Raw genomic sequence first — 130,597 nt, forward strand, 5'->3', positions numbered from 1 at the left:
TCCCACCAGAGTGGACCCTCTGCCCTGCCCCAAATGCAACATGAGACTTAGGCCAAATAGGACAGGCCTTCACAAAAGGCTCCAGGAGGAGGAGGCAAAGACCGGGGCCCATACACCCATGTTCACAGCAGCAGTATTCCCAAGAGTCAAAAGACAGCAACAAACCAAGGGTCCATCAACAGAGGAATGGATAAACAGTGTGGTAGATACATATGATGGAATATCATTCAGCCTTAAAAAGGAAGGAAATTCTGACACATGAAACCATGTGGATGAATCTTGAAGGCATTATACTAAGCGAAATAAGCCAGGCACAAAAGGAAAAATAATGTATGAGTCCACTTATAGGGGGTACCTAGAATAGTCAGAAAGGCAATGCCAAAGAATGCTCAAACTACCGCACAATTGCACTCATCTCACACGCTAGTCAAGTAATGCTCAAAATGCTCCAAGCCAGGCTTCAGCGGTACGTGAACTGTAAACTTCCAGATGTTCAGGTTGGATTTAGAAAAGGCAGAGGAATCAGAGATCAAATTGCCAACATCTGTTGGATCATTGAAAAAGCAAGAGAGTTCCAGAAAAACATCTATTTCTGCTTTATTGACTATGCCAAAGCCTTTGACTGTGTGGATCACAATAAACTGTGGAAAGTTCTGAAAGAGATGGGAATACCAGACCACCTGACCTGCCTCTTGAGAAACCTGTATGCAGGTCAGGAAGCAACAGTTAGAACTGGACATGGAACAACAGACTGGTTCCAAATAGGAAAAGGAGTACGTCAAGGCTGTATATTGTCACCCTGCTTATTTAATTTATATGCAGAGTAGATCATGAGAAACGCTGGGCTGGAAGAAGCACAAGCTGGAATCAAGATTGCCGGGAGAAATATCAATAACCTCAGATATGCAGATGACACCACCCTTATGGCAGAAAGTGAAGAGGAACTCAAAAGCCTCTTGATGAAAGTGAAAGAGGAGAGTGAAAAAGTTGGCTTAAAGCTCAATATTCAGAAAACAAAGATCATGGCATCTGGTCCCATCGCTTCATGGGAAATAGATGGGGAAACTGTCGGGAGCCACATTAGGCGTTACTGACCAAACGGAGGCACGGCCCCAGACCCCTCTCCTCATTCCACAGGCACGGTCCAGGGATGAAGGAGTTAGGCCTTGTACCTCTGACTTGTCTTTTCCTCTCCTCGGCTGAGTTGACTGAAAGGCATATTAAGGTGCTTATTGCTCTTGAGAGGAGCATGAGAAGGCACAAAGCCTTCTGCAGCTGTGCTCAGAGAATAATTCATAAAGTTAACCATTGACATTTGTTCAAGGACTTTTACAAAAGAGTGTTCCAGGGTGAGCACGCAGGTCGCAGCTTGAGGCCATGGGAAGGATTGCTATCTGAAGCCTATTTGTGAGGAAAATGTTTATGGCAAAAGAGTTTGCTGAATTTAGTTCTTAGGAATAATTAAAATCGTTAGAAGCTGAAGATTTAAGGAATGTTGTAATGTTAGCGTATTCTACTATAGCTTATAGAAATTAGGGACTTTAGAGACATTATTAGCAAGAAGCCCTTTCTAAGAAATAGTGAGCTTAGGATACTAGGGGCAAACAGGACTTAGAAAGATAAGAATTAAACTGAGGAATGTGGTATGCGGCCCAGACATTAGCATGAGTTACAGTGTATTCACAAGGACACATGAGAAAAAGTAGATAAGAGAATCGCTGACGAAGGAACTCCTTTTGAGGGGCAACGATGATTTATGGAGACAACAAATCTGGGTCAGTGGGAACTGAAAATATCAAACCTCTGACCTAATGCTTTTGTAAAAGTATAAAAGAGAATCATAAGCTTGAAATAAACAGGCAGTCCAAGAAAACTGAGAGGCTTCCTCAGTTTCTCGCCGACACCGCTCACCCCTTTAGGTTGAATACCTGCTGGAGCTGGACTCTGGCAAGAAACAGTGGAAACAGTGACAGACTTTATTTTTGGGGGCTCCAAAATCACTGCAGATGGTGACTGCAGCCATGAAATTAAAAGACGCTTACTCCTTGGAAGAAAAGTTATGCCCAACCTAGATAGCATATTGAAAAGCAGAGACACTACTTTGCCAACAAAGGTCAGTCTAGTCAAGGCTATGGTTTTTCCAGTGGTCATGTATGGATGTGAGAGTTGGCCTGTGAAGAAAGCTGAGCGCCAAAGAATTGATGCTTTTGAATGGTGGTGTTGGAGAAGACTCTTGAAAGTCCCTAGGACTGCAAGGAGATCCAACCGGTCCATTCTGAAGGAGATCAGCCCTGGGATTTCTTTGAAAGGACTGATGCTAAAGCTGAAACTCCAGTACTTTGGCCACCTCATGCGAAGAGTTGACTCATTGGAAAAGACTCTGATGCTGGGAGGGATTGGGGGCAGGAGGAGAAGGGGATGACAGAGGATGAGATGGCTGGATGGCATCACTGTCTTGGTGGACGTGAGTCTGGGTGAACTCCAGGAGTTGGTGATGGACAGGGAGGCCTGGCGTGCTGCGATTCATGGGGTCGCAAAGAGTCGGACACAACTGAGCGACTGAACTGAACTGAACTGAGAATAGTCAGTTCATACAGCCAGAAAGTAGAATAGTTGTTGCCAGGAATTGGGAAGAGGGAAGAGTAGGGAGTTACTGTTTAATTGGTATAGTTTTTCTGTTTGAGTTGATGAAAAAGTTAGGGGAATAAAGAGTAGTGGTTGCCCAACATTGTGAATGTACTTAAAACCATTGAATTATATGTCTCAAAATGATTAAAACGGTAAATTTTATCTTATGTATATTTTTCCACATCTTTTTTTCAAAAGAAAAAGGAGACCTGGGCCCAGATTGGCCTCTGCCTGTAACTCCTCTCTGGCTAGTATCCTCCCATGCAAATGAGAGGTTCCATGCATGGACTTCAGTGAATCCCTTACAAAAGCTGTAAGCAAAATCGAGGCCTCTCTTCAGATGCAAGAAGCGTAAGATCTACTTTAAGTGGGAACAAAATAATGCTCAGAGTAGTAAGGGTAGTATCATACCGCCACTTGAATAAAAAAAGGAACAATTAGGGACTTCCCTGGTGGTGCAGTGGATAAAAATCTGCCTGCCAGTGCAGGGAACATGGGTTCAATCTACTGAGCCCATGCTCTAGAGTCCAAGAGCCCCCACTACTGAAGCCCGTTGGCCAAGAACCTGTGCTCCTCAACAAGAGAAGCCACCTCAATGAGAGAAGCCACCTCAATGAGAAGCCTGCATACTGGGAGAAGAGTCGGCCCTGCTCCCCACAACTGGAGAAAGGCCACGCAGCAACCAAAAATAGATTAATTAATAAAAATTAATAAATGAATTGATTTTTTAAAGCGGGAACAATTATATATTATTTGTACCTGTATCATCTATTTCTTGGAGAATACACAGAAAGCTCAGAAATCTGGTAGCCTGTTGCGGGGAACTCAGTGGCTGGGCAAGGAGGTGGAAGAAGAAACTCTTGACCTATATTCTGTACCTTTGAATTTTAACGTTGTGTAAATATCTATACAAATAAACCTAAATAGGGCTTCCCTGGTAGCTCAGTGGTAAAGAATCCGCCTGCCAGTGCTGGAGACACAGGTTCGATCCCTGATCTGGGAAGATCCCAGCAACTTAAGCCCGTGGGCCACAGCTATGGAGTCTGTGCTCTGGAACTAGGCAGCGACGGACTAGTGAGCCCACGTGCTGCAACTGCTGAAGTCTGGGCGACGTAGAGCCAGTGCTCTGCAACAAGACAAAGCCACTGCAACCAGAAGCCTGCTCACGGAAAGGAGAGAAAACCCCGCGGGGAGCAACCAATACCCAGAACAGCCAAAAATAAATAAAAATAAACCTAAATACATTCTGGACGAATTAGATGGCACTTCTGGAAATAGGGCAGGGAAATAGGAAATAGGGGCAGGGCCCCACCGCCGATATTCTGTTGACTACAGAGGCAGAGAAGTCATCACGTTTGCCGGAGAACAAGAGCAGTATTTCCGTGCTCTCTGTTCCGGCAGTGCTCACAGCAAGTCCCGGTACGTTATCGCGTGGAGAGCTCCCGAAGGTTTATTATCTCGGTTTGCAGATGACGAAACCGAGGCTGAGAGAGTCTCCGCCTCACTCTGGCTCCGGGTGGGGACTGGGGCGCGGGCCAGGGACCTCCTTCTCCCAGGGGCCCCAGCCTCGCCCTTGTGCCTGGCGGGCGGCTCGCGCGCGCCCCTCGCAGGCCTGCCGGGAGCCTTTTATCGGATGAGGTGGGCGGTATTCTCTGGTTGGCAGCACCTTGGGCTGGGGACAAAGCCTAAACACTGTGTGTGTGTGTGTGTGTGTGTGTGTGTGTGTGTGTGTGTGTGTGTGTGTGTGTGTGTGTGTAAGAAAAACTGTGTGAGGTTCCAGTGTGTCTGAATCTTTGTGAGTCTGCTGTATGCGTGTACGCCGTCGGTGTGTTGACTCTGTGTTGGAGTTGGGGGTGTGTGTGCATGGGTGAAATGGGGGTGTTTGTGTACATGTGTGCGCATGTGTCCCAAGGCAGGGCAATCTCTGTCCTTGAATATACAGCTCTGGTATCACCTCTGTGAAACCACCCTGACCTCCCTGGGCAGCAGCACTCAGTCTCCTGGTGCCCTCCCTCCTGGACACAGCTCCATCACCCCGCCTGACACACACACTGTATTAAACCTTACTGCTGACAGCCCTGTCCCTCTCCTGTCTGGGCAGGGAGCTGAAGTCTGCACGGGCCAGGGCACATGATGGCCCATCCATGCGAGTGTGCATGTTTGATGTCACATGAGAGGCCTGTATATGTTGGAAGGTGTCAGGGGGTGGGGAAGGGTCCCATCTGACAAAGTTAAGTACACCCATTCTGTTTGGATCCTGGAGGGCCTATAGTCCTTCTCCCAGATTTCTCACCCACAGGCCTCCTACTCAGAGCTGCCCAACACCATGACAAAGGGCAGGCCATCTCTCACATGGTTACTTATGGACCCAGGATCAGCCAGACTGCTTTTCCTCTGTGGCCTGATTCTAGGGCAAGGCGTCTGTCCGTCAGCTGGGTAGGACAAGGGCTGCCTTGGGACACCGGGCCCCACCTCCTGTTGGCCACCTGAGACTTGGATCTCTGGGATTTTTGTCCCCAACTGGTCCTGGAGTCAGTTCGAAATTGCCAGGTCAAACTTAATGTCTCTCTCCAACCCCCAAGCACAAGGCCTGAATTCCCAGCCCCTGAGGTCTATTATGTTATGTTCACGCTAGTAACAGCTGTGGTGCATTTTTATTTGTTCTGTCTTCTGTAGATAGAGCCTAGGACTCCAGGGTCATTCCCCCTGGGGAAGTCCTTCCTCCTGTCGATCTTTCTTTTCCAATCAAGGTCTGAAGCTTCTCCCCTTCTCTTCCAGAAATAGTGCTGAAAGGGAAGGAATAGAGCTTAAACGGTTACCCTACTCAGACTCTCGAACTACACTCTCTGGAGTGGTTGGCCCAACTCGACCAGTGGCAAGATTTTTAGCTCCAGGCAAGTGTGTCAGACCAAAGCCTTTCTCAAATTGGGTAATTCAAAGACTGTTTCATAAGAGGATTACGTGCAAAGGTATGGGCAGAGCATTGGTGAACCACAAGGAATAGTGAGTGCATTACCCCCAAGCTAGTAGCAGTGGCTTAGTTACCACCCTCAGGGGCCCAGGAGATGGAAGGTGCAGGGTTCCTAGAATCTGGAAAGAGAGGGCCGCCCAGAAAGCAGACGACAGGTGCTGTGATCTACAGCAACCCCACAGAGGGAGGGTAGGGACACGCCCAGACTTAATCTCTTCTACCTCATCTGTCAGTGCCATTCTCCAGCCAACCCCTATAGAAGTTACGGGACAAGGCCTTCAGCCTCCTGGCTGCAGAGCAGAGTGGAAAGGCTAAAGAAAGGATGTGGAGTGGCAACAGAAGAAGTCCAACACACCCTGCTAGCCTGAGTTCCCTCATCGGTAAAACAGGCTATTAGAGGAATTTCCTGGCAGTCCAGTGGTTAGGACTCTGCTTTCACTGCTAGGGCCTGGGTTCAATCCCTGGCTGCAGAAATAAGATCCCACATGCAGCCAAACTAACTTAAAATAAAACAAACCAGGCTATCTGTCCCACCTTGCTTCTAGGTTGTCATGATGATAAAAGGTGAGGGTGTGTTTAAAGCCTTGCATGTTGTACCAGCACATGCTGTGTGCTCAGTGAACAGATTCAATGATCTGCCTGTTGATTTTAATGATGAACTGACATGGCAATCTTGTGTGCCTCCTAAATCAGTTCAGTCGCGTCCAACTCTACGACGCTATGGACTATAGTGGCCAGGCTCTTCTGTCCATGAGATTCTCCAGGCAAGAAGACTGGAGTGCATTGCCATGCCCTCTTCCAGGGGATCTGCCTGACCCAGGGATCGAACCCACGTCTCTTATGTTTCCTTCATTGGCAGGCGGGTTCCTATCTAAAACAGAGACCTTGAATGTTTTCCCCTGCAAATCTCTCTTCCCTTCCTTAACTAACTGCTCAAGCCAGAGTCCCTCAGTGCCATCCTTTTGGGTCTGGAAGCCTTGCACTGTCTCTCCTCACTTGGCACCACCATTCCATTCTGTCTGCTCTTCTCCAACATACATCTCAGATCTGGTTCCCACTCTTCATCTCCACTGCCACTATGCTAGTCCTCCCACCTTGACTTCCCCTAAAATGCCTCACTGGTCCCCCTTCACCTACTGTCTGGTCTCTCAAGCATCAGTTGACTGCCACCCTCCTGTATGAGACCACTGCCCTGCGAGGCCCTGCTTCTGTCTCCAGTTTCACAGGGACCATGCGCCTCTACACTCACCACAGCTTGCCCTCTCTGCTGCTGCTGCTGCTGCTGCTAAGTTGCTTCAGTCATGTCCAACTCTGTGCGACCCCATAGACGGAAGCCCACTAGGCTCCCCCATCCCTGGGATTCTCCAGGCAAGAACACTGGAGTGGGTTGCCATTTCCTTCTCCAATGCATGAAAGTGAAAAGTGCCAGGCTTTTCCTTCCTCAGAGTCTCGGCATATATTATTTCCAACCCCATAGAAAACTCCTTGCGCCAAATTGTCCCACTGGTTCTTCTCCTCCTCCAAATCTCAACTTAAATATGATCACTTCAGGGACTTACCTGGTGGTCCAGTGGTTAAGATTCCATGCTCTCAGTGCAGGGGGCCCAGGTTCGATCTCTGGTCAGGGAACTAGATCCTGCATGCTGCAACTAAGACCTGGCATAGCCAAATAAATGAATATTGTTAAAAACATAAGATCACATCAAAGCAGCTTTCCCCAACCACCTCATCTAAAACGCATCCCCTTCTCCTCACAGGCTTCTCTGTTCCAGCACCATGATCCATTTCTTCATAAAACTTACAAAGTATGTAGTTACATATTTATTTGCTTAACACTTGTTTATAGTCTGTCTCATCTCCATACTAAAAATTCCACAGAAGAGCATGGGCTCTGTTTTGCTTACCACTGCATCCTTAGGAACTGGCACAGAGTAGGTGCTCAATAAATATTGCAAATGGTCATGAAGTAGACAGGAGCCAATGTGATAATGACAATGGTGCTATCAGAGCCCTTCTAGAGAATCGCATTGCATGATCAAAATGTTCCCCATCCCCTTTCTTCAACCTCCAGTCCCTGTACTAGATCCCCTGCTTCCTAGATTCATCTAGGGCTAACTTCAGTAAAGTACAAAGGGACCATAGTGAAAGTGAAAGTCACTCAGTCTCGATCCCGAGATCCCTATACGGTCCATGGAATTCTCCAGGCCAGAATACTGGAGTGAGTAGCCATTTCCTTCTCCAGGGGATCTTTCCAACCCAGGGATCAAGCCCAGGTCTCCCGCATTGCAGGTGGATTCTTTACCAGCTGAGCTACCAGGGAAACCCCTCAAAGGGACCATATTACTGGCAAAAAAAAAAAATCTCTGTTCAGGTTGATGACCAGACAGAATGTATGGATTAAAAATTTATCAGGAAAAATGGATGAGAGAAGGGCAGAAATGCCAGAGGACAGGGGCAGAGAGCCAGCAGGTCCAGGGGAGGGACTCTGCGTGGAGATAGGGGTGGCTCACTGGGTGTGTCCCTTTTCTTTTTTTCTGGCTCCTTTTGATAAGACCAGCAGTTTTGTTATCCTCTCCCCCTTCTCTCTCCACAGTCCAGGAGGCTCCAGCTCTGAATTTTGAAGCTTGTCAGTGCAGAAGAACATGCTCCCCAGCTGGCTCTGGTCATGGATTTCTAAGTCCCAACGGGATGTAGTGAAGTCCATCCTGACTGGGGCTCCAGGAGGTAAGAAGAGGCATCAGATATCATTAAAGAGAAGGGAAGAAATGAAAGTAGGAATCAAGTGTGGGTGGGAGAACAAATAGACCATATTTGCTGCTGGCTAGGAGGTATTTGGGGAGGATCTGTGTTCAGAGTCTCCTCCATGTTAATTTATAGACCCCGGTCGGGGCCTCTTCTCCCAACCCCAATAGGCAAGGCAGAGGGGAGCTTGCAGCCTGGGAGCCAAGGGGCATTCCCATGACTACTGGACTCTGGCCCCTGGTGCACAGGACTTCCAGTGACACTTTAACCAGGATACAGAGCTGATTCCCCACCCAGCCGGCCTCCTGCTTCCGACAGTTAACAGTATGGAGCAGATCCCCGGAGACAGGCAGGTGTGCAGTGGCATGGACGGTGTGGTTGGCACTGGGGCTCCTCTTCCTCTGAGCTGGGCTAGGGCAAGCTACAGAGACTTCAGGACCTGGAGGAGCACTGAAGGGGCTGAGGAAACTCAAAGGAGGGAGTGGGAGGCCAGTCAATTGTCAGGGGCTGGAGGGAAGAAGACAGGAACCTTAGGAAAGGGAACTGGGTGATTCTCAGCCTGGAAATGAAGGGCCACTGTGAACTAGATATCAAAGGGGGCTGAGGCTGAGAGAAGTCAGCAGCTAAAGGGCAAGAAGTCTGAGGATGTGAGGGACCAGATAGCTAGGTGATCAAGAATTTGAGCCTGGAGTTAGTCAGACCTAAATGGGAATCTTATCTCTGTTAATTAGAAGCTATACAAACTTGGGCAACTGATCTAACCTTTCTCAGCCTCTGTTTCTTTACCTAGAAAATGGGAATAATTACAGAGCATATAAGTACCTGCTTGCTAGCATCCTGGTGACTAAATAAGTTAATGTATGCATAATGCCCAGCTCAGAAGACTCAACAAAAACTGGAGAACTGAGGGAAGGAATAGAAAGCACACTGAGATGAAAGGATGGGGGCCAGCGGCAGGTGCCCACACAGCCCCTTTGTACTGCAGGACCTGTGGGGTACCTGCAGCGGGCTAGTGTAGCCCAGATGACTCAGGAGCTGGGCATTTCCTTCTTCCAGCGGCAGCAGCTGCCAGCCACTATGGCAGACACCTTCCTGGAACATCTGTGCCTGCTGGACATCGACTCTGAGCCTGTGGTCGCTCGCAGTACCAGTATCATCGCCACCATCGGTAAGCACCCCCACCCCTCCTGCAGCGTCACAGGGCCTCGTGTGTTTTTCTCAAGATGCTGCCTCATCTTTTGTGTTCTTTGACACTTCTCCTTGTTTGATTGAGGGATAAATAAATAAATACATATTTTAAATTTTTATTTATTTATGGCTGCACAGGGTCACTGCTGCAAGAGGGTTTTCTCTAATTGCTGAGGGCAGGGGCTACTCTCTGGTTGTAGTGTGCAGGCTTCCTCATTGCGGTGGCTTCTCTTGTAGAGCATGGGCTCTAGGGCAAGTGGGCTCCGGATCTGCAGCTTGGAGTCTCTAGAACAAGGCTCGGTAGTTGTGCTGCTCAGGCTTAGTTACCCTGAAACATGTGGGATCTTCCTGGATCAGGAATCAAACTGGTGTCCCCTGCATTGCAAGGGAGATTCTTAACCACTGGACAACTTCAGAAGCCCAGCAAATATTTGTTGAGTTCTTGGTAGATAAGCTACTGGGTCCTGGAAGTAGGTCAGTGAAATGAAATAAACAGACAGGGACTTCTCTGGTTAGGATTCCATGCTTCCACTTCAGAGGGCCCAGGTTCTATCCCTAGCTGGGGAAGTAGATCCCACCTGCACAGCATAGCCAAATAAGTAAAAATAATTATTTTCTTTTTAAAAAGAGACTTCCCTGGTGGTCCAGTGGCTACAACTCCATGCTCCCAATGCAGGAAGCCCAGGTTCAATCCCTGGTCAAGAAACTAGAACCCACACCCCACAACTAAGACCCAGCACAACCAAATAAATAAATATTAAAAAAGGAAAAAACAGACAAAGATCCCTACCCTTGGGGAGCTGACACTCTAGCTGGGTGCGACAATAATAAATGCAATGTTATTTAAAAACTAAAGAAAGTATTTAGTATATTAGAAACTGATAAGTACTTTGGGGAAAAAAAAAAGAAAAATCACGCATGGTAAGGGGTATTAAAATGCAAGGGCAGGAGGGAGGTTGCAGTCCTAATAGGGAGTCAGGGTAGCCATTGATGAGAAAATTAGACCTGAGCAAAGACAGATGTCTGAGAGAAGAGAGTTCTAGGCAAAGGCAATAGTCAGTGCCAAGGTCCTAGGTCAAGGAGGCTGGAAACCATCAAGGGGAAGAGCAGCAAAAATGAAGAGGTTGGAGGAAGGGGAAGATCGTGCAGGGTTCAGTAGGCCATTTTTAGAATTTGAGTTGCGTTTCACTCCAAGTGTAGTGTGAAACTGAAACCACTGCAGAGTTTTGAGCAGGAGTTACATGCTGTTACTCAGGTCTTAACAGAACTGCCCTGGCTGCTATATTGAAAGTAGATTGAGGTTGGGGGTGGGGGTGAGCCCCAAGCTGCTCCTACAGTATTTCTGGTTTAGACCAGGTGGTGGAAGTGGAGCTGCTGAGAAGGGACAATATTCTGAATGTATTTTGAAGGTAGTGCCAACAGGATATGATGGATTGGATATCGGGTGGGGGTGGGGGTGAAAAAGGAGTCAAGGACTAGTCGCAGTTTTTTGGTGTGAGGCGCTAGAAGAATCCATTATCAACTGAGCAGGAGAGACTGTGGTGGAAATGTTTGGAGGAGAGATCAGTTCAGTTTGGGGCTTGTTTGATTGCAAATATTAGACATGCAAGGGTGGTATAGAGTAGGCAGTCAGATACACAACTCTGGTTTTGGGAGAGGGGTCTAAACTGGAGATGTAAATTTGGAAGTTGTTGACATACTGACGGTATGTAAAGCCATGAGACTAGTTGAGACTACCAAGGGGGTGAAAGGAAAATGAGAGAAGAGGAATGGTCATCTGATGGGAGCTAAGGCTGAAAGGGAGCAGCCAGTGAGGTAGAAGTAAACCAGGGGTGGTGTCCTGGAGGCCAAGCCAAGAATGTATGTCAAGGATGTGTGTCAAATACTGTTGGCAGATCAGCTAAGATGAGGACTAACCACTGGATTTAGCAACAACACAGAGGCTGTTGGTGACCTTGACAAGAACAGATGTAATGGAGAGTGGGTACAAGGAGAATAGGGGGGAGGGGATACAGAGATAACTCTTGTCATGAATTTTGCTGCACCGGTGAGCAAAGGAATAGGGCTGTGTAGCTAGAGGGGGAACTGAAATTAGGAGAATTTGTTGTTGTTGCATGAAATAACACCAGGCTTACATGCTGATGGGAATGATCTAACAGAAAAGGAAAACATCAATGACATAGAGAACTGGGGGAACTGCTGAATCTGTTTTTGATTGGGTGAGAAGGAGACCCAGTACACAAGTGGAAGAACTGGCTTAGGGAGGGACTGGAGAGGCTGGTCAGCTGGGTCTCAGTTACTCAGCTGTCCTACTAGCAGGGAAGGAATGGAACTCAACTCTCCTCAGTCCAACAGGAAGGAGGCTCTAAAGCTTGGCACCCATCCCCTTCTCATTCACTGGAGTTCCCCCACACTGCAGCACGGAACATCAAGGCAAGGCAACACTGTCGCCTCAGGCCTGGCTGAGCCCACCCTTCTAGGGCCTTGCAGTGCAAGGAGGCAGGTCCTAGCTGGAGAGGGGAATGTAGTCTCTGATCTGTGTGCCGGGGTGGGGTCAGGGGACAAAGGTCGGGTGACAGGACTTCTGCGGCCTGGGGCGGCCCCGAGGGTGATGATGGGTTCGGTTGTCACTCAGGTTTGGTGAGAAAGTTGTCTGAATCGGGCGGGTCTCTGGTTCCAGGGCCGGCATCTCGCTCCGTGGAGCGTCTCAAGGAGATGATCGAGGCCGGGATGAACATCGCGAGACTCAACTTCTCCCACGGCTCCCACGAGGTTCAGGGCGGGGCCACGGGGAGACGGGTGGGGCTAGAGGATGCCCCAAGGTCCCGGCCAGCTTCCCCTGAAATCCTCACTTTGTTCTGGTCCCCAGTACCACGCTGAGTCCATCGCTAACATCCGGGAGGCGGTGGAGAGCTTTGCAAATTCTCCGCTCAGCTACCGACCCGTGGCCATCGCCCTGGACACCAAGGGACCAGAGATACGCACTGGGATCCTGCAAGGGGTGAGAGAGGACCCGCGACCCGCCCTGTTCTGGGGACGGCAAAGGGGGCGGTGCAGCTTGAAGGAAGTTATCCGTAGGGCGGAACATTGGGAGGGGCCAGTTCTGACCTCCGCAGGCCGAACTCAGTGATCCTCTGGCCCCGCCCCTAGGACCCGGCGTCAGAAGTGGAGATAGTGAAGGGCTCCCGGGTGCTGGTGACCGTGGACCCAGAGTTCCAGACCCGCGGGGACGCGAACACCGTGTGGGTGGACTACCCCAATATCGTCCGAGTCATGCCGGTGGGGGGCCGCATCTACATTGACGACGGGCTCATCTCCCTAGTGGTCAAGAAAATCGGTGCGGACGGGCCTCCCGCCCTGGTCCTGCGCAGTGGGCCCTCTTCCTTTCGGTCCCGCCTTCGCCTTTCACTCCCACCACACCTTCCCGAGTCCCTGGCATCCAGACTCCAGGGCTACCCTGGGCTGGGGCTGGATTGGCGGGTTAGAAGTTTCTTCCACAGACGTCCATGTGCCATTCTGTGCAGAGCCCAGGCTGAGCATGAAGAAACAAATAAGACATCATTCCGTTTTCTTGCGGGTCCAAGCCCGGTGTTCGCACTGCTGTGACTATGCCCCCGCCCTCACCCCTAACCTAAGCGGATTCTTTCCATACCCGCAGGTCCAGAAGGGCTAGAGACCGAAGTGGAGAACGGCGGTGTCCTGGGCAGTCGGAAGGGCGTGAACTTGCCAGGCACCCAGGTGGACCTGCCCGGGCTGTCCGAGCAAGATGTCCAGGACCTGCGCTTCGGGGTGGAGCATGGCGTGGACATCGTCTTTGTCTCTTTCGTGCGGAAAGCCAGCGACGTGGCTGCCGTCCGGGATGCTCTGGGGCCAGAAGGACAGGGCATCAAGATCGTTAGCAAAATCGAGAACCACGAGGGCGTAAAGAAGTGAGACTTGGTCTTTGTTCCCATCAGGCCCTACGTATCCCCATCTCCCTCCTCTTTCCCTGCCTGCCTCTCTCTGGCTTCTCTTGGGTCTTTCCCAGCCCTGACTTCCCCAACCGCCCAGGTTCAATGAAATCCTGGAGGTGAGCGACGGTATTATGGTGGCACGGGGTGACCTGGGCATTGAGATCCCGGCTGAGAAGGTTTTCCTGGCTCAGAAGATGATGATCGGCCGTTGCAACTTGGCGGGAAAGCCCGTTGTCTGTGCTACACAGGTCTGCCATGAGCCCTGGGGGCAGGGCCCTCTATGAGTCTGGGAACACTGAGGGTAAATACACACACCTTAGGTCTCTAGCACGTTTTGCTGTCCAATGTTTGACCCTCAAACAACAAAGCTATGAAGACTTACTGTGACCCCCGTTTTCAGATGAGGAAACAGAGCAGCCAGGATCACACAGTTTGTGAGTGTGACTCTGGTTTTCAGGGCCCTCAGAGCATGGATGTCAGAGACATAGTCGGGGCAGGGTCCCCAGTCAGATATGACTCCTACAGTTCTGACCTCAAGATATCCCCCAGATGCTGGAGAGCATGATCACTAAGCCCCGGCCAACTCGGGCAGAGACAAGTGACGTGGCCAATGCTGTTCTGGATGGGGCAGACTGCATCATGCTGTCAGGGGAGACTGCCAAAGGCAACTTTCCTGTGGAGGCTGTAAAGATGCAGCATGCGGTAGGAGCTCAGAATGCAAGGCAAATGGGCTGGAAAACCACCCTTCTTCAGATCCCAATACCCTTGCCCAGCCTGACCTCCTGGTGCCCACAGATTGCCCGGGAGGCAGAGGCTGCCGTGTACCACCGGCAGCTCTTTGAGGAGCTACGCCGGGCAGCACCACTGAGCCGGGATCCCACGGAGGTCACCGCTATTGGTGCTGTGGAGGCTGCCTTCAAGTGCTGTGCTGGTGCCATCATTGTGCTGACCACAACTGGCCGGTGAGGAGAACACTGGGAACACACCAGGACAGAGCTTTGGGTCCAGGGCAGGCTGGGATGGGCCCCAAGCGTGACTTTTGTCTCATCATCAGAGATCTTTCTGGGGTAAGAAGAGAGGCAGCTATGGGAGCTGGAAGCCTAGAGAGACAGATCTTGGAGCACACCAGGAATTGTGCCTATCTCCTCAAGGGGTTGGGAGGGCAAGGTGGCATCACTGGGTATACTGACTTCCAGGCCATCTGGGCTCCCGGGGCTCAGAAACAGGTCCTCTGCATTTAGCCCACAAAGCCTTGCAATGCTGGGGTATTACAGAAGGCTCCAGAAGGTCTGAATTCAAATCTTTGCTCTGAAACTTAGCTATGACATCTTGGGTAGGTCACCCAGGTTCTATAATCCTCCTCCACTTGCTCATGGGATTATGAGGATTAACAAGAAACATTTTTTAAGTTAAATACTATATAAAGATGCATTCCCAGAAGGGTTTTCTGTTTTTCAAAGAGGTTTCTCCTTATTATCTCATTTGATAGATTTTTTTTAGTCATCTCACAGTTTCCCCATGTGGTCAGAAAGGCAGGTATTCTTACACCCACTTTATGGGTGAGAAAACTAAGGCCCAGAAAAATTATGATGACTTACCTAGGGTCACACAGCTTACTGGTGGCACCTGGAACCCGAACCCAACACTCTTCCAATATTCTGGGCTGACCCTGTCTGCCTCCTTCAGCTCAGCCCAGCTTCTGTCCCGGTACCGACCTCGGGCAACAGTCATTGCCGTCACCCGCTCTGCTCAGGCTGCCCGCCAGGCCCACCTGTGCCGAGGAGTCTTCCCTGTGCTCTACCGTGAACCTCCAGAGGACATCTGGGCCGATGATGTGGACCGTCGGGTCCAATTTGGCATCGACAATGGTGAGACCCCTAGCTCCCTCCCACCCTCCCCTGGATTTGTATCCTGAGTCCGCCAACCCCACTTCCTACACTCCCCCAAGGGGTCTTGCTTCTCTCCTCTGGTCCCAGGTTTTCTCTGTGAGATTCACTAAGACTGAGATACTTGAGTCTCCAAGCGTGGGGGGAACATGCTGAGAGAGGGCAGAGGGAGCAAGGGCAGGGACCAGGGCCATCCCTAAGTGGTTGACACAGCTGCTGCCTCCACCAGATGGCTGGAGCTGGGCATGACACAAGGAGCAAGAGATGAGAGGAGAAAGAGGGACCCAGGGTCCTGCAGCTGCAACTGAAATCGAATTGACAGTTGCTATGCTCATACCCTGGGCTTCCCTGGTAGCTCAGCTGGTAAAGAATCTGCCTGCAATGCGGGAGACCTGGGTTTGATGTCTGGGTTGGGAAAATCCCCTAGAGGAGGAAATGGCAACCCACTCTAGTATTCTTGCCTGGAGAATCCCCATGGACAGAGGGGCCTGGCAGGCTACAGTCCCTAGGGGTCTCAAAGAGGTTGACAAGACTGAGTGACTGAGCACAGCACATGCTCATACTCTCCCTCTTTCCGTCTGCACAGCCATGCAGGTGGATAGACTTGCTACTCAGCAACATGCTCCATGGCACCCCATGGGCACAGCTGCAGCTCACACCTCCTACAGTGGTCACACTCCCTGCAGTGCCCCCGGGGGCGCACTGTACAGTTTGCCTCGGGCCCCTCCTTCCTTATGGGTGCCCTTGAAGAAGGCGGTGAAGGGTGGTGGCTGGTTCTCTTTACAGGGCTGGCCTGGGTCCCTCAGTGGCTGATTATCATCTTCTCTCCTTCCTCCCCTCCAGGAAAGCTCTGTGGCTTCCTCAGTTCTGGGGACCTGGTGATTGTGGTGACAGGCTGGCAACCAGGCTCTGGCCATACCAACATCATGCGGGTGCTGAGCGTAACCTGAGGTGCCCCTCCTTCTCTGACCAAACCAGCCCTGGACCTGCCCCTCCCCACTCCCTCCTGCAGCCCCACATCTAAGTCTTTTCTCTCCCAATCCTCCCTACCCCAGGCCACATCTGCCATCCAGTTTCCTTCCAGGGCACTCCCTCCCTTTCTCTATTTCATGCAGGCCTGAATAGTCTGTATCCAATTAAGCAATGGCCATCCAACAGCACCAATGGTACATTCCCTGTATCTAATGCTCTCAACTGGTCCCTAAGATGCTCTGAGCCTTTAATCCCAGCTCAACTATTAATTCTATTCCCCCAGGTTTCCCATAGCTGAGGGTGGAGGGGAGGGAAGCATGGTAATCATGGCCACAGTTTCCACAAAATCTCATCTTAAAAATCATCTCCCAAGGACAGTGTCACCTTTTTCTTCATTGTGACTGGAAGCTAGGAGAGATGGAAGCCGGGGAGCACCGGAGCCAGGCGGGCACACCTCGTTAGTGTCTCACCAGTTCGAGGCTTGCAGGCCACTCCCCATTTGCTCTCACACCCATCCCATGCTTTACTGGGTCAGGTGTTCTGGCCTCCTCCTGCGCCCTGAAATGCCCACTTTGTTCCCACACACAAACCAGGAGGCAAAACAAGTGTCTCTATTTTCTTTTTAAACCCAGATGTTTGGAAGCCATATAAAACTTCTCCCATACACGCAGAACCCCAGAACTCCCCGCCTAGGAGAAAAGGAGCGTTAGGGTCCTGGCCCCACATTCTTTGATGCTGGAGAGTAGACGTGGGGACAGAGGGGTGGGCTACAGGATTCTCTTGTCCCTGAGAAGGCAGAGGTACTGGCTAGCCTGCCCTTCCCTAGGCTTGGATACCTCAGTCCCTCCCCTTGCTCCTGCACCAACAGCAAACTCAACAGGAATGAAAAAGAACTAAAAATAAGAACAGTCCTTCTCCCCATCTCAGATGGCCCTTCCTGGTCCTACCTAGATAGGGAGAGTGTTCAAGTATTGCTGCTGATGGGAGTTGCACAAGGACCACAAGAGCTGGGATGGAGGGCCCTGTCTGTTCCTGCTTCCCTAGTAGGAGGGGAGGGCAGGGATGGATAAAGGAATGGGTAAATGGATAAAGTGAGTTGATAATAAATAAAATTAGCAAATGAATGAATAAATTATTAAATGAATAAATAAGGGAGGGAGGAAAGAAAAAAATCCCATCTAGGGATTCAGCCACTTGCCCCCTACCTGGGGGGATCTAGACTGGCACACTAAATAAGGGGGTGTCAGCAATCCCATAGCTTCAAGGGGGCCATCACCCGGACAAGGGCACAGGAAGGAGAAGCCTCCTAGTTTACAAAAAGGTAGTTCTACCACAGAGACAGAAAGCACAAGGAACTCGGTAGGAGGTGTGTTCCCCCTCGGGATATAGACAGGGAGGGTCCAGGCATGGCAGTAAAGCTGGGTGCCCACACCAGGGGCCTGAGACATTTGTTGACATCAATGAGGGCACGGGTAGTTGGCAGTGCCCAGCTATGCTAGCCGGACAGGAAGATTAACCATGCCAGGCAGAACCTGAAAGGTCATGGACAGGAAAACAGAGACATCTAGTTACTTGGCAGTACGGTGATGGCAAGTACTTGTGCTTAGTAAGGTGGGCGCATGGGCTTGGGCCTGCACCTGGCAGGACCATGGCTAGGGGAAAACCCTCATCAGAGGACTCGGAGTCGCTTCTACTTGGCAGTGGAGACATACAGCGCCTGGCGCAGTGCCTTGAACATGGTAGGCGCTAAGAACCTTTGATGAATGGGTGCATGGATTAGGATGGGTGTCAGGCTACAGGGTGCCTGAGCTGAGGACAGAGACCATCTTCTTGGTACTAAGGGGAGATAGTCCCATAGGGCAGTGTTTCAGGTCCCCTCAGTGTCCCCAAGAGGTGTCTGCCCTCAGGCGTATGCTACTGCACCCAAGGGCTTACCTAAAGGTTTCACATGTTGGCAGACAGCTGGGGGCCCCGGGGAGTAGCTGGCTCAGGCACTGGCAGCCTGGGGAGCTGGGCTGTCCCTGGAGGCTTGGTCAGGAGCCCTGAAGGGGGCAGGCGTTCACTTCCTGAGCCCTTACGCCCAGGAGAGCCATCACCCGCTGCCCTCTGAGGCAGAGAAGGTTGGGAGGCTGAGAGCGGGCGGCCCCGAGGTCCTAGTCGCCGTCCACCCCCTCCTGGGGGAGGCCCCAGCAGTGACACCTGTGAGCGCCCAGCCCGGGATAGGCTGGCATGGAGGGTTCGGGCGGGCGGGGCCGGCAGGCGGGAAGTGGATGCCCAAGGCCCCCGGGCTAGAGGGCCAGCTCGGACAGGCACCAGGGGGGACGCTGGGGAGCCTGCTCCAGCTGATCTTCGAGCAGAGCGAGCAAGGAGGGTGACTGGAGAGTCGGGCGAGAGGGGAAGAGGGCCCCGCTGGTGCGTCAAGGCAATGGCCACATTGGAGGTCACGGCGGCTGCTTGCAGGGGTGCGTGCACTAGTGGCTCCCACAGCACCGGCTTTCCACTGAGCTGAGCGCCTGTGCTGGGCGCCAGGCCCCGAACACCCCGGGCCATATCCCTGTCGTGTTGAACCAAGTGCTGCTCCATGACGCCCCCGCTGCTGCTCGGACTTGGCTCAGAGCGCTTCCGCTGCAGTATGGAATTCTTCTTACCTAGAAATTATCCCAGGGGGAAGGAGTTAAGGATAGGATAGGAATTCAAGATGAAGGTTGGATATCAAAAGAATGAGGGTAACAAGATGGAGTCAAGGGACACGGGCAGGGTGAAGGTAGGGGATGGGGATCAAGTGTGTGGAGATGGAGTTGGGAGATGGAGATTGGGAGATGAGGGTTGAAGGAAGAGGGTTAGGGGATGAGAGTATGTATCAGAGATGGTGAGCATCAGGGACTGCTACTCAAGCAAGGAGGGTTCAATGCATGGAAACTTGGAGCGATATCTCCAGGGTTCAGAGATGCTGAGTTATAGGGACAGTGAGCCAGTGTGTTGAGAGCCCTACTGGGGGGCATCTGCTGGGACTCGGGTCCCCTGGGGTGTGCCAAGGCATTGGAGCCTGGGCCCTGGGATCCTGGGGACTCCTTGCCATGGACAAGGGTGAGGGCGCAGCCTGGACCTCACCGATACGGCGCAGCCGATCCATGGCCACTGTCTCGAAGGCCCGGCGCATCATAGGGAACTCCTCGAGCACGGCGTTGAAATGGTCCACGCTGAGTGAGTACAGGCGGCAGTAGGTGTCCGCACGCACGCTGGCTGTGCGTCGGCCCCGAGTCAGCAGGCAGATCTCTGACAAAGTTGGGAGGAGGCCTTCAGGATCACTGTCTGCAGAACTCCCTCTTACTGGGCCTGCAGCAGCTGACCCAGATTCCTCAGGCTCCTCCCCAGATGGGAGCAACTTATGACTCCCCACCCATCCAGAGGCCCTGAGTGCTCCAAGCACCCCCACTCTCCCGCATAATTACTGTCCTGCCTCTGTCCAAATTAAAGCTGATAAACAGGCAGGTCTTGCTGCACTCCTAGTTATTCCACTTCACTGTAATTCTCACCCCACCTCCATGGCTTTAGCCCAAGGGGTAGGCCTAGGGCAGTGCCCTCTCTTCCCTCCCCTTTGAAAGAACACCAAGGCAACCCAGAAGGAGAAAAACAGTGCCAAAGGGCAAAGGGCAACACAGTGGGGATGCTGGAAGGTGGTGGGTGATTTGGGGACTGAGAGATTATGAGTCTCAGACCCTTTTGGGCAGCATCAAGGAGAACTGTGGAACTGCCACAGGCTAGGTCCCCGATTCCCCCACCAAGTCATTCCCCCAGGGAGCCACAAAGCTCCAGCCCCTGGGATAGCACTGCTATATTCCTACCTTTCCCTCATCTTGTGGGATCCCTGGATCTCACGGGCCCAGGGATTTTCAACCTGACCATGCACTAGAATCTCTTAAGAAGCCTTTAGAATTACAGAACTCTAAACCCCAGACCCAGAGATTCTAATTGAATAGGCCTGGGGAGGGGCTGGAACTCTGTGGTCCTGGAGCACAGCCAGGTGAAGACCCAGACCCATGGGAGCAGCTGCCCTCCTTTCTCTGCTCCAGAACCCCCACCCACCCACCCTGAGGCCTGCTGACCCCCAAAGTAGGATCCGTCAGTGAGGCGGGTGTCCCGGGCGCCACGTGCCAGCACACTGAGCAGCCCATGCTGGATGAAGTACATCTTCCTGCCCACGGAGCCCTCACGCACCACGAGGTCCCCCGGCTGGAAGACCTCAAAGCGTAGCTTGGTGAGCACGGCCGTGACGAAGCTGGGATCAGCATGGGCAAACAGCGGCATGTGGGCCACCAGGCCCCGGCAGGTGAAGTTAATGATCTCCTGGGCAGGGGAGGGGCCTGTCAGGCAGGCTGTGCCCCCTGCCCCGAGGTGCCCCCATCAAGCTCCTCTGTCTCCAGAAGCCCCACCCCTGGGGTCATGATCTGCCAAAGGATGCGGATGCTTCAGTCGGCCTGGGATCATCTCTAAGCTCCTGCCCTCAGAGCTTTCCCATGAGCCCTTGCAGGACCACACCCCACCCCACCCCAACAGAGATTCCTGCAGCCCCTCCTCATGTATACTTCACCCCTGAAAGATCATCAAGGAAGACCTTAACTCCTAAAAGTGCTCCAAAGGCCTGAACTCCCATGGGGCCCTCTGCAGGCCCCACAGGCTGTAGGGGCCCCAGCTGACTAATAGTCCCCACCCTAGAGGTCGTCCCTGAAGCCCAGGTCGTTGAAGAGCCTCCCTCCAGGGCCCCGCCCAGTCCCACCTCCCGAAGTGGTTCGCTCAGCTCGCCTAGGATGCTTTCCTCATCGAACATCTTGCCCTGGTAGCGGTGCTCATAGTACTCATGGATGCGTTGCCGTGTATCAGCTGGCAACTTGTGGAAGGACATGTACTGCTCCACCTGCTTGTACTGGAGAGCCAGCCGATGGCCAGCAGGCAAGAAAACACAGAGACAGAAGTGGAGCCAGAACAGTGTGGTGGGGGGAGGGTTGTGGAGGAAGGTCACAGCCATGGGCCACAGCCAGAGGGTAGAAACATGGAGACAAAAGGATATATGAGTAAGGGTGGATACAGGGAGGACACGGCACAGTCACAGGAAAACCCAGACGTGGAGGAGTCCAAGGACAGGTGCATTGGTACAAAGAAAAGGTACACACGGGACAAATGGATACGGGGCAAGGCAGGACACAGAGAGCCAACAGGGATGCATCAGAATGGGCTCCACGTGGAGCTCCCCAGCCGCCAGCACCCCTCCCCTTCCTTTTCCTGCCCCTGCTGACCTTCTCCTGGTACTGACGCCGGGAGGAGTCCAGGGACTGGATGAGGGCGGTGGCATGACCGATGAACATGGCGTAGCACGTGGCACCCACGATCATGCTGAGCATGGTGAGCCAGACGTCGGGCATGCCTACAGGTGCCTGCTGCCCGTAGCCAATGCAGAGCATGTGGCTCATGGCCTTGAACAGGGCGTGGGAATACTGGCGGCCCCATGAGTGGTTCTGGGGGGCAGAGTGTATTGCAGAGCTCGGCACAGACCCCTCAAAACCTCATTCTCCCGCTTCCCACTTTCTCTTTCAGTCCTTCTGTCTGCCGCCTTCTACTTCAACTTGCCTGCCAAGGGAGGCACTGAGGTTTGGTTCTAGGGGGCCCTGAGGCAGAAGGGGCCTCTTTTATAGCATGGGAGCTGCAGTTTCTCCCTAGGTTTCCTTCCCCATATGCTCCCCCCTCCAATACAAGTACTTCTTCTGGGCCTCTTTCCTCTCACCTCCCCACCTCCTCACTTCTGTCCTCTCATGGTCATCTCTCCACCATCTCCCACTTGGCCCCTGTGTTTACCCCTCCTGCTCAGGGAGAAGAGCCCTTGGAAGGCCCAGGAGAGGCTGAGCGGTGGGGAGTTCTCACCACCATGTGGCTGATGGAGACCCAGCAGTCAGGAGGGAAGTCTTGCAGCATGGGGACCAGGAACTGCAGACAGCCATCCCAGTGACACAGCAGCAGCATCATTCCGATGAGGTTGAAGATGCGAACCACAGCACTGGCCAGGTCATAGGTCATGTGAAAGATCTGAGGAGTCCGAGGAGGGGCTGTTGTGGACAGGAACCTCTCCCTGCCAAGACTTTTCCATGCCTGGCCTTGCAGATTCTCTCTTCAAATTTCTCTCTGGCCCTAGCCTCTGTGAATGTTAAGACTGTGGCTATAAAACAGCATATATAGCTAATACAAAGGAGGTTGTATTACTACTCTCATCTCATAGATAGGAAAACTGATGCAAATCATGTGCCCCAAATCACAGCAAGTGCCACAGTAGAAACTCAAAAAGGTCTGCTGCACAAGCTGCCCAAGCATAGCCTGGGAAAGGGGAGAGAGGGCAATTCACAGTGTAACAGCCCCAGGGCATGTATAAGGATCAGTGCCAGAAGCTCTCTTCCCTTCCAATAATAATAATAATAGGTAATCTACTGAGAACTTACTGTGCCAGGCACTGCACTAGGTGCTTTACAGGTATTAACTCCTTTAGCCCTTATAATCTTATCATATGTAAATATATTTAACATTTTCATTTTATAGACAAGGAAACCAGGCCTCATATAGTAAATAGTAAAATTGGGATCTGACCACAAGCAATGAGACTGCAGAGTTCACACTCTGAACCACTAAACTCTGCTGTTGTCCTGAAGCTGAAACTCCAGCCTTCCCCACGCTCTACAATTATTAGCTCCTCTTCTATACCTTCCTCCTGGAGTCTAACTAACCCTTCAGTGTTTGTCCAGCAACTATGCTCCATTCTCCTGCACCACCATCCTTGCATCCTGTGAATCCAATCCCCTGAACATTCATTCTGTCCCTGTTTCTCCCCCACCAACACTGGAGACACCCCTCCCTCGGAAGCCCCACTCATCTGCCCCACCCCAAAAAGTTGCCAGGAGCCCCACTCATATCGCTGTCTGGAGGAGTCTGCAAGCCCCCCCTGCCCACCTCCCCACCCCACCTCCTCCCACTGGTGTATGTAGCGGATGAGGCGGGAGAGGCGGAGCAGCCGCAGCAGGCTGAGAATCTTGGTGAAACGCACGATGCGCAGGGCCCGCGCTGTTTTGTAGACCTCAGCATCCAGTCGTGGCTCCAGCTCCACCACCAGAAAGATGTAATCCACAGGAATAGAGGAGATGAGGTCAACCAGGAACCAGGTGCGCAGGTAGCGTGTGCGGATGGCCCGCGGTGCCAGCAGGATCTCAGCACCCTCCTCTACCACAATGCCTGTGCGGAAGTTGAGCACCAGATCCATCAGGAAGAAAGTGTCAGAGAGGACGTTGAAGACAATCCAAGGTGGAGAGTTCTCTTCCTTGAAGAAGGTGATGCCCACGGGTAGCACAATGAGGTTCCCCACCATCAGCAGGAGCATGATCAGGTCCCAGTAAAACCTAAGGTAGGGGTGGGATGGGAAGTAAGACCACAATGAGAGTCAGCCACTAAACTAAGGGCAGATAGTCTCAGCCAAAAGTGGACAAGGATACAGAACAACGGGGTGACCATTTACAGCTAATGGGAGTGTAAACTGGGACCACCATTTGGAAAAATAGTTTGGAATTATCTAGTAAAGTCAAACATTTGCATTCCCTGCAACTTGGCAATTCTATTCCTAGGTATATACACATTCAAGGGAAAGATTCCAGGAGATATATATAGGTATAACAGCATTAAATCTGGAAATAATCCAAATATCCATCAGTAGAAAAATGTAAATAAGATAAACACAGTAGATAAATACACTGATGCCCTGGAATATTATACGACTGTGAAGTCACCCAACTGCAGCCTACATTCCACAGTAGGAATGAATCTCACAGATTTAATGTCAAGAAACCAAAGGATACACACTGTAGGACTCCACACACAAAAAGTTCAAAAATTGATCAAACTCAACTGCATTATTTAGGGATTCACAGAGAAGTAGTAAAACTGTAAAGAACAGTTAGGAAATAAGTACCACAAAACTTAGAATAGTGGTTGTGGAAAAGGAATGTGAGAGCAGCACGGAGCCTGCTGGGTATCCCCAGTGTAGTCTCTCTCGACCTAGACAATTGTTACATATGAGCTTGTTTTACAGTTACTCCTTCAAATATGTGTGTGTGTGTACACACACACACACACACACACACACACATATACATCCTGGTATACACTATACTATTTATATATATCTGCCTTATCTATTTTGGAGAAGGCAATAGCACCCCACTCTAGTACTCTTGCCTGGAAAATCCCATGGATGGTGGAGCCTGGTAGGCTGCAGTCCATGGGGTTGCTGAGTCGGACATGACTGAGCGACTTCCCTTTCACTTTTCACTTTCACGCATTGGAGAAGGAAATGGCGACCCACTCCAGTGTTCTTGCCTGGAGAATCCCAGGGATGGGAGAGCCTGGTGGGCTGCCGTCTATGGGGTCGCACAGAGTCGGACACGACTGAAGTGACTTAGCAGTAGCAGCCTTATCTATTTACTATATCTCTACTGTATATATTAATATATATGCCTACTAAATATACCCCTAATATGCACATATATATTTTTTAATATAATATATATATGTAATGTCCTCATTATATGTATATAATCTATGTCACTATTATTAAATATTTTTTAAGTTAAAAAAGATAAATATCTTTTGCTGATCTCACAGGGCTATTAAAAAATATGCACTGATATGGATGTGGATGGATGTGACAGTGTTGTACAAGACTAGTTGGTGTTATGACTCACTTACTCTTTATCCCAAGATTTCTGAAGAGACTGCTGCTTTACCCATCTCCAGCTCTCTGCCCGTTCCTAGTTTAGGACTGAAAATCTTCCCTAGCTTTCCCAACCCCAACCCTCCTTCCCAACACAGTTGGACTCATGGTTCCTGTTTTTCTGCTGGGATCTGTTTCCCAGATGGGGATGGTCTGTCCTGCCTCCTGTTTGAACTAGCTTTTCAGATGTATCCCTCCCCTCTTCAGAGCACTTCGGCAGGGCTGCACATACAGAGAAGCTCCACAGCAGATCCTGAGACAGCAAAGCCTGAAGCTCTGCACTCCTTTCCTCCCCTAACCTCCCCATGCCCACTGAGACTTTGGTTGCACCCAGGCAAGGACATGGTCAGGGGAGAGCCATACTGCTGTGTGGAAGCTGTGAAAAGAAGAGGTCATTCAAAGAAGATCATTGGACAGTCTGAAGGTCCCAATTAGATATGGGGGTTTCAATTTCAGGACACACCTAGTTGCAGCATCAACCGAGGACCCAGCCCCTTCTGACTCTGCCTGAAAAAAAAACCAATCCTTTCAGCCCCTGAATGAAGCTTGGTGGTCCCCAAGTCCAGGCCTCCAGGAAGCCCTGTGTGATTTCAATCAACAGCAAGCCCTGGATCTCCTCTTCTTCTCTTTCCTGGCCACTGGAGAAATCCTGTACTGTAAGCTGGGAGAGGAGAGGGAAAGAGGGTTTGCCTTGCCATAGAGCATCTTCACAGCCTGACTCACAGGCAGTCACAAGCCTGGCGGGTGATACAGAAGAGAGGATGGAGAAGAAGCACAATAATAACGGGGATACATGGTTTATGGGGATACATTTGAGGGTGAAACGGAGGGGGGAGGAGGGAGATGCACAGCAGACTAGAAAAGGTGCACTAGTAGGGTGATATTGAGACAGTAAAAAAGAGGGGAGTGAAAGGAACAATGAGAGAAAAAAGAACATTAAGGGAGTGTGTATGTCTGTGGATTAAAATGACGTCTAGGTTTCCAATGGTGTTTCCAGGCTCCTGATTCACACCTCATCCTCTCTGCTCATTTAGCTCCCCAGGATAGGTGCTTTGCATATATCCTTGCCTCATCTAAAAGCTGTCCTTCATTTCCTCCAAGGACAGGGTTGCTCTCCTCCCCTAGCGACCTTGATGTAGAGGTACAGCCTGATGGGGACTACGGAATGGCCCCACCCCCACTCTTCATCCCTTCTCTCTGGTAGTCACCTGGGCGGTGGTCACATGGGCAGTGGACTTGCCCCTCTGTTGCTGCCTCAAATCACTCTGAGTCCAGGCCCTAACCCGCCGAATCCCGTCTTCAGCACCAGGGACAGCGATCAGAGCTGCTGTCTGGACACTCCCTTTCTCCCCTGGCATCCCTATTTTTTTTTGGTAGCCTGCCCTGCTGAACTAGGCTGGTACTGGGGGTAGAAATGAGGACAGTGGGGACAGCTCGGTTTCTCCTTTAGACTGACCCTGAGTTTCGGAACATGACAAAATTTCCCAGATCCCCAGCAAGCAGAACTGGAGGAGACAGCAGTCCCTAATTCCAATATTCCCCTTGGTCCAGGCGGGGTGTCGGGTTTTTTAAATGGGAAACCCAGGTCTCTGGTGTCCGCTTCCAGGTCTCTTCCAGTGCCCCTAGCCTGAAAAGTCACCGAGACCCTCCGGCTGGGGATCCTTTACCCAAGAATTAGGTTGGGGGAAGTGACTCTGTCGGCCCACCAGGGGACCCCTGGGCCGGAAATGAAGTGTCCGTGGAGGGTGGGGCGGGCCCGGCTCCTGTGTCGCGGCCTTGGGGGTGGGAGCTGTGTCCCCTGCCCACCCTGCCGGACCCCCAGTACCGGAAGTCGCTGTACGGGTGGATGATCCAGGCCCCCGCTGACTTGACCCGCTCCTGCTCGATTTCCACTGCTTTGTGGCTGCCGAACACGCGAAGGGAGAACTTGTTGACCGTGGGCTGGAGCAGGGTCCCGAGCTGCCTCCTCTTGGGCTCGGGCCCGGGCCTGGACCCCGGGACCGGACCCGAGGCTGTGGTTGTAGACGCCGGGGCAGCAGGAGGCGCAGCCTCCAGCCCAGGGGTCGCCCCGTCGTTGGCCCCAGTCGTTGGCCGCTGCTCCGCCTCCATGACGCCCGTCAGCTTACACGTTTGGCCTCCTATACCCTGCTGCGGCCATTCGAGACCTCCCGACCCCTCCCGGAGTCGGAGCGGGAGCAGCCGGGCGGGCTCGGAGCGGAGGCGTAGTCGGCTGGGAACTGCCAGAGCGCCGGGCGGAGGGGGTGTGTGCGACAGACTCCTCCGAGGGCGGCGGGCGGGTCGCGCTGCGCCCCCTGGCGACAGCCGAGCGGAGGCTTGGCAGGGCGGGCGGAGGCGGGGTCGACCGAGAGCCTTCTCGGAAAGAGGCGGGACCAATATAGTCCGTAACCTGAGGAACACTGAAGTAGGCGTGGCTTAGCCAATGTGGGCCGTCCTCCAAGTATAGGAAGAGGAGGGGAAACGCTGCAGAGCCAACAGAGAGGGCGTAGTCTAGGGCTGAAGGGCTTTTATCCACTGAGCGTCAGGGAGGCGGAGCCGTCCGCAACTGGCGGGAAAACCGGACGCTGGCTGTAGCTCGTGAGGCTTGCGAGGACGAGGAATTGGGAACCAGTGGAAGAGATGGGGAATGGCTTTTGAGCTTCCTCTTATCCACTCTGCCTTAAGGACTTCCTGCATTTCACTTTTTTCCCTCGCAACACTCTCCTAGGCATACTCCTTTCCTCTGACTTCTTCATATTGCTCCCTCTAGTATTTAATTTCCAAACTTATCTGCCAGCCCTCACCAAGAGCAACTCCGCCAGTCACTGAGTGGACGCTGAGGATGAACACAAGGATGAACACAAAGTCCTGTCCATAAAGCCAGCGCTCGTCTATGCTTGCAGACAGGACAGGTAAATTACAGCGCTATGGGATGGAAAGGGCTGTAAATTCTCTTTTGGGGGGCGGGGCGCGTGCTGGGCAGCTTGCAGGATCTTGATTCCCTGACCAGCGATTGAACCTGGGCCTTTGGCAGTGAAGGTGCAGAGTCCTAACCACTGGATTGGCAGGGAATTCCCTAAAAGTTCTTAAATATCTCAAATTCTTCCCCTTATCTCCACTTCTTATTGTCACTGCCTTATTTCAAGCGCTCAGAATTTGTTCACCTAGATTATTTCAGATGCCTCTTAAGGGGTCTCTAAACTTCTCACGGCAATTAGTTTTCCAGTCTGCCAGAGTTACCTTCCTAAATCCAAATGTAGCTTTATTACTTGCTTAATGTCCTTCAAACTTCCCCATCTTCTGTGGGATTACAGTTAAACTCCTTAGAATGACATACAAGGCCCTGTAAAATCTAGACTAGTTTTAACAACCTCTCTTCTGATAGTTCCTCTCTTGAAAGCCAGGACTCCAATTCTGTTTAAATGCTTCGTTTTGCTTTGTCTCTAGACCTTTGTATTTTCTCTGCCTGGTCTTCTCCAATTCACTTTTCAACAGTTGGTTCAGATGTCATCTCCTCTAGGAAACCTAGGCACACATTTATAACTCTTTTTTCTCAAGCTAGGGTCTAGTCTACAGCTTCCCTACAGTGACCAGGGCACCACTGTTCATAACAGCTCTTGTCACAAGGCTGCCATTATTTTATGGAACAGGTCTTTCTCTTCCATTAGATTATGGAGCTCTGAAGAACAGGAGCCTTACACCTGACACAATGCTGAACACAAAGTGGACACTTGGTAAATGGTTGTTGAATGAATAAGGGAAAGTGTTCATGGAAGAGGAAGTGAACTACACTTCCTCCTCACCTCTTTATTATCCTTCCTCATCTATTTTAGGAACTTTTTCTAAACTATTTCTGGCCAACTGATGTAAGCTCCATCTGATTATCTTCCATCCTGGCCCCCCTCTGATATTTCTTTACTTGAATATAGTTATCCTCGGGTTATTTTTTTCATTTCCCTTCAGTTCAGTTCAGTTCAGTAGCTCAGTTGTGTCCAACTCTTTGCGACCCCATGAATCGCAGCACGCCAGGCCTCCCTGTCCATCACCAATTCCCAGAGTTCACTCAAACTCATGTCCATCGAGTCGGTGATGCCATCCAGCCATCTCATCCTCTGTCGTCCCCTTCTTCTCCTGCCCCCAATCCTTCCCAGCATCAGAGTCTTTTCCAGTGAGTCAACTCTTTGCATGAGGTGGCCAAAGTACTGGAGTTTCAGCTTTAGCATCATTCCTTCCCAAGAACACCCAGGGCTGATCTCCTTTAGAATGGACTGGTTGGATCTCCTTGCAGTCCAAGGAACTCTCAAAAGTCTTCTCCAACACCACAGTTCAAAAGCACCAATTCTTTGGCGCTTAACTTTCTTCACAGTCCAACTCTCACATCCACACATGACCACTGGAAAAACCATAGCCTTGACTAGATGGACTTTTGTTGGCAAAGTAATGTCTCTGCTTTTGAATATGCTATCTAGGTTGGTCATAACTTTCCTTCCAAGGAGTAAGCATCTTTTAATTTCATGGCTGCAGTCACCATCTGCAGTGATTTTGGAGCCCCCCAAAATAAAGTCTGACACTGTTTCCACTGTTTCCCATCTATTTCCCATGAAGTGATGGGACCAGATGTCATGATCTTCGTTTTCTGAATGTTGAGCTTTAAGCCAGCTTTTTCACTCTTCTCTTTCACTTTCATCATTTCCCTTATTATTGCTCAAGTCCTCCTATAGCGTGTTTAACTCACCTAGTTTTTCTCAATGCCTCCTTCTTTTTCCTTTTTATTTTTTAATTCAGTAAATTTACACTTCTCATATATTATGTGTAAGTACATAACATAAAGTTCTCAAATTTTCCCTTCTTTGGCACTTGATTCTCCATCACTCCATTTTTCAAACCTTACCTCCACGGCGATGCCCCACTCCTCTCCCAAAAGTGCATAGCTTTTGTTCAAGAGGAAAGGTGGGAGCCCTCTTTGCTGTGGTTAGGTTGTCGAACTGCTTTTTAAGAACTGAATATTTAGAGGCTATGCTGGAGAATCACACCACATCACAAGCCTCAAAAAGTTAGCAGAGTGGCGACATCCCGTAAACGACAAGTCCTTCTTTTCAACCTTCAAACCTATCAATCCTAACAAAACAAGACACAGAAGTCTCATGAAATAGGTAAAAGATTGAGGAAAACTACGGAAGGACACCGCCTAAATTAAAAGACACTTACTCCTTGGAAGGAAAGTTATGACCAACCTAGATAGCATATTCAAAAGCAGAGACATTACTTTGCCAGCAAAGGTTCGTCTAGTCAAGGCTATGGTTTTTCCAGTGGTCATGTATGGATGTGACAGTTGGACTGTGAAGAAAGCTGTGGGCCGAAGAATTGATGCCTTTGAACTGTGGTGTTGGAGAAGACTTTTCAGAGTCCCTTGGACTGCAAGGAGATCCAACCAGTCCATTCTAAAGGAGATCAGTCCTGGGTGTTCATTGGAAGGACTGATGCTAAAGCTGAAACTCCAGTACTTTAGCCACCTCATGCAAAGAGTTGACTCATTGGAAAAGACTCTGATGCTGGGAGGGGTTGGGGGCAGGAGAAGGGGACGACAGAGGATGAGATGGCTGGATGGCATCACTGACTCGACGGACGTGAGTTTGAGTGAACTCCGGGAGTTGGTGATGGACAGAGAGGCCTGGCGTGCTGCGATTCATGGGGTCGCAAAGAGTCGGAAACGACTGAGCGACTGAACTGAACGGAAGGACACTAGGTGGGGCAGCTCTGCCCGGTAATCCCCGGCGACTCTCTCCCCGCCCCATGAACTTCCGCCCCCAGCAGCTCCTCTGCTCCAACGGGCCGACGGCAGCGAGATACGCGAGGACGCGCAGGCGTGCGCGGCCCTGGGGTGGGGGGGGGGGAGCGGAGCCCAGGGGTAGCTGGGAAGCGACGCAGGACGTGCGTACGTGCTCGCTCGCGGTGGCGGCGGCGGATCGGAGAGGCCAGAGCCGGAGACCGAGCAGGGATCGGGCCCCGGGCGGGGGCGGTGCGAGCGGCGCCAAGCGAATCCTGGGGGCGGGGACGGAGCCGGGGCGGGAGGGACTGGAGCGGAGCCCGGGAACTAGGCGGGAGGTCCCAGGGTCTCGGGTTGGGGGGGTGGAGCCGCACTTCGTCGCCGCGGGGGTGCCGGGACTCCGGCCGCAGTGCCGCCGCCATCACGGACTTCCTGTGGGACAAGCGCACGGGCCTCGCCGCCAGAACGGTGAGCGCGCGGGCTGGCGGGCCGCGGGGCCGCGCGGAAAGATGGCGGCGACCGTGGGGCGGGCGGAGAGAAGATTGGACTGGGGGCAAGGGCCCCGGACGAGATTAGGAGAGGGGCTGAAAAGCCCCATTCTAGAGCCCCATTTCTAGGGGCTGAAACCTGGAAAGTGGCAGAGGTGCAGTGTAGGAAGATGAGGTGGAAGGTCGACCTGCCTTAGATGTATTTTGGGAAGACCAGTAGGGAAGTTGGGAGAGATCAAAGTAGGAGAAGGAGTGATGGAGTGCGAATAGGAGTGGTTTCAGAGATGAGAAAGAGCAGAATATCAAAGTTGGACCAGAGAACCGTCGTGTCACTTGGAGGGTAAGGAGAGAGTTTGACTTCAGGAGTGAGTTCTGGATTTTCTAAGTGAGAAAGGGGAAAAAATTGATAAAAGAAGTTGAGAAAGGTTGTAGGCTGGAGATACTTGGGGGATGGGGAGAAGGAAAGCCTGTGAGGAACTTTGGTGGCAGTGTGTATGTGATAAGATGACATTTGTGTGGCTGTCCTAAGCACACTTGGATTACCTGTTAGAATAGTGTGTTTGCATCTTCTTGGTTGTCTTAAGCACTATTGGGCCAAGAATGAATCGAATGCCACCCTCCTCCTCAATTTGAGAAGTAGCTCAAAATGGGAGCCAGATGTTGGAGCCTCTTAAGCCTTTTCTGCACCTAATGCTGAAAAACCCCCACCCACCCAAGAAGACTTCTGTCCCTGCTATCTTTGGATTTATCTCATTCTGTCCTCCTAGTCTCATCTTCCCTGATTTTGACTGACTTCTCTCTGATTCTTTCCTTGAAGGAAAAAAAAAGAGTTTGTGCATCATGCCATTTCAATCCAATCACTGAAAGGTGGCCAACTTAGTTTACTGGTGCTGGTATTAATTAAACATCAGTTATTCTGTACTTAGTAAGCACAAAAGAGGGGAGGCTGGATGTGAAGCTGACTGCAGCCTGGAGCCTCCTGTATTGTATTAAGACTATGGGAGATTTGGCCAGTGATGTGAGAAATGATTGAGATAGTTCAAAGGGCCAAACCCAGATTCCTGAAACTTACTTATATTTGGTTTACACAACTATACCTGGAAACCTGGGAAACTGGATTCCTGCCCTCAGGACATGGATGGCCTATTTGGGGAGATAATCTACACTTTGAGTAATTGTAAAACATTTGTGATAATATTGTATAGTAAATCATATTCTCTTTGAGTTGTGAGGAACTCAGAATGCCACAGATCTACCCTAGATACCAGCCAAGGATGAATTGTTGCAGTCTTCGTGAGTTGCACAGTCTCACCTGTAATGAGCTGTGGCCCAGACCTGAGTGTCATCATGAGACCCTGTTTGAGGAAGATCAGAACAGAGCAATGAGCTGAGTAGGAGGAAGATTCCTAAAGTTTTCAACCAGAGTTAGTATACTACTTTATCAAGGAGAAATTGTAAGCCCAGAGGAAGACTGAGGAGTTGTGAGTGGTTTAAAAAAAAAAAAAAAAAGTTGGAATTGAAGAACAGAAAACAGCATTTCTAGGGCAGCCAGTCCTTGGAGGGGATTTCGGAAAACTCAGATCCTGCCCCTACTATTTCTCCTTTCCCTATCCTTACAGATGCCTCATCCTCGAAGGTACCACTCTTCTGAGAGAGGCAGCAGAGGGAGTTACCACGAGCATTATCGGAGCCGAAAGCATAAGCGACGAAGAAGCCGCTCCTGGTCAAGCAGCAGTGACCGTACGCGGCGGCGCCGACGGGAAGACAGTTACCATGTCCGTTCCCGAAGGTGAGGCTTCAGGAAGAAAAACTCAAATTAGACCCACTCACTTATTTGTTTATTCAACAAAGATTTATCAGTTTCAACCTAAGTAGTTAATATTACGTGATGCTTAACCCATTTACACTGTGGTGTTAAGAATGTTATCGTAGAGGAAGTATGTTTGAAAGGGGCTAAGGAAGCCTCCAGCAGGTTTGATTGCAGTGGGGCAAGATGTATAAATCAGGGAAAACTTCCCAGAGAACGTGGCATCTAAGCTTGTCTGAATGACAAGAGAAGTGTTGTAGGCAAAGGGAAAGCAAATGCAAAGGACTAGGAACTTGAGATGACTTATCAGTTAATAGATAAAACAGAGTTAGGTCTCCATGGTTTTAATAAGTCAGCCACATGTTCAGTGGAAGGGATGGGTTAAGGATTGTTCGGAGCAAAGCTGCATGTCAGTCAGAAATGGCTTGAGAAAGAAACAGCTCTTCATGCCATTACATCTCTGGAGGAGAGGAGGAGGCCCTCAGGAGGAGTTGTCCCGCAGATGTCTTTTTAGAGGTTACGGTGATGTGCAGATGTGGGGATCATCCTCTGTGCTTAGTTACTTCACTGCCCTGGCTCTTGTTCCTCTCAGAGTGGCTTGAGTGTGTGAGAACTACTTTTCTCACGGTACTGCTTTTCCTCAGTGAGAGGGGACCTCGTTAAATGGTATGGCAAGGACTGTGACCTGAACAGATGCACCTAATTAGGATGTGTGTTGTCCAACAGCAGCTATGATGATCGTTCATCCGATCGGAGGGCGTATGACCGGCGATACTGTGGCAGCTACAGGCGCAACGACTACAGCCGAGATCGGGGAGAAGCCTACTATGACACAGACTACCGGCATTCCTATGAGTACCATCGGGAGAACAGCAGTTACCGCAGCCAGCGCAGCAGCCGTAGGAAGCACCGACGGCGGAGACGGCGCAGCCGGACATTCAGCCGTTCGTCTTCGGTGAGTGCTAGCCCAGGCCCTTCCTCTCCCCACTCTTCTTCAGCCCTCTGGGACCCCGGTAAGTGAGGAACATTGGGGCATGAACACTGAGGTGCTCGCTTGGAAGCTCTCCAGCTCTTGGAGGGCCCTGAATCTGCTTCGGAGGTGAATGGGCACAGAGCATTTGTGAATCCCCGTGCCCTCCCTGGCATGCTGGGCTTATTGTGTTGGGAGCAGCTCTTCCACCCCCGAGAGGCCTCCATTTTCTAATGGGGACCTTGCTTTTGAACAGCCTTTTTCCCCCAAGCCCTGGACTCTGGCCCCCTCAGCAGGTGGGCTTGGGTGGGAGCAAGGGGAGACCTGTGCCTGCCTGGAAGGGCACCGTGTAGAGCATGGGGTTGTGGGTGACATTGGCAACAACACCACTTCTCCGCTCTGCCCGTGCCTCTCCCCGTTCCCATTTTGGGTTTGGGGACTTGGGATTGCGCGCCGCTCTCTCTTCTCACCCCGATCCGCCTTACTGCATCTGACGTGTTCCCTTCCACTGTCCCCCATCATTGTCTGTCCCCCCTGGCTGGGCGCCTGTGACCGGTGACCCCTCCACCACCCACCCCGCCTCCCTCCGGCCCCCGCTCCGACACCTGGCTTGCTCCGACCCCCCCCGCCCCCCGACAGCAGCACAGCAGCCGGAGAGCCAAGAGTGTAGAGGACGACGCTGAGGGCCACCTCATCTACCACGTCGGGGACTGGCTACAAGAGCGATGTACAAGCCAAATCGTAACAATCCTATAGCCTGTAATGGTCCCATAGCCATCCTAACGTCCTGAGCCAACCCAAGCCACAGCCTCTTTTGCCTTTTCTCAGTGGTGTTGTTTATCTGGGTGGTTTGAGTTGCTGTTGAGAATTGACCTCTGCTGTCCACTCCCAGCTCTCATGGCCCCTGGGTTAAAGGTGGTGGGAATCACGCAGGGGTTTTCTTCCCCTGTGACCATCTGTATCTGTTCCCCCTTCCTTCATCTCCTCACCCCAGATTGCTGTGCCCTTTTTTCTTCAAACTGAACTCATTCCCCACCCTTTCTTCCCCCCTTCTCCCCCACCCTGCTTTTTTCATTTCAGATGAAATTGTAAGCACCTTGGGAGAGGGGACCTTCGGCCGAGTTGTACAGTGTGTTGACCATCGCAGGTAAATGTCAGCCCATTCCAGACTCCACACCTGCTAGCCATAAAGAGGTAGTGAGGGTTATCTGGGGCTTTTTTTGGTTAATGAGCCAAAGATAGGATTTCTTAATCCCCAGGCAGCCCTGTTCATTCTTAGATATTCTTGAGATTCCAGCAAAAGCCTTTCCTGCCATCCTGTAGGGGTGGGGCTCGGGTTGCCCTGAAGATCATTAAAAATGTGGAAAAGTACAAGGAAGCAGCTCGCCTAGAAATCAATGTGCTGGAGAAAATCAATGAGAAGGACCCTGACAACAAGAAGTAAGCGGTGCTGGAATATGTGGGGCATCTGAGAGGCTACACCTCAAGACGGGAAAACCTTCCCAACATGGACTAGACAGGCAGAGGAGTTGTAGACTGTCTCATCTTCTGTTCATCATCGTAGAGTAGTAGAACATTACTGTTACTGAAAGGAAGGAAGGAGGGGCAGGAAGGGAGGGTCTGTGACATTCTGTAATCCATTCCCCTTGTTCTGAGGACAGTTAGATTGCTCTGCAGTTGAACTCCAACTCAGGATGACCTTTGTAGGAATGTGCCCTGGAAATGGCCCTAAGACTGAGAATCAACATTTTTCATCAAAAAAGTACTTTAAATTTTAATAGAACTATGCTGATGAAGTTGCAGGTGTTTATGTGTAGTCTTTCTGTTCACACACATTGCATAATGTAAAATTTAAGAGGATTACTGAAAGACATAAGTAGGTGTAAACATGGGCCCAGAGATGGCTGATGGTGAGTGAATTTCAAGAGCGGGAGCTGGGGTCGTGTTGATGGAGTGGCAGTTTGACAATTCAGGGTCCACACTGGAGCCTGGCACTCAGCAGCTCCTGTTTAACTATTTGAAATGTTGCAGGAAAATGGTTTGAAGTTTGTCAAGTAGTACTTCTCTTCCTGGGTCTGCCAGAAAGGCCATTCTGTAGTTGAACTGAATTTTCTTGGTGATAATAGCTGGCATGTTTTTATCCAAGTATGTGCAGTCAGCAGCAGTAGTCCTTCTTTGTTGGAGGGGTGGTGCACAGATGGGAGCTCATCAGACATCCCCCTTCCATCTCTTTTCCCAGCCTCTGTGTCCAGATGTTTGACTGGTTTGACTACCATGGCCACATGTGTATCTCCTTTGAGCTTCTGGGCCTTAGCACCTTCGATTTCCTCAAAGACAACAACTACCTGCCCTACCCCATCCACCAAGTGCGCCACATGGCCTTCCAGCTGTGCCAGGCCGTCAAGTGTGAGTGGGGTGGGCCGGGGCGGACTCGGGGCAGCCCTTCCTCCACTGGACCTCTCTGGTCTCAGTTGTACACTGGTGAAGCCCCTAAACAGTCGACTCGATAATCTGCAGTTCTTCTATTCACTGTCGTGTTGGCATCTCTTCCTCTTCTGACTTAACTCCTTCACTGTTGTCATCACTGATGGCTTCTCCTCCACGTTCAACCTAGCAGGAGCTAGAAAAGAAAGCATTTGAAGTCAGAGCTCTTAATTACCTCTCTTCTTCTTCGCTCCCCTTTGGGAAAGTCAGTCAGGCACTAAGCACAAGGAGACAGACAGAGTCCTCGAGCTAGAGGTTTGCATTCATCTGGAGTTGAGGTGCCCTCTGCTCTCAGCAAGCCACCTGGGAGCAGGGGGTAGCCAAGGCTCCAGGTTGAGAATTCAGACTAGTACATACATCCTCCTCAGTCATCAGAATAATACAGTTTCACAGAAGTAAATTCACAGGAGTCAGATAGACACACGTTAAAGCACAAAGATATAACTCATGGGGACTTCTGTGATAGTCCACTGGTTAAGACTCCACGCTCTGTTGCAGGGTTCAGCCCTTGGTTAGGGAAGTAAGATCCCTGCATATCACGAGGTGTGACCAGGGGAAGGAAAAAACCATAGCAAACCATCTTTATACATTGCTTGAGAAATATATATATAACTATGTTAATAAGCGTAGAGTTTGTTAGACTAGGCATTTCATTTGGAAGTAGAGCAGAAAGCAGCCAAGTGCTTCCGGACCTGCCTCCTCACCAGCTTTGAGCTAGGTGACCAAGCTTGGGGTCAGCTGGTAGTAGGTAATTCTGGCCACCTGGACCAACCCTGACCTGGCCTTCTCCTCTGCAGTCCTCCATGATAACAAGCTGACACATACGGACCTCAAGCCTGAAAATATTCTGTTTGTGAATTCGGACTATGAGCTCACCTACAACCTAGAGAAGGTAAGGTGGACAGGGTCTGTCCCTTGGCCAGTGCGCTCAGGCGGCCATCGCCACTTTGCCTTTTTCTTAGCCCTTTTTGTCCTCCCTTTTACTTTTTTCTCCCACACTTTCTGCTCTGGCTCTGAAAAAAACGGAATACCAAAATAGATGGAAAGGGAAAGATTTAAGATTTAGATTCAAAGAGAATTTGGAAGCAGAACTTCAGTTAACTTTCCTGTATAATGAAAATGCTTACAAGGTTCTTGGTTTGGTTTCTTTTCTGTAAGGAAAGCTCAGCTCTACTAACTGGAGATCAAGGGGATCTCAGCTAAGGAAGCTGTTCCTCACTTTGCTATCTGCTATATATTATCGAAAAACTGTATACCAGTCACTTAGGTATACTCTTCAGATGCATGCTATTCTATAGTTACTCCTAAATCCTCTTTCTCCCCCATTCCTAAAGTAATCTGATGGATATGGGGGAGGCTATAAAAGCAGAAGACATGTGTGGGAGCAGGCAGGAGGTCAGAGTTGGTTTTTTAAGGCTCAGAAGCACTTTAGAGAATAGCAGCAGAATCTTGGTCTGTTTTTTCTCTCAGTCTCGGTGCAGAGGTTCATGTTTTTCCTGCTTTGCCTCCTAGAAGCGGGATGAGCGCAGTGTGAAGAGCACAGCTGTGCGGGTAGTAGACTTTGGCAGTGCCACCTTCGACCATGAGCACCATAGTACCATTGTCTCCACCCGCCATTATCGAGCGCCAGAGGTCATTCTTGGTAAGAGGGGGAAGGACAATCTTGTCCAAGTATGTGAGGTGGTATGGTGGTGAGGGGGGCCCCGAGCCTCATAATACCTTTCCTTCCCATCCTTACCTAGAGTTGGGCTGGTCTCAGCCTTGTGATGTGTGGAGTATAGGCTGTATCATCTTCGAATACTATGTTGGCTTCACCCTCTTCCAAGTAAGTGGTTGGGTGTCTTATGAGACCACCAGGCGTTCTTCTGATTTCCTTCTCTGCTGAGAATCTGCCTGCTCATTCCTCCACATTGTTTAGCTTCCTAACAGCTAGACCCCAGTATCCCTTCTCAGTCCCTTGCTCAGTTCTGTCTTTGTTTCCCAGACCCATGACAACAGAGAGCATCTAGCCATGATGGAAAGGATCTTGGGTCCCATCCCTTCCCGGATGATCCGAAAGACAAGGTGAACCTGGAGTGGGAGGAATGTAACCCTTCTCCTTTTCTCGCCACAGAATTGGTCTCTATCACGTTTTCTTTTGTCTTCAACACCTGGCTTGCCCTCAGCTACTTTCAGATGGGAGAAATCCCATAACAAGAGGAACCTCCTGATTCCTTAACTTCCCCCTTCCCCTCTAGGAAGCAGAAATATTTTTATCGGGGTCGCCTGGATTGGGATGAGAACACATCAGCTGGGCGCTACGTTCGAGAAAACTGCAAACCACTTCGGGTGAGCCGGACTGGGAGTGAATAGTGCCCACCACCCAGAGGTCCCTTCCTTCTTAAGGTGTTTTGCCCCTGGAATGCCTTTCACAAGCAAAGAGTTAGGAAACAAGGGGAGGAAAACTGAAAGAAGACATCTTTTGTTGATAGGAGAGAAAGGGAGTGGTTTTATGGAAGGAATGAGGTTAGACAGCCATTTATTTCTTGAGCCAACCAGAGAAAATAAACTGCCTTTGAAGAGCTTACATTTTATTGAGCTAAAGAAGATTCATGAAGTTGTCAAGGATAAAAATAAGTAGAACTTTCAGAGAGTATGAAGGAATAATTGTGCTAGTGGGAAGGCAGGTTGAGCTGTAACATCAGAAATGGCCCTGGTGTGGTCCTAGTCAAGTAGCATCATATGGTCACGAGCAGAGCCTTGGTCCTTGAGGATTGAAAGCTAGGGCCTTGAAGAAGGCGGGGCTTACAAGGCACCGTGCCTCACCTTTTTCCTGCCCTCCACCACCAGCGGTATTTGACCTCAGAGGCAGAGGAACACCACCAGCTCTTCGATCTGATTGAAAGCATGCTAGAGTATGAACCTGCCAAGCGGCTGACCTTGGGCGAAGCCCTTCAACACCCTTTCTTCGCCCGCCTTCGGGCTGAGCCACCTAACGCCAAGTTATGGGACTCCAGTCGAGATATCAGTCGGTGACGATCTGTCCCTGGGCACCCCTGTGTCTCTTAACAGCAGTGGGTGTCCAGTCCAGGACACTGGTGCTTTTTTATACAAGAGAACAGAGCCGGAGCTCACTCCTTCCTCCTGGCTCCCTATGTACCTGTGAATATGTGAAATAGTGTAAATATGAAAGAACTTGTACCACCGCTTCAACCCCTGCCTTGTACATAATGCTATTCCATCTCACACTCTTCCCACCCTCACCTGCCCCTTCAACAGCTGAGTTGGATCTGGGCAGAATGAGGTAACCAGAAGGCATCTACACCATGTTTTATAAGGAATTTTGTACAGTCTTTGTGAAATAAAATGATGTGCTTCACCCGACCCCCATCCCTGGAGTTTGAGGTTTGGAGGTGCTGGGGTGGTGGGATGATTAGATTGGCAACGAAGGGAGTCCCATCTTACCCTTCAAAATTAACCTCAGGCTACCAGTTTATCTGAGCGATGGGTGGGTAACATTTGACTGTAAGAAAGGGTTGTAAAGTTAGCACATATTTGATCTGGAATAATGAGGTTTGGGAAAGAGGTTCGGTTAGTATAGCTGGGCCCCAGGGTAGGGTCAGAAATGCAGATAAAAAACTTCCTGAACTGGGCTCCTGGGATACCGCCACCACCGGTCTGAGGACTCCCATCATACTTCTCTTGCGAAGGCTAGGACGGATCGCGATTCTAACGCGAGGCCTACTGGGATGTGTAGTTCGTTAATCGAAGGAAGTTACGTCGGGAAGGGGCGGTACTTGGCTACTGAGACAGAGTTAGAGATGTCACGTGGGGTACTTCCTTCTTTTCCTTTATTCGAGACGCAGGCGCAACTCGCTGCTGCTGCGGGGATCCTTGTGACCCTTCCGGTCGGTACAACCAATCCGTGCACGGGGAAGCGGGGCGGACCGAGAAGAGCGGAGCGGAGGGAGCTCTGAGAGCCGCTGCCGCCGCCACTGCCGCGGCAGGGGCGTGGAGGGCAGGGGGCGGCCCAAGCCGAAGTTGCAAACATGGCTCAAGGCAGAGACGGTGGAAACCCTTTCGCCGAGCCCGGCGAGCTTGACAACCCCTTTCAGGTGACTTGCGCCGGCCTCTTTTAGGCGGCTGGGGTGGTTTCTCGGTTCTAGAGGGTCGGGCTAACTTGTATTCCTGTTCGTGACATTTGATCCGAGAAAGGGCCGCCACGTGGGTGTGACGACGACTCCAAACCAGTGAGCATCCTTGGGGGGCGGGCCCTGCCCCTTAAGGCGCTGGTACTGGTAGTGTGGGGTGAAAGGTTGGGGGCAGATATATTGGGACAACAGCGTGGCCCCAAGCTGCAGTTCTTGGAGCCACAGCAATTGAGAAGAGGCCCCTATGAGTTCCCGCAGAGGCACCAGGTGCCAACTGAGCCGCAGTTCTCTGCCCACAGGACCCAGCTGTGATCCAGCATCGACCCAGCACGCACTATGCTACTCTTGACGTCTACAACCCTTTTGAGACCCGGGAGGTGAGATTCTGGAGAGCACAGGAAGCCCGGGAAGGGTAGGGTATGCCAACAAGGCCACTGTGTTGAGGTCCAGGGGACGTTTCTGCACGCAAAAGAAGGAAGAAGCACCGTGATCTTGGCTCCCTGGAAGAGGCCAGTCTGCCATGGGATGCCTAACCCATCTAAAGACATCAAGGCCAGAGATCTCAGTTTGAGTTCTAAATGTCAGTCTTGGGATTACCTGGATTCTATCAGGGCCTGATGAAGACCCTGTCTGGGGAGGCTTTTTTAAAGATGAAAAGGGATGGGCTTGGTTGGAGTTGAGAAAACAAAGTATGCTTAGGTACACAATTAGAAAGCAAGGGATGAAGAAAACTAGACCTGGTTGTCTCACTGGAATATAAAAATGTAAGAGTTTTTTAAAAGTTTAAGGAGGTTGATTTCGTAGATGAGTGCTTTGAATCTTGGCTAAGGAACTTGATGTGAGGGTAGCTGGAAGTTATTAGAGAGTTCTATGATATAAACACAATAATTAGCTTTCTAATTGGGGGAAGGGCTGCCACTTTAGGTAATGAGTTTTAGGTCTAAAGGTATTCAAGTAGACTCTAGCCTCCTGTGTTATGGGGGACTAGATGACGCTTAAGGTCTTTTCCAAACTCAACAGCCACCAGCAAGCTATGAGCCTCCTGCCCCTGTTCCGATAGCTCCACCCTCAGCTCCACCCTTGCAGTCCTCAAGAAAACTCAGCCCCACAGAACCCAAGAACTATGGCTCCTACAGCACCCAGGTAGGGGGGCGTATAGGTAGGGGTATGGGGAGAGGGCATCCCTGTGGTTCAGGACTCACATTTCCGGCTGCTCTTACTGGGCAGGCTTCAACTGCAGCAGCCACAGCTGAGCTGCTAAAGAAACAGGAGGAGCTCAACCGAAAGGCAGAGGAGTTGGACCGAAGGGAGCGAGAACTCCAGCATGCTGCCCTGGGCAGCACAGCTAGTAAGTGGATCCTTGATGGGGTTGCGGAGGGCATCTGACAGCTTTGAAGTCTCAAAAAAGGAGCTCAGAGCATGGGCACTGGAGCCAGATTGCAGAGTTTGAATTTGGGTGCAGTGGCTTATTAAGGATGAGCTCTTAGGCAAGTTACTTAATCTTGAGTGCCTCAGGTTCCTTACTTGTAAAATGAGAATAATGTTTGTACCTGTTTAACAGGATTGTTGTGAGGTTAAAGTTACATAGATAACTATATAGTTATATAGATGCCCAAATCCTGGGCATAGTGGTTAGAAGTTATAAGCCATAGTAAACAAAAGTCATAATAAACACTACTAATATAATTTTTCCTATTTGCTCTTGTCTTCCTGAACTCTCGAATTGGAAATAGAAAATCCAGGGGTAAAAGGAAGGGGGAGTGATTTGTTGGTCTCTGTCTTACTAGTGGGACCCTCCTGCTCTTTTTGTGCCTTACAGCTCGACAGAACAATTGGCCTCCTCTACCTTCTTTTTGCCCGGTTCAGCCCTGCTTTTTCCAGGACATCTCCATGGAGATCCCCCAAGAATTTCAGAAGACAGTATCCACCATGTACTACCTCTGGATGTGTGAGTAGTCAGAAACCTTTTTGAAAGAAAAGTATGGGCAGTAAGTTGTACATCATTCCTTTTCCTGGAGCTCACTCGCCCAGAACTAGATACTTTGAATGAAGTATCATTGAAGGCTCATTTCTCTGGCATTTTCCGGATTACTCCTTTTACAGTACTCAGAACTTATTCTCCAGTCTTCTAGTAAATGTACGTTCTTGCTCTCTCCCCCTTCTCCTTGTCCATATGCATAAATGTATTCTGGATCCTTTTAAAAGTCTTTGCAAATGGGATGACACATAGTTGAGATTTGCTGGTTGTCTCCCCTGTTGAGGATCCTGTGAAGGTGGAAGCTGCTTTCCTTTCCCTACTCTGCCGCATTCGGTGAGGGTTGTGGGGTGGGTTTCTCGGAGAAGGAGCTCTCACTGACCCATCATCCTGTCCCTCTGACCCTTAGGTAGCACTCTGGCTCTTCTTTTGAATTTTCTTGCCTGCCTGGCCAGCTTCTGTGTGGAGACCAGCAATGGCTCAGGCTTTGGGCTCTCTATCCTCTGGATCCTCCTCTTCACTCCCTGCTCCTTCGTCTGCTGGTATCGCCCCATGTACAAGGCTTTCCGGTAAGAAGGGGCAGTGGGGATGATGGCAGGGAGGGGACTTGGAGGGGCCCCTTTCTGCTCCTACAACCCTGATTCTTTGCCTACACTTCCCATTCTTTTCTCTTTGCAGGAGTGACAGTTCATTCAATTTCTTCGTTTTCTTCTTCATTTTCTTCGTCCAGGATGTTCTGTTTGTCCTCCAGGCCATTGGCATCCCAGGTTGGGGGTTCAGGTCTGTGAGACTGCAATTTACGCTAACCCCTTCCTCCCACTCTTTCTGATCAAGTCAGCATTGGGTACTGGAGTTGTTCAGAAAAAGGAACTGTGGTTTTAATCCTTGGGAGATGCTGGTTTAATAGGGGTACAGGACACCCTCCATGATAGAGAGCTCAGACAGTACTGTCGACAGACAGATTAAGGGAAAGCTGGCTGGACATGCTCAGTCTGAGGAGGCTTCCTGGAGGAGACATGTTTACACATGTTGAAGAGGAAGCATCCTCAACAGAAAGGTCTGTTTGGAGTGAGGATGTCTGGAAGAGCTTGGAGAGCTAGGATGGTTCAGAAGCTGAGATTAAACTAGTTTGGGACTGTAGTGCATGGCAAGTTGCCAGACCCACAGGGAAACGGCCCCTGGTTTGATGAAGACGGGACCAGTGGAGAAGCTGGAAGGACTGGGACCTAACTGAACAGTTCTCCTCACTTCCGTGTATTTTCTCCTCCTTACAGTGGCTGGATCTCTGCCCTGGTGGTGCTGAAGGTCAACACAGCTGTAGCTGTACTCATGCTGCTGGTTGCCCTGTTCTTCACTGGCATTGCTGTGCTGGGAATTGTTATGCTGAAGCGGGTGAGGGGCTGTAGGTGGGGCCTGGAGAGTGATATCACGTGTCCCTGGGGACTTGACTGGAACATTCAGGAGCAACTGGGGAGGGCCAGGCAGATGGAAGGATTCTCAGCTAATGGACCTGAGCGGCGGAGGGCGGGGGTGGGGGGTTGTAGGGTATGTGTGCGTGTGTGTTGGTAGGGAGCCAGGAAGGAAAAGCTAGAGCTACAGGCTGGTGAGTGGTCGTGATGGTATTAGATTGGAGTGGGATTAACAGTGGCTGGAACATGCTGTAAAGTCTGTGCTTTCTACTTGCAGATCCACTCTTTGTATCGCCGCACAGGTGCCAGCTTTCAGAAGGCCCAGCAAGAGTTTGCAGCTGGTGTCTTCTCCAACCCTGCGGTGCGAACCGCAGCTGCCAATGCAGCCGCTGGGGCTGCAGAAAATGCCTTCCGGGCCCCGTGACCCCTAACTGGGATGCCCTGGCCCTTCCACTGAGGGAGGCGACTAGCCCCCATCCCTGAGGTCTCTGGGACTTTGAGACATCACTGTTTGATGTCTCCACTATAGTACCCCCAATCATACAACCATGACTGCTGAACCTGACTTAAGGGTGTGGGGAGCCCACCGTGACCCAGTCACTGCTTCCCTCCCACCCCTTGATCAGGCCACACTGCTGCCACAACTACACACCCGACCCGCTTCCCTCTGCTGTGCCAAGGCTGTTGCTTCGGTTATTTAAATAAAAAGAAAATGGAACTGGAACACAAATGGCCGTTTCTGGAATTTTAATGGGAACTAGGGCTTACAGAGTCCGGCACGACTGAGCGACTTCACTTTCACTTTTCACTTTCATGCACTGGAGAAGGAAATGGCAACCCACTCCAGTACTCTTGCCTAGAGAATCCCAGTGACGGGGGAGCCTGGTGGGCTGCCGTCTATGGGGTCGCACAGAGTCGGACACGACTGAAGCAACTTAGCAGTATCAGGTCTTACAGAAGATAAAGTGGAGGCGACTGGAGTGGAAGCTGAATTGTGGACTCTGGAGGGAAGGTCGGACCTGGCCTTAGTGTAAATGGAGAGCTGTGGCGGCGGGACAGCAGAGCCCACTGGCTGGCGCAGGAAGTGGGAGGGAAGTCCCCGGTTGGGCGTGGAATCGCGGAGCTGCCAGGGAACTCCGCTCTCCACCCCGCTCCTTTAATGACTTTCTCCTTTAAGAAAGAGCCGCTACCTCTGCTGGGAACGCAGCGGCCGAGGGGCGTGAGAGGCTGGGCGGGGCCCAAGTAGGCGGCCGAAAGCTTTAGCTCGGGCCCTGCGGGGCCGGAGCTCCGCGCCAGACCAGCGGGGGCGGGCAGCTCGCCCGGCCGTCCGCCCCATCCCTCTCTGTCCCTCCCCCTTCCTCTCCCCCTCCCTCTCCCCCCAGGGTCTCCGACTGGGACTACAACTCCCGGGGTGCACCGCGCTCGCCCTCGTACCACGCCCCTCCTCCCGCACCATCTCATCCCCCATCCCCCGTCTCCAGTCCTGGACCTGCTGCAGCCTGAGCTAGGGGAGCAGGAGCATGGTGGGAAGGGGAGTGGGGCTGGCGACCCTGGAGACGGTGGCGCCGCAGCCTCTCCCCACCAGGCGGCCTCGGATCCAACTGGACACTCTGAAGGCACACCGACCGCGCCTCTAGAGTCACCCCACGCCGACCCGACCCTCTTCTCTAGACTTCTTTCCCATCCTTCTCGCCTTTTACCCTCCCACCCTTCCCGGTTCTGGAACGTCTCCCTCTCTTCACTCCCGGACCGGCTCTTTTCGGCGCCCCTCTTCCCTAGGGAGATGCGATGAGCCGGTGCCCCCGCGTCCTCATCGCCGTAACGGGCACGGTGCCCGTCCAGTACCCGTGGTGGGGAGGGAGCACTCCGCGGCCCCTCCGTGAGGCCTCCCCCTTGGACTCCCCCCCAGCTGGAGTCCCTGGGCCATGCCTCAGGGGACCCAGCCAGGGGGTGGGCTCTAGAGGGAGGGGGGTGGAGAGGAGGAAGGACGAGGCCTTGGGCACCTCTGAGATGCTCCCAAGCGCCAGGGGGTGCCGAGCAAGGCTCAGGCAACCGGGCGGCAGGCATGATGCCCTCGCCTAGCGATTCCAGCCGCTCGCTGACTAGCCGGCCCAGCACTCGGGGCCTTACACACCTCCGCCTCCACCGACCCTGGCTACAGGCCCTGCTCACGCTGGGGCTGGCTCAGGTGCTCCTGGGCGTCCTGGTGGTCACCTTCAGCATGGTGGCCTCCTCCATCACCACCACTGAGAGCGTCAAGAGATCCTGCCCGTCTTGGGCTGGGTTCTCGGTGAGTTGGGTGCACAGTTGTTGGGTGGGGGAGGCTCCTTGGGCCCCACCCCTCAACACCAGCTGCCAGTCCAAATCCTGGCCTCTCCTGGTCCTCTTACTCCTTACAGAGCTGGGTACACCCTGTGGTGCGGGGCTCACCCAGGTGCCTCCCCTTCATGCTGAGCCTGTGCCCGCTTTATCCCCAGCTGGCGTTTTCCGGGGTTGTTGGCATCGTGTCTTGGAAGCGGCCGTTCACTCTAGTGGTAGGTGCCAGGGTCTGATGCCCACTGGGAGGCAGGTGCCTAGCACCTGAGGGGATGCCCATTTATGTCCCCAAGAAGGGAACTGACCCTTCCATTCATGTTGACCAGGCATAAAAGCCTGTGCATGAGAGTGGCTCCCTTTGTGGTAGAGGGTATTTTGGGGGTCTCAGCCCTGAGTCTATGCCCTCTTTTCCCCAGATCTCCTTCTTCTCCTTGCTTTCGGTGCTCTGTGTCATGCTCAGCATGGCCGGCTCTGTTCTCTCCTGTAAAAACGCTCAGCTGGCCCGAGACTTCCAAGAATGCAACTTGGTGAGATCTGAGGAGGGAAAGCCTGAGTGTGCTAGTTGGGGGAGGTGTGTGGAACAGCTCGGCTTGTCCGGGCTCAGCCTGCCTCACTCTCTCCACTCTCACTCAGGATGGGAAGGTCTGCGTGTGCTGCCCCTCTGTTCGTCTTCTTAGGCCCTGTCCAGAGTCGGGGCAGGAACTGAAAATTGCTCTTAACTCCACCTGTGATGAAGCCCGAGGGGCCCTCAAGGTGAGCATGCACCCCATCTCCACCATTCCTTTCCCTCCCACCATCTTCCTGGCTCTGGCTCGCACTCTTGTGTCTCCTCCTGAGTCCTCACAGGCCCTGAATATGTGGGACTTACTGCACCCTAGGCTCCTCTCACATTCCTCTCTCTCGCCTTCCCCAGAACTTACTCTTCAGCGTCTGTGGGCTCACCATCTGTGCCGCCATAATCTGTACCCTCTCTGCCATTGTCTGCTGCATCCAGATCTTCTCCCTGGACCTTGTGCACACGGTGAGTGGGAAGCTGGGGTCAAGGCCAAGAAGGTAGGCTGGGGGCAGGGGTGTTTGTGTGCTGGGACTGGTCTTGGGGGGAGGGAATGGCTGCAGCTCTGGCTTTTGAGCACCAGGGGCTGTGGCTCACCTAATAGGCATGTTGACTGTAGGAATATTTAAGAGGGAGGGTGAGAAGGGGAATCACTGGGAGTAACAGAAATGTGTGATGTCAGCCCCAGGGCATTGGAGAATGGGACTAAAAGTTGGGCAGAGTCCAGAAGGTCTTAGATGGGGGCAGGGATAACGGGTTGATGGGCTGGTGGGGACAGAACAGAGAGTGATTCTGGGTGCAGAAGAGTCCATTAAGAGGAGGAGTTTCTAGATAGGCAGGGTAAGAGGTGAAGGTCCTCAGCTGGGGCAGTTAGAAGAGGAACCTGTTCTGGCAAAGGAAGGGGCCAGAACTGAGCTTCTTGGAGGGGGCAGGGTCAGAAAATGTAGAGGAGAAAGGAATGTGGGAATCAAGGAGCTGTGTTCCCAGAATCCAAGCTTGCTGACCTGCTTGCTCCCCAGCAGTTGGCGCCTGAACGCTCAGTCTCAGGCCCTTTGGGGCCTCTGGGCTGTACCTCCTCGCCCCCAGACCCTCTCCTGCACACCATGCTGGACCTGGAGGAATTTGTACCACCCGTGCCCCCGCCACCGTACTACCCCCCCGAGTATACCTGCAGCTCAGAAACAGATGCGCAGAGGTGAGGCCAAGCAGAGTCCTATTGGGGGAGCTAAGGAAGGAGACTGGGGCTGGGGCCAGATTGGTGGGGAGGGATCTTTTCAGAATAGTTCTTTTCCAGGCTTTGACCCTTTCCCTCCTTCTGCCAGCATCACCTACAATGGCTCCATGGACAGCCCAGTGCCCTTATACCCTACTGATTGCCCCCCTTCTTATGAGGCCGTCATGGGGCTACGAGGAGACAGTCAGGTGAGAGCAGGGCTTGGTGCAGGCTGGGGAGTCCAAGATAGAGCCTGAAAATCTGAGTGAGCTGCTGGTACTGGATAAAGATAATACTAGTTCTCGTGATCTAAAGCACTAGAACATCCACTGTCTCTTTGATCTGCCTGAGAAGGTAGTGAGGTGGGTGGGGTAAGAACGATTATTTCCATTTTACAGACGTGGAAACTGAGGCCCACATAAAGTGACTTGGACCAAGTGACAAAGCTGGACTGGAATCTAGGTCTCCAGAGCTCTGTCAAGCCTATGGGGTGGCCATGTCGGTGTGCAGGGCTGGATGCTTGACCCTTGTGTCTTCTGCAGGCCACTCTGTTTGATCCTCAGCTGCATGATGGCTCCTGCATCTGCGAGCGAGTGGCCTCCATTGTAGACGGTGAGCAGAAAGTGGGGAGGGTGGACCAAGACGGACGCCTGGGATAGCTGAGCTGGTGGGGGGCAGGGCAGAAATTAGACGGAGTTGGTGGTTGAGTGACAAGCGAGGGTTGGGTTTTCCTGGAATCCTGGACTTAGTGGTCTCCTCTGAGGTAACACTGGAGGCAGGCTGGCCCCCAAAGGGCTTGCCCTGAGGAAAGAGGCGCTGCCTCGCCTGGCCAGGCTGATGCTACCCAGCCGCCCCTACTGCCCACAGTGTCCATGGACAGCGGGTCTCTGGTGCTGTCTGCCATTGGCGACCTCCCGGGGGGCTCCAGCCCATCGGAGGACTCGTGCCTGCTGGAGTTGCAGGGCTCCGTGCGCTCCGTTGACTACGTGCTCTTCCGCTCTATTCAGCGCAGCCGCGCTGGCTACTGCCTCAGCCTGGACTGCGGCCTTCGGGGCCCCTTCGAGGACAGCCCCCTTCCCCGGCGGCCCCCAAGGGCAGCCCGCTCCTATTCCTGCTCTGCCCCCGAAGCCCCACCCTCACTGGGTGCCCCCACAGCGGCCCGCAGCTGCCACCGGCTGGAGGGCTGGCCGCCTTGGGTGGGACCCTGCTTCCCCGAGCTGAGGCGGCGGGTCCCCCGGGGAGGCAGCCGGCCAGCTGCGGCCCCTTCCCCCCGAGCCCCGGCCCGCCGCTTCAGCGATAGCTCAGGTTCCCTCACCCCACCGGGGCACCGGCCTCCTCACCCGGCTCCCCCACCACCGCTGCTGCTGCCACGGTCCCACAGTGACCCAGGCATCACCACCTCCAGCAACACTGGTGAGCCCCCACAAGGTTCAGGAAAGGGTAGGCACTGGGAGTGAGAGGGCCAATGATGCCCGCCAGGATTTGGGACATTACTGGGGTTTCTGAGGAGGCAGAAATTCTGGTTCACACCTGCATCAGACACTTATGTCACCTGTGAAAAACACACCAGTCAGTAGCTTAGTGGTTAAAAAAAGAGGATTTGGTTGTTCGAACCCAGTCTCACAGGCCCCAGCTTGGGTTACCTACTCCTTCCAGCCTCGGTTTCTCACCTGTAAAATGGGTATAATAACAGCACCTCACTGTACATACTGTGGCGTTACTGAGGAGAGATGCAGGTCAGATGCTTCCGCCCTGGCACAGAACATGCTTGTCATTACCATTATGTGCCAGGGACTGGGGAGGATGCAGCAGAGAGTGATGGCACCTTAGTCCCTGATTTGGTGGATTGTTCCATCTAGTTGCTGGCAGACATGGGCAGTAACAATGCCCCCTTGGTTGGGAGTGGGCTGTAGGAGCTGGGCTTGGGTTCTCAGGAGGGCGGTGAGATGGGTGGGGGTGTCTACAGCGCACTCGCAACTCCGTCTGTGTTTCTCTCCCCTCTTCTTCAGCTGAATTCAGGGACCTTTATACCAAAGTGCTTGAGGAAGAAGCTGCTTCCGTTTCCTCTGCAGATACAGGTTAGGCACATTGTTGGTGCCCAGGGGGTGGGGGATAGGGCAGTGCTGCCTGGCCTTTTCTGCACCTCCCATTCCACCCACTCTCCCTCTCTCTCTCTCCAGGGCTCTGCTCTGAAGCCTGCCTCTTCCGTCTAGCCCATTGCCCTTCCCCCAAGTTGCTCCGTGCCCGCTCAGCAGAGAAGCGGCGCCCTGTGCCCACCTTCCAGAAGGTCCCCCTGCCCTCGGGCCCTGCACCAGCCCACTCCCTGGGGGACCTGAAGGGCAGCTGGCCAGGCCGGGGCCTGGTCACCCGTTTCCTCCAGATGTCCAGGAAGGCCCCAGATCCCAATGGGAATGGAGCCCATGGGCATAAACAGGTAGAGTCAGGGGAGCCAAGGAAGACACCCAGGAAAGCCTGGAACTTCGAGTTAGGGGCCACACTGATGCTCTCTCCTGTGGCCCCATCTAGGTGCCCCGGAGCCCCTGGGGCCGGCCAGGCCAAGAGAGCCTCCACCTTCGCAGCTGCGGCGACCTGAGCTCCGGCTCCTCCCTGAGGCGTCTCCTGTCCGGCCGCAGGCTGGAGCGTGCTACCCGTCCCCACAGCCTCAGCCTCAATGGGGGCAGCCGGGAGACTGGGCTCTGACCCAGGTGTCCTCCAACACTGAACAGATCCAGATGAATGCTGGGGCCACAGTAGCCCTCAGCACCTCTTGCACTGGCTGACGCACAGAGAAACCTGCTGAACAGTCCCAGAAGTATCCATTTCCCTCCTACCTCTAGGGGCTCCTGCTGCTTGCCTCCGCCGTCTGACCTGGGAGAGTTCCTGTCCTGTGCTGCATGGGTGTTCAGGTTCTGGGGGGCATGCCTGTGCTTCCGGTGCTGGAGGAGGAAAATAAAGTCCAGTTCCTCCAGCGTGACAGTAACTCTGATTCACCAGGGGTTGTGGCCAGGGCACAGGCATGTCCCGGTTGTTTAAGCATAGGGGGCTGTATGCCTGTGCAATGGGGTGGTGAGGCATGAAGGGTCAGAAAAATCAGGCTGGCCTCTCAGCTCTACCACTTCTAACTGCATGACCTTGGGCAAGTTATTTAACCTCAACTGCCTGATCCATAGAACATTGTGAGGACGAAAGTTTGTAAAGCTCTTAACACACTAAGCCTTCAATAAATTTCAGTTTTTCCCTTCTCTTCTGGATCATTCTTTATCACCATTGAGATTTGTGCTAGCATCTCTCTTCGTTATGAAAACTCTCAAGACACCAATATCTATTTCCAGCTACCACACAGTATCTCTTCCCCTTTTCATAGCCAAACATTTTTTCTCTTCCTTCCTTCTACTCAAACATCCATTCTCTCCTCGCCCATCAGGCTCCTTCCCCTCCCTCTCCCTAGGCACTGCTCTTGAAACAGATTTTTCGGTAACCAAAAGAAGTATCAGACCCAGTGGCCGTTTCTCTGCTTGCATGCATTTCACTTGACCTCTAAGAAGCATTTAACCCACGTAATCAGCATCTTTTCTCTTGAATTTTCCCCTTTCTTGTCTTTAAAGACATCACATTGTTGTTGTTTAGTTGCTAAGCTGTGTTTGACTCTTGAGACCCCCATGGACTGTAGCCCACCAGGCTCCTCTGTCCATGGGACTTCACAGGCAAGAATACTGGAGTGGGTTGCCATTTGCTTCTCCAGGGGATCTTCCCAAACCCGGGATGGAACCTGAGTCTCCTGCATTGACAGGCAGATTCTTTACCACTGAGCCACCAGGGAAGCCCAGAGACATCATACTCTTCTATATTTCCTCCTCCTTTGCTGTCATGGTATCATTTGTCAGCATTCACACCTCTGCCTAGCTGATTAACACTGGAGAGCCCTAGGGCTCTCCCCTTGGCCCTCTTCTTTTCTCTACCTCCACTTTGTCTGTAGGTAGCCCTACAAGATCCATGGCTTTCACTGCCATCTATGTGTTCATGGATAATTCTCTCCTTTACCTCTCCATGAGCTCCAACCTCCAATGTGACATCTCTCCTTGGATATTTCATGGGTGTCTCAGACTCAACATGGCCACAATGGAACTCTTGATTCCCAACCCTTGTGCCTGTTCCTCTCCAAACATTCTTCTCTTAATACGTGGCACCACCACTCACCCCCTGCACTTTCCATAAGCATAGGAATTACCCTCATTTCTTATTTCTCATCTGGCATGTCCAGTCTTACCCTAAACTCTTCCATGTCTCACCAGCTACCTAGCCCTAGTCACCACCCTCTCTCCTTGCCTCTTAATTGATCTATTTCCATTCTTCCCACAATCCACTCTCCAGTCAGCAAAGTGGTAAGGAATCATGTCATATTAAAGTTCTGCCTAAATGTAATGGCTTCCCATTGTATTTAGGATGATCTCCAAACTCCTTATGAAACTATGGTCAGGTACAACCTGGTCCACTCAAACTGCCATTGTGCAAGAGACCACCAGCCAGCTCTTCACCAACACGAAACTCTGCCCTATAGCTGTTGCTTTCACCTAATTCGAGAGTCTTAGTTCAATATTCATCTTCTCGTTGAGCACTTCGCATTCTATCATACTGCCCTGTTGTTTTGAATACTTAATTGCTATCTCAAATTATCTTGTTTGTGTCGTCCCATAGAATGCAAACTCCTATGAGCAGGGGGTTGCTCACTGCACTTGGTCTAACACTTACTAGGTCCTCAACAAACTCATTAAGTTACTAAAAGCATGAGGTCTTGTAAACAGCTTCGGGACCCTATGACTTTGGGGGTAGTAGTGGGGCCCTCAGGAGAGAGGGGGTAGGGAGGGGGCACTGCCCATAGATGGCGTCAGGCTGCAAGGCTTCTTGAATAATTCACCATCATAACAACCCAGCTTCAGGGAAAGAGGGTTAGGGCGCGGCCAGAACGACAAAATGAGATAGGAGGGAGTGGAGATTGGGGTTCCCAACGGGGCAATTTCTGGGCACTAAATGTTCCCTATCCCGAGACTCCCATAGGAGGAAACTCAAGAGAACAGCTCAGCTTCCAGTGACTCGGACTCACTGAAGGAAAGCAACCTCCCCCATCCATTAGGGTGTGCTGGCGAGTATATACGGAGGCGCATGCGCGCTTCTTGCTTCCCGCGCCCCCTTTCCAAATAGACCCCGAATACGCTTGCGCCATATTTGGGCTACGGCTGGTCAGCGGAAACAGTCCGTCCTCAGCACTACCAATAAGACGTGCGGAAAGTGCTTGCGTCCCGCCTCCTGAAGATTACGGGTCTCCCTTCCCGAGCGAGGCCCCGGTCCCGCCCAATCGGCCCTGCGCGCCTTGCGGCTGCGCGTGGTGAGGCGCACCCTGCCTCCGCTGAGCCCTGTTCTCCAGCCCCGCCTACCAGCTTTACAGGCTGCTCTGGGATTTCCTTTCGCCTCCGGTTGGGGCTGCTGTTTCGCTTCACCGACGGTAGGCGTAATGGATTTTGCACTGCTTAGATCTTAACTTTCCCTTCCCTGCATCTGCAGCTCACCTTTTTATCAGCACTGTTATCATTAGTTGTAGGGATGGTCGTGTTTTACTAATGATGAAGAGGGGGAAAATCTTCAAATCCTCTTCTACTCACTTGCATTTTTGAGGGCTGGAATGGGGAAGAGTTCTGTATAATTTATCCATTCTTCAATCATCCGACAAATGTTCAGTGAGCACAGCACTAGCGCAGCGTGCTGTGCTCCCTACTGGCGATACACATTGACCCCTGCTCTATTAGGCTTTGGCATGGACAGATCAACAGACAAAGGAGTTAGGCCACTGGGTGCTATTATTAAGTCATTTTTACAATTAACTGCAAGCAGCAAGAGCTACAAAGGAGATGCGAGATTTGTGAGCTTGTGTTACAGGAGTGGGTGTGTGTGTGACAAAGAGAATTTCTCAGACATAATGACAGGGGCTGAGATCTGAAAGAAAGATGAATAGGCATTAACTAGGCCTGGAGGTGAAGAGTGGTGCAAACTGAAGAAGAGTCTGTGAGGATTCTGAGGAGAAAGGATAGAGAACAAGGGGGCCAGTCCATGGCAGGCTGTAATTAGAGATTGGTCCCCGTGCCTTGGCACTTACCCCTTACAGTCTGATTTCTACACAGCAGCCAAAGTGATCTTTTAAAAATATAGACCTGATGGCAGCGCTTCCCTGCACCAAACTGTCCAGTGAATTTCCATCTTGGAATAAAATGCAGACTCCTCACAGTGGCCACGAAGGCCTTACAGAATCTGACCCCCAACCTTTTTCTCTAATTTCACTTCCTGCCACTCCCGCCCTCACTCCCTTTGTCCAGCACTCCCTACCCCTTTGTTTTGTTTAGTAGTGCTCATGGCCATCTGAAGTTCTGTGTTTGTTGTCTATCATCCCCGCTAGAACATACGCTCCACCGGGTCAGGGACTTTATCATCTTATTCATTACTGTATCTAGAACAGTGCCTGGCCCATAGTAGATGCCCAATTATTATTTGTCAAATATTCACATTGGGGAGCACATAGCAGGGGTGCCCTGCGCATTTCAGGGTGTCAGGAGAATGGTACTGATGGTAGAGACATTAAGGCTGAAGACTTACTGATGAAAAAGAGTATTTATTCTTTTTTTTTTTTTTAAGAGAGAAGAAAATATCCTAGCTCAGAGCAGAGGCAAGATGGAATGTGGCCTCTTAGGCAAAATGTGATTGGAGCATATAGTCCACACGGAGGGATGAGAAATGAAGCTGAAACAAAGATGCCAGGTCCTGTAAACCCTCTTAAAAAGCAGTATGGAGCCATTGAAGGATTTTAGGAGGGAGAATGGTAGCTTCAGTGTTTGTATTTGAGTTACACCATTGAATGCTTCTTGAAGAATGGATTGGAGGAGAAAAGTAGAGTGTAGGAGGTCAAATGAGAGGTGTTTCAGTAGTTAACAAGAGAAATGATAGGAAGAAGGATTTGAGGAGAGGACAGAATCAGGCACAAGCCCCAGGTTCTTCAAGGAAGAGGTTCTGTTCATCGGGATAGAGAACACAGGAGGAAGAGTGGGTTTGGCTGGAGGAGATGATGCCCTCGTGATGGTGCTGCTGAAGTGTCTGTGAGACTCCAGCAGGAAAGGTCTGGAGGGTAGAGTCATCACAGAGTCCATCTCAAGAGGAGGATTGGGATTGGAAGTGCATATTTTGGAACCAAAAGCAACCAGAAGATAATCAAAGCCATGGGTTGTCTCTGGAGAGAGCGTGATGTATGAGAAGAGAAGGTCTAGGACAAAACCCAAAGGAGCAGACAAAGGAGGCGAAGCCTGCAAAGGAGAAGGAACAGCCAAAGAAGGGAGAGGACCTCCAGAGCAGCAGAGTACGAAGTCATAAGAACAAAAGAGAATGCTTCTAGAACAGAGGGGCCGGTGTCAACTGAGGTAAAAGGTACAGTTAGATAAGTGCTGTGTGCTTAGTTGCTCAATTGTGTCTGACTCTGTACTGTAGCCCGCCAGGCTTCTCTGTCCATCAGGATTCTCCAGGCAAGAATCCTGGAGTGGGTTGCCATGCCCTCCTCCAGGAGATCTTCCCAACCCATAGATCGAAACCAGGTCTCCTGCATTGCAAGCGGATTCTTTACCATCTGAACCACCAGGGAATCCCTGGCTGGACATTATTCACTAGACTTAGCAACAGAGGGATCATCAGTGACCTTGGCAAGAGCAGTTTTGGGGAGCCAAGAGGAGCAGCTTCAGCCCATGCAACATAAGAAATGGAGAGAAGACTCACCAAGTGTAGCAACTCATCCCAGACGTTTGGCTGTGAGTAATATTACACACATTGTTGCATGAGGTTCTCATAACAACCCATGAGGCAAGAGGTTTGACGATGAGGAAACTGAAGCTCCAAGAAGTCAAGTAACTTCCCAGTATCTCAGTTCTAGTAAGGAATGAAGCAAGGGTTTTAATCCTGTATAATCACTAGGGTGTCCATGTCAAAAACACCCTTCCCCTTCCTTATTGCTTCCTCTTGAGGGAGACAATTGGTGGCAGCTTGAGGGAGCAGGGGTGGGAGTAAAGGCCTGGGACCGAAGACTCCTTCCGCTGTACCTGGAGGAAAAAAACAAAGGCTAGATAACCATAACAATAATAATTCCAGCATCCATATGGAGTTTTACAGTTCACAAGGACCACCTTCTCATACTTTTTTATCGGCAATGAGACTCATGACAGCCTTGCATGGGAGGCTCAGGACAGTGAGGAGTTGTTCAGCATTTGAATCATACTTCCTGTTGCCTCAACCAAATCCCCTCAATTAAGTCTCACTCTGGCTCTAATAGTCCTCTTCAGAGTTAGCTTCATTATTCTGGAAGTTCACCATTCTTTTGCTTCAGATCACACCAAAAACATTCCCTTAAACACTGACAAGCAGGGCCTTAAACAGCGAATGTGGTTAGTAACTTAACTCATTCATTCATTCAGTAAACCTGAGCCCCAATTCTGTGCTTGTCTCTTGAGGAAGAGTTTTAGGTTTCAGAGAAATAGGAACTGTGAAATTTGCCCTGTGGCCATTTAGAAACTCACAGAAGGGACTTCCCTGGTGAAACAGTGGATAGGAGTCTGCCTGCCAATACAGGGGACACAGGTTTGATCCCTGGTCTGGGAAGATGCCACATGCCATGGAGCAGCTGAAGTCCATGCGCCGCAACTATTGAAGCCTGCAAGCTCTAGGGTCTGCGAGCTGCAAGTACTGAGCCCGTGTGCTGCGACTACTGAAGCCCGCACATCTAGAGCCCATGCTCTGCAGCAAGAGAAGCCATCACAATAAGAAGCCCGTGCAACCGCAACAGAGTAGCCTCCACTCACCACAACTAGAGGAAGCCCATATGCAGCAAGGAAGACCCAGTGCAACCATAAATAAATAAATAGATAAATAATTGTTTAAAAAAGAAAGAAAAAGAAGCTTACCGAAGACTAAAAATATACTACTGAAATGTCAGGGAGACTGTAAGACATGATGACTAAGATCTGCTTGGGCTTCAGAGTAGGAAAGAGCTGCATTTAGGCTTGACTCTGCCACTTACTTAACCTCTCTGAGTCAGTTTTCCCCGTAACATGGGGCTGTCAGGCTAATGCATGTAGTAAGCACCCATGAAAGATTAGCTATTGGTATCTTGAGAAAAATTACAGGAAAGCATATGAGGTACAAATACTTTCATTTGCACTGGACTTTACAGGTATGCTATGGTTATTGTTTAAGAGTTGGTTAATTAGGGGCCTTGTTCACCGAAACTTGGTCTCACCATGTCGTTCTTTCTCTTACCTTCTGGCTGAATTATTCAGCCTCTTTTCTCCACTGAATTTCCTCACTGAGCTATCCTTATTCCATTACTCTTTATATCCTTAATTAAAGTTTAATTAAGCAGTTGTTTCCTGATCTTCGCCTATGCTGTCTCTCCTTTGAATACCCTGGATCAGCCGGGGCTGGACCCCGGCAGCTGTCCCAGGTCTCAGTTGCAGCATGTGGGACCTTCCGTCTTTGTTCGTCGAGCCATACAGGATCTTCAGCTGTGGCATGCAACCTGGCAGCTGTGGCTCATGGGATCTAGTTCCTCAACCAGGGATTGAATCCAGGCTCCCTGCACTGGGAGAGAGGAGTCTTAGCTCCTGGACCACCACGGAGCTCCCAATATTAACTTAATTTATAGAAATTATGCTTTTTATTGGAGTCAAAACTATGAACTCCTTATTGCCTGTGATTTTAAATCTTGTTGAAAGCTTCCTCACCCTAAGACCTACAATCTTTTCTTCTAAATGTATAGCTTTGTGTTTCACAATTAGGTCTTCAATGTGTGAGAAGCTCACATTTGTAAAAGTAGAGTAGAAGTGAGGACTCCTTGAGGGGTTGGTAACAGAGGCAGCAGAGAAGACAGGAGGCACAGATTAGGTAGCTTTGCTATCACTCACTCACCCTCTATAGGGAAGCTCTACTCACTTATCCCCTGCTTAGCAAAACCTGTATCTTAATTAATATGTTCAGAGGAGAAACTTTGATATTCTTAAAGCAAAAGACATGCTATAAAAATGAACCAATCATCAAATAAAGAAGAAGTTACACAAAACTAAACATATGATGCTATCAGTAAGAAATTCAATATGCATAGAAACCTAGAAACAATCTTCTGGAAAGTAGAATAAAAGGTATGTGAAGGAAATGGGAAAGAAAAGATAAAAGGATTAGAGAAACCCAGGAGGGCCAAAAAAAAAAAAAAGAGTTGGTTAATTAAACCAACTATTGCCATAATCACTTGGCAACATGTCAAATTATGTGTCAGATCATCAGTTGTACACATTAAACTTACACAATGTTACCTCTCAGTGGCAGTCGCGGTTTAGTCGCTAAGTCGTTTCAGACTCTCTTACCCCATAGACTGTAGCCCACCAGGCTCCTCTGTGCATGGGGTTCTCCAGGCAAGAATATTGGAGTGGGTTGCCATTTCCTTCTCCAGGGGATCTTCCTGACCCAGGAATTGAACCCAAGTCTTTTCCATTGCAGGGAGATTCTTTAATGACTGAGCTAGAGACATAAAAAATTTTATCTCTATAAAGCTGAAAAAAAAAGTTTGTTGATGAATCCGGAGATGAAGCTACAACCTAGTAATTAAGGGGCAGAAGGGTCTCACTGGAGGGAGAAATCATTTGGTGTCAGTAATCAGTAACAGTGGTGTTTCTTCAGATCAGAAACCAGAGCTGAAAGGACAGATTAAAGGTTGACTGGTAAGGTTTTATCCATTCAGTTATCTCTTGGTATTTTTTGAGTCCTCCTCTGCCATACCCGACATGAGAGTGTCTCTCTTTGACCATGGAAGTGACAGTGGGACCAGGAGGAGGCACCCTCTTTGGGGAGTTGACTTGAGACCTACAGAGTAAGGAGCCTGTGACATGCTCCAGCTCCAAGGCTGGAGTTTGCTGTCTGAGCCAAGGGTTGGCTGAAGTGAGATCAGAACTTCTGTGCTGGGTCAGCCAAACTATTTTTGTGCTTTAGCTTCTCACTTATATGTATTTCCCAGTTGCCCTCCCTTGGTGTTTAGCTAAGTCTTTTTAAAGTGCTGTGCAAAGGGAAACGAGGAACGCGTTTGTGGCCACCTAGTATGTACTCTTGCCTGGAAAATCCCATGGACGGAGGAGCCTGGTAGGCTGCAGTCCATGGGGTCGCGAAGAGTGGGACACGACTGAACGACTTCACTTTCACTTTTTACTTTCATGCATTGGAGAAGGAAATGGCAACCTACTCCAGCATTCTTGCCTGGAGAATCCCAGGGATGGGGGAGCCTGGTGGGCTGCCATCTCTGGGGTCGCACAGAGTTGGACACGACTGAAGCGACTTAGCAGCAGCAGCAGCACGTCCATAGTGACTACTGCAGCCTGGGCATTTGAGGTGACTCCCCTAGGGCAGTGGGTCTCAGTTGTCCCCTACAGGGCATTTTGGGAACATGTCTTTAGTGGAGACCATGATTAGGAGCAATTGGCTTTTCTAGTAGTCATGTACGAGTGTGAACGTTGGACCAAGACAGAGGCCGAAGAATTGATGCTTTCAAATTGTGTGCTAGAGAAGACTCTTGAGAGTCCCTTGGACTGCAAAGAGATCAAACCAGTCAATCCTAAGAGAAATCAGTCCTGAATATTCATTGTAAGGACTGATGCTGAAGCTGAAACTCCAGTACATTGGCCACCTCATGGGAAGAGTTGACTCATTGGAAAAGACTGATGCTGGGAGGGATTAGGGGCAGGAAGAGAAGGGGATGACAGAGGATGAGATGGTTGGATGGCGTCACCAACTCAATGGACATGAGTTTGAGCAAGCTCCAGGAGTTGGTGATGGACAGTGAAGCCTGGCATCCTGCAGTGCATGGAATCACAAAGAGTTGGACACAACTAAGCAACTGAAGAACAACAATTAGGAGCACTTTTGAGAATTTAGTGGAAGGAGGACAGGAGAGAGATCCAACCAGTCCATTGTAAAGGAGATAAGTCCTGGGTGTTCATTGAAAGGACTGATGCTAAAGCTGAAACTCCAGTACTTTGGCCACCTCATGTGAAGAGTTGACTCATTGGAAAAGACTGATGCTGGGAGGGATTGGGGGCAGGAGGAGAAGGAGACAGCAGAGAATGAGATAGCTGGATGGCATCACCGACTCAATGGACATGGGTTTGGGTGGACTCCGGGAGTTGGTGATGGACAGGGAGGCCTGGCGTGCTGTGATTCATGGGGTCGCAAAGAGTCGGACACGACTGAGCGACTGAACTGAACTGAACTGACTCAGCATATTAGAGCACTTCCAACTATGTAATATATTTAGTTGTAAAGAGTTTCAATGTGGTAGTAGTCCTACCAAAACCATGAACCAACTGCAAATATGTAATGAAATTTTTTTTACTGACTTCATTCAGGTTTAATTTATATACTATAAAAGTTTCTCCTTTTAAGTGTACAGTTCAATGATTTTGAGTAAATTTATAGAATTTTGCAATTTCGATTCCCACTCCAGCTGCAGGCAAGCACTAATCTGTTTTCTGTCTCTCTAGATTTGGCTGTTCTAGAATTCCATATAAATGGAATCATGAATGTGTGGTCTTTTTGTCTGGCTTCTTTGACTTACCATGATGTCTTTGAAGTACATTCATGTCATAGAATGCTTGGAGAAGTAAATGCAACCCACTCCAGTGTTCTTGCCTGGAGAATCCCGGGGACGGGGTAGCCTGGTGGGCTGCCGTCTCTGGGGTCGCAGAGAGTCGGACACGACTGAAGCGACTTAGCAGCAGCAGCAGCAGCATGTCATAGAATGTATTGGTATTTTGTTCCTTTTTATTGTTGAATACTATTCTATTTAATGAAATACCACAGTCTGTGTATTTGTTCACCAGCTGATAGACATTTGGTTTGTTTCCATAAATAACGCTGCTATAAATATTCATGTGCAACTCTTTGTGTGGATAAATGTTTTCTTTTCAGTAGCTACCTAGAAGTGGAATTGCTGGGTCAAATGGTAACTCTGTTTAACATTTTGAGAAACTGCCAAAATGTTTTCCAAAGTGGCTGCACCATTTTACATTCCCAAGTTCTAATTTCTCCACATCCTTGCCAACACCTGTCATTGTCTGTCTTTTTGATCATAGCCATCCTAATGTATGTGATGTGGTATTTCATAGTGGTTTTGATTTGCATTTCCTTAACGAAAAATGTTGTCAAGCATCTATTTGTGTTCTTGTTGGACATTTGTACATTATCTTTGGATAAATGTTTCTTCAAGTCCTTTGCCTGTTTTTTAATTGGGTTATCTTCTTATTTTTGAGTTATAAGAGTTCTCTGTATATTTTGGATACTAGGCCGTTATCAGAGATGTGATTTGAAAATATTTTATCCCATTCTGTGGGTTTTCTTTTCACTTTCTTAATGGCATCCTTTGAAACACAAACATTTTTCATTTTGATGAAGTCCAATTTATCTTTTTCTTCTATCATTTGTATTTGGGACTCATAAATAAGAAACCATTGTCTAATGAGACTTTGAACTTAAGCTATAATGAGATGAGAATTTGGGGGACCTTGAGAGGAAGTAAGAGTGTTTACCAGTGGGAGAGACATGCCTTATTGGGGAACAGAGGACGGACTATGGTAGATTGCCTCCTAAATGGCTCCCAAGTGATCCCCACCACCTGGTGTGCATGCCTTTATTTAGCCTCTCTGTCCAACACACATCTCTATGGAAGACCTGTGTAGGGACTTTGCTGGTAGTCCAGTGGTTAAGACTGCTCCTAATGCAGGGGCCACAGTATCGTTCCCTGGTCAGGGAACTAAGATCCCACACGCCACACATGCGTAACAAAAAAATAAATAAAGCAATTACCCTTCAGTTGGGCTTCCCTTGTGGCTCAGCTGGTAAAGAATCCACCTGCAATGCGGGAGACCTGGGTTTCATCCCTGGGTTGGGAAGATCCCCTGGAGAAGGGAAAGGCTACCCACTCCAGTATTCTGGCCTGGAGAATTCCATGGACTGTATAGTGCATGGGGTTGCAAACAGTTGGACACGATTGAGGGACTTTCACTTTATCCTTCAATTAAAAAAATAAATAAAATTAAAAATATATATATATTAATAAAAAGATGACTGTTATCCTATAGGATATTGTAAAAATGATAATGTGTGGCTCCTGAGGCTAGGACATTGTGGCTTCTGCCTTACTGTCTCTTAGACCGCTCACTGGGGAGGAATCTAGCTGCCATGATGGGAGGACATTCAAGCAGCCCTGTGGATTATTCCATGTGATGGGAAACTGAGGCCTTCTGCCAACAGCCAGCCCCAGTTTATCACTTATGGTAGGTGATGAACTATGTTAGGCTTCCCTGGTGACGCAGACAGTTTACTGCCTGCAATGTGGGAGACCTGGGTTCGATCCCTGGGTCGGGAAGATCCCCTGGAGAAGGGAATGGCAACTCACTCTAATATTCTTGCCTGGAGAATCCAATGGACAGAGGAGCCTGGTGGGCCATAGTCCATGGGATTACAAAGACTCCACATGACTGAGTGACTAACACTTTCACTTTCAGTTAACTTGGAAGCAGAGCCTAAGCGCAGTCAAGCCTACTGCAGATGACAGCAGCCCTGACCAATGTCTTGGCAATAATCTTTTTAGAAACTGCAAGTGTGAACCATCCAGATAAGCCACTCCTGCATTCCTTTCCCACAGAAAATGTGAGATAACAAATGTTTATTGTTGCCTAAAACAAAGAAAAAGAAACCACTGGCTAATCTTCCTTATTCCAGAAATGTTATAGTTTTAGCTCTTATATTTAAGTCTGTGATTCATTTTGCTTTGATTTTTTATTATGGAGTGGGGTAAGGGTCTAAGTTTATCTTTTTTGCACATGATATCCAGTCATCTCAGCACCATTTGCTGAAAAGAAATTCCTTACTGAATTGCTAAGGCTTAGAATCAAATAGTAAATTTGTTAAGACTTGTGGAATGCATTGAATCTTATTTATAAAGACTGATTTTAAGCATTTTTATTTATCATGTATTTTATATTTTCACAGCATAATAATTACATTTTGTAAAAATTACATGAAAATTACACACTGAAATTATTAATTCATGGGCTGTTTTTCCTTCTGTTAAATCCTAATTTATTCCATTTAGGTTAGTACATATCTGACTATTCTATAATGTCTTGTAGATAATCCTTCCTAAGCATTTATTTATTGAAAACATATTTTCCTATAAATAAAAGTCCCATTATCTTTCCTTTATATTCCAATTAAGGCAACAGTATTTAGTCTCTTAATTGTGTGTATAGGTAAGTCATAGTATCTATACCTTTATTTCAGGATAGTAGAGAGTATGTGAGGAAATACTTATTATGAAAAGGGGGTGCTCAGGCTATTGGGCGGAGATTTCCCGTGAAAGGGAAAGTGAAGCTCAGGAACAGAGGCAGACCAGCCCCTCCCCAGCTGAAAACCAGTCCATCTTGCTCAACCCTGGAGTCCTGGATTCTGTTTCATTATCGACCAGTTATCCCCTGACCAATGCCTTTGAAGAACACAGATCCAGAAATGGTGCCACGTAGCCAGCACTTTGGAAGCCAACTTGGGCTTCATTTTTAGCAGAGAAAACACACCGTGGAAAACGGGACAATTTTAAAACAATACGAAGCAACACTGCAGACCAGCACAGCAGCTTTTGAAAATAACCAGCAGCTAAGGTAGCATTTGGGACGCCAGGAGGCACTCACCTCCAGGTGTGATGTGTGTCACAGGACTCTGGATACGAATCTGTTATCAAACACAAGTCTGTGTGCTCAGTGCAGTGAGGCCAGATAAGACCAAAACATGTCGAGTTTGGAGCAAAGAGAGGTTTACTGCAGGGCCGTGCAAAGTTGCTTATGCCTTAAAAACCCCCAACTCCTGGAAAACTTTCAGCCAAGCCCTTTTACAGGGAAGGGTGGGGGGCGTGGTTAGTTGTTGCAAACTTCTTGGTGTCAGATCATTTTTCCTTAAGGTCAGGTCATGGTCAGGTCACCATGTTGCTGTAAACCTCCACCAGAGCGAATGTTATTCTCTGTTCTGACAAAGGCCAAAGTGCTAAGGCTTAATTTCCACTCTCCGAGGCCCAGGCTAAGAGGAGGAGTCCCTGGGCTGGCCAGTTACTCTGCCCCAGAGCGCTGGTCCAGCACCCAGTCTGTGTCCTTCCACCAGTGCCCAGGCCCTGCTGAAGAGGCAGATCTCAGCGGGTGGTGCACTCAGGGGCAGGTCCCCAGAGCCTGCCCAGCCATCATCACTGAGGGAGCCAGGCGCCCAGCACCCAGCCAGTCCTCAGGTTTTTCATTTAAACCGGAGCAAATTATTTGTGTAAGGTCAGTGGGAATACATGTGGTAGCAAATGCCCATCAGGTTAGTGCCCAGCTCACAGCAGTTGCCCTTCTCAGAACAGCTCCACCCGCAGAGGTAGACCTGAAGTCTTGATGGGCAGTGTCCTTGCAGCTTAACCCTGACCTCTGCCACCTCCTAGCAGGTAGACAGCTGATCTCAGCTATATCAGTTTTAGAAATGTGAACAGAGAGACTGAAGCTGGTTGAAGCTGTGCATGGCACTTAATGGCAGTGCCATGCACTCCAGTTGCTGAGGCCTCTGTGGATGGTGACCCATGAAGACTGACACTGCCATTAGACCCCAGATGGGGAATGGAGGAGAGGGCGCAGTTGCCTCGAAGCCTGGGCCTGGCCAGGGAACGGTGTGGCGAGGGCTCTAGAGCTTTGTGGGACACAGCCCTCAGCCTGTCCCCTGACCCCCCCAGCTCACTTGCTGGCCCCGAAGAGAAGGCCTCTCATCTTCTTCACCCACTCTCTGCCTTGAGGACCACTGCCCGGTTGAGTGTTGGCAGCCATAGGGTCCCATGTGTACCTGCTCCACCCCTTATTACGAATCCAGGTCCCACCACTGAGTAGTCAAGGGACTATGGGCAATTTCATGACCATTTAGAGTCTTAAGTTCCTCATCTCTAAAGTGGGGAAAAAATTAGTATCTGCCTTGTGAGAATGAAATGAGACAATGAACATAAAGCAGCGTAGAATAGGTACTCAATAAATATAATAACCAACTTTATTAAGATAAAATACAAAAGCCTCAAGGGCAAATCACCTTGATAGAAACGAAACAAAAGACTCAACAAAGTCTCTGCCTGCAAAGGGAAACAGGCAAGGCAGAGGGACTTTAGAGCCAGCAGAGCAGGTCAGGGCAAACAGTATGTGCTTAATAAAAATTGGTGGACCAAGTGAGCTCGAGGGAAGTAAGATGCTGGATATCACCTGCTCTCCTCCCCAGAACACGTCATGTACAGCATTTCCTTGAGAAACAGGAAGTCTGAATTTGACATAGTGATGGTGGTTCAATTAAATGGAACAATTTGGCACCTAGCCATCCTGGGCCAGGCCTTCTGCTTGAATGAGTAAGATCTCATTTGTGGAATTCCAAGCTCCTTATGTAAACTCAGCCCTACCTTGTTGTAGTATTTGGTGCCAGTCTTCATTAACATGGTGGTGAGCCCTTGCCTGTCGCGTGGGAGACCGAGTTCGATTCCTCAAGGGGAGGCCACACGCCCTTTTTGGGCTTCCCAGATGGCACTAGTCATAAAGAACCTGCCTGCCAATGCAGGAGACATAAGAGACGAGGGTTTGATCCCTGGGTCAGGAAGATCCTCTGAAGGAGGAAATGGCAACCCACTCTGGTATCTTTGCCTAGAAAATCCCATGTACAGAGGAGCCTGGCAGGTTACAAACTGTGGGGTCGCAAAGCCTGAAGTGACTTAACAGTATGCTGGGCGTTATCATACTGACACCTTACAACAATTCTGTGCGATGGGAGTTATCGCTTCCCTTTTATAGATGAGGAACAGAGGCTTAGAGTGATTAAGCAGTTTGTTGCTGTTCAGTCACTAAGTCATGTCTGACTCTTGGCCACCCCATGGACTGCAGCAGGCCAGGCCTCTCGTCCCTCACCATCTCCCAGAGTTCGCCCAAGTTCATGTCCATTGAATCGGAGATGCCATCCAACCATCTCATCCTCTGCTGTCCTCTTCTCCTTTTGCCTTCAGCCTTTACCAGCATGAGGGTCTTTTTCAGTGAGTTGACTGTTCACATCAGGTGGCCAAAATGTTGGAGCTTCAGCTTCAGCATCAGCCCTTCCAGTTTATTGATGATCAAACAGCCAGTAAATAGTGGAGCCACGATTCAAACCAAGCTCCTCTCACCGAGACCATAGCTCCTCTAGGGTTATGGGGACCTAGAAGAAATGGTCAATTTCTCCTGGAGTTTATTTGGAAACACTTCACTGAGATAATTAAAAAAAAAAAAAGACAAGTGGTTCCCGAGGGTCTACTGCGTACCAGGCACTGTGCTTATCTTACTGATTGTAGTAATGACCTTGTGAGGTGATGGCGTTTAACAGATGGGGAAGTTTAACTGGTGAGGAAATAGGCTCAGGGAGCTAGAGTCAGCCAGGTCTTAAATGTGTATGTCACTCCCACTAAATCTGTGATGTGGCCCACGAGGCAAAACAAGCTCCTTCTCACATCCACTGAGGATACAGCTTTGTACCACACTTTGCAGTTTCTGAACTGCTTTACACAACCTCTCTGTCCTGTGAGAAAGGAAAATCAATTCCTTCTCATCTGTATCTGCTGATGAAACAAGAGAGGCCCGGGGAGGCACCGGCCCCCTGCCCAGGGCCCATCCTCCCTGCACTTCTCTGGTTAATACTCCTTATCCCTCACCCCTTCTCCATGAAGCCCTGTTGGAAGGGTCTCTGTGCACAGCTGTTAGCAATTTTGTCCTTATCTGTAAGCATCTGTGTGTCCGACTCCTGCAATCTTTGCCCTAGGGCAAAGATTGCTTAATCATCGCTCAGGATTTTGGCCTCGGTATTTTTGTACCATGATCCTCTTTTATTAGTATTAACCATTATCAGCATAACTTTAAAATATTTTCCTTAAGAAGGCAGTGTGCCTGCTGTGGTTCCCATCCTTTGGGATTCGGGAACCTCTACCCAATCCTTCATTCAGATCTTTCATCTAGATTCTTCCTAAAGCTGTCATCCATACATGCCTTCTAGAATTTCATAGATGTATAAGCCCTCAGGAAGCCAGTCAGTCGCCCTTTACAAGTATGGTTGCAGTTGCCTCACTTCCTGGGTCATGTGACACTCCCGTGGTTTCACGTGACTCGTTCCATTATGCCGGAATTAACCCGCAGAGCTAATCTGGTGTCCCCTGCATCCCTGTTTTTATTTAGTTGATCTCTATCCCTCAGAAGTTTGGGAACCCCAACGTCTTCTTGCCTGGTGATGGAGCTTTCAAGTCCTTCCAGAGAGGTGAGTGGGGCAAGGCTTCTAATTGTTGCTGTCATGGACTTTCTGGAATTCTGGCTAACCGGGCTCTGAAGCAGGTCATCATGGCTTTTTGATGGAGGGAAGGTGGGATTGAAGGAGAAGTGGTTGGGAAGAGGGGTGCAGGAGGGTTCTGCTTGGGGTGGGCAGAGAGCAATTACTAGCAGAGATCTTGGAGGGAGGGCTGGACTCAGATGTCCGTGGGCTTTGTTTCATTCTGTTAAAGGTGGGAGACTATAGGCAGTTGAGCCCTGCCTAGGAGAGTAGATGAGAGGTGGAGAGGGGCTTGCCTTCTAGCCACTCCTCATTGTGTTCTCAGGAGTATCCTATGCCTCGGGGCAGAGTAGGAATCATGGCTGCCAGCCTCATGGGATTACTTCTACTTCATACAGTGTCGTGGGTATCAGGTAAGTGAGTCAGAGAGAAGGGAAGGAGCCCCAAGGCTCCCCTTCTGCCATATGGTCTTTGGCAGTCTCTGGCATACTGGTGGTGGACTTAAGTAGATGCTCAATAAATCCTTTTGCGTGACTGAGAGCAACAGTGGGGTGGGGGTACAGCAAGATAATTTTAAAAAATATTTACTTATTATTTATTTGTCTGAGTTGGGTCTTTGTTGTGGCATGTGGGATGTAATTTCCTGACCAGGGATCAAGCCCCTTCCCCTTGCATTGGGAGCTCAGACTCTTAGCCATTGGACTGCCAGGGAGGCCCAGGAATTTTTGAAACAAGTATTTTGTTTTTCTTTTCAACTAGTGCGTCCCTTCTCCCCGTCTTCACCCCTCAGCCCTTGCCTCTCTGTGTGCCCTCCCTGCCAGGTGCCCGCCCCTGCAGCCCTAAAAGCTTTGGCTACAGCTCGGTGGTGTGTGTCTGCAATGGTACATACTGTGATTCTCTGGACCCCTTGACCCTGCCTGACCCTGGCACCTTCAGCCGCTTTGAGAGCACTCGCAGCGGGCGCCGAATGGAGCTGAGTCTGGGGACCATCCAGGCCAATCGCACAGGCACAGGTAACCACCCCTTACCCAGGCTATGGTCCTTCTGGGGCCAAGTCATGCCAGCGATCAGCATGGAGTTTCTCCCCTGTGCACTGACGCCTTTTATTCCCTGTGGATGTCCCCAGGGTTGCTGTTGACCTTGCAGCCAGATCAGAAATTCCAGAAAGTGAAGGGATTTGGAGGGGCCATGACGGATGCTGCTGCCCTCAACATCCTTGCCCTGTCACCTGCTGCACGGAATTTGCTACTCAAATCATACTTCTCCGAAGAAGGCGAGGAGGAAAGGGACAGGATGACATAGTGCAGTTGGCTCTTTGACCTCTCCTTTCACCCTGACATCCACCCATCCCTGACATTTGGGTCTCTGTTAATGCCCGGTGGGGAAAAAAAATTGTCCTATCCATCCGCTGAGTGCCGGGGGCCTCCAGCTCAAATAGTCTGCCCTTCACCCTGCACCCAAGTTCCCTTTGGCCCTGACTCAGGAATTTCTGCAGGAATTGAATACAACATCATCCGGGTCCCCATGGCCAGCTGTGACTTCTCCATCCGCACCTATACCTATGACGACAGCCCTGATGACTTCCAGCTGCTCAACTTCAGCCTTCCAGAGGAAGATGTCAAGCTCAAGGTGGGCACTCTGGCTGCCTCAGGCCCCAGCAGCATTGATACCTGGTGGTTGAGGGGCCTCAGGCTAGAGCAGTTTGCAGAGAGACATAGAACTCAGGATGGGAGGGTAGAGGCTGAGGGCTAGGCCAGATACGCTGGTTGGGCCAGTCTGTCCATGTTCCAACTCTGGGTGTCTTTCCTCAATACCTTTGTTTCCAGATACCACTGATTCACCAAGCTCTGGAGTTGGCCAACCGCTCTGTCTCACTCTTCGCCAGTCCCTGGACATCACCCACTTGGCTCAAGACTAATGGGGCTGTGAATGGGAAGGGGACACTCAAGGGTCAAGCAGGGGATCTCTACCACAAGACCTGGGCCAGATACTTTGTCAAGTAAGGAAACAGCAGGGCCAACGGGTCTGGACCAGCCTCCCCTCTCACACGCCCTGGTCTGCGTCCCAACCCTTGACCTGTTCGGCTGCCAGATCTCAGCTCCTCTTTCTACCTTCTGGGCCTTTCAGGCTTAGGCCCCTCAGTTTTCCCCATTCAGTCCGACCTCCTAGTCTCCAGGGCCCTGGTCCCCTTTGTCGGCCATGATCCCTCACACCCTTGCCCTCGCCAGGTTCCTGGATGCCTACGCGGAGCACAAGTTACGGTTCTGGGCAGTGACAGCCGAGAACGAGCCTACTGCAGGGCTCCTTACCGGGTACCCCTTCCAATGCTTGGGTTTCACTCCTGAGCACCAGCGAGACTTCATCGCCCGTGACCTGGGTCCCATCCTCGCCAACAGCACACACCGCGACGTCCGACTGTTGATGCTGGATGACCAGCGCTTACTGTTGCCTCGCTGGGCCCAGGTGGTAAGGACCAGGACTCCCGTGGGTACCTTGTCTAGATGCTCAGTTGTGTCTGGCTCTTTTTTGACCCCATGGACTATAGCCCTCCAGGCTCCTCTGTCCATGGGATTTCCCATGTGAGTTGCCATTTCCTTCCCCAAGGGATCTTCCCAACCTAGGGATTGAACCTATATCTCCTTGGCAGGCAGATTCTTTATCACTGAGCCACCTGGGAAGCCCTTAGTACCCTAGTGACCCCAAATCCAGCATCCAGATGACTAGCTCCAAGAATCTCCCAGGTTGTCACTTTAAGCTCCTCTAAGTTGTGTTCATCCTGCGCCCACCTCTCAAGTTCTAGTGCCTCTTCCAGATCCCTTGTGTAGGACCCAGGCTCCATGGCTCTGTCTCCCCAGTATCCCTTCCCTTTCTCTGTACAGGTGCTGGCAGACCCAGAAGCAGCTAAGTATGTTCATGGCATTGCTGTACATTGGTACCTGGACTTCCTGGCTCCAGCAAACGCCACCCTGGGGGAGACGCACCGCCTGTTCCCCAACACCATGCTCTTTGCCTCAGAGGCCTGTGTGGGCTCCAAGTTCTGGGAGCAGAGTGTGCGGCTGGGCTCCTGGGATCGAGGGATGCGGTACAGCCACAGTATCATCACAGTGAGCCACCTCAGTCTCTCCTTCTGCACAGCAGACCACCTTGGACCCCTCGCTAGTCTCACCGGAGGCTGACGGGGGCTCTCCTCTCCAGCTTTTCCCCAGCTCGCTTACTCTTGGGGGCAAAGTTTGAGGATATCATGATGCCCTCTATTGCCTTCCCTTCAGAGATCTATGCACCCCATCACCTTGTTCTGAATGCTTGAGCCGTTGTATCTGCCTCAGATTTCTCAGTTTCTCTGGTGATGCCTCTGTCCTCAAAACCCCTCCCTCCTCAGATTTTTCGCTTTTGGCTATGCTGGGTCCTCATTGCCGCTCGGGCTTTCTCTCGCTGCGGCAAGTGAAGGCTCCTTTCTAGCCTTTGTGCACAGGCTTCTCACGGCAGTGGCTTTTCTTGTGGAGCGCAGGCTCTTGGCATGCCAGCTTCAGTAGTTGTGGTGCATGGGCTTAGTTGCCCCGCGGCATGTGGAATCTTCCTGGATCAGGGATCAAACCTGTGTCCCCTACATTGGCAGGAGGATACCTAACCACTGAACTACCAGGGAAGTCCCCTCCTTAGATATTAAGGATATAAAACACACCCCTCCCAGGGCTGAGGCCCCACAGCCCATCTCCCTCATGTGACACTTAACTGTATTCACTGGGAGCCCAACGTGGAACCTTTGTCTCTGCCCTGTTCCTACCCTAGAACCTCCTCTACCATGTGGTCGGCTGGACCGACTGGAACCTCGCCCTAAATCCTGAAGGGGGACCCAACTGGGTGCGCAATTTTGTTGATAGCCCCATCATTGTGGATATCGCCAAGGACACATTTTACAAGCAGCCTATGTTTTACCACCTTGGCCACTTCAGGTGAGTGGAAGGTGGGCACTCCGACTCCATGCCAGGCCTAGCATCTCCTGCACTAGGCTTGTATCACCCACTATGAGGGAGCAGGAAGGTGTGGAGAGTGGGAAACTTGGGAGGCTCGCATCTGTCCCTTTTGCACCATGTAGGTAGGAAGTGACTAGATGGCATTTGAGACAGACAGTTCCTCAATGCCTGATGCTGAGGCTAGGAGGCAGGAGGGCAGGGCATACCTAACTGCATGGCTGGAGGCCTGGAGAGTTAGGGCAGGTCTTAGGAATGGTTCTGGGGGCCGGTGTGCGGGGGGCAGGGTGGTGTAGATGGTAGGGAAGGTGACTTCTCAAGTGATAGACTGATGAAAGCTACCCTCAGGGCTGGGGTCCCTAACAATGCCTGTTCCCACTTCAGCAAGTTCATTCCTGAGGGCTCGCAGAGAGTGGGGCTGGTTGCCAGTAAGAAGAGCGACTTGGACACGGTGGCACTGTTACGTCCTGACGGCTCTGCGGTTGCGGTCGTGCTGAACCGGTGAGAGCAACGGGGCCTGGGAACTGGGATGAAGAGGAGACGGTGGGCTTGGCGGGATCACACACTCCGCTTCTCCTCCCTACCTCCCCCAGCTCCTCTAAGGACGTGCCTCTCACCATCAAGGATCCCGCCGTGGGCTTCATGGAAACTGTCTCACCTGGCTACTCCATTCACACCTACCTGTGGCGTCGCCAGTGATGGAGCTGATACCCACGCTTGCGCCTGGGCTCAGCATGGACATTAAAGGGACACGGTCAGCCCACAAGCCGTCTGTGGCTACAGAGGGTACAGCAGGACCAGGGGGAGCTTAAGTGACGTAAGCCCAGAGGCAGTGGTTTGGGTGACTCATTCTCCCCTCTAGTTGGTGCCAGGGGCTGGAGGGCCCTAGGGACAGGATCGGGACGCCCCAGTGGCCCTCCACCCCCGTGCTTGTGTGAGCGTGTGCTATGCGCTGGTTGCCTGTGGAAACTGGGCCCCGGCCCAGGGTGAGCTCACTGTCTGTACAAACACAGGGGTAGGGGGTGGGGTGGATGGAGAGAGAGGTTAAGGAGAGGAAGAGACGAGGAAGGCCGGACCCAAAACTGGGAACTGTTTGTCTTTCTTGGAGATGCAGAACCAGGCCTGTGCAGATGTCAGCACCAAGGCACAGGCAGTGAACGAAGCCGAGCACCAGAGGGTAGACTCGAGCACCAGAGGGCCCCCCGTACCAGCTAGGAGAAATGGCAGCTCTTAAAAGACACAATGTCTGATCTCAGTCCATGTGAGCAGTTTTATTTCTGGGGAGGGTGGCACCCCATTTCCACCATACCAACAATGGGGAAACACAGGAGCCTCTGGAATGCATGACAGTAGAAAAATCAGTCCTGAGAGCATGAGGATAAATCATTCCTCTTCATCCTCCTCAGCCATGCCCAGGGCCTGGGTGCCTGGGGCCCGGGCAGATGGTGCCCGCTGGATGGAGACAATGCCGCTGAGCAAGGCATAGCCGGCCATGGCTGCCAGCCCCGCCAGCACAGTTAGGATCTGGTTCCGGCGCCGGTATGGCTCCTCCTCAGTCTCTGGGTTTGCTGGTGTCTGGCGTGGAGGTGGTGCCTTAGCTGAGGGGAGAGGAACGGAGATGGGTGGGAGGCTGGTTCCTGGATCCCTGCCCACTCTCCCCAGGACCAGCACCCCCCACCTCCCCACCCATCCGCCCCTTACCTCCTTCCCAGGGGAAGTACAGGCTGAGGATGTGGGCGCAATAGGCACAGAGATTGTGCAGCCCCCGCAGGTGGGCCTGCAGCTTCCCACTGGGCAGCTTTGCCTGTTGCAACAGGGCCAGGTAGCTGAAGACGAAGGCATCCAAGGAGGCGGGACTGCAGCAGAGAAAAGAGTGGGATGGAGAAGGGGAGAGATGGGGTCAGAGAAGAGTTGGCCCTGGGAAGATAGGCTCTGGGCAGCGGGGGACCACCGGGGGAGAAGAGGACACACAGCCCTGGTCCTGGGGTGGGGAAAGTGCCCCAGGTGGCGCCAGCCTGGCCTTGAATGGGACTCTATCCCAGGGCTGCATAAAGGGCACATTGAGTGCCCCACAGCTCAGCAGGCCCGTCCCAGGCCTAGCGGCCCTCCACCCTCCTGTACCACTGAGGCGGCTCCAGCCCCACACACAGCCCTGCCTTCACCAGACCCAGTGTCTGTGCCGAGCGCCTCCTGTGCAGAGCTTGAGCCCCAACCCTAGCCCCTGTGGCTACATTTGAACCTGTATCTTCTTCCAAGCCACCTATGACTCCCCTGGAGTGAGACTCACGCATCTCCAAAGAAGAATTTCTGAGAGCCCAGGCGCTGAGAGAGAAGAGTCAGGCATTCTTGGGCCTCCTGGTATAGCTATGAAGGGGACACAAGGTCGGCTCGCGGCTGCGGGTTGGGTACCGCCTCCCCTCCCACGCACTTGGCCCCTCCGCCGTCATCCTGGGGGCTCCTGTTGTACAACACCCTCCTGTCCCAGAGGTACCTCCTTCTCCAGCTCCTCCTCATCCTCAGGCCTGTGCTCCCCACACAGCAGCTGCAGCCGTTCCATGTACTGCCGCTGCATGCGGCCAGGCAGGAAGAAGTTGAGGGGAAAGGGCATTGCCTCTGCATACCACTTCCGGGTCACTTCCACATAGTTCTTGGCGTCTATCCAAAAAGTATGTATCTGCATTGGGTATGTAGGAAGGAAGAGGCTGGTCTGAGCCACTGCACCTGCCTGACCCAGGGTGGGATTCTGGTTCCCATGCTGGGTGTGTGTGTGTGTCTGTGTAGGCCTGGGCACTCACCAGCACTGGGAGCAGCTTCTCCTCCAGCAAGGACATGAAGGCCAAGGTGTCTGCTCCTTGGCGGGCTGACAGGTCGTAATCCGCATTGTACTTCTGTGGAGGAAACGTCCACGGTGAGGTGGATGCTGGGGGACTGCGGGAACGCTTCCTCAAGGAGGGAGGCCTCCTGTCCAGCACCACCCACCCTGACCTCTGAGCACAGCAGAGGTAGAGTAAGGAGCTTTTCTTGCGGAGGCCCCCTCGCCTGGGCCCAGTCAGTAGCCTGTTGCTGTTGGCGGAAAGCCTGGACCTTGGAGCCTGCTGGCCGTCAAGGTCCCGCGCCCACTGGGGGGAGGAAGGAAGGCCCAGCCACAAACCCAGGAGCAGCTCCCAGAGTTTCCACGGAAAGCTGGCGGGATGCCTGCTGACGGCAACTTTCTAACAGTAACTTCCCCAATCCAGACACCACAAAACTAGCAGCGCAGAGCTCAGATGCAAGCTGGGCCTCAATCAATGCCTCGGGAACTAGGGGACGCCATCCTCATGCTCCTGGGACCCAGTGAACCCATGTCGAGGGCTCTCTGGCTAGTTCTCTCAATGCTCAACTCTTGGCCGTTTCTTGTTTCATTCCATGGTCCAGGCGCCACCACCACACACGCATTCCAACCATACCCCCAGGTCTCAGCCTGCCACACCTTCCTAGGCTCCAGTGTCTGCTCCTCAGCACCCTCCTCCACATCCTGAGTAAACTGTGTCCCCAAGTAACCTCTTGAGTGTGATCGTTAAACCTCTCTGAGCCTCATTATCCTCCATGGAATAGGGGTAATAATCTTTCTCTCAATATGGCTGTGGTAGGAGAAAACTCGTTAGAAACAGGGAAAGCTGTGCTCATACAAAAACAGTGGCCCAGTCCCACCAGGAGTTTTGGCTTTTACCTGGATCCCTTCTCTCCATTCCTCTCAAGCCTCCATTAATTCCCCAGTTCCTCCACCTTTGGGAAAGTAGAAATTAATAAGAGGGGTCTACTTCTGACAGTATGCTCCCTTTTGGAAGCAGACCATGAAAGCTGGAAGAGCCCTGAGAAAGTGTCCTGGCTAAGCTCCTGGTCTTACAAATCAGCTTACAGCTCTGAGAAATTAAGCAGTTTGCCCAAGGCGGTCACATAGCCAGGGACAGTGAAAAGCACAGCCTGGGCCTCTCTAGTCCCCTTGTGATGCTCTTTCAACTTTCCCGTCGTGGCGCTTGGTCTTGCCCACCCTGAGCCCCGTATTATAAAGCCTGACCCGGTCCCTGAAAAGACAGTAATGGCCCTTAGAGCTCGCTCTCTGATCCCATCTTCCACCCCAGCCCCCCACTGGTCTCATCTTTGAGGGCTGCATCTGTTATTTCCTACTCTCCTTTCCCTTGCATGTGTCAACAGCCTGTTCATCTCTCCCTCCCTGCCCAGCAGGCAGAAGGCATTGCAGCTCCAGATGTCTCGACAGTGGCCTAGTTGAATCTCTAGCCTACTGCATCACAGCAACATGTCTGTGTCTCCTCCACGAGACTACATGTCCCTTGAAGCCCTGGGTCACCTGCGTCTGGTTTGCCATACACTTGGTACTCAATAAATGTGTGTGGCACTGAATTGATTGAACCTCTCTCGCTGGCAGTCACCCTACCCAAACCACCTACCTCTTTTCGAAGGTGGGTGATGATCCTGTGTGGTACTGAGATGACCTCTCCATGACTGGTCCGAAGGGCAGGCAGAGTTCCTGACATTGAGAAAGAAGTTCCAGCAGACCCTTAGCCACCTATCCACACATAGCCACAACACACCCTTGTCTGTCTCCTGCACTTCCCCTTGTACACGCCCTTCCTCACCCCCCAGGAACACTGGGTACCTGAAGGACTCCGCCAGGGGTTGGTGATCTTGTGCACCTTGAGTGGGGCACCAGTAAATCTGGCATAGGTCTGCAGGGAAGGAAGCAGAAGGCAGAGAGGCCAAGGACATGGCCCACACAGGGGAATCAAGACAAGAAATAACATTTATTGAATACCCTCTGTGCTATGCTCTACACTGAGGGATTGCTTCACACAAAAAAGGTAGACGTTATTGTTCCCATTTTACAACGGACAAACACAGGCCTTAGAGACCTTATGGACATGTCCCTGATTACAAATCAGCCAGGAAAACCCTTCCCTCTTATATCCTCTCCTTCCATCTACCTGGTGAACATCTAGCCTCACTTGGAAGCACTGGCCATTCCTTCTTGGGCAGTCTGTTTGGTCTGTTCCCACTTTAGCATCTGAACATTTTATTACACTTGTTTGCTGACGTTTCTAACTTTATGTAAACACTTCCAAGGGAGGGACCAAATGCTATTCATCTTTGCATGCCCATGTTTGGTATCTGGAAGAGGCCTAATACAATGAAATGAGTAGAGTGAAAGAGTGAGTGAATGAGTTAACTAGTTTGACTCCAAAGCTCTTTCTACAGAGCCTTAGCTGTGGGTGGGCCTTTTGGTTCAATAAACAATAACCTCCGTAAATGCCGTTGAGTGAGGAGGAGGAAGGGGAGACTGAGGAGCAGGTAGTAATGCCGAGCCGGAGAACCTTGAGATCATCCAGCCTTTGTAAAGCTCCGGATGAAGAAACGGCGCCCAGAGGAAGAGACCGCCCCAAGGTCACATAGCCAGTAAATGGATGTTTAAGAACTAAAATTCATCTTCTGAACCCCCGACCAGGCCTCTTTCCATTGCTAAACAAAACCTAGGCTACCAAGGCACCGAACAGAGTTCATACCGGCCAGGCACGCTCTTGGATTGCCTCAGTTTACCCCACTGTGCCCGTACTGAGGCGCCCTGGCAAAATTCGGATGACCGGCTAGTCCGGCCCCCTCCCCAGTCCTCCAGGGCGCAGCAGAGAGCGCCGGCGCCACCCCTCACCAGCACGGCCAGGCTGTCCAGGTCCACTGACGGCAGCCCCCAGCCCCCTGACCAGCAGAACAGCTCCATGGGCGCCGCCATCTTGCCTGCCCTCTGTCCCGGAAGCACCTCCCCCTGCGCTTCAGCCCTCCTCTGTGTGGATCCGCCCCCCTCCCTTTCGGCAGATCGCGCTCGAGACCCAGGGGAGGCTGTCAGGAGGGCGCGGCTTGTCCAGGCCCGAGAGGCGGCCTGAAAACGGCGTGGGGCGGAGCCGAGGGCTTCTGGGCAGGGCGGCCGCCGCCTGATCCAGAGGTGCCTCCCGAAGGGGGGATGGATCCTCAGCCCTGCGCGCCTTGGAGAATCAGGGAGCCCCGATGGAGGGGAGCCCTGAACACCCGAGGACGCGGTGGGAGCAAGAGAAGGGGATTTTGTGCTCCATGACGGGTTCTGGGGGCCCTCACAAATCTGCAAGACGTCTGGGCTGCTCTGGGGCCCCTCAGGGCTCGGCCCCGAGCGGGGGCTGCGGGGGGGTCCCCCGAGCCGCATGTTTTCCACAGCGCGTTATGTTTGGAACCAGCCCCGCGCCTCTTGTTGCCATGGAAACAAAACAGGGGCGGTGGCGGCGGCCGGAGCGAGGCTGGGCTGGGGCCTGTGTGTGTGGGGGGAGGGGAGGTGGGGCTCGCGGACTGTTGCCTTGGTAACGGGAACCGAGGCGCCCCTCCGCCTCATCCGGGTCACGGCCTGTCCGCCAGTACCCCCCAGTGTTCCCAGTCTAGCCCCCGGTCCCTGGCCGGTCCTCTGGCCTACTCCTGTCCTTGGTATCCCTTTCCTCTTTACTGATTTCTTCACTCCAGCCTCACTGACCAGTGTTTTAGGCTCTCCCTCCAGTTCCCACCGGACGCTTCCAGATTCCAAGTTTTCCTAGGAGTGAGGGGGCAAGGAAGGCACAACCACAAGTCATGGGACACCCCCCCAACCCCCCATCCTGATGAAGAGCACTTGCTCTATCCGAGCAGCAAACTTCATTCCATACGGACATCCCCTGGGCACTATAGCAAGCTAGTTTCGGCCACTCCCTTGGAATTCTCTCATGCCAGCTGTGGAATAATGCCCACTGTCTGGCACTACCCCTGCCAAGGGTTCCTGCCTTCTCCAACTGTGGCTTCCAGAAAACAGTAGCATTCGGTAGCAGCCCCCAACAGCGAGATGCCTGGTGATGCGGAGAAAGGGAGGCACCTGGGGGAGAGCACCATTAGGAAGAGGCAGGAGGTTAGGAGGCCTCCAGGACTCTTCCCCAGTGTCCCTGGTTCCCGGGGCTGGGGATGTCTCCAGGGTGATTGGCAGCTCTTTGTTTCAGCCCCCCCTCACCGCCTGCCGGGCCCCCCCCCTTCAACTCCCCCTTCCAGTCCCTCCGCCCCCCGCTCCTGCTCTCCGCCTAGCCTTTTCCCCTCCCAGCCGCCTGCCTGCCAGGGGTAGTGAGCCGGCTGAGCGGCATGGAGACACAGGAACTTCGGGGGGCCCTGGCTCTTCTCCTCCTTTGCACTTTCGTATCTGCCAGTCAGGACCTGCAGGGTAAGCCTGTACCAATCCTCTTAGCCCCTTCTCTGCCTCCTCCCCATTTGTCCCCAGCCGACTAGCAGGGAACATGTGGGCCAAAGGAGAGGAGAGAATTCTGAAATTGAATCGGAGGGAAGAGTTGATGAAATTATGGCCCCGTGGGGGAGGAGTTGACACTGGAAGGTGGTGGATGAGTGGGAGCTGGCCAGGGTCAGCATGAGGCCAGGGCAGAGGACTCAGGGGCTGGATGCTAGCTAGGGTTGCCTGGCTGGGTTGGTGTCTGAGCATCCCCAGGCACCCCAGGGTCTGGGAGAGCAGCTCAAAGGTGGGCTTCTTCCATCCCTGGGTTCCTGGCTGCCTAAGAACAGGATGGGGGTGGGGAGCAAGAGGTCTGGGCTCTCCTGGAGGTCTGGTGGTGGGATGGGCCTGTGGGTGTGGGAGAGGTAGTTGGAGCAGATGACACAGGCACAGATTCTTTACTGGCTGGAAGGGAAACCACAGATTGGCCAGGACACAGGAGGCAGAGGAGCTGGGTCCTACGTTCCTGTGGGAGAAAGCCAGACAGTAGGAGGGTCACAGCCTTCAGTGGGCAGCTGTTCTCATCTAGACCGAGTGCGCCGAACCCCCAGCATGGGAGGAGGGGCACTAAGAGTGTGGGATGAGCCAAACCCAGCGGTGCAAAGAGAAACTGCCTTCCCGTTTCTGTGCTGTGGGCACCAGGTGCTTCTACTGGAGATCAGCAGTGACTCCTTTGCGCCACCTGGTGGGAGCATCTCAAGTTTGTGGGGTTCTGTTTCTGTATTTTCAAGTGAGCCTCAGGCCTGCTGGTTCCCAGAGTGCCAGTAAGGGAGGCCCAATGCCTTGTCCTCTGATAGCAACAAGGGTTGGATTTCAAGGGGTAGTGAACACTATGGGGTGGGGATAACGGATGCCCCACCCCTGAAGGCTCAGAGGAGAGGGCGGGCCTTAGCATTTAACAGAGGTCTGACCTTGATCATCCCTGCCTGGCCAGTGATCGACCTGCTGACAGTGGGCGAGTCCCGGCAGATGATAGCTGTGGTGGAGAAGATCCGGACAGCCCTGCTCACCACTGGGGACATCTATCTCTTGTCCACCTTCCGCCTGCCCCCCAAGCAGGGTGGTGTCCTCTTTGGCCTCTACTCTCGCCACGACAACACACGATGGCTGGAGGCCTCTGTCGTCGGCAAGATCAACAAAGGTGACTAGTGGGCATCTCCTTTCCTGCAGTGGTGACCCCTTTGAGCATTCTTCCTCATCCCCATTCTCAGAGCCCTCTTTATTCTCCTTGGGCTCCACCGGGGGCTGAGGACCCGTCAGGCTACATCCAGGCACCAGGGGCACCTGATGCTTAGGAGGTGCCTCGGGAGGCCAGGCACCCAAGAAACAGGGTGAGGCATCTGTGGGTGTGGGGAGTTGGATGTGGGATGTCTGGGGGGAGGGGAGGCTTGTCTCTGTGCCCCAGCAGTGGTATAGAGGTCTCTTAGATCCCTGGAACAGTTCAGGGGGTACGGAACCAGTTGCCATCCTAGCAGGGGATAGAGTGGCCTCATGTAATCAGATGGCATGATAGAGTGGTAATGGATAGATAGGTCGATCTGATAACACTGAAGGATGGAGGACAGAGTGATCTGATGACACTGAAGACTAAGAAAATCCTAGTCTTTGAATCAGTTTGAAAAACATTTTTCATGTACCTGTTATGTACAAGGTATTGAGAGATACATAGCTGAGTAAGCACTGACAGCCCTAGAGATGTGGTATTCAGAAGAACTGATCCAAGGCTCAGCTAGGAGACAGGGGATGGGGGACAGTGGCATACTGACCTCCCCTTCTGGGCAGTGCTGGTGCGGTACCAGCGGGAGGATGGCAAGGTGCATGCAGTGAACCTCCAGCAAGCAGGCCTGGCTGACGGGCGCACACACACGGCTCTCCTGCGACTCCGAGGTCCATCCAAACCCAGCCCTGCCCTGCAGCTCTATGTGGACTGCAAACTGGGCGACCAGCATGCTGGACTTCCGGCACTGGCCCCCATTCCTCCAGCAGAGGTCAATGGGCTGGAGATTAGGACTGGACAGAAGGCTTATTTGAGGATGCAGGTGAGCAGAAAAGGAAGACCCTCTGAGTGTCGGTGAACAGTTTGCACCGGTGGGAGGAGGAAGTTGGTAGGTCCTCCCCCATGACAATGTTTCTCTCCCCCCACAGGGCTTTGTGGAATCCATGAAGATGATTCTGGGCGGGTCCATGGCCCGGGTTGGAGCCCTGAGTGAGTGTCCATTCCAGGGAGACGAGTCCATCCACAGTGCAGGTAACACATGCTTCTGTGAGCGGGCATCCCGGGTCCCAGTCCTGCCATCTTTGATACTTTCCATCCTCTTGACCTCTCTTCCCCTTAACACCAGTTCTTTCGGCTCACCTATTCCTCATCTATCCCTGGGGCTTCTTGACTCCGTTACCCCAAATCTCCTTCACCTCTGACTCTATGATCTCCAAATAACACATTCCCAGGAGGCACGGCTCAACAAAATCTCCGTTAAGGTCCTCCTGCCTATCAGGGTGGCCAGGAAAATAGAAGGATCCAAAAAAAAAAAAAAAAGAAAAGTATAACTCTGAAGACCTTTGAGTGGGGGAAAGGAAGGTAGTGGCTTGGTCTTTCTCGGTTGACTAAGCTAAAGGACTTTTTTAGTTCCCACTGACATCTGTCACCTACCAGCAGTTTCCCTAAGCATTTCTCATCTGCCTGGTCTCTCTGACAAGGGTACTCAGAGGTTCTTAAGTAAATAAAATGTCCACTTCTCCCAGATCTTTCAAAGAGCTCTTGTGGCAGAAGCTCGAGGGAGGAAATGGAATGTATTGGGGCCCTGGCCCTGCGTCAGGTCACCTCTCGCTTGGACCCTTTCTGCCACAGCCATGCCTGGGAGCAGGAGGATCTGGGTCTTGACTGTGTGGCAGCTCCCTTAGAGGGACCCTCATCCAGTGAAAGGAGCTGGTGGGGCTGGCCCATCACCACTGCCCTCCTGCCATTCATACCTCATCTTTATTTCAAGGCACCAGCCCCTTTCTCCTTCCTTCTCCTCAACCAGCCAGGCCCCTCCTCACACCTCCACCCTCTGTGTTTTCTTGTCCTCTCTAGTGACCAACGCACTCCACTCCATCCTAGGTGAGTAGGCCATGCCAAAATGAAGGGGCATGCGGGTGCGGAGGAGATACAGCAGCCTGAAATGAAGTCCTCTTCAGCCAGGAATGGAGTGGGATTTAAAGGTGGGGGGTGGGCAACGGTGGCAGCACCCGGCTTATTACCCAGAGAGGGGTCAGGGCTAGTGCCCCAGTTCTGAGCCTCTCTGCACCCTGGACCCTGACAGGGGAGCAGACCAAGGCCTTGGTCACCCAGCTCACCCTCTTCAACCAGATCCTGGTGGAACTGCGGGATGACATCCGAGACCAGGTTTGTTGGGCAGGCGGGTAGCACTGATTCTGGGTAGGGTGGCAGGTGCCAAGAGCTGATTCCTCCTCATCCTTCTGTCTACCAGGTGAAAGAAATGTCCCTGATCCGAAACACCATCATGGAGTGTCAGGTGTGCGGTGAGTGGGAGAGTAGGGGAGGGCTCCACATGGCATCAGTGTGCTCCCCACCCCCGGGGCTTTAGCCTCCACTTCTGGTGAACAAAATGGTGACCTCTGGGTGGCTTTGACTGTGTCCAAACCCACCCCCCAGGCTTCCATGAACAGCGTTCCCACTGCAGCCCCAACCCCTGCTTCCGAGGCGTGGACTGCATGGAAGTGTACGAGTACCCTGGCTACCGCTGTGGGCCCTGCCCTCCTGGCCTGCAGGGCAATGGCACCCACTGCACAGACATCAATGAGGTGAAGAGGGCCCTTTCTGGAAGAGCATAGAAAGCTGGGGTGAGGGAGTTTATCAGCGGCCCAAGAAGGTGGGGTGAATGTTGGTCAGAAGCAGAGGAACCTGGGGTTGGAGACCAAAAGACAGGTGAGAAGGGAAGGAGACAGGTCTGGGACAAAGACAACAAGGTCATGCAGGGAAGAAGCCAGGAGCTTGGCAGGGGCATTGTGAGAGGGCCGGCCAGAGGAAGCCCACAGGAGGCCAGGGTGGGATCAGAGTGCCATGAAGTTGGGGGAGGGGAGGCCTGCAAACAGGGAGACCGGAGCAGTGGTCCTGGGATCACAGGCGGGGACCTGACCCCTTCCTTCTCATCTGACCCCCAGTGTGCTCACGCGGACCCTTGCTTCCCGGGCTCCAGCTGCATCAACACCATGCCTGGCTTCCACTGTGAGGCCTGTCCCCGAGGCTACAAAGGCACACGGGTGTCTGGTGTGGGCATTGACTACGCCCGGGCCAGCAAACAGGTCAGGGTGGGCAGAGTATGTAGACAAGAGATCTGGGCCTTGCAGGGATGAGCACTTCAGGGTTGGATGTCGAGCCCTTGGGATAAACGGGATGAGGCTCCTGGCTTACCTGCTAGCTTTGCCTTGGTTTTGGGTCTGGGCTTCATGTCTGTGTTCACAGATAAGGCCATACAAGTGCTCTCTTCTATACCTGAGGAGACCCAGAGTAAGTCTGGTTCTACCCCAAGTCTGCTCCTTCAGGTCTGCAACGATGTTGATGAATGCAATGATGGTAACAATGGTGGCTGTGACCCAAACTCCATCTGCACCAATACTGTGGTGAGCTGAACACTCTGCATGCATGGGTAGGGGGAGAGTGCAACCCCCTCCTCAGATTTCCTGCTCCCCTCCTCCTTTTCTATCCAGGATGTTATGCATGGTAGGTGTTCCACATGGACTGGTTTGGAATTCTGATTCTGCCTCTTACTAGCCTTTAGCAAGTTATTTACCTTTACTGAGTTTCCACATCCTCCCTTGGAAAATGGGGCTCTTATTCTCCTTGAAAGGTTGACAGGAGAACTAAAGGGGATAAGTGATAGACCGGGCCTGTCATCTGTGAGGGTTCCTCCTGTGTGCCTCGAGGGACGGGGATACTGTTGGTCGTGGTGGGCTGACCCTCCTTCCTGAGACACTGCCTCGCTCCCTCCTCCTAGGGCTCGTTCAAGTGTGGTCCATGTCGCTTGGGCTTTGTGGGTAACCAGAGCCAGGGCTGCTTCCCGGCCCGGACCTGCCACAGCCCGGCCCACAGCCCTTGCCACGCCCACGCTCACTGTCTCTTTGAACGCAACGGTGCAGTGTCCTGTGCGGTGAGCCAGGCCTAGGGTTCAGAAGAAACGGGATCTGGGGAAAGGGGTTGGGCTAAGGGCCACGTCTAGGGACTGGTATGGGGGCTTGCGTGGGAACGGGAGGTGGGCCTGGACCCAGAAACTGGTGGGCCTGAAGAAGGTGGGGTGTGGGGAGCCAACCCAGACCACTAACTCCCACCCTTTGTGTCGCCCCAGTGTAACGTGGGCTGGGCCGGGAATGGGAACGTGTGTGGGCCCGACACGGACATCGATGGCTACCCGGACCAGGCACTGCCCTGCATGGACAACAACAAACACTGCAAGCAGGTACAAGGGGCAGGCGAGCGCGCGCAGGGCAGGGCGCCCCGGGCCGGCACAGAACGGGACTCTTCCATCCATTTCCTCTCCCTGACCTTTAGGACAACTGCCTTCTGACACCCAACTCTGGGCAGGAAGATGCTGATAACGACGGCGTGGGGGACCAGTGCGACGATGATGCCGACGGGGATGGCATCAAGAACGTTGAGGTGGTGCCTAGACGTCCTGCCCCTTCCAGCTCCTCGGCAACTGTTGCCTTATCCCACAACCCCGTCCCCCTTGGCCACTGGCAGCTCCCAAGGAAGGGTCCCAGAGCTCCACATTAGGGAGGCATAAGCCTGGTACCCAGAATGACGTGGACTACATGGGAAGTTGGGTGGGTGGGACTGCGCCACAGCGGTGGACCATCACAGGAGTGGGACCGTAGACAGGGTGCAGGGACAAGGACGGGGCAAGGTGGCCTGATTCTCTGCCTCCCACCCCAGGACAACTGCCGGCTGTTCCCCAACAAGGACCAGCAAAACTCAGATACAGATTCGTTTGGTGATGCCTGTGACAACTGCCCCAACGTCCCCAACAATGACCAGAAAGACACAGACGGCAACGGGGAAGGGGATGCCTGTGACAACGACGTAGATGGCGACGGTGCAGGCCTGGGGCTGGGGGCGTGGCTGGGAACCCCGTGAAGAGTCCGGATAGGGCAGCAATGAAGCGGGCAGGCTGAGGATTCTGGAAGGGTGATGCTTGGGGGAAGTCAGACTGGGTGAGAGGTTACCTGTGGCCGATGTCAGTGGGCACGTGAAGGAGGCTGTGGGGTTAGGCCAGGAGTGGGCAAAAGGATGAGACGAGCTCCAGGCAGATTTCCTGACTGTCCTCTGGGTGGGAGACAAAGCTCAGGACTTTCACCAACCGAGAAGCCAAGAGTGTGACTATGTTCTAGTGGTAACCCCGTGTGACCCCCCATTATACTTCCAGGCATCCCCAATGGACTGGACAACTGCCCTAAAGTCCCCAACCCGCTGCAGACAGACAGGGATGAGGACGGGGTGGGAGATGCTTGCGACAGCTGCCCTGAAATGAGCAATCCCACCCAGGTATAGGGGAATGGAGAGGGCAGGGAAGGGGTGGGTGACTGGTGGATGAAGCCCAGCCCTTTGGACGGGAAGTGGTCAGGTCACCCTTTTTCGAATTCTGAAAGGGAGATGGTGAGAGAAGGTCCCTCTCTCTCAGACAGATGCAGACAGTGACCTAGTGGGAGATGCCTGTGACACCAATGAAGACAGGTAGGGTTTGGGCCAAGAGATGGAAATTTAGGGGAAACCTTGCCTTCCTCTAGCATGTTCTCAATCCCCTCTAGGGTCCAACTTTAACTCTCCACTACTGTTGAGCAGGAGGCGATGCCCATAGTCTACCTCCCATTCCTACTGCTGAACCTCCACCTCATCGGGCTGACTGCAAGGGTTCTGGCCGAATGGAGGGTATACCCCAGAGAGATTCCTAAGCAGAAGAGTGGGGAAGGACGCGGTACCTTTAAAAGCCTTTATTTGGTGCCTGTTCTTCTGGACAGTGATGGGGATGGACATCAGGACACCAAGGACAACTGTCCACAGCTGCCCAACAGCTCCCAGCTGGACTCAGATAACGACGGACTTGGAGATGAGTGTGATGGGGACGATGACAATGACGGGGTTCCAGATTACGTGCCTCCTGGTCCTGATAACTGTCGCCTCGTACCCAATCCCAATCAGAAGGACTCAGATGGTAAGGCTGGGGTCGCCAGAGGACTGGACTGCTGTGGGGTTTGTTCAGAGAGAGGTGGCAAACCTTGCTGGGGAGAGAGGTTGACACCTTGAGGCCTGAGGTGGTAGTGCTGGCTCTGGCAGTGGCCAGGGCCTCCCTGAGCACCTGGCTTCATCCTGCCTAGGCGATGGCGTTGGTGATGTGTGTGAGGATGACTTTGACAATGATGCAGTGGTCGACCCCCTGGATGTGTGTCCTGAAAGTGCAGAGGTAACCCTCACAGATTTTCGTGCCTATCAGACCGTGGTCCTGGATCCTGAAGGTGATGCTCAGATTGACCCCAACTGGGTCGTGCTCAACCAGGTACTGGGGCAGTGAGCTGGGTGGGTGCTGTCAGACCTGACTAGTAGGCAGAGCCTAGGGAGGGCAGCACACTGGAACCAGGGCTTTTGTCTTTACTGCACACCACCAGGGCATGGAAATTGTTCAGACCATGAACAGTGACCCCGGCCTGGCAGTTGGTATGTAAGGAGCACCCAATTCAGCAATTTCAATAATTTCCCAATGGAGGGGTCCTCCAGGCAGAGGATGGGCCACTGCCTTCCCACCGGGCATTCCATCCCACCCCCACCCCACAATGGGAGTTAGCAGCTTTGCTACCCCTGCTCCTGATCCCACCTCCCCTCCCACCCACCTCCAGGATATACAGCCTTCAACGGTGTGGACTTTGAAGGCACCTTCCATGTGAACACTGTGACGGACGATGACTACGCAGGCTTTCTCTTCAGTTATCAGGACAGCGGCCGCTTCTACGTGGTCATGTGGAAGCAGACAGAGCAGACCTACTGGCAGGCCACGCCTTTCCGGGCTGTTGCCCAGCCGGGGCTACAGCTCAAGGTCCCACAGCTGCCCAGACTCCCTCGTCCAGGGCCCCTTCCCAAGGCCTCCCCCACCAACCCTGGGGCCTCCCCCACCGCCTGAGCAGGGGGAAGCCTCTTATCCAGACATCTGGCCTGGAGGTGGGCTCCCTGGGGCTCCAGAATATTCTCCTGACTCCCTGTTCCACCTGCACCTACCAACCTGTTGTCTTCCCTTCCTCTGGTACTACGGTTGACCCACTGTCTTTGCTGATGCCCCGTAGGCAGTGACATCAGTGTCTGGCCCAGGTGAGCACCTCAGGAACGCCTTGTGGCATACAGGCAATACTCCTGATCAGGTACGACTGCTGTGGACTGATCCACGAAATGTGGGCTGGCGTGACAAGACCTCCTACCGCTGGCAGCTGCTGCACCGGCCTCAAGTGGGCTATATTCGGTGAGGGGAGGGGCTGAGCCCTCCCAAGAGACCCCAGGCCCAGCCTTTCCTTCCTCTCCAGCTGGGATTCACCAGTGACTTCTCCTCTACTCACTGCTGTGGTGCCATGGGCCTGGACTGGAACCACTTCTCTCTACCTCCCCTCTTACCACAGACTAGCTGCCCTGGCCCTTCTTGCTTGTTAACATCAGGCAGCCTGGGCTCTGGTGCTGCTGAGGACCTATAAACAATGTTAGGCAAGTCCTTCTTTTGCCGTGCTCCATTTCCCTCTCTGTAAAATGAGGGTGTATCTGGGAGCCTCCAAAGCCCAGGCCAGTCTGTGGAGAGGCACATCAATCCACCTCATCACTGGTCCAGCCCAGAACCTGCCTCATCAGAGTCTGACTGGAAGGGATCATCATTTACAGAAGAGCCAACAGAAGCCCAGACTCCGCACTGCATCTCTTAGTAGCCAGGCTGAGGCCTCTCAGTTCAGCTCTGGGTCCACAACTTTGCATTTCCTAGTTGGTGGGGATGACAGGGAAGGGAGGGGAAATGGCCCAGAGCCCAGAGTGCAGGAACTTGGGTTGGTTCCCCTTTAAGGTGCCTGGGGCTGCGGGGCGCCAGGGCAGAGGATGGTGGGGGTGGACTAGAGCCTGGGAAGCGGGTGACTTCACCCCCCAGCCCATTGTACTCATCGTCATGGCAACCCAATCCTCGCTCGGAATGCGGCTGGTGCTTTGAGATGCAAAGGGGGCTGGACAAAGAGCCAGGGGCCCCAGGCCTGAGAAAAGCACCCCTCCTTCCCCCCTTTCCTTCCTCCCTTTTCCCCACCTCCCTCCTCTCTCAGGCCCGGTGAGCCCTAGGGGGGTTGGGGATGAACAGGGCTGGGTCATGGTGGCACAGTGCCCACTGGCACCTAGCACCAATGGACACTCCTATCCTGGACAGGGTGAAGCTTTATGAGGGTCCCCAGCTAGTGGCCGATTCTGGGGTGATCATTGACACATCCATGCGAGGGGGGCGTCTTGGTGTATTCTGCTTCTCCCAAGAAAACATCATTTGGTCCAATCTCCAGTATCGATGCAATGGTGAGGCTCTAGACGGAGAACAGCCTGACCTCTTGTGCCCTCATGGGAGAGTCACATCTTCTGACTTTAATCATATCTCCTTTCTCAGACACAGTGCCCGAGGACTTTGAGCCATTCCGGAGGCAGCTGCTTCAGGGAAGAGTGTGAAGAGGTGGCCACTGTATTCAGGATCCTGATTTTAGACCCTCGGGCCTTGGGGTCTATCCTGGAGTCTAATTTACAGCCCCTCAGCTAAACACCGACCCTCCTCTGGCACCCACCACGAGTTCAGCCCCAGAGGGGTGGTGACCCCACTGTTCAGGAGATGGGAAGTTTTCAAGGGGGTATTTCTCAGGCACTAACCCCAGGAAAGATAACAGCACATTGCCATAAAGTTTCAGTTCTTTTCTAAGCCAGTGCAGTTACTTATTTTAGGGATTTTCCGGGGCAGGGAGAGGACTAGTAGAATGTAAGTTAGAGATCTAGAGGGAGTTTGGTGAGGAAGGTGTGGACGGGGACTAGATGGAGGACGGGGGTTAGGTGAAGGATGGGGTGCTGGTCGGAGGATGGCTAAAGTCCTCCCAGCCCCACTTACTCACGGTGGCAGCGGCGACACTCCAGTCTAAGAGCAGCCGGGATCGACAGCCAGGAGGGCTGGGGCTGCCCCGTTCGGGGTGAGGGGGAGGCCGGGGGGCCGAGGGGGCCGGAGGCCGGGACGAGTGCAATATTGGCAGGGGAAAGAACAACACTGCACCGCGTCCCGTCCCTCCCGCCCGCCCGGGGCCCGGAATCCCGCTCTCCACCGCTGGAAGCCGGACCAGCCCGAGAACCCAGGACGCGCTGAGGAGTTGGGTTCACCTTGGAGGCCAGAGAGACTTGGCGCCCAGAAGAGGGTGAAGGGGGTGGTAAGGGGAGGGAGAAGGGGAGACCGCGATATCCCGGAAGGCCGCTTTCCGACGCCCGGGCGTTGCGCGCGCTTGCTCTTTAAATACTCAGACTGCTAGGCGCGGAGCCGTCGCCATGGTGACGCGTGTCCCAGCAACCGAACTGAATGGCCATTGCCTGGCAACGCCCGGGGTTGAAGTTTTGGGGCCGCCCACCTAGATACTCGCGCTTTCTCTAGCCTGCGGGGGCGGGGCGGGGGGTGCTTCCCCGCCTCTTCTGCCAGCTCCCCGGCGCGATGACGTAACGCCCCCAGCCCCGAGCCCGCCCCCGGTCCCGCCGCTGCACAAAGCCGCGCCAAATCGGCGGAGCCGGGCGGGCCTGCGACCTCCGGTCCTGCTCCTCTGGTTTCATTCCAATCCCGCCGCACCGAAGTGTTCTTAAAGTTCATTTCGCAATCTGTATTCTTTGGGACTAACAATTGTTTCCTAATGCGGATGTAATTGTTTCTGTCCGTCTAGACTGCAATACAGGACCTCCGAATGGGGCCCGATAAACTCCACGTGCGCCGCTGTGGCCCCAAACACTCCTCGGTCCCACATGTTTCTGCCCTTCAAAATATAACTTGGTCTTCCCAAATCACGCACCCTCATATACTGTTTTGCACCACCCCACCACCTTGTGCGTACCTGCCCCAAACGCCACTCTGCTCTCCAAAGGATAGTTCCGTGCTCCTAAATACTATCTGTCGCCCCACCTATTCTCTGCTTCCTAAATGCGTAACTAATCTGCCCCATTCCACCTCCCACATTCCGATGTCCTCGCCCAAATACCTGGGTGCCCCTTCCACATAACTCAGGACCCCTCCCACTTAGCGCCATTTCCTCCAGACAGCGCCGCGACAGGTCCGAGCCCCCTCCTAAAACCCCCAATCCCTCCATCGATGATACAGTGTGTTCCTCCCCTTCTCTGTCCAAGCCACTGCCTCTCCTGGCCAGGGCTTGCTCTCTCCAGTCTCTCTCTGCCCCCAGTTAGGCAGTGCCACCCAACCTCCTCTCCCCTGACCCGGGTAGCCCCTCAGCCCTCTCGGGCAGGCCGGGTGAAGCTCTTGGTGACCACTAGAGGGCGGGAGAGCCCGGCCAGCGAGCCGCCGCTACCTGGTGGATTCGGGGAAAGGAAAGACCCTAGGGTTGGGTGGAATTTCGTACTTCGCTAAGTGGAAATTTCTTCCCCCGCCCCCTTCTCGAGAGAAAGTCAAGGAAGGAACTTGGGCTGCTGGAAAGTCCGGGAGGGGCGGGGACTGTGGGTTTCGGGGTAGAACCGTGTATAGGACTGGATAGGGAGAAGTTAGAAGGGTGGGGCTATCCGGGAAGTAGTTGGGGGAAGGGGTCCAAAACTAACACCGAGTTTACTCATTGTCGAGCCTTCCCCTCCTTTCTCAGCCCCCAGAGTGGGACTCCAAGCGACCCAGTGAGAATGGGACAATGGTGTGGAGGACCCACAATGCCGCCCCTGGGCTAGAACTTTGACCTAGTCCAATTTCTCTGTTATTCTTCTCACCAGGGCTGTTGTCCTGGGGCTAAAATAGGACCATGGGGACCCAGGTCAGGTTCCAGACTCCCTCCACCACCTTCTGGAGCCAGGGAGTGGTTGGTGAAAGAGGGGAGGCCAGCTAGAAAACAAACAGGTTGTCAGACAGTTGAGTGATTGAAGCCCACATACCTTATTTGAGGGGCCAGAAATGGTTGGGGAGGAGGAGGAAGAGGTTGGAGGTAGGGAAAGGGGGAGGGGGTGGAGCTTTGTCACCTGTCACCTGCTCTGGCTGAGCCTAGGGCGGGCGGGGGACCGGTATAAAGCAGCAGGCGCCTGTGTCCGCTCCACCTCGTGGGCAGCTCCGGCCTGAGTTTGTTCTGTCCCCTCCCCACCACTTTGCCACCACCATGACACCGGACATCCAGGCCCCTTTCCTCTCCCTGCTGCTGCTGTTCCCAGTGCTTACAGGTGAGGGGCACAAGGTGGGGAGGGGGCTGCCCTGCTCCTGTGGTCTTCCCAACTTTCTGTGGGTTTTGCTTCCTGGGAGATGGCATCCAAGAGGCAGAAGTTGCAGACGGGTGGCCTAGTTTCTGCCAGAAGAAGGAATAAAGGAGTGAGGCTAAGGAAAACCTGAGAAGAGACCCTCCACACACACCTGGAGGACTCTGGGTGCCAGGAGCAGACGTATGTCCTGAAGAGAAGTCTGGAGGGGTTGGGGGTGGAATCAGGAGAGGAAAATCTTAGGAGTGGAAAAGCCCACAGTCCAGGAGCAGACAGATATGGGAAGAGAGACAGAGGTTGCCAGCCAGGAAGGAGAAAGAGAGCTGACTCAGGGGCCCACTCCCCAAATCCTCCTGGCATTACTTCCCCAGATGCCAGAGAATGTATTTTCTCCTTATGCTGATTTTCCCCCCAAACATACTCTGTAACCTCTATTTCTTACAGTTGCCAATGTCCCTACCCTGACAACCTCTGACTCCATAAACCCCCGCAGAACTACGCCAGTTTCCACTACACAAAGCAGCCCAACGTCCAGTCCCACTAAAGAAACTTCTTGGAGCACAACTACCACCTTACTCACAGCCAGCAGCCCTGCCCCAAGCCCGGCTGCCTCTCCAGGCCACGACGGAGCCTCGACTCCAACCAGCAGCCCTGCCCCAAGCCCAGCTGCCTCTCCAGGCCACAACGGCACCTCGTCTCCGACCGGCAGCCCTGCCCCAAGCCCAGCTGCCTCTCCAGGCCACGATGGAGCCTCGACTCCAACCAGCAGCCCTGCCCCAAGCCCGGCTGCCTCTCCAGGACACGACGGAGCCTCGACTCCAACCAGCAGCCCTGCCCCAAGCCCAGCTGCCTCTCCAGGCCACGACGGAGCCTCGACTCCAACCAGCAGCCCTGCCCCAAGCCCGGCTGCCTCTCCAGGCCACAACGGCACCTCGTCTCCGACTGGCAGCCCTGCCCCAAGCCCAGCTGCCTCTCCAGGCCATGACGGAGCCTCGACTCCAACCAGCAGCCCTGCCCCAAGCCCGGCTGCCTCTCCAGGCCACAATGGCACCTCGTCTCCGACCGGCAGCCCTGCCCCAAGCCCAACTGCCTCTCCAGGACACGACGGAGCCTCGACTCCAACCAGCAGCCCTGCCCCAAGCCCGGCTGCCTCTCCAGGCCACAACGGCACCTCGTCTCCGACTGGCAGCCCTGCCCCAAGCCCAGCTGCCTCTCCAGGCCATGACGGAGCCTCGACTCCAACCAGCAGCCCTGCCCCAAGCCCGGCTGCCTCTCCAGGCCACAATGGCACCTCGTCTCCGACCGGCAGCCCTGCCCCAAGCCCAACTGCCTCTCCAGGCCATGATAGTGCCCCATCCCTGACCAGCAGCCCTGCCCCAAGCCCGACTGCCTCTCCAGGTCAGCACGGCGCCTCATCCCCAACCAGCAGTGACACCTCATCCATGACCACCCGCTCTATGTCAAGCTCCATGGTCACTTCAGCACACAAGGGCACCTCATCCAGGGCTACCATGACCCCAGTCAGCAAGGGCACTCCATCCTCAGTCCCCAGCTCCGAAACTGCTCCCACTGCTGCCAGCCATATTACCAGGACAGCCGCCAGCAGCCCTAGCATAGCACTTTCCACCTCCTCCAATCCTAAGACTTCTCAGCAGTTGTCTGTTAGGGTCTCCCTGTACTTCCTGTCTTTTCGCATTACAAACCTCCAGTTTAACTCTTCCCTGGAAAATCCCCAAACCAGCTACTATCAGGAGCTGCAGAGAAGCATTTGGGGTTTGGTGAGTAGCTGCCTTTCCTCTAACATGCACCCCCACCCCCAACCCCCGAAGCAGCCTTCAGAACTCTATGAGGCACTTGCATCAAATCAGTCTTTTCCCTCTCACCCCAGATTTTGCAGATTTATAAACAGAGGGATTTTCTGGGCCTCTCAGAGATCAAGTTCAGGTACAGTTCTGGGTGTGGACTCTGTGGGACTGGTGGATGTTGTCATGACTGTGAGGAGGGTGTACTGACCCAGAAACTGGGACCCATGTCTGAGTTCCCCATTTCTTTGTAACCAGGCCAGGATCTGTGGTGGTAGAATTAACTCTGGCCTTCCGAGAGGGTACCACGGCCGAGTGGGTGAAGGCACAGTTCAGTCAGCTTGAAGCACACGCAGCCAGTTATAACCTGACCATCAGCGGAGTTAGTGGTGAGTCCACTTCCCCAGCTGCCAGCCAGCACCACCCTGCCCGGGACCCTCTCTCTCCAGCATCTGGGTGCATGCTTTTTCTCTTGGAGCTGGTGGGGGGAGAGCCACCTCCTTTGGGAGACTGCTCTGACCACTGCTTTCCTTTCAGTGTACAGTGCCCCATTTCCTTCCTCTGCCCAGGCTGGGTCTGGGGTGCCTGGTTGGGGCATTGCCCTGCTGGTCCTGGTCTGTGTTCTGGTTGCGCTGGCCATCATCTATCTCATTGCCCTGGTAAGTGCTCAGTCCCCAACCCTGACCAGAGTCCCCCTGCTGGAAGGAGCCGTGCGCTCCCCATAACCTCCTGTCTCCCCAGGTTGTGTGTCAGTGCGGACGAAAGAAATGTGAGCAGCTGGACGTCTTTCCAACCCTAGATGCCTACCATCCTATGAGCGAGTACTCCACCTACCACACCCATGGGCGCTACGTGCCCCCTGGCAGTACCAAACGGAGCCCCTATGAGGAGGTGAGGGAGGCGGGGGCGGCGGCGTGGGCGAGGCTTTGTCTGGGCAGTGGTTCTGAAAGGTTACTGGGAAAACCTAAAGAACTGAGAAGAGGTGACATGAAATAAGCAGTGACTGACAAGGCTGGGGTGGAGGTCAGAGGGGTTCTGTGGGAAAGGCTTAGGGAAGAAGGGGGACCTCAGGAGGGTGTGCCCCCCGCAACCAGCACCCCCAGAAGAGCATTCACTGCTCAACTAAACTGGGATGCCCAGAGGCGACATGAATGGGGCACTGCCATGAAGGTGCCCACGAAGGTGCCCATGAAGGGCACCAGGGGAACCCTTCATGGAAGGAGCACCTTGCCCCAGCTTGTCTCCTAAGAATGGAGGGTAGATTGGGAAAGGCTGGTGGGGAGAAGGGGGTCTCTGAATTGGGAAAGAAGTCTCACCAAGCCAGGTGAGCCTGGGTGCAAGCTGGGGAGGCACAGACCCCTTCTTCCTTCTTTCTGCCTTTTACTCCGTGACCTAGTAAATAATTACTTTGCCATCTGGGGCTGAAAGGCCACTCCAAGTGGGGGAAGGGAGAGTTTCCTTTTCCTGACTTTTCCTCTGCCTGGGGACTTCCTTCTTCCAGTTTTGCAGAAACGTGTACACCTCCTTGGGCTGGAGGAGCAGAGAATGGAGGGAGAAAGGGGCAGGAGGGGAAAGCAGGGGGTGCTGAGAGCCAAGGGGAGGGAGCGAACCAGAGCAGGAGGAGGAGGGGGAGTGGCCCTGTTTACAGTCATCTGGCTGGTGGTGGGGGCCAGCAGGTGCTCTCTCCGGATTAACCCTTTGAAAGCTAGTCAGGCTCCTGGACCATTCACCCTATCCTGGGGTGCCATCCAGGGACCCTGGGGAGGAAGGTTGTCCCAGGAAAGCCTCTGCCGCTCATCCTGGGTCTTTTCTGCCCCTATCTAGGTTTCTGCAGGCAATGGTGGCAGCAACCTCTCTTATACAAACCTGGCAGCCACTTCCGCCAACTTGTAAGGACATGTTGTCTTCTGAGAGTCCAGCCAGTACTGGCTGCCTCCCTGGAATTCTTCACTTCTGGGGACCCCCGCCCCCAACTCTGTTCTGGGCTAGTGAGCTGGGCATTCAGGTGGGCTGCTCACAGCCTCCCTCACAGGACCCAAGAAGTCCCCTAAACCATCTTAGCCTTGGTGAAGCCCACCTGAGCCTCTGGGGACAGGCCGGAGGCAGCGGAATGCTGGAATACTGGCTGGAATGCTTGGAAATGGGAGTGGGAACATGAACATGGCTGAATAAAATGCAGACCTCCTCCACGCCCACTACCAGCTTCTGATCTGTTGTCTATGACCTGTGGATGGGTGGGGGGCAATCAAAATGTGTGTGTGTGTGGAGGGGGGTGGTCTGGAAGAGACCTTTGGGAGAGGAGGGGAAGGGAAGAAGGCCAGAGGAGCGGGGTTCATTTGAGAAGCAGGAGGCGGGAGAGGAGATGGCATTGGCATGCAGGTGGACGGACTCCTGTCGCCTGTCCTGCATGGCCAGCAGCGCACGAGGAAGGAGGAAACAAAAGCCTGAGGCTCCAGCAGCCAGCGTGACCCAGCTCTGCCCGCCCGACAGCCGGGCTCGCCCCTATCCCCTGGCCTGGATTTAACTCCCGCACCCTCCTCTCCCCTTGGCATGGTGCCCTCAGGCGGCTCTATTCTTAGCTGTCCGGGTGTGAAGTAAGTCCTAAGGCAGCAGAGTCAACACGGCCACGATAAGGTCCGTGTCAGATCCAGGGCCTGGCGCCAGACTGCCCCACCTGCCTCCTGGCTCTGGGGTCTACTATGTGGTGCCCCAGGGATGGGGAAATAGTTCTGGTTCTGAGGTCAAAGACTTCCCAGATGGCTCAGTGGTGTAGAACCGGCCTGCCAATGTAGGAGATACAAGACTCAGGTTCGATCCCTGGGTTGGGAAGATCCCCTGGAGAAGGAAATGGCAACCCACTCCAGGATTCTCACCTGGGAAATTCCATGGACGGAGGAGCCTGGCGGGCTACAGTCCTTGGGGTCACAGAGAGTCAAACATGACTGAGCACGCACACACTCCCTGACTGACGCACTGATGCCAAAAGCTCAGCTTCTCTGTACACCAGGACTGAATCGAATCTCTGAGACAGAGTTTTAGGTGAAGTAGAAAAGAATAGCTTTATTGTGTTGCCAGGTGAAGGCGGCCACAGTGGGCTAATGCCCTCAAAACCGTATGTCCCCAGTTGGAGATTTACAGTAATTGCTCAAAGAGCACATGATCAGCTCATGGACATTTTTCTGATGGGTTGGTGGTGAGGTAACTGGAATTCAGCATCATCGACCTTCAGGACCAGCTGCTCTGGGGTCTACATACCATCTTTAACTTTTCCCACCTGCAGGGGATATCAGTTTCTACAAAACAGCTCAAAGATATTGTGAATATCCATTGATGGGGAAACAGGGTGTTGCTCAAGACTGTCCTTGACTGTTTCTCTCTGGTCTCCCATTCCCTCCTTTCCCTAATTAACAACTGCTTGACTCTGCCCTTGGAACTCAGGGAAGGTCATGGAGGCTGAATGAAGGCTGTCTCCTATAATCCAAGAAATGGGGGACACAGAAAGGCCTTGTGCCAGGAGCCCCTGATCTCTTTGGGCACCCTAAGTTGCATTCCTGCAGGGCTCCGCCCAGACGCCCCATGGGGGTAGGGGTGGGGGTGGTGGGAGGGCGGGTATCCAATGCAAGCAGCCACCAGAGCGATGTGCCCCCTGGTGGCATGGTCGGTTTGGACCTGGGCTGGGCACAGGTCTGGCAGAAGACTGGGGAGCACAGGGCTTGGGGACCTCCTTCCCTCAGGCACCAGCTCCACCACGCACCCCTGCTCTGAGAAATAGCAGGGAACCCGCCATCCCCTTGGCCTGCCACATCCAGCACAGAAGCTAAGAGGAATGGGCTCCGGGAAGGCAGACATCACAGGAAGGCCTGGCATCACAGTTTATTGTTTATAAACCATGAAAATAACAGCTGTTGCTTGGCACAGGCCTGGCAGTGCTCACCGCAGGGGGGCAGCAGCAGGCACCAGAGGCCTTGCCAGGCCCAACCCAGTGGGGACACTCAAGCTCAGCTGGGACCCCAAGGGAGACTCGGCACGTTGGCATGGGTGCAGGACAGGTTAGAGCATGCAAGGGGGAGAAGAGGGGGAGAAAAGGCATGCGGCTGGGGGTACAGGGACCCAAATAAATAAAGCAGGATGGGAGGGTCCCTTTCCCTCACCAAAGAGTGCCTGGGTACTGTCCAGCCAAAAAGCCTCTCTGCCCCAAGACTGAAGTTCAGCATGGATGGGGCAGGGAGCTTGGCAGGGCGGAGGGCAGAGCTGGGGAGCATGCCCAGTGTTCCGGGTGCCTTCCCTCCCAATCAGCCTGGGGAGGAATGCAGGGCAGGTGTGGGGCAGGGGCTCTCTCCATGATTGGGGCAAGATGCCAAAGGCAGGGCATGGGGCAGAGATATGGTGGGGGTGGGAACCTGGATTAACAGGCAATAGGGAGAATGGGGGACATCCAGAGAGGTGAGTAGAGGAGAGTCCCTTGGTCAAGAAAGGCCCTGGGAAGACACAGACAGGAGAAGGGACAGGACCATGTGGGAGGAAGAGCTTAAGGGAGAAGCTGCCAGAGAGATGACCCGGCTTTAGGAGGCGTGGAGGGCCAGGGCCCAGCAGGGGCCCGGGAGGCTCAGTCCAGCTTGGCAAAGCCCCCAATGGTGACCTTCCTCTCCGGCTTAGTGCCCACGGGCTCCTGTAGCTGCACTGCGCCACCCCCGATGAAGCAAAAGGCAGGGCACACAGGTCCCGAGCAGTCCAGGGGGCACTCCAGAAGCCCTCGGAAGGACACGGCATCGAGGAAGGAAACGCGACCCCGCTCGTAGTCCAGGCAGATGCCCAGGCGGGGCGGCAGGGGCACTGTGCAGCTGGCCGCCGGGCCGTCCCTCCCTGTCAGCCCCGCATTCGCACTGGCCCCAGCCCCCAGCAGGATCTTGCCCATGCCGATGGTCAGGAAAGCGAAGGGTGGCGACGCCTCCACGGTGGCGTCCTCGGCACCGCTGTCGTGTCCACTGTCTGGGTCGTACCTGCAGGAATGGGTGTTGGGTAGAAGAATGTCGGGGGTGGGGTAGATGGTACCCAAGGTCTGAGATGTTGGGAGGATGGGATGTCGGGGAGCACGCAGTTCCAAGGATTGATTTGGGGACATTGAGAAGAGAACACATTGAAGAGACGGGCGTTATAATGTAGGGCTGGGGTTTGGTTTGGTGAGAATGGGGAAAGGCAAGCACATTGGCCAGAGGGGTGGGGGAGGGGAGGAAAGACAGGGTATCGCTCAGGCACACTGGAGAAAGGCAGTGCTTCCAACGCAGGCAAGTGGGAAGAAAATGGCGCTGGGATATCGTGCTGGGAGAGGGTTTTGAGGGTTAGAGAATCTTGAAAGGATGAGGGGTTAGCGGTGGGGAGAGGCGGGAGCAGAGAAAACATGCTGGGAAGGGGGATGCTGGGAGAGAGATGAGGGCGGGTCAGTGTCTTAGGTGAAGGGTGTTGCAGGGATGCAGGTTGGGGATCACAGGTTTAGGAGGGAACTGATGTTGAAGAGAAGACACTTCTGAAGAAATGGGGTATTGAGGGATAGAGTGCTGAGGGGGAAAAAGAGCATGTGTGGGTGGCTGAAAAAGAGGATGCTGGGGATGAGAGGGTATGGAGAAGGAAAGTTTAAGGGAACAATTTGAGGAGGCTGAGACAAGGTGTGGGAGAAGGAAGTACTGGAGAGAAAAAGTTTTGTGGTGAAAAGATGTTGCCAAAGGGGTGTGAGGAAGAAAGGGCACGGAGACTTGGCGAGATAGTGTGTTAGCCTGAGTGACAGATGGAGGGGAGTGGAGATGGCTTCCTTTTCCATTGCCCCTTTCCCCAGTCACTCCAAAGACCAACCTCCAAAACGCTTTCACGGAGCCCACACTTCTCCTGACCACAGCGCCTCCAGCCTGCCTCATGTTACTTCCTCCTGATTTCCTTCCAGCTCCATCCCAGCAAGTGTGTGCTCCCTTCGTCACCCCGCCGTGTTCCCAGCTCCCCCACCCAGACCCCCAGAACCCCATACCTCCCAGAGGGGCCTGACCTGGGGCTGATCACGTCGGGGGCACCCTGGAAGCTTTCCTGAAGCTTGCTCTCCAGCCCGACGCCCACCTTGACCAAGTAGGAGGCTGGGTCTACGGCGCAGGCCCAGTAGCTGCGGCCCTGGGTCACAGCCACATCGCCCAGGACCACGTCCACGCTCAGGTGGCAGCCTGTCAGCAGCCGCTCGGCAGCCAGCAGCAGGGGCAGCCCTGGGACACTCCTCACCGCTCGCTGGTCCTTGCTGATGGCCAGCCGCTCTCGGCTTGTGCCCCAGCGGCCATCCAGGAAGAAGTGCAGGACTGGAGTAGGGGAGGGTTAAGACAGAAGGAAGGACTTCAGGGACAAACACTGGCACTGGGGATCTCGAGGTGTCAGCACGAGACACTGGGAATTTCAGAACACAGAACAAGTTGCCGAGGGACGGGCAGGGGGCTCTTGGGAACAGGGCCTGGAAAACTGGAATGGGGAGTATAAGGGAAGAAGAAAGGGCATCCCAAGTGGGCATGGGACCCCAGGAAGAGTTTTAGTGATGACTAGTGGGCATGGAAACCAGTCTCCCAGACCCAGCTGACTCGCTCTGGCTGCCTCTTCTATTATGCCTATACTCCAGAGCCTCCGCTATTTTCTGGAGAGTCACTTGACCAACATTTATTGAGCCCTGGTGCTGTGCTTAGTCGCTCAGTTGTGTCCAACTCTTTGTGACCCCATCGACTATAGCCCGCAAGGCTCCTCTGACCATGGGATCCTCCAGGCAAGAATACTGGAGTGTGTTGCCACACCCTCCTCCAGGGAATCTTCCCAACCCAGGTCTCCTGCATTGCAGGCAGATTCTTTACCATCTGAGTCACCAGGGAAGCCCTATTGAGCCCTTGAAAAGTGAAAAGTGAAGTCCCTCAGTCGTGTCCAACTCTTTGCGACCCCATGGACTGTAGCCCACCAGGCTCCTCAGTCCATGGGATTTTCCAGGCAAGAATACTGGAGTGGGTTGCCATTTCCTTCTCCAGGGGATCTTCCCAACCAAGGGATCGAACCCAGGTCTCCCGTATTGCAGGCAGATGCTTTAACCTCTGAGCCACCAGCTCAAATTCTCGGCTAAGACTTTACACATTAGCAAGTCACTTAATTCTTACAACAATGCTATGGGGTAGGTGTTGTTACAATACCTACAGAGGAGGAACTGCAGGTTCAGAAAGGGTGAATAATTCACCCAAAGCCACACCACTGGCAAGAGGCAGAGCTGGGATTTGAACCCAGGCAGTCTGGCTCCAGAGCTAGTGAGGATGACCCACTGGGTTATGCAGTCTCTATGGGGCCCGGCCAGCAGCAGCTGTCCATGCCGGGGTCCCAGGCACCCAGGGCCCACTCACCGGGCGCGGGCGGAGTGTGCAGATGCACGTCCTCGCTGTACTCGCCGTAGCCGGCCTTGTTGCAGCCGCGGACACGCAGCACGTACACAGAGCCCGTGTCGGGGTTCTCCAGCAGGGCGCTGGTACCCCTCACCTCCTCCCGCCGCTGCCAGCGGGTGGGGCCTGGCTGGGCCGGCACGTCGGTGCGCCGGAACTCAATGGTGTAGTGCCAGGCAGGTGGTGAGTGGGGGGGCAGCCGCCAGCAGAGGAAGATCTGGTCGTAGGCAAAGGTGCGCTGGGTGTCGATGACTGGAGCCTCGGGCACTGTTGGAAGAGACAGTGGGGGTCAGTCACGGCCTGGCCACGGGCATGGTGTGGAGGGTGGGCAGGAAAAGGGAAAGCAGCGGGAGCCGGGGGGGTGAGTGCGAGTGAGAGGGATCTGGGAAGACGCCTGTCTGGGCCCTGGGTGCGGGAAAAGGAGAGGCAGGTGGCCTGAGGCCAGTCCTGGGCTGCCACTCCCTCGATCTGGGCCTCAGTTTCCTCCTCTGTCAAATGAAGGTATGAGATCACGTGTTGTCCTTTCTTTCTATGACCCTTTTTAGTCTATGAATACAGAGGAGCCCCAGGGAAAGGCAGGTAACGGCCACTGGAGCCCACCCAGGCAAGAGGGCGCTGAACAGGAAGAGGAAACTGCACGGGAGACAGATGCGAGGAGAGGCAGCAAGGCAGAAACTGGGGGCAGAGGGCCAGTGCAAGCTCGATGGCACAGGAAGGGTCAGGGGAAGAGAAGGAAAGCCTAGGGGGCAAAGGTCATAAGGACAAAAAGTCAGAAATGCAAGGATTAAGGGTCAGGGTAGAGGATGGTGGAGGCGGTCTGGTTAGGGCAGGAAAGAGAAGGAAGCCATGGGTGGGGAGCCGGGCTGCGTGGGAGTGGCAGGGCAGGGCAGGGGACCTGGCAGAGGGGGCAGGACCCCCAGGGCAGGGCCGCTGACTTGCCTGGGGTGCTCCGGAGCAGAGTCCGCGGTGGCCACAGCCTACAAACAAAGAGAGGGAGAAGCAGCGCTGAGCGCGGTGGGACGGGGTGGCCGGGTGGGCTAGGTGGGCAGGACGGCTGGCCAGGCCAGGTGGGAGGCTTGGGAGTTAGTTCCCTGGTGGGCACTGCCCCCCGGGCCCGCTGCTGGGGAGGAAGGGAGGAAGGCTCTAATGGGACATAGGGCCTGGCCATCTCCTCACCTCGCAGGAAATTAAGCTCTGTCAGCAGCTTCATCTCACGCCCCACATCCAGCTGGCAATGGCGGAAGGAGGAGCTGGCAGCTGGCCGGAATGTCTGGAGGGCCTCTGTGGCTCGGGCAATCCTGGGATGGGGGCAGGCAAGGGTCAGATTTTCCTGTAGCTCAGATGGTAAAGAATCTGCCCACAATGCAGAAGACCTGGGTTCCATCCCTGGGTCGGGAAGATCCTCTGGAGAAGGGAATGGCAATCCACTCCAGTATTCTTGCCTGGAGAATCCCAAGGACAAAGGAGCCTGGCAGGCTACAGTCTGTGGTGTCACAGAGTCAGACAGGACTGAGCGACCACCACCACCAAGGGTCAGGCACTGCTGTCTGGGCCACCGCCCTTCCCCTTGATTCTGCCGTGTCTGGCCCTAGAGCCTTGGTATCGGCTATGGCTCTCTTCCCTGTCCCTTTGGGCAACAGCTGGTATCCATTTGGCCTGGTGAAAAGTCCTCAGGGCCCAGCTCTCCGCTGGGCAGGACTCTCGACACTGCCTGATACATGGGCTACACCCACGATGCCCCTACCCTGCAGGAGCCTATGACCCTGTGCCATGCCCCCTGAGTACCTGTTGTGCAGTTGTTTGGCTGCTTGCACAAAGCAAGGCTGGTCTGTTTCTTTAAGAACCTCCTGAGCGTAGCCCACCAGACCTGAGCCGTCCAGCAGGCTCCGGTGCTCCTGGATCTGGGCGCTGAGACGGGCCAGCCGTTCTTGCTGACACTCCTCAATGGCCTGAAGCAGTGACGCCCGCTTCTCCTCCAGCACAGCCCCCAGCCCCCGCACCAGCTGGGACACCTCCTCCTTGGCCTGCTGACCACTCACCTGTCCAGAGAGCAACATTGACTGCCTCCTTCTTGAAGGCTGCATCTGCTCCAGCCTCCTCCTGGGGCACCACACCACGACTAGGATCACAAAGGATCTGGGGAAATCCTACCTACCCATTCAAATGGGACCAGGCTCATGGCTCCACGGTCTCCTGTACACCCACATAGGCTCAACTCCTGACCATTTGTGTTAATCTTCCTGGAGGCCCACACCATGATCCTGACTCCTTGAGGACTCCCCCAAATAAAAGAGGCCACGACCACACTAATATCCACCTGGATCGCACTAACGTCCACCAGCATCTGTGCCATCCTTACCGCCCTTCCCCACGTCAGCTGATTCAAGCAATCTGGCAAAAGGTATCAGAGCCATCGCCTCACCCTCCTTGGTCCAAGGATGTGTGCCATCCCCAGCAGGCAGCTGAGCCTGAAGGCATCTGAGCTCCATCCCTGGGGCTTTTCAAGCTCTCCCTCTCCAGGGTGATAGACACCCTGTCTCCACTGTAGCCTTGGGTACCGCCTGGCCTGGGGCACTGCCATTTCTGACAACCTGGTTTAACCAGAGCCTTGACACATCCACGGACCCCACATGGGCTTCCTGAGTTTGCAGCCAGGCGAGTGGGCTGTGCCCATCTTCACCCCCTTCCTGCTCCCACTGCCAGGCAGGACCCAGGGCCCACCTCCGTGCCCTCCCTCACCTCCGTGTGCCTCACGGTCTCCTCCAGCTCACAGATCTGGGTCTGCACTGTGTCCTGGTTTCCCAGGATGTATGTCAGGCTCTTTGTCAGCTTGTCCTGAGGGGGAAAGAAAGAGGTGGGCATCACGCCTGGCCCTGAAGCAGCCAGCAGTGCAGAGGAGAGGTGAGTTGGTGTGGGTGTGGGCAGTCCTGGTGTTGAATGAGGCAGGGTCCTCACCTTGAGGGCCTGGTAGGCACTGACCACTGGCGTGATTTTGTGGCCGCTGTGGGTGCGCCGCACACGGCAGAGCTGGCACACCAGTCGTTGGCACGTCTTGCAGTAATGGGTCACCTCTTCCTTGTGATCTGGACACATTAGTCCCTAGGGACAAAAACAGCAAGGAAATAGTCAGCCAATGGCGTGTGTAAGGGTGCTGACCTACCACAGGGCAGCTCCCTGCCCGGCCTCCCCTGGGCTGGCCGCAAGCTGGTGGAGGGGAGTTCAGACGCGGTGCTCCATGGTGCCACCTGCTGGTATGCCCTGGCAATCAAGGAGAACCTTTCCTGCAAACCACCTTCCTCCTCCCTTCCTCTGCATGTGGTAATAACAATAATGGTTAATAATTAGCCATGTCTATCTTGTTTACTGCTGTAGCCCCAACACCTAGGATAGCACCAGGTACTTGATAAATATTTGTTCAATGAATGAATACATGACAGACCTTTTCACTGTATATAAATAACTTTCACAAACATTATCTCAGGAATCCTCCCATCAACCCTGCAGGTATGGAGATTGCAGGGCAGATATATTACAAGCCTCATTCAGCAGATGAGATGGAGGCTCAAAGATGTTCAAAGATTTGTCCAGTGCCTTTATTGTTATAGAAAAAGGAGTTTGGCAATGGCAAACCTGTGGCCACCTCCTTTTGGAAGCCCACAGTGCCGGGCATGCCCTCCCACCCAGCACCACCATGCCCTCCCCCCCTTCCCAGGCCCTGCAAAGGCTGGCTCACCTTGGGGCGAAAGGAGAGGGTGGGCAGGGTGGGTTCATGCTGGGCCTTCTGGGTGCCCCAGGGATGGAAGAGCTTGAAGCACTCGTTGCAGAAGGTGGCGCGGCACTCGGTACAGCCCTTGGTGGCTTCTAGTTGCGGGGGCTTGCACAGCTGGCACAGGATGGCACCACCCACACTCACACTCTGGCGGTACCGCTCCACCACACGCTCCAGGGTCAGGTTCCGGAAAAGCCCTGCCAAGCCCCGCTCCCCCAGCTCCACATCGCCCTGGCAGGCTGGGCACGGGAACATGATCACCTGGGGGTGCAGAGCACCTCGCTTCCGCCCGGGGTATGTCCCAAAGCCTGTGGATGGGCCAGGAAGTAGGGAGGTGAAAATCACAGCTGACTCAGGGTGGGGGAAGTCTGTTCAATTAAAGAATTAATTTTCATTGTGCCAGAGCTCAGCTCTTAGCAGAGCCTGGATGGGCAGTACCCCTTGAAAAATAGACAGGTGCCCCTGGCCAGGGATGGCCCCTTCCATCTTCCTGATGGACATCCCAGCATCCCCATCCCAACCCCATGGGTGCCAGCCCCACCTGACTTAAGCAGCCGGTCCAAGCGGTCTGGTTTGGGGAGAGTTCTGCGGGAGAGGCGAGGGCTTCGGGTGGATGGGGTGGAGGCAGGAGAAGTGGGCTCGGAGCTGGGGTCCCCACCATGGCCTATGTAGCCCTGCTGGCCCAGGACCTCCCGGGCACAGGCCTGGCACACGTTGTGGGTACAGGGCAGCACCAGCGGCTGCTTATACATTTCTTGACACACTGGGCACAGCAGTTCCTTCTCCATGTTCTTCATGCTCGTCTGTGGAGGGACCAGGAGGTCGGATCAGAGCTTGGACACCTGGGTATATCTCAACAGGCGCCTCAACTGCATTTAAAGACCCAAGGGTTCTTGGAAATGAGGAAGAAAAACTACAAGGGACCCGACAAGCTATGGATTTTTCGCCAGCATCAGCCTTGGCCTGGTTCACAGGCCTTCCAACTCCGTGTCCCCAGCATGCGTCCCTCCTGCAGAGCTACATACTTAAGGAGGAGAGATGGCTGGAGCTCAGGTCTCCCCCAGTCTCAAGCCCCACCCCCTGTCCTAGTCTCAGCCGGACCGACAGCCGCTCTCACCTGGCCTTTGCCCCCCTCCCCCCGTCTCCCGGCAGCCTGCCCCAGGCACTTCTCTCAAGGACACCGCCCATTCTGCAGCTCTGTGCAGAGGCCACCCCCCCCAACCCCCGCCTCCCCGCTTCTCTGGCATCCCCCTTTCCCTCCTCCTCCGCGTGATTTCTCCTTATAACCAGGCTCTCTCCATCCTCCTGCTCACCCTGTCTGTCCTCCTGCGGTGGCTCCGGCCTGCAGCCGCCTTCGCCTCCATTGCCCATCACTAACCCATCTGGCTCCTCCTAACCCATACCATTTTGCCCCCCACCATCCGGCTCTCCTGCTACCACCCCAGGCATAACCCGGCCTGTCGCAACCCCTCCCAAGGTAGGGTAGAAAGGAGCGCGCCGCCTATTTGCCCCCTCCCCACCGGAAGTACCCCTCCCTTTTTCGGTGGCGGGGGTCCTCAGGCTATGCCCCACCCCCACACCTCACCTTGGTCCCTCTCTTCGCAGCCATCCCGGTCAGGGGCGCAGCTGACACAAAGGAGGGAGGGACAGGGAGGGAGGGGGAAGGAAGTGGTGGGGGGGAGCAGGGTTGGCACCGCCCCTGGGAGAGCCGGGCACGGGTTGCCATGACAACCGCAGGCTCGGAGGCAGCCCTGCGTGGGGGTGCGGTGGGGTGGGGTCTCGTGAAGGGGTCCAATTTGGGAACTGCACCGTGGTGCGGCTCCTTCCTCGCCCCCGACCTGTTCTCAGTTTTCTTGGAAAATACCCAATCTCACGCCCCTTCCTCATAGCATAGCCCCGTTGCCCTGCAACCCCAGCCTCGGTGCACGGCTGGAGGCTACCCCAAGCCACCCGCTGTATCCAGGCAGCTCCATGTTCCTTACACCCCAGCAGATGGACGCCTTCACGGCATTCACCTCCGGGCTGCCCCCGGGATTACCCTCTCAAACCTGCATCCCGATCCTCCCAGTCCTTTCGGCCACTGACAACCCCCTGGCTACATCCCAGCATCTTGCGGGACCCCCACCTGTTCGAGGTCCCGGCCTGCCCCGGACCCCTATGCTCCCCCTCCCGTTCCCCTCGACCCCACCTTAACTCACACTGATGCGGACCAGTGCATCCATGATAGAAGTGAAGGTCTGCATATCCTCACCCTCAGCCATGGCCCTAGCATGCCCGCCCGCCCCCGGGTGCCCGATCCCGGCTGCGGCTGCGAACCCCGGGCTTAATGCAGGAGCCGGGTGGGGATGTGGGGAGGGGTGAGGGTGAGATGTCACTGCGCATGCTCCAGGGACCAGCATCTAACAGCGCCCGTCGAGGTAGGAGGTGGGAAATAGTTTTCCCCACGTGGTTCTCAGAAGGCGGTCGGGTAGCGGGGCAGTAGTTAGGTAACATGGAACGGTATTTGAGGGGGAGCCATTTCTTATGTTCAAATTCTTCACTGGCTTCTAATCTTACTCATGGAAAGCAGAAGGATAGTTTTAGAGAAAGATAGACTCCAGGATGGAAGGACTAGATTTTGGTTTGGGCAAGAGTCCACGGGAGATATCAAGGCAGTGTTCATGGGGGGGTTAGTTTTGAAGAACAGGCTGACATAATTGACAAAGAAGACAGAAGCAGTCCATGGGCCCGGTGATTTGAAGAGTTAAGTGCAGCTTGCACTGAGAGGCAGCAGATGCTCTGGGTGCGGGGAAGAGCCGGGAACCAGGGTGGTGGCCAAGGATGCTCCTTAGACGCAATATTTCCTCCCTGCAGGAAGAGGGCGCTGCACTCAGGCGCTGAGGGGGAGAAAGAGGAAGGCGTTAAGGGAGAAACAAGGCCACGTTAGGGCTTGACGCATGCGCACAGCCAATCGTCCCCCGGTTCGGCTCTCCTCCTGGGCAGAAGCACGGATTGGACCCAAGGGCAGGGCATGATGGGTAACGGGACCAACGGGATCCCCTCTACCCCACCAACCCGGGAGGACGAGTTGGGGTCGGAGTTGGGTGGACTAGCTTTCCTGGTCCTCTCCCCACAGAGCTGACGTGTCCTGGGTTCCAGGCGATGGGCATTTCCACGGGGCGGGAGGGTTCGGGGTGAGGAATTCCTGGGGGGTCGCCGCGAGGTGTGGGGAGTTGGGGAAGGTGGCTGCAGTCCCCGGAGTGCTTGGAAGTGATCGGGCTCTCGAACTCCCGGACCTGCTGAATCTGCCTGCGGCTCCTGCAGGGAGGGCTGGGCCTGACTCTCCGTCTCTCCTCTCCCCCGCCCCAGTGGTGGGTACAGGCACGTCGCTGGCGCTTTCCTCCCTCCTGTCCCTGCTGCTCTTCGCTGGGATGCAGATGTATAGTCGCCAGCTGGCCTCCACCGAGTGGCTCACCATCCAGGGCGGCCTGCTTGGTTCCGGCCTTTTCGTCTTCTCTCTCACTGTATCCTCTCAGCGGGGGACTGGGCAGAGTTGTTTGAGGGTAGGAAGGGTGGAGGGTCAGGTAGGCTTGTACCCTTCCCGTTAACCCGCACGTCTCAGCCCCCATGGCACGACCGACGCCTTAACTCCCTCAACCCAGGCCTTCAATAATCTGGAGAATCTTGTCTTTGGCAAAGGATTCCAAGCAAAGATCTTCCCTGAGAGTAAGTGAAAATTTGAGGTTGAGTATTTGAACCCTTTCTTGTAAGCCTCACCTCTAATCTCCTCCAACACTGTGCTGAACTTCCAGGTGCTTAGACAGTAAAGATTGTTGAGGAACCATGTGTACTCACTGTCTGAAAACAGTTGATACTTTTGGATACAGTACTTTTTACTCTTGGAATTGGAGCTAGGAGAAAGGGCTTCTGAAAGCAAGAAACTCATTTACTTTCTGGCCAGTTTCCGGGGAAGGTTTGAGGGAATAGGCAGGTCTGCGCCTGTAATGAATATATCCAAGGAGGGTGTTCTTTGTTTCCACCAGAAAAAGAAGGGCCAAATTCACTGAAGGATTCCAGGGTGACATGGACCCAATACTAATGAACTGTATTTGAGATGATTGTGAAGAGCCTAAAGTATCAGATAACACCAGCTTTCTGTGTCAGCAGGAATCCTCACCAAAGTAGAATAACTGTTAGATTGTTTTCCATTTGAAAGGATCCTTGTTGTTGCTCATGTACTCAAGAATTGATGATTTAGTTACGTATGGAGAATTAAGTTCATAAAGCAAATTAGGCGTCAAGGCCAGATCACCTAAGGATGCCACATGCCCCAAATTGATAGCAGATGCCATCTCCTGTGAAGCGTTCACCTGTCACTGTGGCCGTCATTTCTTCACCCTCCTTACCTCTTGCCCTCTTCACCTGGCCGCTCTGCAGGCTTCCAGAGCTCCTTCCATACAGCAGAACATCTCTCTATTAGGTTTTGTTTTTCTGTGTATTGTCTTCATTTGCTTCTGAAAGAAGCCTCTGTCATGGGAAAGCTGCTTGGCCCTCTTCACCTGCCCTCCTCAGCTGGGCAGGTGGGATTGCCCTTGCTATCTGCCCTCCCACCTTCTCTCCAGTCCTACTCTGGCTGTCTGGAGACCCTTTTCTGCCCCCATGGGTGTGTGTGTCCACACACTCCGCTCTCCACTTTATGTCCAGGGAGTGAGAACCTCACTTCCAGCACTGGCCAGCCAGTTTAGTGAATTGATCCCCTTTGGCTGGCTTCTGTTGAAAAGGCCGTGACCCTCTTCCTCAAATGCAAGCAAGCCTTACCCTTCAGACTCTGCTGTCATCTTTCCTTTTTACTGGATGCAAGCCAGGATAGGGAAGTTAGGTGATATTTGGGGCAGAGCTGGAAATGAGAATGCATCTGGTACTTCCATGTCCTGGGTATCGATAAGACCATCTGATGTCCCCTTGCTGTCATGCCTTACCTCTCCAAGCAGGTCCCCCAAGATTCAGAGAGCCCCAGATTTCTCCTAGACCCAAATATGAATGCCTGGTGTCTCCATTCTGACCACCACCCTCCTTGTCACCTTTTGCCTCCCCAGTTCTCCTCTGCCTCCTGTTGGCTCTCTTTGCATCAGGCCTCATCCACAGAGTCTGTGTCACCACTTGGTAAGTGCCTGACAGCTGGATAAGGGGTGTAGCATCCTGCCCTTTGGCACTTGACCCTCCTGTGATGGTTCCAGACTTCCCCATACCTCCCTCCCGCTCTGTTCTCCTTCCTGTCCCCTTCCCCATTTTCCTAAACCTGAGCCTAGATTCTTTCCCTCATGCTGGTGTCTGCTGTAGGAGGCACCAGGCTGGCAGCATGCCTATTAATGCCACCACTGTTTTTCTTCACCCTGTAGCTTCATCTTCTCCATGGTTGGTCTGTACTACATCAACAAGATCTCTTCCACTCTGTACCAGGCGACAGCTCCAGTCCTCACGCCAGCCAAGGTTACGGGCAAGGGCAAAAAGAGAAATTGACCCTGAATGTCTAATAAAGTTGGTTCTTTGTAGCTCTGAGCTGTGATACACTGTGGGCCTGTCCTGCCCATGCGTGTACGTGGGTATGTGCAGAATGCTGCGGCAGATGGGTACCTGCTGCTTTCAGTCCTTGGGGATGGAGGAGCTTTCCTTCCTCCAAGGTTCATTTTTACCAACTGTTTATGGAGTGCCGTCAGTGCCAGGCACTTTGCCAGGCACTGGAGTGGCGTATGCTTGTGTAAGAGTCTCATAGAAGAAAAGCGTAAGAATGATCTGCAGTCCTGACTTTTGGGAAAAGAGGTGAAGACTGCAATGCAGGAAGGCCTGCTCATCGGAGCTGGAATAGATCTTGAAACAGAGGAGTAAACGAGGGAAAGGCCCCTCACCCCTGTGTCTCTCCATGGGATTCCATTTACACTTCTGGGGGCTTTGTTATTCCAGCTCTCCACCCTGAGCAAACGAGCCCTCCGGCACTTCTGCTCCAAGTCTGCAGGTGGGAATTCCCTACTGATGTTGCCCTTCTAAACCTGTGTGTTCTCCAGCATGGATGGATGCCTGTGTTTAGAAAGACTCCCAGGTTGATCACTGTCTCTATCCTCTTTGGTCTGAGTGCCTTCATTTTTTTCCTGTCTTGTAACCAAAGGACTAGGAAACATCTTGCTGCTGCTGCTGCTGCTAAATCGCTTCAGTCGTGTCCGACTCTGTGCGACCCCATAGCTTAAGTTGTAATAATAGCAAAGTATAGAAAACGATAGGGACAAGGCCACCAACCTTGGAGCCGGCCTTAACGGAAGTGAGGGAATGTGACCTCTCAGGTCTACTTTGTCCATGCTGTGCCGTGAGGAGTGCCTCTCTGACCAGAGTGTCTGTCCTTTGGAGCACCTAGGCACCCTCCCTCTTGGTGGTGTGGGCTTTAGGGTGCTTACTGTGCCTTGGTCAGCTTGATATTCCCCACAGAGCCTGATAATGGGCAGTGAGGACCAGAGTGTTGGTTGAATGAAAGAACCTGCCCTCCTGGAACAGAAAATTCAATACATGGGATGTGCCTGAGTTAGGGAGTAAGACCCAATGAAGGCGAAGAAGTGAGTCAAAGGAACTCTGGTCCAGGATTAGACATCCCCACCCTCCCCATTTGTAGCCGGAATCCAGATCCTTTAACCTCTGTCTCTAGGCTAAGGGAATACCATGCAGTTTGCCCAGGTTACCTGCAGAGGGTGCCATGAGCTCATGTCTTCTCCAGGAGACTGGCAACACTCAGCAAGTTGGCATTGAGGGCTTAGAGAGTTCCTACTGGGTCTTAAGGTTCTTGTTGAGTCTCTCCAGTGGAAGCCAACTTTTGGAGGACATGAGAGACTGGCTAAAACCTGAATCAAGTCTCCTTGCTCCTGGCTGTGAGTGGAGGCAAAGACAGTTCAGTGGAGACCAGAGCCTTCCTGAGAAGGAATGGTAGTCCTAAGCTTTGACTTACCTAGTGATGGTGGGGGGGGTTACCATATGTGGGACCCTTGGGGAGAAGAAATGGTGCCCCAAAAGGGTCCTGGACCTGCAGGAAGCTGGGTGAGTTCTAGGTCTCAGTCCGTCAAACCCTGTCCTGGCGTGGGCAGAAGGCCAGGTGCCAGCCAGGCGAGCACCGACACGGGAAATCTGACCACCTGGGGGCATCATACCTTCCAAGATGAGAACTGGGGCCAGGTTACTGGAGGTTGGGGAGAAGCCCAAGCAGGTGCCAGGACAATGCCAAGGTATCTGGGCACCTGCTGCCACCCACTGCATAGGCCTCAGGGACAGTATATGGCCAGGAATAATGATCCCTTCCTCAGGGAACGGGTGCATTTATCAGGCAGGCTGGCGCCGACGTCAGCTCTCCACCCAGCCTGTCCCTGGGGTGCCTCGCCGGCTGCCTGCACCTGACCTACCAATTAACCCTAGCAGGGGTATCCCAGCCATCTAACACCATCATTAAATAAGGGGGCGTGAGGCCATCAGAGCTTTTGGAAACCTGAAGGTGAGAAGGGCAAAGGTGCTAACCTCTTGGCCCCAGGACGCCTGGGGCTCTGCTCCACCCTGGAGGCTGGAGGCCTAGGGGAGAGAGGGGCGGTCGGCCCCTGGAGGACCGGGGGAAGCCAGATGTTTCCTCCTGCTCCCTCACACGTGGCCCTGACACCCGCTGCCTGCTCCGGAAACAGGAGTAAATAACAGGGTGGGCTCCTGTCCCAGAGATGGACTCCTTGGGGCAGGAGGTGATGCCACCTAAGAAGAGGGCAGTGGGAAGGTGAGACGAGGGGGCTCCCCTGCCCGGGCAGAGGCTGGACCCCCCCCCCCAGGACTGGCGCTGGCAGGAGGGGACGCCTGGCATTTAGGGCATCTTGAGGGTCAGCAGGGAAGGGGGCGCCCAGGGCAGGCAGGGAGGGGGAGTCTGCGCCAGGCCTTGGCTCCAGCCCTTTCCGGACCTTATTGTCCTTGGTGAGAACAGGACGCGGTCCTGTTCCCACTGCCCAGCCCCTCCCCCCCCCAACTCTGCTCCCCAGGGGAAGGATGTTGGGAAACAAGAGAGACCCAGAGACTGGTAGAGACAGAGCGGCTGAGAGACACAGAGACAGAGACAAAGGGAAACGTTTCAGTCAAAAGCGAGTATTGAAACTCATTGTAGCTTGAGGGAGCCCTGGGCACTGTGGGAACCGGGAAAGAATGGGACCTCCGGACTCGCCTGCCCCGTGCACACTGCTCCTTGACTTAGGGTCACTCACAGAGCCGCCTCCTAAGCAAACAATAGCCAGAACCCTTGTGTGGGCACAGTTAGTGGCACTTGATTGCTTCACCTCAGGTACATTTCTTTGCCTCCGTGCCAGCAGACTGGAAGTTTCTCAGGGGGCAAGGCCAAGATCCTGCTCCCAAATCCCCCCTCCCTACTCCCTGGGGGCTGGGAGCAAACTGGCCACCGTAGGTTGTGCTGTAAGTACTATTTGGTTGAGTTCCTGCCCTGGCAGAGAAGCCGCCTAATTGGCTCTAGAATTGGGCACCACATCCCCTGGGGTGGAGAGCAAAGTGCAGAATGCCTGGCCTGGGGCAGGAAGCAGACTTTAGAGCTGCGTGCCCGGCGCCCCCCTTTCCCTGAGCCACGAAGAGCCCACCATTCCCGCCCCAGCCTCTGCAGCCCTGGCGCTTGGGCTGGGCCCCCTTCCTTCCAGCTCTTCTACCTGGGATGTTTCCTTCACAGGCAACTGCAGGCCTGACTTTATAATGTAACATTCTATGATAATGGGCATAGCAGTTATTAGGATTCTTTCTACTTTTGTATGTACTTGAAAATTCCATAGTAAAAGTTAAATCTTGTGTGTTGTATCCTTTTTTCTGTTCTGTGGGAGAGTGACAGGGAGACTATCTGAAACCACACCTAGAAATAACACCCAAAGCCTAAATTTGAGGCCCTGTGTGACAATGAGACCTGAGCCAAATGGTCCTTATGGTCTGTGAGGAGCCCTTCTCTGAGAATTCCCCTCACCTCAAATAAGCTGGAAGTTCCCCCCCACTTTTAGGCTGAAGCCACACCATCAGGGGGGACTGAAAAGTGAGATTCTTCTCCACAAGTCAAGACCCCACAGAAAAACCTTCCCCACACCCCTGTTCTGGGCCAAGAGTTGCCACGAGGGCTGACAGGCTACTTCAGAGCAATTTCTGGATTGAGGTGCCTGTACACAATTTCTGGATTGAGGTGCCTGTACACAATTTCTGGATTGAGGTTCCTGTACACTTGTGTGAGGGTCTAGGCTCATCTGCCAGGGAGACCCCTCCCCTTCCTGCTCTCAGCCTCCAGCCCCCATCTCCAGCCCTTGTGTGTGAATGCTCAGTCGTGTCTGACTCTGCGGCCCCACAGACGATAGCCTACCAGACTCTTCTCCTAGCAAGAATACTGGAGTGAGTTGCCATTTCCTTCACCAGGGGATCTTCCCGACCCAGGGGTTAACCCTGAGTCTCCTGCGTCTCCTGCATTGCAGGCAGATTCTTTACCGTGGAGCCTCGGGCAAAGCCCCTGTGATGGAGGCCTTTTTTCTGACGCAGACATTTGCAGGTTCTGGACATCTGTGGTACACTAGAAAAGAGCCCAGGTCTTGAAATCAGACAGACCTGAGTTCTAGTTCCACTCTGACACCAGGTAAGGGTCCTTGTGCAAGCTGAGTTAAATTCCTCACCTGTAAAATGAGGATAATACCTGCTTCAGATTGTTGTAAAAAGGATTGGAATTAAATAACAACGTGGAAGAGCCTAGCATAGCACTCAACCCACTAGGCATTTGACAAATGTCATTTTTGTCCCTTACATGACAGCAACCACGACCTTTTCACCCAACTTAGTGCTTTGCAGATATTCTCAATTTCATCACTTACCTCAAGCTTATAAGATTGATATTCTTACTGTGTACTTAACTTTATATGTCAGCCCGGTTGGGCCACATTGCCTGGATATTGGGTCAAACATTACTCTGGATGTTCCTTTTTTGGGGATGCCATGTAGCATGTGAGATCTTAGTTCCCTGACCAGGGATTGAACTTGTGCCCCCTGCCATGGAAAGGAGGTGTTCTAACCACTTCACTGCCAGGGAATTCCCACTCTGGATGTTTCTTGAGGGTGTTTTTGAATGAGATTTACACTTAAAATAGGAGTAAAGCAGATGGCCCTCCATAACGTGGTTGGCCCTCATCCAATGAACTGAAGGACCACATCGAACAAAAGACTGACCTCCCCAGAGAAGGAGGGAATTCAGTGGCAGATAACCCTGGGACCTGAGCTGCTCTGGTCTGCTGGATGCTCTTGCTGGTCTGTGCTCACGTGGCCTAGGACCTGGCCCTTTCCCCACTGTTCCCAGCTGTGGTCAGGATGAAGTCAAGACAGAGGAAGATCTTTCAGATTTTGGGTTTGCCAGCCTCTACAACCCATGAGGATAGTCTTGATCCCTGTCTCCTGTATAATGTCACAAACCTCCATCCATAGTTCATTAGGCACTCTGCCTATCAGATCTAGTCCCTTAAATCTATTTCTCACTTCCACTGTATAATCATAAGGGATTTGATTTAGGTCATACCTGAATGGTCTAGTGGTTTTCCCTACTTTCTTCAATTTAAGTCTGAATTTGGCAATAATGAGTTCTTGATCTGAGCCACAGTCAGCTGTTAAAGTGCTGCACTCAATATGCCAGCAAATTTGGAAAACTCAGCAGTGGCCACAGGACTGGAAAAGGGCAGTTTTCATTCCAATCCCAAAGAAAGGCAATGCCAAAGAATGCTTAAACTACCACACAATTGCACTCATCTCACACACTAGTAAAGTAATGCTCAAAACTCTCCAAGCCAGGCTTCAGCAATACGTGAACCATGAAATTCCAGATGTTCAAGCTGGTTTTAGAAAAGGCAGAGGAACCAGAGATCAAATTGCCAACATCCACTGGATCATGGAAAAAGCAAGAGAGGTCCAGAAAAACATCTATTTCTGCTTTATTGACTATGCCAAAGCCTTTGACTGTGTGGATCACAATAAACTGGAAAATTCTGAAAGAGATGGGAATACCAGACCACCTGACCTGCCTCTTGAGAAACCTATATGCAGGTCAGGAAGCAACAGTTAGAACTGGACATGGAACAACAGACTCGTTCCAAATAGGAAAAGGAGTATGTCAAGGCTGTATATTGTCACCCTGCTTATTTAACTTATATGCAGAGTACATCATGAGAAATGCTGGGCTGGAAGAAGCACAAGCTGGAATCAAGATTGCCAGGAGAAATATCAATAACCTCAGATATGCAGATGACACCACCCTTATGACAGAAAGTGAAGAGGAACTAAAAAGCCTCTTGATGAAAGTGAAAGAGGAGAGTGAAAAAGTTGGCTTAAAGCTCAACATTCAGAAAACTAAGATCATGGCATCCGGTCCCATCACTTCATGGGAAATAGATGGGGAAACAATAGAAACAGTGTCAGACTTTATTTTGGGGGGGCTCTAAAATCACTGCAGATGGTGATTGCAGCCATGAAATTAAAAGACACTTACTCCTTGGAAGGAAAGTTATGACCAACCTAGATAGCATATTCAAAAGCAGAGATATTACTTTTCCAACAAAGATCCATCTAGTCAAGACTATGGTTTTTCCAGTGGTCATGTATGGATGTGAGAGTTGGACTGTGAAGAAAGCTGAGCACCGAAGAATTGATGCTTTTGAACTGTAGTGTTGGAGAAGACTCTTGAGAGTCCCTTGGACTGCAAGGAGATCCAACCAGTCCATTCTGAAGGAGATCAGTCCTGGGTGTTCTTTGGAAGGAATGATGCTAAAGCTGAAACTCCAATACTTTGGCCATCTCATGCGAAGAGTTGACTCATTGGAAAAGACTCTGATGCTGGGAGGGATTGGGGGCAGGAGGAGAAGGGGACGACAGAGGATGAGATGGCTGGATGGCATCACCGACTCGATGGACATGAGTTTGAGTAAACTCTGGGAGTTGTTGATGGACAGGGGGGCCTGGCGTGCTGCGATTCATGGGGTCGCAAAGAGTCGGACACGACTGAACGACTGAACTGAACAACCCCATGAACCAAGACCTTAAAATAAACTTCACACATGTATCTTCTACTGGTTCTGGTTCTCTGGAGAATTCTAATACACCTGTTTTAGTGAAATGAAATGGGGTAAAATGAAAGACAGGCTAAAATAACCTGCTTGGAATTATAAGGGAAGGCAGAGCTGCAGTTGAAGTTCAGCTCTATTTGCCATGATGCTTAACCAGGGTAGTTACAACGCAGCACCTGGCCCCCACTGCCTCTGGCCTCATGGCCTCACACTCTTCTCCACGCTCGTCCATTCCACCCCAGCCCTTGTGTGTCTCCTGTGACACCTCACGGGCTTTGCACATGCTGTTCCCACTGCCTAGAACAGCCGTCTGGCCGTTATCTACACTTCTCTCTCCATCCTTGGTCTCATTCAGGTCTCCATGCAAACGTTTCCCTTTCAGAGATGCCCTTCTGACCCTGCTATATAATATGGTACACTGTCTTCCTTTAGCCCCTCACTTGGCTATATTTTTCTTCACAGAATTTCTCACTATTTGATATATTCAATAGGTGTTTCCTGTCCGTCTCCCATCATTTTGTTGAAGCAGCTTGTTTTCACTGCAGGCTTCATTGAAAACAGAGATTTTGTCCCTTTTTAGTCACTAGAATACTGCTTGATGTATAGTATAGGAGGTGTTCCATACACGTTTGTTAAAAGAATCAAGAACCCAGACTTCCCTGGTGGTGCAGTGGTAAGACACCAAGCTCCCAATGCAGGGGACCTGGATTTGATTCCTGATCAGGGAACTAGATTCCACATGCTGCAAAGAAGACCTGGTGGAACCAAATAAGTAAAACGAAATTAAAAAAAAAAAAAAAAGAATCAAGCACCCTACTAGCCACACACCATTGTCACACTGTGCGCTCTTTGCTGGAATTCAGCCTCCAGATTACATTACGTCCAAGCTGCTGGATCCTCAGAATGTCTCTCTCAGCTGCCAGGCCTGTTCCTGTGTCCCTCCTCCCTCAGGCTATCATCTTTTCCCATCTTGGTCTCCTCTGATTCGCCTGACTCTCTCGTTCCCTTCTCCAATCAGCGGCACAATCTCTGGCCCATCATTTCCCCTGAACGCCTGGCTGTGATTTCGTCTGTATGTGTTTTTGTTGATTGCATGTCTGTCTGTCCTGTCACTCCAATGGAGCTGCAGGTGCCCTGGGGACGCTGATGGAATCAACACAGCCTAATCACCTGGAAACTTCCTCAAGGACCCAGTAATCACCATGGCACCTTTGGGCATCCAGAAAGCTCGGCTGCCTGACGGGACACACACCACGACCTCCCACTACTCTAATGGGGGAAGCTGCTGACCTGAGGGACCAGCCTCAACACAAACACTTTCAAGGGGTCTTTCTTAGATCACCTGACCCTGGCCAGGCTTTCCAGCCTCACCTCTTGCCACTCTTCCATGAAGCAGTCTTTGTGCCAGAGATGGATTACTCACTATGAACTCAAGCCTCCCAGCCTTTGTTCAGGCTTTCCCTTTGCTTTGTACACTCCATCCCCAACCCCTACTTGAAGTCTCTTACTCATCTTTCCCATATCACCTCGGGCTTCAGGGCCTCTTTTTTAGAGGCTCATGCCTTCCCCCAAACAGTCAATCCCTTCCTCTGTTTTGCATGTAATTTTGCTTATTCTCCCATCATTAGTGTACTTTAGCATAAAGGTTCCAGATTTACATCTCTGGAATTTATGTCTCTCTGAAACTAAAGCTTGCCAAAGGAGAAAACTCCATAAAACATGAGAAAACTGAAGCTGAGAGAGGTTAGGCTACTTGCCCAAGGTCACATAGCCAAGTAAAGGAAAGAGCCAGTTCCCAACCTCAGGACTTCTGGACTTGAAAAGCTCAAACTTTTAGCCCCCAAGCTGCACTGCCTTTCCTATTGTCAACTTAAAAAACAGTCACAACCTAAAAGTTGAGAGTTATGTTTTATTTGGTGAGAATTTTTAGGACTTCAAGCCCAGGAGACAGAATCTCAAGTAACCCTGAGAGAACTGCTCTGAGGAGTCAGGGGAGGAGTCAGGTTACATCGATATTTGCAACACAGGCCAGGTATTCTGAACATCAAAATTATTTCTTGTGAATTAAAGAACCAGATACCTCAAGTGAAGGAATTTAGTGCTTTTCTATATATGGGAGGGTGCAACAGTCTGGGCTCATTCCTTTCATATGGATCTCAGCTATCTGGGGCCAGCATCCCGTGTTGTTCACATCCTGAGTCCCTCAGTGCTCGCTGCAGGGAGTGGCTGCAGCCTGATGTCTGCCGAATCACAGGTACTCTCCTTCTTCGGTGCCCTAGGGGCTCAGAAATTACCATTTGGAGGGCTTGCGTTGCTGATGACTGTGACATCCTTGTTTAGTGATGTGGCAGCAAATATTCCATTTCTCAATACCCTGCCATAATCACTTGTATTTGTGGCCTGCTGTGACTGCAGAAGAGTGATGATCTGCAAAAAGATTGAAGAGAGAGGAGCTGGACCATAAGAATCTGCTGGCTTTTGTCCAGTGCTATACAAAGCCAAAGACCCCATGTCTAGCAGATGGGAGTCTCTGCAGTAGTTATATTTCCTGGAATCAGGAGAGCTGGGTCAGTTTTCCTGGAGACTATCAAATGCTAACCTGTCCTTCCTTCTGCCCCCCATCCTACATTTATAGAAGCCCTCCGGGTTTCCCACACTGTGCTTGGTCCTGGAGTTGCAACGTTCCTAGGTGGGCCAAGCAAAGAAACGAAACATCTACAGCTCAACATGGTAAGTGCCATCTATGAAAGAGAGTCTGTGGAAGCTCAGAAGAGGAAGATGGTGTCTAACCAGCAAAACAGGGTTGGAGTGCAGGAAGGCTGCTTGGAGTGAAGGAGGAAACAGACAGAACAGGCTCCGTCTTGAAAGCAGGACTCCATCTTGGGCCGGACTGTGGACTTTGAGCTATATGCCCAGTATCTATGGAAACGACATACCAACTGGAAAACCAGGCCCCCCTCCACCCCTCGATGGAAGAGCCCCAGGGCTCTGTCCCCTAAAAGAATACCCATATTATCTGTGTAACCAAATGGCATCATAAATTCTATTATGCTTATTGGGGTATGACCACAGGCCTATTGATAATTGTCCACTATTAACTACCTAGGCTTAAGGCATATGAATCAGGGTTAACTTTGTTTTTTGTTTTTTTTTAGGATTAACTTTGATTGTATCTTTCTTTTCCTTTGTTCAGACTAGTTTCAGGGAATTTGGGGAGGTGGGTTTGGGCACGTACACTTAGGGTATATAAGGTTTTCACAAAAAACTGGTCGGGGTCCTTGGCTAAGAGGAGACTCTGCCCTGGGCCCGCGGGTGTAATAAACTGCACTCCACTATCTGCATCGTCCTTCTGAGTGAGTTTGTTTCCTGGAAACCGTGGCTACAACAGGAGGACATGATGCCTGAGCTGGACATTGAGAAATATGTAGCCACGAAATATGTATGCCAACCGTGGCATATTGAGTGTTTCACTTCCACATTGTTTTGTTTAATGCACTGGGAATTTATTTTAATGTAAGCCATGAAATTAAAAGATGCTTACTCCTTGGAAGGAAAGTTATGACCAACCTAGATAGCATATTCAAAAGCAGAGACATTACTTTGCCAACAAAGGTCCGTCTAGTCAAGGCTATGGTTTTTCCTGTGGTCATGTATGGATGTGAGAGTTGGAATGTGAAGAAAGCTGAGCGCCGACAAATTGATGCTTTTGAACTGTGGTGTTGGAGAAGACTCTTGAGAGTCCCTTGGACTGCAAGGAGATCCAACCAGTCCATTCTGAAGGAGATCAGCCCTGGGACTTCTTTGGAAGGAATGATGCTAAAGCTGAAACTCCAGTACTTTGGCCACCTCATGCGAAGAGCTGACTCATTGGAAAAGACTCTGATGCTGGGAGGGATTGGGGGCAGGAGGAGAAGGGGATGACAGAGGATGAGATGGCTGGATGCATCACTGACTCGATGGACGTGAGTCTCAGTGAACTCCAGGAGTTGGTGATGGACAGGGAGGCCTGGCATGCTGCTATTCATGGGGTTGCAAAGAGTCGGACACGACTGAGCGACTGAACTGAACTGAACTGAAGATGTTAGGTTGAAATCTAACTTACTTTTTCAAATGCTAAAGTGTTAGGCACTCAGTCATGTCTGACTCTTTGCAACCCCATGGATTGTAGCCCACCAGGCTCCTCTGTCTATGGGATTTCCCAGGCAAGAATACTGGAGTGAGTTCCCATGTCCTTCTCCAGGGGATTTTCCTGACTCAGGGATAGAACCCGAGGCTCCTGCTCTGCCGTCAGATTCTTTACCATCTGAGTCACCAGGGAGGCCCTTCAAAGGCTAAGCTTGTGGCAAGTGTTTTCCAAATAATTTATCTTTCCTCACTTGAGATGCCATTTCTATCATATGCTGAAATGGTATATGTTTGATCTTTTTTTTTCACTTTAAAAAAGATATTTAGTTTATTTTTGGCTGTTCTGGGTCTTCACTGTTGCACATGGGCTTTCTCTAGTTGAGGTGAGTGGGGGATACTCTTTACTGAGGTGCTTGGGCTTCTCACTGTGGCGGCTTCTCCTGTTGTGGAGCACAGGGATCAAATTGGGTGTCCCTTGCACTGAGGTGGATTCTTAACCACTGGACCACAAGGGAAGCCCATTTCTTCACTTTTTATTTTGTTCCATTGATCTAGGTTGCTGTTATTTAGTCGTGTCTGACTCTTTTGTGACCCCATGGACTGTAGACCTCCAGGGTCCTCTGTCCATGGGATTTCCCAGGCAAGAATACTGGAATGGGTTGCCATTTCCTTCTCCAGAGGATCTTCTGGCCCAGGGATTGGACTCGTTTCTCCTGCATTGGCAGGTAGATCTTTGCCATTGAGACACCAGAGAAGCCCCTTGATTTAGGTAAGAAGATGTGCTACCTTAGTGGCAAAGTTAGGAGGCTCTATGGTCTGATTATCTGGGGCGTGCCCCAGTTTCTTCATTTGTGAAATGGAGATAATAATAGTACCTACTTCATAGGGTAGCTGTGAAGATTGAGTGAGATTGTGCATATAAAGTACTTATTAGAGTGCCTGGCACAGGGTAATCAATCAATGAATGTCAGCTGCTATGACGATACTATCTGCCCATTCCTGTACCAGTAACTGAGGAAGATGAAATTACTAAGCACAAAGTTTTGAGTCAGTTGCAACAGTCTGCTACTTACTACCTGCGTGACCTCAGGCAAGTTACTTACCTTTTACCTTCTCTGCTTTGGTTTCCTCATTCATCCCTGGGGATATATTAATAAAAGTACCTATTGCAGCCTGCTGTGAAAATCAAACATGCAATGTCAGATAGGACATGATACATAATAGCCCCTCAATGAATGTTTAATCTTCTGCTGGTTATTATTATGGCATTATAATTTATTAGCTGTTTTCATGTGTTGTAAGGCAAGCTCCTTCTCATTATCTTCCCCCTCCAAATTTTCTGGGGAGTGGCAATCTTTCAAGGCCAGATCTACTATGGGTGAACAAGATAGAATTTCTGGATCTGCAAGGCTGATGCCTGCCTCTTGAACTGTGTTGAAAGTCAGTGTGACTAGTGAGGTCATGAAACCAGTAGGATTTTGGGAAGAATGGAGAAGGGAGTTGCAGTGGGCCTTTGAAGCTCATATGGCAGGTTTCTGAAAATATTTTAATTTTGCCTTAATTTTTACTTTAACAAAGGAATTTGCATATTTTCAAAGGCCATCTAGTTCTATAAGATAGTCAGTGAAAAATAGCAGGGATTTCTCTGGTGGGCCAGAGGCTAAGACTACAATCTCATAATGCAGGGAGCCTGGGTTCAGTGCCTGGTCAGGGAACTAGATCCCACATGCCACAACTAAGACTCGGCACAGCCAAATAAATCAATGAATATCTTTAAAAAAATAAAGGAGAGAAAAACAACAGTCCCCTGCTCCATTTTCCTACCTCTATACATATACTTCTCCATAAACCGCTCTCAAGTTTCTAGGATGCTTTTCTTTTGTACTTCCCTCTGTATTTCTAAATAACACACTCATGCTATTATTTCTTTTTTTCTATTTTAGATATAATCAATCAATTGCCTGCCATGGAAAATGAGGATATAGTTCTCTCTAATCCTGATTCCTCATATACTCCCCTCCCCCACCCTCTCAATTTAAATATATTCCAAAATTTTAGTTAAATCAACGCTTGTGTTTACATTATTATGGCTGTGAAAATATTCTACACACTGAGTCACACACAAACACTCAGTGTTTGTACTAAGACTCTGTGAATCTGTAAAAACTGATTTTGTTAATTAACCTTGGGGACATGGGGCTGAGAAACTCCATTCTCTAAAATCATACAGTCACAACTTTTCTATTTGAAATCAGAAAGTGAGAATGGGACATATCCGGCTCTTGCTGGAGGTTTAACCTGTGGTGATTACTTTGATACAGAGAAGCAGCCTCAATTTCCAACCTAGGTGCTAAGCTTCAGATATCGGGGTTTTGGACATATCATCCCACACTTATCTTAATTATGTAGTTATCTATTACATAATTATCTAAACTTATTTAACTTAACTTTGTAATTTCCAAGTGGGCCCACAGTTTACTTCTCAGTCCAGGCCATTGTTAACTCCTTCACTTACATCTGACTTGAACCTATCAAAATACTACTTCATTTAAATATCATCTGAACTCAACTGTTTCCCATATTCTGTAATGATTTGGCTTTTTCCTTTGTTTGATGAGTGGCTCCACAGTTCCTCTGGTTTGTGCTCTCTCTTGTAGCAGCAAGTGAATAAACCCAACTGTCCAATTACAGTTATGTTCTTAGTGGTCTTTATCAGACAGGCATTCTCTTTCTTTCCTTTTATAACTCTTTGTTTTCCCTGAAGTTGATAATTGCCTGACCTTTTCTTTTCTTTTTCTTAATATTTATTCATTTATTTGGCTTCACTGGGTCTTAGTTGCAGCAAATGGGCTCTAGTTTCCTGACCAGGGATCTATCCTGAGGCCCCCTGCCCTGGGAGCACAGAGTCTTAGCCACTGGACTACCAGGGAACTCCATGCCTGACCTTTTGTTTTTTTTTTATTGTATAACTGGATCACTTTTTTAAAAAATTTATTTATTTTAGTTGGAGGCTAAATTACTTTACAATATTGTAGTGGCTTTTGCCATACATTGATATGAATCAGCCATGGGTTTACATGTGTTCCCCATCCTGAACCCCCCGCCCACCTCCCTCCCCATCCCATTGCCCAGGGTCATCCCAGTGCACCAGCCCTGAGCACCCTGTCTCATGCATTGAACCTGGACTGGTGATCTGTTTCACGTATGATAATATACATGTTTCAATGCTGTTCTCTCAGATCATCTCACCCTTGCCTTCTCCCACAGAGTCCAAAAGACTATTCTATACATCTGTGTCTCTTTTTCTGTCTCGCATATAGGGTTATCATTACCATCTTTCTAAATTCCATATATATGTGTTAATATACTGTATTTGTGTTTTTCTTTCTGGCTTACTTCACTCTGTATAATAGGCTGCAGTTTCATCCACCTCATTAGAACTGATTCAAATGTGTTCTTTTTAATGGCTGAGTAATACTCCATTGTGTACATGTACCACAGCTTTCTTATCCATTCATCTGCTGATGGACATCTAGGTTGCTTCCATGTACTGGCTATTATAAACAGTGCTGCGATGAACATTGGGGTACATGTGTCTCTTTCAATTCTGGTTTCCTCAGTGTGTATGCCCAGCAGTGGGATTGCTGGGTCATATGGCAGTTCTATTTCCAGTTTTTTAAGGAATCTCCACACTGTTGTCCATAGTGGCTGAACTAGTTTGCATTCCCACCAACAGTGTAAGAGGGTTCCCTTTTCTCCACACCCTCTCCAGCATTTATTGCTTGTAGACTTTTGGATCGCAGCCATTCTGACCAGGGTGAGATAGTACCTCATTGTGGTTTTGATTTGCATTTCTCTGATAATGAGTGATGTTTTCTTTTACTTGGTTTTCTATATGCCTGCCATGAATTCATCCCTCAGATTCTGAAAGCTGTATACACACCTTCTCTTAATACTCTAAACACACCAGGTGATTGCTCTGTCCCCACAAGTGTTTTCCCTTAAAGACACCTTCCTGGAGCACTTCGTCCTCTGGCTCCAAGTCCTACTGGTTGCTCCTTTGACTTTCTCTTTTAAAGTATGACAACCCTGTTCTAACACCTATCTCAGAGCACCACGTTTAGTTGTCAATGCATCTGTTTTCTTAATTCCTGCTTTCTTCCCACCACCAGAGAAGGGGCCGTGTCTTGACATCTCTATTTCTCCAAAGCCTAACGTGACGCTCGAGAAACGTTCCACTGAATGAATGAATAAAAAGCGTAAATAAGTGAATGAATGAATGAGTGGAGTTTTTGAGCAAGAGAAGTGAGTTTGCTGCTGCTGCTAAGTCACTTCAGTCGTGTCCGACTCTGTGCGACCCATAGATGGCAGCCCACCAGGCTCCCCCGTCCCCGGGATTCTCCAGGCAAGAACACTGGAGTGGGTTGCCATTTCCTTCTCCAATGCATGGAAGTGAAAAGTGAAAGTGAAGTCGCTGAGCCGGGTCCGACTCTTCGCGACCCCACGGACTGCAGCCTACCAGGCTCCTTCATCCATGGGATTTTCCAGGCAAGAGTACTAAAGTGAGTCTGCTGCTGCTGCTAAGTCACTTCAGTCGTGTCCGACTCTTAGCGACCCCATGGACTGCAGCCTACTAGGCTCCTCCATCCATGGGATTTTCCAGGCAAGAGTACTGGAGTGGGGTGCCATTGCCTTCTCCGAAGTGAGTTTAAGAGGAACGATATTACATCCCCACCTTGTTGCAAGACTTAAGGGTGTCTTTAGGTTGTCTACAAGCTCCACGCCAGCTTTGAGCGGGGTCTCAAGGGAGAGAAGCAGCACTGAAAGATCTTCCGGCCCAGGCTGCACCTGCAGCAGCAAAGCCTGCTGAGTGCAGCTTAGGTCAAGACCGTGGCCGGGCACCCCTCAAGGACTACAACTCCCAGAAGACAGAGCGGCGGCGGAGCGCGAGCCGCGGAGGATTCCGGAAGCTGACGTCGGCGCTGTGTGGAGCCGGGAAGACGCCGGGCGGCTAGGTAAGTGTAGGTGGAGGGCCGATTAGGGAGGGCGGGAGCGATGGGGCAGTGGCCCTGAGGTTAGGTGGTATGGAAGGTGGGTGAGGGAGAAGGACAGGGAGTGGTCTCGGATGAAGAGCAGGTCGCGGGGTGTCAGGGACCTCGAGCTCTGCTTCCTCTTCCCACAGTGTCCATGACGAAATTAGCGCAGTGGCTGTGGGCGCTGGCGCTCCTGGGCTCCACCTGGGCGGCCCTGACCATGGGAGCCCTGGGCCTGGAGCTGCCTTCGTCTTGCCGGGAGGTCCTGTGGCCACTGCCCGCCTACTTGCTGGTATCTGCCGGCTGCTATGCCCTGGGCACCGTGGGCTACCGCGTCGCTACTTTTCACGACTGCGAGGACGCCGCCCGCGAGCTGCAGAGTCAGATCCAAGAGGCCAGAGCCGACTTGACCCGCAGGGGACTTCGCTTCTGACACCCTAAGTCTGATTCCCTCCCGGACAGCCTATCCTCCCATTCCCCATTAAAGGGCCAGTTTATTTTCTAAGCTTGTTTGGTTTGAGTATGGATGCTGGGAACAGATGTGTACTAATGTTGAGAGGCTCCTTGAGGCTCTCTCAGCCTTTATCTTTTGTATTTTGCTGGTGCTTCTTCCTTTTTGCTATGAAGGAGGCACAGACCTCCTTTCTCAAGATCTCTCAGAATGGAAAAGTCATTTCACTTTCCTGGTCTTTTTAGCCCTGTTAGGAGAGATCTGTTGAAGTCTGTTCTTCATAACACCCAAGCCTAACCCCACTAGTCCAAGAGCAACTGTGAATCAGACAGGTGCTCTACCCTTTACCAAACTAGGTGGATTGATTATCCCTGAATATAGAAGGAGCCTTGATGGGCAGGGGTAGGGAACAGTTTATTTTAAGGCACATTCTAAAGATTTCCCCCCCACCTCCAAAAGTAAAAAATAAAATCTTGGAAAAAAAAAAAAAAGTGAATTCATCTCCCAGGTTCCATCCAATCTTCTAACTAAAGCTCTTTCTTTAGTCCCCGGATTCTCAAAGCATTCTCTTTTCCTTTACCACAAACCACTGCCCCTGTGGAGCTAACCAGCAGGAGCGGCTGAAACAAGGAAGTTTCTTTGGTAATAGGTTGGTATTATAGGTGCCCAGTGGTCAGGTGAACTCCCTCAGGTTTGTAGAAGCTGATAGTTCCTGTCTCGTTCCTGGGGAGTACTTCCAAAAAAGCCAGAAGCGAATGAAGCTGGTGAGAATTCCTGGAAGGTTGGGCACCTGAAATCACAAGGGCTGCTGTGAGGAGAGGAGCTGCTTCTCCACCTCATACACACCTGTCACCCTGCCCTTGTTCTGCTTACCACAATGTAGGGATCTCTTAGTCGAAACCCATAGAGTGTCCAGGAGGCAGAGGTGAGGAGGGTGGCAATGGTGAGTGAAAAGGAGAGACGCTGGGTTGATTTAGTACGAATGACCTTGGCCTATGGGAAAGGATGAAAGATACTCCTAACCAGGCACATGGTAAATCTCCCACTTTGCCCAGAATTTCCTCAAAAAAAAAAGGTCAAACAGCCCCCATGATCTTCTGTTACCCAACCTTTCCCTCCTGTCTCCCACTCACCCAGCCCCACTGCCCTTTCTCCTTCCAGGATTTGGGTCTTCCCTTCCTCTAGACTGAAAGCAACAGTCTCTGTCTGTGGGAGATTTATCTCCCTTACCTCCCCGGACACCCCCACTCACCAAGTCAGCTAGTGGTGAGAGGTACATACTGATGGTGAAGACACTGCAGAAGAGGCCCAGGTGCTGAAGCCGCATCTCAGGGTCGGGCACCAGGAGCCAAAAGTAGGCAAAACCCAGGACAAGGACCCCCAGCAGGGTTGTAGTCTGAAGGAGCACGGCACGCTACAGAAGAGAGAGTAGCCGTACTTCTGGATGTGCCTGGAGCCCTCTGACTCTGCTGCTGGAATTAATTCATCCTGCCCTCACCCATGCTCCTGGGGAGCCAGCCTTTGCCTAAGCCTCCAGTATGGCACTTGCCACAGCCTCTTTCCCACAAGTGACTTCAGAACGGGTCTGATCTACCCAAACCCTGGAGGTTTCTAAGAGAGGGAAAGTTATCTTTTTGGGGGTGAGCTTGCTACAGAGTAGGAGCTTAATGCTTGTGTGAATGGGGAAGCAGAGCTAATCATCTCACACGCAGCCACTGGCACTGACTTTGAAGGAACTGTGGAGACAAAAATCTCTTTTCACTCTGTTGGGCAGCAAGGCACTTTCAGGCTTAGCAGAGCTATCAGCTTTGCCAGAATGGGGACAATATGTGAATCTCAGAAGGCTGACTTTATGGCGGAAGGAGGACTGCAAGGCTGAAGGGGTCTTCCGGGAAAAGGTGGCAGTGCCAGCCTGTTATAGTCTTCTAGGAAAAACAGTGTTTGCCTTGCCAGCAAGGCAGGGCAGGGCGTGCAGCAGAGGAAGGGCCTCTACCTTCCGATGGCAGTAGTGCAGATACACCAAGATATACAGAGTCTGAAGCACAGCACCCACGGCGTTGACGATGATTAGCGTCCAGTTTCCCTTCAAGGCCCCATAACTCAGCCAGCTCAGGTTGCTGCAGGGTGCAGGGGAGGGACATTGTCCCGCGGGGTTGAGTGTGAACGGGGGCGGCGGCGGCGGGGGGGGGGTACCCAAGGGGGCTCGTCCACATTCCTCTTCACCCCTCCCCAGCCTCCCTCAGATAGCCTTTACCCCCCAGCAGGCATCGCCCCCTCTCACTTGACATCCGTGGTGAGAAAGGGCAGGAACTGGACACTGTCCACGCTCCGGGTCATCCGCATGTGCTTGAGGTCCGAGCTGTAACGGGGCCCCGAAGGCAGGGGGAGAGGTGGAAAGGGAGAGCCAGGCTGCTGGGGAGTCGAAATCCCCGATGCCTGTCATCCTTTCCAGACAACCGCAGATCCCCAGCCCTACCCTCAACTCCTTGGCCTTCTCTCTCAGGTCAAATGACCAGCCTTGCCCTTGTACCCCGTTCCCCTCGACCCGATTCCACTTTGATCCTAGGTTCCAGATGTAACCTGACAGAGCGGCCACGTCTCTGTCCCCTCTCTCTCCTTTCCTGACTTCCTGGTCCTGCCCCAGCCCAGCCCGTCCGCTCTCTCACAGGCCGGTGGAGAACATGCCGAGGGTGAAGAGCACGCAAGCTCCAGAAAGAAGCGAGTCGGCCAATCCGCCCGCCTCCATCCCTCCCCGAGTCGCAGATCCCGCTCTCCGCGCCCAGGGCCAGCTAGCAGGATCCGGAGCCCCCGACGCCGGAGCCCCGCCCCTTCGCGCCCGTGGCTCCGCCCCTGCGCGCTCGGCGGTCCCCCCGGAAACTGAACCGGAACCTGGCCCACCCCTAGAACGTCAAGCACGAGCTCAGGCCCCGCCTCTCCGAGGGCTTGTCCCGACCCTGCGCAGCGTTTAGGGTCTTCACGTTGCCGTTTTCCGTAAGGCCCCCTTCCTAAGGCTCCGCGGGTTTGTCCCGGCATCAGCCGCTCCACACTCTCTGCTTACTCCTTGGATCACCTAGACCCCCAGCTTCAACTTTTTCCCCCTGGCCCGCGAGCCTACGTGGTAGAACTCGAAACAAAAGCTTGCTAGGCAGACTTCAACATGCTTCCGATGCAGGACCCCAGCTCACAGCTTCAAGTTGGCCAGAGTTTGGGAGACTTTCCCCCGTTTGCTGAAGCCTGTTTCCGGTTTCTTCCCTAAATAACTGGAACTGCCAGGAATCACCGAGTCTGTGTGAAATGCCCTCCCCCTGCAGCCAATACTGCCAACTTTCTGTGACTTGGCGAATCCACTGGCCAAATGTATCACTGAGCCCCCCCCCGCCCGCCTCTCGCCAGTCCAACCAGCTTGCTGCTGGGAACTTTCCCTCCCAGCCTCCCACAGGTCTTTGCTGGTGGGGCTGTGAGGCGGGCCGCATGCCTCAGCTGGCGTTCCAAGCGGCTGCCTTGACTCACCCAACAGCGTGAGTACCTGAAGAGTAAGTATGCCGAAGCCCAGCGCTGAGAGGGTGGGAGTGGGGCAGCGGTTGGACAGAAGGAACTTCCAGAGTGGGGTGCAGCCTGGAACTGCTGTAGGGAGCACTCCTGTCCTGGACAAACCTCAGAGGAGGAAAACACCCACCCTTATGGGCTGGTGAAACGCATTATTTCTGGAGAGAGGAAAAAAACTTCAAACCCTCTTGCTACTGATACAGTGCAGAGCCTGGCAAGTAGCAGGACTCAATGGTCATAAATTAGGAAGGAGGGGCAGAAAATCATGTCCAAAAAAACAAACACATTCCTTTATTTTGAGACAAAGAACACTGTATAAAAAAACTCCAGTTGTAGAAATCAGCATAGACACACATCAAGTTCATATACATTCCGTACTTGTGGGCCCTGCCCTTCAGGCTACAGACTAGGCATAGACTCTGCACGTGGGCACTGCCCTTACAGTTACACTTTTTTTTTTTTTTACAGTTACACTCTTAAGAACAGGTTGGCACAGCCCCCCTGCTGGTGCAGCTCTGCGGAGTGACGTCCCAGGATGAGAGAGGATGCAGTGTCTGACTACAGACCTCCCTGTGGCAGCTCCACAGAGGCAAGTCCTGGGGGAGATGCTGGGTCAACCCAAGCAAGCATGCTGCTTCTGTCCCTGGCTCCCAAGCAGGAAACTGTCTCTTGCTCTTCCTTCAGAGCCATCCTGGCTCTCCATGGGAGGGGCATCTTTGCCAAGCTCAGTGTCCATCTTGTGACCCCCAAGCCCCTTCCAGTTCGGCTCCCACGGTGCCCTTAGGAGGCCATGTCCGTCCAGCTTGTTTCTTTGGCTTAAGGGCAGGAATGGCAGAGAGAAGACTGTCTCCACTTCTTTGTCCATCCCTCTG

The 130,597-nt window shown here is 52.4% G+C and overlaps 14 protein-coding genes and 1 non-coding gene across 32 annotated transcripts in view; 9 read left to right on the forward strand and 6 right to left on the reverse strand.

Annotated features, from left to right (window-relative positions):
- The first annotated feature begins 8,226 nt into the window (after window positions 1–8,226).
- PKLR (pyruvate kinase L/R) lies at window positions 8,227–17,466 on the forward strand. Of its 2 annotated transcripts, NM_001076176.1 has the most exon segments (12): window positions 8,227–8,323; window positions 8,512–8,694; window positions 9,398–9,509; window positions 12,210–12,301; window positions 12,399–12,530; window positions 12,680–12,866; window positions 13,188–13,458; window positions 13,580–13,730; window positions 14,032–14,184; window positions 14,278–14,444; window positions 15,169–15,350; window positions 16,212–17,466. In NM_001076176.1, coding segments are annotated over 11 exon segments (1,581 nt in total). In that variant the 5' UTR covers window positions 8,227–8,323; window positions 8,512–8,667; the 3' UTR covers window positions 16,319–17,466.
- An 818-nt stretch (window positions 17,467–18,284) lies between these two features.
- HCN3 (hyperpolarization activated cyclic nucleotide gated potassium channel 3) lies at window positions 18,285–27,249 on the reverse strand. The gene is made up of 8 exons (NM_001192278.2): window positions 26,966–27,249; window positions 23,344–23,773; window positions 22,257–22,418; window positions 21,635–21,853; window positions 21,118–21,264; window positions 20,447–20,687; window positions 19,452–19,616; window positions 18,285–18,988 (listed from the first exon to the last, which is right to left on the reverse strand). The coding sequence occupies exons 1-8, from the start codon at window positions 27,247–27,249 to the stop codon at window positions 18,285–18,287; spliced, it is 2,352 nt and encodes a 783-aa protein (NP_001179207.2).
- Window positions 27,250–31,072: 3,823 nt separating this feature from the next.
- CLK2 (CDC like kinase 2) lies at window positions 31,073–40,022 on the forward strand. 5 transcript variants are annotated; one of them, XM_005203698.4, is made up of 13 exons: window positions 31,073–31,372; window positions 33,012–33,181; window positions 33,926–34,154; window positions 34,809–34,896; window positions 35,250–35,316; window positions 35,493–35,609; window positions 36,409–36,575; window positions 37,451–37,545; window positions 38,166–38,295; window positions 38,396–38,478; window positions 38,638–38,717; window positions 38,891–38,981; window positions 39,483–40,022. In XM_005203698.4, exons 2-13 carry the CDS (start codon window positions 33,012–33,014, stop codon window positions 39,666–39,668), a joined length of 1,503 nt encoding a protein of 500 aa, XP_005203755.1. In that variant the 5' UTR covers window positions 31,073–31,372; the 3' UTR covers window positions 39,669–40,022. The 5 variants fall into 5 exon arrangements, with proteins under 5 accessions (XP_005203755.1, XP_005203757.1, XP_005203758.1 ...); XM_005203700.5 differs by having other exon boundaries at window positions 33,929–34,154; XM_005203701.5 differs by having other exon boundaries at window positions 33,929–34,154; window positions 34,812–34,896.
- A 551-nt stretch (window positions 40,023–40,573) lies between these two features.
- SCAMP3 (secretory carrier membrane protein 3) lies at window positions 40,574–44,897 on the forward strand. Its single transcript, NM_001035426.1, is given in 9 exon segments — window positions 40,574–40,747; window positions 41,083–41,160; window positions 41,804–41,926; window positions 42,011–42,131; window positions 42,603–42,731; window positions 43,168–43,327; window positions 43,437–43,538; window positions 44,033–44,150; window positions 44,445–44,897. Coding segments are annotated over 9 exon segments (1,044 nt in total). The 5' UTR covers window positions 40,574–40,681; the 3' UTR covers window positions 44,592–44,897.
- A 729-nt stretch (window positions 44,898–45,626) lies between these two features.
- Window positions 45,627–51,491, forward strand: ENTREP3 (endosomal transmembrane epsin interactor 3). Of its 4 annotated transcripts, none has more exons than XM_024989934.2 (12): window positions 45,627–46,457; window positions 46,567–46,701; window positions 46,900–47,010; window positions 47,117–47,236; window positions 47,397–47,504; window positions 48,056–48,231; window positions 48,359–48,458; window positions 48,792–48,861; window positions 49,117–49,662; window positions 50,259–50,327; window positions 50,430–50,683; window positions 50,776–51,491. In XM_024989934.2, the coding sequence occupies exons 1-12, from the start codon at window positions 46,233–46,235 to the stop codon at window positions 50,947–50,949; spliced, it is 2,088 nt and encodes a 695-aa protein (XP_024845702.1). In that variant the 5' UTR covers window positions 45,627–46,232; the 3' UTR covers window positions 50,950–51,491. The 4 variants fall into 4 exon arrangements, with proteins under 4 accessions (XP_024845702.1, XP_024845703.1, XP_005203849.1 ...); XM_024989935.2 differs by having other exon boundaries at window positions 48,059–48,231; XM_005203792.5 differs by having other exon boundaries at window positions 46,645–46,701.
- A 2,109-nt stretch (window positions 51,492–53,600) lies between these two features.
- GBA1 (glucosylceramidase beta 1) lies at window positions 53,601–76,067 on the forward strand. Of its 5 annotated transcripts, XM_059884748.1 has the most exons (13): window positions 53,602–53,749; window positions 62,519–62,642; window positions 67,608–67,686; window positions 68,021–68,108; window positions 68,517–68,708; window positions 68,822–68,968; window positions 69,191–69,324; window positions 69,522–69,694; window positions 69,924–70,161; window positions 70,575–70,799; window positions 71,485–71,648; window positions 72,051–72,167; window positions 72,260–72,921. In XM_059884748.1, the coding sequence occupies exons 3-13, from the start codon at window positions 67,660–67,662 to the stop codon at window positions 72,363–72,365; spliced, it is 1,611 nt and encodes a 536-aa protein (XP_059740731.1). In that variant the 5' UTR covers window positions 53,602–53,749; window positions 62,519–62,642; window positions 67,608–67,659; the 3' UTR covers window positions 72,366–72,921.
- MTX1 (metaxin 1) lies at window positions 72,923–77,462 on the reverse strand. The gene is given in 8 exon segments (NM_001040608.2): window positions 72,923–73,264; window positions 73,368–73,522; window positions 73,954–74,030; window positions 74,158–74,340; window positions 74,462–74,554; window positions 76,115–76,194; window positions 76,324–76,393; window positions 77,368–77,462. Coding segments are annotated over 8 exon segments (954 nt in total). The 5' UTR covers window positions 77,449–77,462; the 3' UTR covers window positions 72,923–73,049.
- A 539-nt stretch (window positions 77,463–78,001) lies between these two features.
- Window positions 78,002–88,943, forward strand: THBS3 (thrombospondin 3). Of its 3 annotated transcripts, NM_001101839.2 has the most exon segments (23): window positions 78,800–78,918; window positions 79,916–80,122; window positions 80,764–81,020; window positions 81,127–81,229; window positions 82,055–82,081; window positions 82,284–82,366; window positions 82,452–82,503; window positions 82,637–82,785; window positions 83,146–83,286; window positions 83,527–83,604; window positions 83,979–84,131; window positions 84,327–84,437; window positions 84,530–84,637; window positions 84,914–85,073; window positions 85,404–85,522; window positions 85,659–85,711; window positions 85,996–86,189; window positions 86,353–86,531; window positions 86,641–86,689; window positions 86,869–87,065; window positions 87,310–87,482; window positions 88,413–88,552; window positions 88,641–88,943. In NM_001101839.2, coding segments are annotated over 23 exon segments (2,871 nt in total). In that variant the 5' UTR covers window positions 78,800–78,839; the 3' UTR covers window positions 88,700–88,943.
- A 279-nt stretch (window positions 88,944–89,222) lies between these two features.
- MIR92B (microRNA mir-92b) lies at window positions 89,223–89,318 on the reverse strand. The gene has a single exon (NR_031222.1). It is a non-coding gene; the product is annotated as a microRNA mir-92b (primary transcript).
- A 1,929-nt stretch (window positions 89,319–91,247) lies between these two features.
- On the forward strand, window positions 91,248–95,447 carry MUC1 (mucin 1, cell surface associated). Of its 2 annotated transcripts, NM_174115.3 has the most exons (9): window positions 91,248–91,414; window positions 91,892–92,125; window positions 92,186–92,365; window positions 92,486–93,225; window positions 93,336–93,391; window positions 93,508–93,638; window positions 93,787–93,908; window positions 93,991–94,140; window positions 95,074–95,447. In NM_174115.3, exons 1-9 carry the CDS (start codon window positions 91,354–91,356, stop codon window positions 95,140–95,142), a joined length of 1,743 nt encoding a protein of 580 aa, NP_776540.2. In that variant the 5' UTR covers window positions 91,248–91,353; the 3' UTR covers window positions 95,143–95,447. The 2 variants fall into 2 exon arrangements, with proteins under 2 accessions (NP_776540.2, NP_001358947.1); NM_001372018.1 differs by having other exon boundaries at window positions 91,892–93,225.
- A 1,524-nt stretch (window positions 95,448–96,971) lies between these two features.
- TRIM46 (tripartite motif containing 46) lies at window positions 96,972–106,856 on the reverse strand. 3 transcript variants are annotated; one of them, NM_001193127.2, is made up of 10 exons: window positions 106,653–106,715; window positions 104,996–105,257; window positions 104,419–104,762; window positions 103,641–103,784; window positions 103,425–103,520; window positions 102,471–102,724; window positions 101,862–101,983; window positions 100,650–100,952; window positions 99,284–99,581; window positions 96,972–98,249 (listed from the first exon to the last, which is right to left on the reverse strand). In NM_001193127.2, exons 1-10 carry the CDS (start codon window positions 106,713–106,715, stop codon window positions 97,856–97,858), a joined length of 2,280 nt encoding a protein of 759 aa, NP_001180056.1. In that variant the 3' UTR covers window positions 96,972–97,855. The 3 variants fall into 3 exon arrangements, with proteins under 3 accessions (NP_001180056.1, XP_005203789.1, XP_059740712.1); XM_005203732.5 differs by lacking the exon at window positions 106,653–106,715 and adding an exon at window positions 106,040–106,620 and having other exon boundaries at window positions 97,108–98,249; XM_059884729.1 differs by lacking the exon at window positions 99,284–99,581 and having other exon boundaries at window positions 98,173–98,249; window positions 106,653–106,856.
- Window positions 106,857–107,394: 538 nt separating this feature from the next.
- Window positions 107,395–109,992, forward strand: KRTCAP2 (keratinocyte associated protein 2). The gene is made up of 5 exons (NM_001101209.2): window positions 107,395–107,471; window positions 107,803–107,957; window positions 108,096–108,159; window positions 109,530–109,596; window positions 109,833–109,992. The coding sequence occupies exons 1-5, from the start codon at window positions 107,468–107,470 to the stop codon at window positions 109,951–109,953; spliced, it is 411 nt and encodes a 136-aa protein (NP_001094679.1). The 5' UTR covers window positions 107,395–107,467; the 3' UTR covers window positions 109,954–109,992.
- A 15,662-nt stretch (window positions 109,993–125,654) lies between these two features.
- On the forward strand, window positions 125,655–126,230 carry DPM3 (dolichyl-phosphate mannosyltransferase subunit 3, regulatory). The gene is given in 2 exon segments (NM_001034360.1): window positions 125,655–125,710; window positions 125,878–126,230. A coding segment is annotated over 1 exon segment (279 nt). The 5' UTR covers window positions 125,655–125,710; window positions 125,878–125,882; the 3' UTR covers window positions 126,162–126,230.
- Window positions 126,231–126,574: 344 nt separating this feature from the next.
- Window positions 126,575–128,980, reverse strand: SLC50A1 (solute carrier family 50 member 1). The gene is given in 7 exon segments (XM_003585826.6): window positions 126,575–126,908; window positions 126,910–126,969; window positions 127,053–127,172; window positions 127,432–127,593; window positions 128,173–128,296; window positions 128,461–128,538; window positions 128,846–128,980. Coding segments are annotated over 7 exon segments (666 nt in total). The 5' UTR covers window positions 128,926–128,980; the 3' UTR covers window positions 126,575–126,866.
- A 1,008-nt stretch (window positions 128,981–129,988) lies between these two features.
- Window positions 129,989–130,597, reverse strand: part of EFNA1 (ephrin A1) — a 6,600-nt gene continuing 5,991 nt past the window's right edge. The window contains 1 exon segment of the mRNA NM_001034292.1: window positions 129,989–130,597. This exon segment is cut by the window's right edge and continues 329 nt beyond it. The gene's annotated coding sequence lies outside the window, so the exon portion shown is untranslated.

Source organism: Bos taurus, chromosome 3, assembly GCF_002263795.3.
Source record: "Bos taurus isolate L1 Dominette 01449 registration number 42190680 breed Hereford chromosome 3, ARS-UCD2.0, whole genome shotgun sequence".
Taxonomy (NCBI): domain Eukaryota; kingdom Metazoa; phylum Chordata; class Mammalia; order Artiodactyla; family Bovidae; genus Bos; species Bos taurus.

Excerpts from the sequence above, each read along its gene's own strand:
- PKLR (XM_059884796.1), top strand. The coding sequence starts at position 8,668 with ATGGAGCAGATCCCCGGAGACAGGCAG. Across the intron at positions 12,302-12,398 it reads TCTCCCACGGCTCCCACGAG|TACCACGCTGAGTCCATCGC; the intron begins GTTCAGGGCGGG and ends TCTGGTCCCCAG. Across the intron at positions 15,351-16,211 it reads CCAATTTGGCATCGACAATG|GAAAGCTCTGTGGCTTCCTC; the intron begins GTGAGACCCCTA and ends CCTCCCCTCCAG.
- HCN3 (NM_001192278.2), bottom strand. The coding sequence starts at position 27,249 with ATGGAGGCGGAGCAGCGGCCAACGACTGGGGCCAACGACGGGGCGACC. Across the intron at positions 23,774-26,965 it reads CACCCGTACAGCGACTTCCG|GTTTTACTGGGACCTGATCA; the intron begins GTACTGGGGGTC and ends CCCCTACCTTAG. Across the intron at positions 20,688-21,117 it reads TGAGCGAACCACTTCGGGAG|GAGATCATTAACTTCACCTG; the intron begins GTGGGACTGGGC and ends TCCCCTGCCCAG.
- CLK2 (XM_005203698.4), top strand. The coding sequence starts at position 33,012 with ATGCCTCATCCTCGAAGGTACCACTCTTCTGAGAGAGGCAGCAGAGGG. Across the intron at positions 35,317-35,492 it reads CAGTGTGTTGACCATCGCAG|GGGTGGGGCTCGGGTTGCCC; the intron begins GTAAATGTCAGC and ends GCCATCCTGTAG. Across the intron at positions 38,718-38,890 it reads CGGATGATCCGAAAGACAAG|GAAGCAGAAATATTTTTATC; the intron begins GTGAACCTGGAG and ends CTTCCCCTCTAG.
- ENTREP3 (XM_024989934.2), top strand. The coding sequence starts at position 46,233 with ATGATGCCCTCGCCTAGCGATTCCAGCCGCTCGCTGACTAGCCGGCCC. Across the intron at positions 47,237-47,396 it reads AAGCCCGAGGGGCCCTCAAG|AACTTACTCTTCAGCGTCTG; the intron begins GTGAGCATGCAC and ends CGCCTTCCCCAG. Across the intron at positions 50,684-50,775 it reads GAGCCCATGGGCATAAACAG|GTGCCCCGGAGCCCCTGGGG; the intron begins GTAGAGTCAGGG and ends GGCCCCATCTAG.
- GBA1 (XM_059884748.1), top strand. The coding sequence starts at position 67,660 with ATGGAGCTTTCAAGTCCTTCCAGAGAG. Across the intron at positions 67,687-68,020 it reads TTTCAAGTCCTTCCAGAGAG|GAGTATCCTATGCCTCGGGG; the intron begins GTGAGTGGGGCA and ends TTGTGTTCTCAG. Across the intron at positions 72,168-72,259 it reads GTTGCGGTCGTGCTGAACCG|CTCCTCTAAGGACGTGCCTC; the intron begins GTGAGAGCAACG and ends TACCTCCCCCAG.
- THBS3 (XM_059882220.1), top strand. The coding sequence starts at position 78,840 with ATGGAGACACAGGAACTTCGGGGGGCCCTGGCTCTTCTCCTCCTTTGC. Across the intron at positions 84,132-84,326 it reads ACGGTGCAGTGTCCTGTGCG|TGTAACGTGGGCTGGGCCGG; the intron begins GTGAGCCAGGCC and ends GTGTCGCCCCAG. Across the intron at positions 86,690-86,868 it reads TGACCCCGGCCTGGCAGTTG|GATATACAGCCTTCAACGGT; the intron begins GTATGTAAGGAG and ends ACCCACCTCCAG.
- MUC1 (NM_001372018.1), top strand. The coding sequence starts at position 91,354 with ATGACACCGGACATCCAGGCCCCTTTCCTCTCCCTGCTGCTGCTGTTC. Across the intron at positions 91,415-91,891 it reads GCTGTTCCCAGTGCTTACAG|TTGCCAATGTCCCTACCCTG; the intron begins GTGAGGGGCACA and ends TATTTCTTACAG. Across the intron at positions 93,226-93,335 it reads AGAGAAGCATTTGGGGTTTG|ATTTTGCAGATTTATAAACA; the intron begins GTGAGTAGCTGC and ends CTCTCACCCCAG.
- TRIM46 (XM_005203732.5), bottom strand. The coding sequence starts at position 106,180 with ATGGCAACCCGTGCCCGGCTCTCCCAGGGGCGGTGCCAACCCTGCTCC. Across the intron at positions 105,258-106,039 it reads CTGCGAAGAGAGGGACCAAG|ACGAGCATGAAGAACATGGA; the intron begins GTGAGGTGTGGG and ends GTCCCTCCACAG. Across the intron at positions 103,521-103,640 it reads GTGCCTACCAGGCCCTCAAG|GACAAGCTGACAAAGAGCCT; the intron begins GTGAGGACCCTG and ends TTTCCCCCTCAG.
- KRTCAP2 (NM_001101209.2), top strand. Across the intron at positions 107,958-108,095 it reads TTTTCGTCTTCTCTCTCACT|GCCTTCAATAATCTGGAGAA; the intron begins GTATCCTCTCAG and ends CCCTCAACCCAG. Across the intron at positions 109,597-109,832 it reads AGAGTCTGTGTCACCACTTG|CTTCATCTTCTCCATGGTTG; the intron begins GTAAGTGCCTGA and ends TTCACCCTGTAG.